The following is a 144,179-nucleotide window of genomic DNA, read 5'->3' on the forward strand; positions in this document are numbered from 1 at the left end:
GTCAATATTAATCACGAATAATTAAATTTGCTCTGGACATTAAGATGTCTTTGCACCAGCTGGGCATTGCGCAGATTTGCTCAGTTTTAGCCCGTGTTCCATAGCGTAAGGTTCTCTTATAAATATTGTATTTTTTTGTTGTATCAAAGTTTTGCCAATATGTTTGTGGGGTTCTATTCAGTAAATATATTTGTTTGTGTTAATTACACTTGATGGTGTTTTTATTATGGATATATTATAAACCCCGTTTAATATGTCTCAATCTTATTTTTATTAAGACTAAATCTATCCTTAATAAATACTTTTTCGCAACAAATTGACCTTTTCCCCGTCCACTTAATCGCTTTTCGCAAGAAATTGATCTTTTCCCCGCCCACTTAATCGCTTTTCGCAACAAATTGACCTTTTCCCCGTCCACTTAATCGCTTTTCGCAACAAATTGACCCCTTTTCCCCGTCCACTTAATCGCTTTTCGCAAGAAATTGACCTTTTCCCCGTCCACTTAATCGCTTTTCGCAACAAATTGACCTTTTCCCCGTCCACTTAATCGCTTTTCGCAACAAATTGACCCCTTTTCCCCGTCCACTTAATCGCTTTTCGCAAGAAATTGACCTTTTCCCCGTCCACTTAATCGCTTTTCGCAACAAATTGACCTTTTCCCCGTCCACTTAATCGCTTTTCGCAACAAATTGACCCCTTTTCCCCGTCCACTTAATCGCTTTTCGCAACAAATTGACCTTTTCCCCGTCCACTTAATCGCTTTTCGCAACAAATTGACCCCTTTTCCCTGTCCAATTAATCCCTTTTTGCAAGAAAATAACCTTTTTTCCTGTCCAATTATTTTTTACGACACAAATTAACTCCTTGTCCTCCATTAAATTAACTCTTTTTGCAAACATTAACCGTTTTCCCTGTACAATTAATCCCTTTTCGCAAGATTTTAACCTTTTTTCCCTGTCAAAACCTTTCCTATCGACAAATTAACCATTTTTCACTACTAATTAACTCTTTTCCGCGACAAATTAACCCTTTACCCCGTCAAATTCACCATTTTTACAGCAATATACAGTAAAATTCCAGCATATGTGAGAATGTTTTTAATGTAAAATAAGTGGGGTCGTAGAAGACTATGGACTGTCACAGTCCTTGGTAATGTTGGGACTTAGCCGGTCTTCAAGGAAATTTGAGATCGCTCGTAAAAACGTAAATATGTCAATGTGTAGGCATATTTAAGATTGTTTTGCCCTGATGATGACCTTAAAATAGGACGAAAGTGTAGCAGTAACAACTGAATTTGCTTTCTTCTTTAAGACCATACTTACCACCATATAATCAGAACGTTCGTTAACCCTACATAATCTAACCTAACTAGAAGGCGTCCATATTCTACCTAACGTAATCATTACTAACCTACACCGACCAAATCATTTCTCAAAATTAAAAAAAATCATTTTAAATTATTTACATCAAAAATACGGAAAATTATTTTAAGTTGGCAACAAAATTTTTGATTGCCATTGAAAGGGGAAAAGAAGGCGAGACACGCAACACGCTGATTTTTATATTTGCAACTTCATTAACCTAACCTAACTAATGGTAACCTTAAATAACCTAACCTAACCATTCCAAACGTTTCCCACCCCGATAATTCTTCAAAATTAAAAACGTTACTTTCAATCATTACTGGAATTGGGGACGAGCATTATTCAAACTTACCAAGCGCAGTTTTATTCTTGTTTCAACTCCGAAGATTTTAAACAAATTCAAATATGTGCCATAGAAATGCGAAATCGGGTGGCGATTAAAACAAATTCTGTAGGAGTGTTGTAACCTAATTAACCTAACGTTAACTTAACCCGACTTTGAATAACCTAACCCAACCTCAAAATTAAAAACATTACTTTCAATAATTCATAATAGAATTGCGGCAGAGAAGTTTTTAAAATGTGCCATTGAAAGGGGAAGAGATGGCGTGTCAGGCAAAACGCTGGATTTTATATTTGTATATTAAAATAAGTCAGGAAGGAGAGTTATCTGATCTTAAATGGATAATATTTTAGATTTGGGTGTATTTTTCCATCTGATATTGCAGAATTTTATTTCTAAACCATTTTTTTTATTTCCTTTCGTTAGCAACTCCTGTGTAATACAGCACAGTCGATCAATGAATCCCGTTTGAAAACATGGTCGAAGTATTAAGTCGATACATGTACATAACCTTAACACTAACCCTATCTCTACCCTACATAACATAGCATAACATTAATCTGTCTCTACTCTACCTCACCTAACCCAATTATTCCTCAAAATTAAAGACATTATTTTCCAATATTTATATTACAGAGAGCATTTGAATTTTGGCTACTATATATAGTACTGTTCGGTTTTGTTTCCAATAAACGACCATTATTCTAATTTCATCCCCGAAGTTTTTAAACAAATTCATTTCAAATATGTGCCATAGAAATGCGAAAAAAATTGGGTGGCGAGTAAAATAAATTCTGAAGAAGTGTTGTAACCTACTTAACCCTACCTTAACTTAACCCTGACCTTAAATAACATAACCTAACCTAACCTAATTATTCCTCATAATTAAAAACATTACTTTCAATAATTTATGCTGAAATTGCGAGCGAGCATTATTTTAACTTGCTAAGCGAAGTTTTTAAAATGTGCCATTGAAAGTGGAAGAGTTGGCGAGTCAGCCAAAACGCTGGATTTTATATTTATGAATTAAAATAAGTCAGGAAGGAGAGTTGTCTGGTCTTAAATCGATCATATTTTAGATTTGGGTGTATTTTTCTATCTGACATAGCTGAATTTTATTATCAAACCGTTTTATATCTGTATCTTTATCAGTCTCCGTAAAATAATATTTTTCCGTTTTGAAGATGACGTGTAAGCGTCGAAAAGAGCCCGGCGGAGGGGTCGCGGGCTCGGATCGGATGTCGCGAAACGTGGCGAGCCGGCCGACGAGGGCCGTTAAATTTTTCGGACTCGGTCCAAGGAGTGAAATGGTGGCAGAGTCTCATTAGAAAAGGTGGGTTTGCTAATTCCTCAATCCCGAGACTGGTGGGGGAGGTGGGTGCCGTAGGAAGAAGCACCGAGACCGCTTCATTGTATCCCAGACCATCGAGAGAGGAACATGAGGGCTTTACTTCTAATATATCTAGTCGGGTACGTCCATCGGGTCGTCCCTGCCAATCCGACCCAGTACCTCACCGAAGATGCCGTCGTACTCGAAGGTAGAATTTTTCAAATGTCACTTTTCAGAAATTTCTATATGAAAAAAAAACCCATCTCAAAGGGTTTGTTTTTCGTTATGTCCGATTGTCATCCGAGGGTGGGTAGGTGGGGCAGAAACGAGATGTTCCGGACGCGCAATTTATTCTTCAGCCTTGACGAAGGCCGGATCGAAAAAACGACCAAAAAAGCCACAAGTGGAAATCGCGGTTTTATTTCCAATGGGGAAAAAACCGGAATTTACGAAGGAGGCGGTTTCCTGCGGGTGGGAAAGGCGAAACTCCCGGAGGACAGACGTCAGGATCGGCCGCGGGTCCCGCGAGGGTTGAAAAGGGGTGTCGCCGCCGAAGAACCCCCTGGTAAATAACGATAAGCGTACGTCCTTGCGATGGACGGGTAGGCAGCCGGGCAAGGCCACAGGTCAACATACTTCGCACATACGGCCCACTCCTGTTTCATCCCCGAGGAGGACATCGCCGAGTTATTTTCCCCGACGGGTGATAAGACGAGACGGGTTGGAATAGGTTGTTAACCGGTTCGACGTCGGCTACCCCGCGAATCCGCCGTACTTTCTCGGAGTAGTGACCAACAAACAACTTCTTGAGCCCTGCCAGGGAGTACCGTTATCCCGTCGGACCCCCTATGGCCTATTCCCTCCCGTTTCCTTCTTGCTGAATGGATTCGTTTATGAGCTCAGCATACAATAATTTCACCCTTGTCGTCTTGTTTACTTCAAACGCCCACATCGACATGACAACACCGACGTCGTCTCCGTCTGAAAACACGTTTTCTCTTGAAACTAAACCTTTGAAATTAATTTAATTGAAATTTGAAGCTGAACAATAATAAAAAGGAAAATCAACTGATAAAACTCAATGGCTCGTCAATTAACAAAACACCTCTTAAAAATGAAAAAAAGCTCGCGATCGTCCATCGTGTTTCTATGGTTCCTGTTATTAATCAAATAACTCTAATAAACCTATCAAATAAACTCTCCCATACTTTATGGAAGTTAAAACCTTATTTAAGATTCAGCAAGTATTGCCACCCCTAAACAACTGAGTTTAGTTTAGTTTATTGGCGGGAATAGTAATAAAATAATCAATTTATACGGAAAATAAATAGAACTAAAACGTTAAAAATCGTAACTCTATTTTAAAGATTAGACTCAAGCTTAAAATAAAAGATTTTTAAATTATTTTTTATGAATTTTCCTGCAGCAATACTCAATCTTCTAAAACGAAATCTCACTTCATTCATCCCCAGTAAAGGAGACTTTGACTAATTTTTCAAACATTGACCTACTGTGACTGATTTACACTTTTAACACATCGGGGCTGATACTAGCATAAGGGAAGTTTATTTGACACAAAACAAAGTAGTGCTATCGTAGCCAAATACTCGCTAAAATTCCTGTATAAATAATCGAAAATAAGGTCTTCAATTTTGAGGAATACTTGGGTTAGGATAGGTTAAGAATGTTTAGGTTTGGTAAATTTAGGTACAGGTTAAGTTTAGATTAGGTTGTGAAGTAGGGTTAAACAGATCCAGTTAGGGTTAGCGGTAAGTTTAGGTTATGTACAGCTGGGTTACTGACTTCGATCAAGTTATTTTTTACCAAGACTAGTACAAAATTGACCCTAAGAAAAAACAAAAACAAAAAGATTTAAAAAATTAATTAAATGTTCAAAATCTTATTTTCTATTTTAATTTGCAAATAAAAAAAATCAGCGTTTTGCCAGACTCGTCTCCTAGGTGTTTTCCCCTTTCAATGGCACATTTTAACAACTTTGATTGAAGCCTAGTATCAGGTTATTTTATTCCACGTAAAACCTAGTAGTGGAGTTGTAGCCAAAATTTAAATGCTCGCTGCAGTATAACTGATCGAAAATAATGTCTTTAATTTTGAGGAACAAGTGGGTTGGATTAGGTTAGGCAGAGTATGGACGAGTTAAGGTTATGCTAGGTTATGTAGGGATAAGTTAAGTAGAGTTAGGGTAAAGTGCATGTATCGATTTTAACAAATAAAATGGTTTAGTAATATAATTAGAAATGTAAGATGGGAAATTGTACAATGTATGATAAGTCTAAAGTATGATCGATTTAAGACCGGACAACAATCCTTCAGGACTTACTTTAATTTGTAAATATAAAATCTGCGTTTTGCCTCTCTCGCCTTCTTTAAAAAATGCTCGCCGCAATTCCAGTATAAATGATAGCATTTTTGTTCATTTTGAGGAATGATTGAGTTGGGATAGGTTATTAATAGTTAGGTTATGTAGGATTAAGTTAGGTAGGGCTAGGGTTAGCGTTTAGGTTAGGTATGTACGGTTAAGGTTAGGTTATGATAAGGCAACATATTCATGTAATGTAATAACTAACAATACGGAAATAAAATGGTTTATTAATATAAGTCAACAAGTCAGATAAATATTACCCCCAAATTTAAGATATAATTTATTTAATACCAGACCTCCTCTGAAGTCAGCGTCTTGCCTACCTCGCCTCGTAAGTCTTTTCCTCTTTCAACGGCACATTTTAAACTTTTGCATTGGCAACTTTTTGCATGCTCGTCATGCGATTCCAGTATAAATGATGGAAAATATTTTCTTTCTTTTTGAGGAATAATTTGGTTGGGTTAGGTTAGGTTTAGTATGATTAAGTTAGGTAGAATTAGAGCAAGTTAAGGTTCTGTTAGGTTACGTTATATAGGGTTAAGTTAGGTATGGTTAGGGTTAGAGATAACGTTAAGTTAGGTTGCATAGGTTTAAATTAAATACGGTTGGGGCTAGCGTTAATGTTAGGTTTGTTTTTGTTATTGTACCATCCGACGGAAATATTCTATCCTCTTGAGTCTTGTGTGGGTTTGGATTTAACCTTCTTCCATCCGAGCTTCCGTTTTTCCTACTGATCAGTGAGAAAAAAGATTTTAAGAAGTCAGAAGAGCTTTTTTGACCTTATCACAATCTTCCTAGAATAAATGATTTCGTGTATGAACAATTAACTTACGCCATATATAAGCATGAATTTCAGACGAGTTTTATCATTTTGGATCTGGCTATTCAACAGCTAATAGTTGTCGCTAAATCATTTCTGTCAAATTAAGCCACCGATTTATTATAATAATCCTTGATTTTTAATTAAGTTTCCGAAAATAGCACATTTAATAGGTAAAGTGAATGGGTGTCAAACGGTAATTGGCCCTTCACATGAATTAATCTCAGCTCAAATCAAATTGGGAGGCTTTTTAAAATTTATGTTGTTTGTGTGAAAAGTAGAGGATAAAAAAGCCTGTTTTAGTGATAATTTTTATTAATTTTTTCATTTACCATTGATTTTTATGGAAATACTTTTGGAAAACGTACAGAAAGTCGGAACTTTCCTGCGTAAACTCTCGAGTAGTTTACATGCTGCGGCTCGTTTTGGCGGCCGTGCGCTCTCTCGCCATTTTCTTCGATTGTAATCTCCGATTAATAAAAATTTATTAATTTCTCTCCAACTCTTTAATGCGTTAACCTTGTGTAATTTTGAGAGCGGGCAAGGCCACAATGTAAATGTCAAGGCGACTGTTCACCCATATGACGACCAGATGTTTGATCGGAATTGGGATTGGATTCATTTATTTCGACCACGCCTCACAAAACGAGAGGAGAACCGGAGAGGAAAAACATTCTTCTGCGGTGTGTAAAAATTTTCTTACCATGAACACACCCGTGGAGAAAAAGAACGTCGCTCAGTTTCATTTGAGGAGCGCACCCCGGTCCTCTCGAGTACGTACTCGTCCCAAATTTCAAAGTCGTTTTGTTTTCACCGGGCACAATTTTTATACAGTCCCGTTATAAACTGTTATTTTGAATCCTGGCACGGCGTCATCATCACAAATAGGACGAAGTAAAGCCATTCGTTAATTAGCCACTCATTAGAACGCTCTTTACATATCGGTTTTGTTCGATTCGCTTCCTTCACTGCCAAACAAACCGTTAAACACAAGTTTTCTGTTCGATCATCGCCCTTTACGATCAAAGTTAAAAATACCTTGCTGGCTCTCAATTATCGCAAGGATTCCGCAAACCCTCGGGTTCAGCCGTCCAAAAGTGACATGCTTTATTATGCTCTATAATGTTTACAGTATTATGTAGGAATTCGAATAGCTTCAAATGCTGCCGTATTGTCCAACCGTCCGACATTATAATCACCGACATCATGTACACTGGTAATATAACTATCAGTGTTAATTAAGGTCTTAAGAATACCCGCGTAGACAAATTTTCGATTTTGTTTAATTTTTAACAAAGACGGTGATAATACTACTTAAATAAGGTGTTTAAATCTCTGTTGGTGAAGAGATTGAAGATTCCAAGATGGAGATTTTAGATTGGCGCCAAATTGTTCAATGTTACCAATATACGGGCAGATACACTGAAAGGACAACACTGCGTCGGCCCTAAACACACGTGATTTTCTAAACCGAAAATAATTAATTCATAAACTTTATTTTAAAATGTTTATCTGCTCGAAATATAAAACAATCGATATGATGTGTCGTTAGCAGTAAAGAGCCATGTTAGAGATTGAAGATTCCAAGATGGAGATTTTAGATTCAATATTGCCAATACACGAATAGAAACACTGCATGAACAACATGCGCAGGCCATAAACACAACAGATTTCCTAATTTGCTAAATGTGGTGCTGCTCTGGGACAACTTTTGACCAGCAAGGGTTAATTTAAAAACTTTATTTGAAAAATTAAATCTGCTAGATTAATATAACGATCGATACGATGTGTAGATAGTGGTGAAGAGCCAGAAAGTTAGAGATTGAATATTCCAAGATGGAGATTTTGGATTGGCGCCCAATTATTCAGTGTTGCCAATACACGCACATAAACAGTGCAAGGCAACGATGCGCCCGCCCTAAACTCACGGGCTATCCTGCTAACCTTAAACAAACTTGTTAAAGTTGGTGTCGCTCTGCGGCAACTTAGGCTTAGTAGGGTTGGTTTATAAGCTTTTATTTGGTAAAGAGACATGTTGGAAATTTTGATGATCTTCCCTAACGTAGACTCCATCGTGATTAGTACAACCAATTCTTATTCTTCTACTTTAATATTTTTTAAATTTGTGTTTTCATTTTCTTTGTTTACGTGATTTTTATGATTGGATAACTAGTCTTGTATTTATTTGACGGTAAATTTTCCTCACTTTCCACCGTTCTTTGATTCGAAACGTCTGTACACATCTGGAACCGTTGTAGGCGGCCGAGGTGGCAAAAAGACGTGAATGTGGAGCACGTCTACCGTTTATCTCATCGTTAAATCACCGATAAAATGTAAATCGAGCATTTGTATCCCGCTCACTCTTGAACTCGAATTCTTCGAATCTCATATGCTTTCTCCAAACGACATTCAACACGTGGAACAGGCCATGGTCGCGTCATTTTTGAAATTTTATTGCCCTAGTAAACCAATAAAGAGATTGCTCTTGAGAATTTTTTAAATTATTTTATACATTATACGTTCAATCGACAAGATGACTTGATCAACTATGCAATTACAAACTTTTAGTAGTGGTAAGTAACTAGGATAGCCCGTTTAAGGTCGTAACAATGATACCAACTTACACTCTCCCCCGATGAAAACGGCTTGTGCTTGGTTGAAAAAAAAGAAGTTTCGGTTTTAATAGCGAAAAGAGTGGCTGAAGTAAAGCACGTGGTTCGAGGCCTTTTGAGAAATGCGTTACCCTGCTTATAACCCTGTTGTCCGGCTGTGTGTTATAAATTAGGAGGGTTTTTTAACCTACCATCGACTTGAAATAAATGAAAATGCCGGCTCCTTCCTTATAACCTTGATGATGATGGAAATAAAGATCGAAACGTTGGCCCACTGAATCGACATTTTGAGGAGCAAAGTGTGCTTGCTCGACCTGCTTACAACCCTGATGTCCCGCTGTGTGTTATAAATTAAGAGGGTGTGAAACTGACAGAATATCGACTTGAAATAAATAAAAATACCAGCTCCTTCGCATCGTTCGGAGAACTTGAACTAATAAGCGTCTCGCCTCGACCTGTTTATACCCCTGCCAACTGAATCGAGTTGTGAGTGTTTTTGAGGAGCAGAGTTGTGCGATTTCTTCTTGAGGTCTTTGGGGTGGTGAACCGGTAGTTGGGTCCGATTATTCCGGTCCGCCTATCGTCGCTGTTTTTTCTTCAGAGGGGGGAAGAAACGCGTCGGGCCAAAAACGATCTGAGAGGCCCAAACTACTGTCGAATTTTATTTTTACCACAACAGAAGAACTTTTTAAGTTCTTAATTTTTTAATTAAATTTTCTCTTGATGAAGTGGTGTCAAGTGAGACAATTGGCGGGGTGAAGCAGAACAACGGTAACGTTTCTAACTGCTGAACAGGGCGATAATTGCAGAAGGATCTCGCCTGCTGATATGAGACAGAACAGGTTTTCTCACTTCTCGAAAACCCCCGCCTCCGATTTCTCGTATTGGGCCGAACCGGGGTTTGTCCGGACATCGGGAAGACGAGGGTTCAACAACATCGAGGGAGGGCGTGGAAACTCCTACTGAAATCCGCTCGACCTTTTGTCCGTTTTCTTTTTTCACCCGGGGGCCGAGACCAGTTCGGTTCGGATCAAGGTCCGCCCGCTAGTCATTTTCATTTCTCCTAATCATCTCAACTAGCAGACCTAAACGTGTTTCGACGATTCCTTTTCACGCGTCATCATTAATCATCACAGAGGGGGAAAATTTGCGTGTGAATCGAACACAAACTTACCAATAAAAAAAACACACATTGCATAAACAACAAACAACCACGTCTTCATGTAGATTTCTTATGTTCATATAATCATACGTCTAAAATAATACTTCATATATTATTTAAGTAGTAAATAATTATTGATTGAATGATTAATAAAAAACAAATATAAGAACTTCCATAAATCGACTTCCTTTTTTGTGTGTTTATTGAACATTTTGTTTTCTTCTTTTTACTCAAAGAAGTCCACATTTGAAACATTTTCGTGTTATTTTAATTTTTTTAAATTGTGCTACTTGAGTTAATTTAAAATATCCATGTTAATACATATAGGTTAGGGTTATGGGCGGGTCAGGTTGGTTGGGCTAGGTTAGGTTATGAATAGTAAGATTAGGTAGTGTTATGGCGGGTCAGGTTAGAAATGGTAAGGCTAGGTAAGTTTATAAAGCGCTTACACTGCCTTTTGTGTGTATGCCCTTCGATAACTTTCCATATGACTAAGCCACAAACAAAGGAATCAAGATAAAAGACTGATATTTGGTGGAATATCATCCTAGAAAAGGTAAAGACACACATCACAATTCTGCAAATACTGGGAAAAGATCAAAAAAAGCTCGTCGGATCGCACGGTATCCCTTGGTTACACGCTGAACCATGCATAACACATCGCCGGGTGTGTAAATGAATCTTTAGGTTATGGTTAGGAACATGCCAGATGGGGTTAGTTTAGGTTATGAAGAGTAAGGTTAGGTAAGTTGACAAAGCGTTTACACTGCCGTGTGTGAAAATACGGGCAGTCAAACCCCGTTGGACCAGGACCTTTTCTGTAAAATGTCACACTATCATATGATTGAGCCACTGCCCAATGGGTCAAGCTAAAAGACTCTTACTTGGTAGAATAACATCCTAAGAAAGGAAAAAACTAAGCCAAGAAAGTCTCGCCTAAATTTACTAGATATTATCGTCACAATTACGCAAGTACTGGGAAAAAATCAAAACAGCTCGTCAGGATCGCTCGGTTAATCTTGGTTGCACGCTAAACCATGAAAAGCCCAAGGCAAGCCAAGCAAAGCCCAAGCTCTTTTCTTTGAGAGTCCATCTTCTACACGCGTGATATCACATCGCAGACAGTGTAAATGGATCTTTATGTTAGAGTTCGAAACGTATCATGTTGGGTTAGGTTAGGCTATGGAGAGGAAAGTTAGGTAGGGTTAGAGGTGTATTAAGTTACAGTTCAAAGTTTTTTCGTCAGCACAACGTCATGTCATTTTTTTAAAAGGAAGTTCAATGCGTTATCACTCATAATTCAGATTTGTTATCTAATTTGTCTGCTCTTTCTCGCATTGTTTACCCAGCCTGTTACATTTCTTCTTGATGCCTGCGGGGGTTGAGACACTTGGTCGTTTCCGATCATACTGGTCCGCCTACCCTTGCTGTTTTGCTTTGCTTTGTCTGTTTTCTGCGTTATTTACCTTGACTGTGAAAAATATTCCATTGTCGAAAAGACTCGAGCGAGTTCTTGAGATCTTTAATCCCAGCGAGAAAAATCGACACACGGAGTGAATCTTCTCTCTAGTAAAACAGGATAAAATAAGTTAAGCTCGGTATAAAGAAGCTCGAAGATAATAGGCCATATTTCATCCTCAGCTGTTTGTTCACGGGAGCTCGCTAATTCCTTTGAAGACGGCGAAAAGTCGTAAATCTTCCAGCTTCTCACCGACTCGGCCGAAGTACGGGCATAAATGGAAAGAAACAGGTGTTTGCCATGTATTTTGTAAACATTGCTCTGTACTAAATTGCTTAAGAATTACTTTTAATTTACTTTGGATTCCCGTTGGTTTCCGACTGAAATAACAACATATGAATAAATAAATGGTTGAACGGATAATCAGTTGAAATTTGGCCAAACAGGTGGCTCATGGACGAGAGATTATGTCTGTGGGCAGGTTTTATCTTCGATGAAGTGGCTATCAAGAGCCATCATCCGGCTTGTTACGGCTGCAACGGGGTGAAAGGCTCCGCGAACCAACTCGTCTCACCTAATTATTGTCATAGTCAAGTCGTAAATACCCAGACACGAAACCCTAAAAATAGACGGTACCAGTTTTATGACCAAAACAAAAACCAGTTCCTCCTCTTTTTCTCGGTCTCGGCCTTACCGCCCAATTGTAACCCTGACCAAGAAAAACAATCTTCGGCTGCCCTTTATATTTATAGGATACAAGGCTCGCCTCGCGTGCGAGACAATGGGTTATTGTCATCTTTGAAAGAGGACCGTTTAATACGCCTTCAAATCTCCGTTGAACCACAACCGAATTAGTTTTGTGAAGCGTCTTCGACCTGTTGAACATTCGCCAGTATATAGATCCTTGATCATCTCTGAAAAATTCAAACGGCGATACGCGACCTCTAAAAATAATGATGTATGACACGTACGTTTTCATTGACCAAATAAAACAATCGATACTGAGTGCGGTGGTGATGAAGTTTGAAGATTCAGGATGAAGATTTTAGATCCAGTGTTGCCAATAAACTGGCAGAAACAACACTGCACACGCCCTTAATTCACCGGGTTTCTTAACCTAACAAACTTGTTAATCGTGGTGTTGCTCTGATTCAACTTTAGGCAGAAAGGGTTAATTTATAAAATTTATTTTAACATATTTATAGCTAGACTTATATAATAATCGATACAAGATGTATTGGTGGTGAAGAGCTATTTTAAAGATTAAAGATTCCAAGATGGACATTTTAGATCGAGTGCAAAACTCAGGGATTTCCTAACCTATCAAACTTGCTAAACGTGGTGTTGCTATGAGCCAACATTGGGCAAGAAAGGGTGAATTTATAAACTTAATTTTAAAATTTGTATTTGCTTGAAAAAATTAACAATCTTTACGAGATGTAGAGGCTGTAAAGAGTCGTTTTAGAGATTAAAGATTCCAAGATGTAAATTTTTTATATTGGCGCCAAACAACACACAAATCAGTGTTGCCAATACACGCGGAGAAACATGCAGCAACAACACTGCCCCCACACTAACTCACGGGATTTCCTGTTGACCTTTAAAAAATTGCTAAAGTTTGTGATCCTCCAAATTGCTAAAGGGTTAAGTATGTGTAATTTGTACGCAAAAGTAATTCAGTAGTAGATAAGGAAAAAAACAACTTTTTGTTGTATTCTGCCGCAAAGAAAATTATTTACCTGAAACACCTTACCCGGACAGATATTTTTAAAGCAGAGATGAAATGAAAAAAGAGGGTTTGCACTACCTCTGAACCACTGTTCAGCGAAACATCCGTAGTTCTGTGCAACCGACTCGGACAGTTGGCCATGGTTTTCCAAAAAAGCCGACAATTATGTCCCCAAACTATATATGAAAAAGGTATACAAAAAACTTTTACTGTAATTATATTTTAATTTATGTGTTCACCTAAGGCTTCCTTTTCTTTGTTATTTTTTATTAGTAATATCCGTGATAATTGGATCATTGATCTGAAACCTCCGTCCACCTGCTGTACACGTTCACCCCAGTATGGACGGGGTAGCCCGCCGAGTTGTCAGAAAGGCGTCAAATCACCGATGAAATGAAAATCACGAAACCAAAGTACAAGCCATTCGGTTTTTGAATTTTTGGACCCGTCGAAGATAGTTGCAACTGATACATCGTCGATCGGATTTATCGGCCAAAATAAAAGTTCATTCTTTTTGTTATCAGTTTGGTTGATTGTAATGTGGAAATTGTGGCGATGAACCTGGTAGAAACGGAATCGGACATTCCCACAGCTTACAGTACGAGTGGGTCGGCTGACGTGACGGGAATGGTAACGCAGCGTCGTTATCTTACGCGGAAGAAAGAGGGAAGAGACTCTGGGCCAGTGAGACTCATCACGCAGTCATCCGCGTACCGATTTGGGTCGTGCTCCAGCGAATTCGCGAATCTGGAGTCCAGTCCGACTCGAGTTGCGTCTCGGCTCCGTTCTCAAGGTCGGGGTTGAACGACCTCCCCGATGCTGATGACCCAGGGTAAACAAACACCTCCCCGACCACTTGGCATTTGCGAAAAATGTGGTCGGACACCACTCCCCCTCCACAACCACTCCCCGACCACATCTCTTATTAATATGTAAATCGTTTCAGGAACCGCTGTATCCCAACATCCTTTTATTGAGGCAGACTCCTTCCCCGGCCCTTTTGTTCGTATCGAAACTCTGTTTTTTTCTAAATCATCTGCTCGTGAGCATTCGTACGAACACGATCTTTTGTGAGTTAATATACATTTATATGCAGGTCCGACAGCACGACCTATCTCTCGGATCTGTCGTCCCCCGACTCCCAACCGTTTTTATCTTTTATTTTATGGCCTTTTTGTCCCAAGGTTCATTAGCAGCGAGTCGAATTCTGTAAACAACACCGACGGACTCAAAACAGACCCCGCTGGGCCACTTGTTGACGTTCGATATGAACTCAATTTAACTTCGTAAAAAGTTACAACCGGCTTTTTTCCGAACAGTTGACCAATCATCTCGCATTGCTCAACGCAACGCCAAACACGATTCACAATCCTATTCGTTTGCTATAGATGATTTACAATAAATAACAGTAAAATATTAATAATTTAAAAACGAGCTCTTCAATCTCGTATGTATAAACCGCCTATGCTTCAGATATCTAGTGGCAATCGATTGTCTACTAATTTGCTCGTCACTAACCTTAACTCTAGCATACCTAACCTAATCCGTCCTTAGCCATAAACTTATCCCTAACTTAACCTAACCAAACCCAACCCATGCTCAACCCCAGTAACGTGAAATCGATGATGCAAAAGGTCACAAAATATTGTTTTCCAGCCATAAACCCTATCAAAAAACTCAATCTTTGATAGATTGTTCATGTGAATTAAAATGCTTTAAATTTACGTAAACAATCAAAGATGAGGTTCCACCGCAAAAAGTAGGCACGTTAAAAGAAATATTCTAACTTTGATTAGACGTTTTTTGTAATAAAACCTCTCGCATTGCATCATGAAAAAGAAGTTGCATTGGTAATTCGGAAGGCAACCCAAACTTAACGCAACCAGTCACAAAACCTAACCCTGCCTAACTCGTACAAGTTTTTCTGACTTTATTTCTTCTCAAAATTCTGTATTTTTTATTAATTTAAATAACCTAACCTAAACCTACCTTTCCCTAAACCTAGCCTAACCCTACCTAGTTCAACCCATCCCTAACCCGAAAACTCCCTGCCTTACACGAAAAAGCGTTTTCTGACATCATTTCTTCTCAAAATTCTCTATTTTTTATTAATTTAAATAACCTAACTTAAACGTAACCCTAACTCTACCTAACCTATTCTAATCCTTTCAACTTCATTTCATTGGAGGCTGTGAATAAATTAAAAGAACTGGGATAAAGGAAGAATTGTTGATGATTCCCAGGTCCAGAAAACATTTCCTGGCTTCGCTTTTTCTCAAAAGTCTAGATTTTTAATTAATTTAAATAACCTAACCTAAACCTACCTAATTCAACCCATCCAAAACCTTAATCCTGTCCCACTAGCAAAAGCGTTTTCTGACATCAATTCTTCTCAAAACTCTGTACTTTTTATTAATTTAAATAACTTAACTTAAACCTACATTAACCTAAACCTAACCTAACCCTACCTAACCTATTCTACCCCTTTCAACCCCATTTCAAAAGTGACTGTGAATAAATCAAATGAATTCTTCTTCCCCACTCGCCTTATGCTCAAGAGTAGCCTACAACACATCTGTTTTTAGTAAATTGGACGATTTCATTAAAGGAAGAATTTTTGATGATTCACAGGTCCAAAAAGCATTTCTTGTTTTTAATTCTTCTCAAAACTCTGATTTTTTCTGTTCTGGAACATCCTGACTCTAAGCGTACCTAACCTAACGTAATGTAACTTTTAACCAGTCCCTAATCATAACCCTAACCTAATCTAACCTAACCAACTCCGACATTGCGGTAGCGCGAAATCGAGGAATACAAACAATATCCAAGCAAATTATTATTTCCGTTATTTTAGAGGCTTGCCAATATCGTTTGTTGTAAATATTTAAACTGAACCTTTGTAACTTTTTATTTGGCCGTTACAGATCATTTCACTTCATTAAAGATTCACAGGTCCAAAATTCGTTGTCTAACATTATTTCTTTCTCAAAACTCTCAATTGTTGTTGTTCATAAATTAAAGGCAGCGTCGAATTTGTATTTAGGAGGCAGATCGTACGTGTTAACCTTTTTCGGAAAGACCAGATGGTCGACAAAAGAAAGCATGCGTTGTATTTTAAAAAAGGCGTGATAAGCAATTTGATTGATATGTTTTGAATAAAAATAAACGTCAAGAGGTTCGTATGGGACATTTGTTATCATTTCTTGATCTTTAATCTCTAAATTATCCATCTTGACGGCTTTTTGGGACATTTGCACCACTTTATAAATCTGCCACGGTTTCATTGATAGGTCCACAAGTCCCGCAAATGGAGGATGAATGGCCAGCAAAAAGTGGGTCATGGTATTTTCGTATCACCCCGCTATTTAGTACGAATACGCTATTTCGTACCCGCTCCTTCAATTTCAAACAGTAAACGATTCGCAGTCGCTTTCATGCCGACATTAAATTTAATTCAACGTGATTATAATTTCCCGATTTGATAATTAAGATGGGATGTAATTAATAAAAACAATCACAACTAAAGGGAACAGTACCAGCCCTTGCTTTTCATTTCCAACAAATCTTGTTTTCGATTTTGATTCACAGACCAAGCGTTTTAAAATGTAATCAATAATTCATGAATATAATTAAACCAGCCCCAAAGCTATGCAGATGCCGAAATTTCAAGTCACAACTGACTTAAGTGACTTTAGTGCCCCTGGGAGGTAAATATCTAGTATCCTAGCCGATTTTACTTGAGGAAGGCACGTATGTTAATCAGACAACAGTTGACTTCCAAAACGACAAAATAGCCGAAATAAAACGTTTATTATATTTTATTATGTGTTAAGAGCTTTCGAGTGTGTTCAAACGAGATGGTGAGGACGATGATCTTGTAAGACGACGTCCCACACGCTGGACAAACAACGCCAGACTTCAGGTCTTGCAGGATATTTCAAATGAAAAGTTTGCAAAGTAAATTAACCACCCCATTTTGAACTAATGTTGGCTCAAAGAAACGCAAATTGTAGGAAAGTTTGTTACAGGTAAGGCGAAAAATCCCGCGTTTTAGAGCCGGAGCAGTGTTTGTACCGGTATTGGCAACACTGATTTTTGCCGCCATTCTAAAATCTCCATCTTGGAATGTCAACAATGGAAATCTCTAACATATCTCTTCAACACCATTGCATCTAGTGTCGGTTTGTACAGTTGTGTAGAGGATAATTTTTTCAAATCGTTCAAATGCTGATCTGAGCTTACATTGGGCAAGAAAAGGTTAATTTATAAACCGTATTTAAAAAAAAAATTATTCTCGAGAAGAGAAATGTTGGAGATTGAACCTACCAAGATGGAGATTTTAGATTGGCGTCAAACAAATCAGTGTTGCCAATATGCCTGCAACTTACGGGATTTTCTTTCTCGAATCTAACAAACATTTAAGAAACAAATTTCCTAAAGTTAGTGTTCTTCTCTGGTAACTATATGCCACAAAGGGCTAATTTATAAACTGCGTTTGAAAACATTTTTTGTCTACAGGATATTCTTTTTTTCAAATCAAATTTATAAATCCCTCTTTGACCGAATATCTTACATAAGGCAAAAAAATTATAAATTAACCTTTTCTTGCCAAAGTTGCCTCAGAGAACACAAACTTTAGCAAGTTTGTTATGTTAGTTTGCGTGAGTTTAGGGCCGTCGCAGTATGGTGTCACTTTTGGAATCTTCAGTGTCGAGCATGGCACTTCATCACCACTGTATCTAGTATCGATTGTTATTTTGGTCTATAAGATGAAATTTTTCAAATTCACTTTATAAAATTTAACCCTTTATTGCCTAAAGTAGTTTCAAAGACACTATCTATAAGTTAGGTTAGTAAAACCTGCGAGTTTCTGCCCGTGTATTGGCAAAACCTTTTTCTTTTTATTGGCGCCAATACTAAAGATCTATTCTCCCAAATGGCTATTCTCAACCAGGGGTTCAGTTTCTTTTATGATTGCTGGGTTTTTATGCAGAATTATTTTTGTATGTCTCATCCCTGTACGGGGCACAACCACGTGAATTCCCTCCAAGAATTTATTAATATTTCATTTTTATCTTTTTCGGCCATCTCAGATAGGTGAGTATATAAAGGGAAAATTCGACAATTAGAAAGGGAACATGAATTTTTCATCTAGGGAAGGACTTATACCTTCTATCGTACAAAACAATTCCGAGAAAATCTAGAGCGTTGACTTGGCGAAGATGGTGATTAATTTTTATGTCGGTTTTAATGTCCGGTGGGTTTTTTTTTCACTGAAATCATGATTTGAAAAGGAAAAGAAACTGCCCAGTGGATAAATTCTGAGTATAAACCCGGTGATCCCAACCCAACTCACGACTCGATCCAGATAAAAGCATTAATGCTTCGAATTGATTTATCGACTTCTCGATAAGGGTCGAGTTTTTCCTTAATTGATATATTCGCGTTATATGATTAGTGAGCAATTTGAAAAGGTTTCTTGGAAGAATACTATTCATCTTCTGATTGACTTATCTAAACAAACTTTCCAATTAGCCGGTTCCTTCTTGGGAACATGATTTTTCAGGACATGTAAAACTCTTTTTCTTTTCAACGATAGAAGGTCATATGTTTGACATATTAGCCTAGCCAGTATTAATTTTTTTTTTTGGGGGGGGCGACGGTGGGAATTGAACCCACGATCTCGTGGTTTGTGAGAGTGAGTACCCTGCTCTCCTATGAGCGGACTTTATTCAATTTATCCTAATAGAATATATAAACCATATTTTAGTTTTTTCGTCCGTTCGGTCGATTGCAAACGATTTTCTAGCCATCCATCCAGATGGGAGTTAATGAAAGATAACCTTCACTCTACCTCCTATCTATTATAACCTCGCCCTTCCTACCGAACGTCATCAGCTACCTTGGGCAGTATCAAGACAAGCTACAGCCTAGATGTACTCTTTATAAAGTAAGTTGCAAAATCCATCTCCAAAATAATTCCACACTATCCTCCAATTCCACGTACAACTTTCTTCCTGACCTCTTTCCAATAATCCTCCTCGAAGTCTAAAAAGACAGTGGTCCCATGACGGGTTTTCTTTATTTCTCCCCCTCGATTTCGACAGAGTACAATGTTAAGATTTTTTTTTATTTTCCGAGCCCAATCGGATTAGTTTCAGGTCCGAGGAGAAGAGAGGAAAAAATCTATACAATGCCAACGATTTGCCCTTTATTACGATAAAGTATTATTAACTGTTATTAACTCCTTCGTTCACGATTTGAGGTAAATTGACCGAGGCGTCGGCTCATCCGTGATAGCGCGACAAAAGCCATTGAAAAAATGTTCACTTTTTCCAGTTAGGCTCAAAACAAAATAAACAAGAAATCGCTTAAGGAAAAGAGACCCGGTGCCCGGGCGTGAGTTTATCGTTCTTCTCCTACTCTTCTTCAGATCCTTCGCTCCTGCTTTGTCGCTTTCGGGATCAACGGTTTGGCCCCCGCTTCCAACACAATGACAGGCCTTGAAAGGTTAGTGTGACATCCATTTCAAACTTTTCACTCGCTCTTTTGTCTGATTAAACTGCTAATTGACTCGAGCGATGAATCGTGATCAGACGGATGATGATGGAAAGATGCAATGATCGTGGAAAGACGGATTGATTCACTATTTGCCTCGGAACACTCGTCCTGTCCATCGCAAATCTTTTTCAACTCCTTCCTTATTTTCCTCCCTCAGTAGAGTCTTTTGGTATGTAGAGTCTTTAGGTAAAACGTTCCGAGATTGATTCACCCGTCCGGGCGTCGTTTTAAATCAACTATAACAGCCTCAAAATTATGCGAGATAGAAATCGTTAATTAAAATCGCATAATTTTCTACAGGAGGAAGCCCGAGGGCAGTAATCAAAACGAATTTTAACGAAGAAGAGGGGTAAATATTTGCATTTTAATCATCGGCTCACCTCCCTAACGGGACGAATACGAAAAATATAATTAATCCCATTCCAAAGGGGTGACAAATTAATTACTGCGTGAACACGAGAGATTTTACAAAAGGAAAATCAAATATTCCTGAGTACGACCTTTTGTAATTAGTTTTTAAATATCTTGTCTAAAACATACCAAGATTGTGTCGATCAAGAAACAGGGGGCAAGTATTCGTGGTTTGCGCCATGCTAGCGCGTCCTGGGTTCGAATCCCGACATAGCCCTTGGAATTTTAATTAAGATTGATACGACAAAAAGCATCATGAAGTGGTTTCGACCACTTATCCATATGACAGTAATTGCTTTAACCTTTACTTAAACAGGACCTTGTTATATGGAACAAAGTCGATCACTGGGCAAAGGACTCTTCCAGTTTTGTTCTGCCCCTACAAAACTACATTTACAACTTCATTGAACTTTTGCATTTATCCCCGGTTTTGATTCCTAATGCTCTCTAAGACTACCCTTTTCTCTTTGTGTCATGGACCTGTGGACGATGTAATTGTTTTGTGTTTCGTATTTGTTGCTTTACAGTCGTGCTGATTGAGGATATAAAAGGACTTACTTGTCTTATAATTGGGGAGGAAATACTTCCGCTCAACGTTGAAGAAAAGACTGGCCCCACTTGACGAAATTGAATTTAAAAGGACACTTTTAGATGTTACCGGTCGAGTTTGGGAAAAGAAAAATTGTAATTAAAATGGTCTAAGTGTCCTGTGAGATGTGCTCTAATCCTTTCGGTAGCAGACGGATGGGTGAATTAAAAGGAATAATCCCTACGGTGAAGAGGAGTGTCAGATGTTTTAACATGGATATGTTTTTGGGCTAGATACACAATTTTTTAAGTAGGGTTATGTAAGGTAATGTTAGGTTATTTAGAGCTTGCTTAGGTAAGGTTAAGAACGGATCAGGCTAGTAAGGTAAGGGTTACTTTTTAAATCACTATCATTTCCATAGTAAATATTGAATGTAGTAATGAATTGTGTTAAAAGTTAATGATTAAGATTGAATAGAGAGATTTGTAATCATAATAGGGAACAGATGTAAATTAAACTCCTTCGGTGCAGGGTTTACTGAGCAGAGGGAAAAAAGGATAGGGTTAGGTTAGGCTGAGTAAGTTAAGGAATAGATTAGGGAAATTTTGTAGGGTTACGTTAGATTTGGTTGGGTTTGATCAAATTAGGTAAGGTTGGGGACGGGTTAAGTTAGTAAGGTAAGGTTTGGAACGGTTAATTTCAGAGAGGCAAGGTAGTTAGATTAGTTAGGGTTAGATTAGTTTAGGTTAGGTTAGATAGAGTTAGAAACGGATAAGTTAATTACATAGGGTTAAGTTAGATTACGTTTGGTTCGGTTAGGTTAGGTAAGGTTTAGGTTACAAATCAATGATTCAATAATGGATATGTTTATATAGTAGATAGCCATTTCGGCGTGCTAATTTTCGCGTTACCAGGGAGTGCATATGGGTTCGACTTTATGATGGGTTTGTTCCTCACTGAAAATGGCACAATGCCGAAACGCGTTTGAATAATTCAAAAACCCGCAAGTGGAGACAGACCCAGCAAATGACCCTGTGCCGGGTCAACATAGATTAGGTTAGATTGAGTTATGTTAGGTTAGGTAAGGTTATGTTAGGAAGGTAGGGTTAGGAACGGGTTAGTTTAATCACGTAGAGTTATGGTAGATCAAATTGAGTTCGGTTAGGTTAGGTAGGCTTACGGTCGAGTTTGGTTAGATAGGGTTAGAAACGTACTAGGAGAGTATAGAATTAGGTATGGCTAGATATAGTTAGGAATGGATTAGTTTAATTATGTAGGGTTATGTTACAATATATTGGGTTCGGTAAGATTTGAGACAGGTTAGGTTAGGTAGGTTTAGGTTACATATCCTGGTTTCAATGTTCTTAGTTTGCGAAGTGTGAGTTTTCATTACAAAAAATGTATAACCAAAGATTTTTTTTACAATTGATACTTTTTTGGGTGGATACACAATTTTATTGCATGCTCATTATCACGTATCCGTTTTGATTAAGCTAAGTAGTGAAAGGTTAGGTTAGGTAAGGTTTAGGTTACAAATCCATAATTCAATATCTGAATGTGCGAAGTGCAAGTTTTAATTACAAAGAAGTGTAAGTAGAGATTTTTTTTAAAAATATGGAAATTTTTTTGGGCTAGAAAAATAAATTTCTTTGCGCGTCCATTTCTATGATATCATTTCGCGTTACCATGCGCATGGGTTAGGTTACATATCCGTGATTCAATGTTCTGAGTTTGAAAAATGCTAATTTTAATTACAAAAAACGTCTAACTAGAGATTGTTTAACATAGATGTGTTTTTATGCTGGATATAGATTTTTTTTGGTTAGGTTTAAAGGGGTTAGGTTAAGTAGGGTTATTTTACATATGCATAATCCAACGTAGAAGCGGGTGTTTTAATGAATCGTCTAACCAAGCCGCTTTTTCACTTGCTACTCACTGTTCGATTTGTTGACAGACTTTGTCTTCTTGATACATGTAAACTTATATATTCGTTCCATACGAGGTTAGCCGTGGAGTAGGATGTTTTGACAGGATTTTCAATTATAATTAACAAAAATTCCTATCAATATTATAAAACTACCCTGAGAATTTCTATTGAAATATTAAAGGTTTTAACAGGCAGGGGTTGCGGTTGGAGTGAGCCAGCAAAACCAGGGTGTTTTACGTTTAGGTTTCCCACGCCCTTCTGTAAGTAACATGTGTTCTTCTGTTTCCGGGGACTTTCTATTTATGTTTATTGCTTTACGATTAGTTTCTTCTTATAGGTGACAATACTTGTAAATACTCAACTTTAAACTGGGTAATTAATTTTACAGTTAATTTAAATTTTTTGGTTGATAAAAAGTAATTTTTCAGCTAAAACTAAGCACCAGGCTATAAAAACTATATACACTTCGATTTGTTACAACTAGCAATAAGACAAAACCCTTTCCCGTATAAAATCTATTTTATAGGCTGGTTTGTGTCTTTTAGATAGAAGCTTGACTGATTGACAGCTTTTTCTAGCCGGACCGCCAGTCCCTTTTATTCTACCTACAATAGATAACACGGCGATTCCGTGAGCTTTTATATCTTTTTTTTCCGGAAGGACATTGAATCAACTTATCTGTGTACTTATCTGTTGAACAATTCCAAAGCTTCGGTTTGCCCCAGTTGCCTGACTTCAGACAATCGTGCTATTTCACAATTTTGAACACTACCAAACGAAAAGAAAAATCATACGCGTTCGCTGTTCTCAAATCTCTGGTAAAAACCATTGTCGACTGCAGAATCGTCTCACAAAAGTCATTTTCACGGTTCCTCTCAAAACAGCTTGTTTCACAATAAATTCAGATTGGGAAATGTTTAAAGACGGCCTCAGGACAAGTGCACGTACAGTTTCAAGACACATATGGATGACCTCGTGAGCTCAGTCCATGACACACGCGTTTCGTTGCTTTGTTAAATATCAACGAAAGGCCTACACCCAAAAAACTGTTGATGGCCCTTTTGGTGGGCTATGGCTGGAGTCGTTTTCCTTTTTTGTCTAGAGATCTACTTCATTGAAATTGACCAAATGCATCAAACGTTTTGAAAATACGCCTATACGACAGCGCCAGACCTCATGTTTCAATGGATACTGGACTGCATCAGATTTTCAGATTGTCTGTCAGTTTCCCTTTCTTAAAATAAATTAGGACTTCATTCAAGGAAAAATAATTGAAAATGATTCAAAGGCCCGCGTTTCTTGACTTTATTTTTCCCCAAATCTATGTATTTTTTAGTTCTGAAATTTAAATAACCTGACATGAGCCTACGCGACTCTAAACCTATTCCTAAGCCTTCTCTGACCTTACCTAACCTTACCTAACCTAACCTAGCCCAACCCATACGCACTACCTGGTAACGCAGAATCAATAACGCAAAAAAGGAGACGCAAAAAGATTGTATATCGAGCCAAATAAGCAGATCCATGTTAAACACAAGCTGTATTGGTAAATAGGAAAAGTCCTAGACTTCTACACGACCAAGCTAGACTGGTATCCATCAGGTTTTTAGCCGTTTTTAGGAATTAGGACGACTTCATTAAAGGAAAATATTTTAAAATGATTTACAGGCTGAAAAAGCGTTTTGTGACTTTGTTTCTTTTCAAAACTATGTACATATTTTCATACCTAACCTAACCCTAACCATCGAAACATAGACTAACCCAACTAACGCGGCATCAATGACGCGAAAATTGTCACGCAGAAAAATTGTGTATCCAGCCCAAAAACACGTGCATATTAAAAACAAGCTGGATTCGTAAATCGGAAGGGTCCTAGGCCTACAAGACGACGTCAGACTTCATATTTCAAGTGGAAACTGGTCATCAGATTTTCATGTTTTTTTAGGACTTAAAGGAAAAATATTTTAAAACGATTCAAAGGTCCAAAATGCGTCTGACTTTAGTTCTTCTTGAAATCCCTAATTTTCACTTCTGGAATTAAAAACCTAACCTAACCCTACTAGTCTCTAAGCAATAAGCCAGCCTAACCTAATCCATCTGTAACTGTAACCCGACCTAATCCAACTCAAGCCCTATCCAGCCAACGCAAAAAAAAAAAAAAAAAATCGTATTGTAATTATTTCAGTTTGTCTTATTTTAGGATGTTTAGCCATTATCGTTGGATTTAAAGCATTGGTAAAATTCCACGCTGAGAAAAGATTTTTTTAAAAACTTCATTCTTTTCATCTTTTCGTCTATTCACCATCTTCAGCGTTGGGTCCGTACTGACCGGGAAACCCGATTGTAAGTGAAACAAAACATCGACTAAACAAGAATCACACAGACAATACTGAAGATGGTGAGAAGTCGAAACACGTCTCACATATCAAACCAACGAGGATATGCGGGTCAAAATGTCCGAAAACAACCAAACTTCAAAATATTGGCTAAGTTAATTTTAAAAATTTGAATCCTTCAAAATTATTTGGGTAAAGATTGTGTATATGACTTACGAGAATATTAAAATGGCGGTTTATTATATTGGAATGATCTGTTTCTATTAAAATAATTTCATGGGCGGCTGCTGTGTGATAAAAAGGCAAACAGGTGCTGGCATAAAAGCATAAAATAATTTTGTTTTCTATTTGTCCTCTCATTTATAAATCCGTTTAAAACCCAAATTCCACAAAGTTTCTGTTTTGATTTTATTCGGCTTCTTTATAAGCTCGATATTGAAGATTGAATTTGTCCAAGTTCGCCTGCGGATCCTTGGCCGTCTCCCACCATATCGCGAGAGTAGAATCGTCCTGCTCCCTTCTTCCTTCTTAGTTGGAGTACGTCAAGTGTCAAGGGTACAACCGTTGTCTAGGTCACGTAGGACGGTCATTGCCAAGGACTTTCTCACATCGACTCCCAATCATTAACCTCAACTCGGAACTATTCTCCATCCGCATTCGTACCAACGAGAATTTTCGAAACAAGAATTGTAAAAAAAAATATTTTGGAGGTACAGTTTCAGAAAACATTCTCGGACACTTCAACCGTGAGGAGTTCAAAGAACCAATTTTCCGAAGAGAAAAGAAAGGGCTCATAGATTTAAATGAAACTTTTTTTTTGTTGATTCTAGGTAGAAAAATACTGAACATGTGTCCGGGCGTTCTTGCCAATGGGCTCTAGGAGACGATAAAATTTATATTTTTTCTAATTTACATTCAAAATTTAATTCAAAACATTTTTGAAATATGCTTTATGCAGGTGCACAGGTCTTGTGCATGTATTTTTACTTATTTGTATATAAATCGATGGCGAGTTGTTTTTTAGGACAAGAAAATCGTACAAATAATCGTATTAAATGAGATTAGATATGTACAAAGGTGCAAAAACCAAAAGACGCATTCAGTAAAGTAGGTCCAATTAAAAAAATTCATAACGTTCCTGGATTTTATCCAAATTCAACCTTATTACAAAGTTGGAAAGCTGAATGTTTCTATTTTCAGTGTATGTCGACAATGTGTAGATTTTATGCCATCATCAGTGAGGAGAACGAGGATAGAACGAACAAAAATATCTCAAATGTTTTATTTTATATCTCAGGTTCTGATTTTTTCTTGGAAACCTGGTTTGTGCCATTACGTGTAGTTTATAGTTAGAGCTAAAAATATGAAACGTTTTCGTCCGATCCGTGGGGTCGTTTTAAAGTTATGACAATTTTTGAGGATTTTTAAAATCCCAAGCATTTTTTTTTCAGGGGAAAAACTGAATTTTTGATTTTCTCGGTTTTTCGGGGTGAGAAAAATGAATATCGAATTTGTTTCTTGCTAAAAAAATTATTTTAGCTTACTTTGCTAAGTTGCACTGCATGCGGGACACATCAGTCTTCGGTCTAAAAGTCCATGTCTCAATATTTTTAATTCAATTTTTTGCAGATACATTTTAGGTTAAAGTGCCCAGTGCAAGAGCTTCTGTGAAAATAAATATATTTTTGAACACTGTACATAGAAAATGAGCTCAAAAGGTAATTAAAAAATAGAAATTTTCCGGCTGTATCAGCCTGGAGCAATTTTTTCCTCTTACGTTCACTGACCAATTGAAAAATTCACTCATCATCAAAATTCCACTCACCTTGAATTTATCCAAATTTGATGTTAGTTCAACCATTAGAAAGCCGAATATATCTACTTTCAGCCTATATCCAAACAAGATTTGGATTTCTGTCATCATCCGTGAGAAAAACGAAGTTGAAATGAACATATAAAAGTTTAGTTTTATATCTCAGGTCATGACTTTGTCACGGAGGCCGGGTTTGTGCCATTACGTGTAGTTTTTGTAGTGCTAAAAATATGTACAGCTTCCCTCGGATCCGTGGGGTCATTTCAAAATTATGACAATTTTTATGAGTTTTCAACAAAAAAACCGGAGGTATCGGTGGGCCAAAAATCTCAGGAAAAAAATTCTAATTTTCCAAAAAATTTATATTCAATGGTTTTTCCGTGTATGAAAAACGGCTATCGACTTTGTTTCTTGCTAAAAAAAATATTTTCACCTACATTGCTAAGTCGCTCTGCATGCCGGACAGACACGGGCATCGTCGGAAAGTAAGTGCCCGTGCGTCAACCGCATATGGCCGATTTTGAGTCAATTAGAATGAGACTGTCTGGGAGCACACTATTCGTTACCATATTTTTTTATTGCTCGTTTAGCGGCAGTGGGTCTAGAGCTAGACGAGAGTATCTGTCCTTTAAAGCCTACAATGCTCAGGTGTCAGAGTACACGAGGTAGGATGATTAACTTTGACGGCATAGGCAGTTGCTGGGTTGGGTCTATATAGTATCGTCCGCTGAATACGGTATGTCGCCTTCTCCGGTACCTGAAGGCAAGGCGATTAAGCGGGATCATCTTGAACGAGAGGAACCTGGTAGGATGGTTTCCAATCTCTCGTACCGTTCCCAGTGACAAGGGTCATATGCTTCACAGTACGGGCATTGAAGGATCATGTATGGTGGCTTTTGGGGCTGACAGTATTTATTCACTACCCACTCCTCCTCCTCCTCCTCCTCCTCCTCACGGACACCCCAAAACTAAAAACTGCCTGCCTCAAGTGCCATCAATTCTACTCGTGTGGATGGCCAGGAACCTAGCCGCATAACGTAGGGTAAGCTGCTCTTTTCGAAATTCAGGTGGCAACACTCCTAGCTCTCACCAGTCACCAATCCCTTCAAATACTTTCATTAGGATCTTCCTATCCCCACGTGAAGTGACCAGTATATCCCAGCAGGCCAAGTGTTTTCCTGGAATTAACCTCGTCGGCTTCGATGTGTGACTGTCACAGTACGATACCCCACGATGGCCTATTGCATTTTTTTCTCGGCTCCGTGGGCCCATTGACAAGAATAGTCGGACTAACTAATATCTTTCCACCTTGTATAGAAGAGTTAGAACTTTACATTTCGATGACAGATGGCTACTCGTCCTCATCCTTTCGTCCAATTGATCCAATGATTAGCTCGATTCTCTCGTTTGTTCTAGCCGGAGAGGAAGCCGAGGAAGGGAGCAACAGGGAGCGGAGGCAGTGGGAAGGTTGGCCGGGCCTCATCCCGATAGGTCCATGCTACACGAGCAAAGGCCATTTCGGAAGGTGCACCAGCTTCAGGCAATGCTATCCCTATTTCAAACTACCCGAGCTCAACACCTGGGAGACGTGGGTCCTGGGCATGTACGACACATGCAGCTATTTCACCGCGACGGGAAAACAGGTATAATTTTCAATTTTATCTTATCTAGATTGTATTAATTTTTTCCCAAACTGATTCCCTTTATCACAATTAAATTTAGCCTGGAAAAAAGCGTATATTCAAATAAGATCCTAAGATGGAAGGAAATAATTTTATTTTTCTGTTTGGAGCAGACAAACATTGGGAGGAAGAAATGAAGGAAGATGTTTTCCTAGATATATAGAAGTAGCGCCTGAATAGAGAGACTGAGTTTTAAACGTTAAACGGTCAATTAGTAAAAAATGACCCATTGCACTAATTGTAATATCGAGAGTGGAAGGAAATGGTTCTTCAGTCAGTAATTGTTAATGAGAGCACCTGGTTAATTTGGTCGTTACCGACATTTTGGTCTGCCTATCCTCGCCGTGTTAGTCTGTAGACTTTTGGCATTTCGCCATCTTCAGTGAGTCTGTTTCAATCAAGAGAAGATTCCAAGATGGAGATTTTAGATTGTTATCAAACAAGTCATTTTGCCAATGTACGAGCAGGAATGACCCTGCACCAAACCTAACTCACGGGAATTCTTGCTAAACCTAAAGAAACTTGCTAAATTTGTTGTTATTCTGACCCAAAAATTGGACAAAAAAAGGTTAATTTGTATGAATTTTGACCAATTTGCTAGAAAAATATAACAATTGATACTTGATGCAATGATGATGAAGAATTGAGTTGGAGATTGAAGACCAAGTTGGAGATTTTAGATTGGCGACAAATAATTCAGTCTTGCCAGTACATGGGCAGATTCACACTGTAGGGTCAACACTGCCCCCGCCCTAAGCTTACGGGATTTCCCATTAACCTTAAACAAATTTTCTAAAATTGTCTTGCTCCAACGACAGTTTAGGACAGTAAGGGTTAATTTATAAACTGTATTTGATTTTTTTTTTAAATCTGTAAACACATATAACAATCGATACAAGATGCAGACCACAGCACCAACAGGTAAAGAACCATGTTCAAGATTCCAAGATGGAGATTTTAGGTTGGAGCCAAATTATTCAGTGTTGCCAACACATGGGCAGAAACAGAGCAGCGACCTAACGCGCTTGCCCTAAACTAACGGGACATGCCGTTAACCTTGAACAAATTTTCTAAAATTGTATTGCTCCAGCGACATCTTAGGACAGTAAGGATTAATTTATAAACTGTATTTGAATTTTTTTAAATCTGTGAACACCTATAACATTCGATACAAGATGCAGACCACTGCACCACCAGGTAGAGAACCGTGATCAAGATTCCAAGATGGAGATTTTAGGTTGGCGCCAAATTATTCAATGTTGCCAATATACTGACGGAAACACTACAGGGGCAACACTGCGTCCGCCTCAAACTCACGGGATTTTCTTTTTTGAATCTAACAAACATTTAAGAAACAAATTTCCTAAAGTTAGTGTTCTTCTGTGGTAACTATATGCCACAAAGGGCTAATTTATAAACTGTATTTGAAAACATTTTTTGTCTACAGGATATTCTTTTTTTCAAATCAAATTTATAAATCCCTCTTTGACTGAATATCTCAGATAAGGCAAAAAAAGTTTATCAATTAACCCTTTCTTGCCAAAGTTGCCTCAGAGAACACCAGTTTTAGCAAGTTTGTTGTTTTACGTCCCACTAAACTTAAACAAAATTAAAGTTTGTGTTGCTCTGAGCCAACTTGAGGCAGAAAGGGTTAAATCCCCTCTGCCACTTTAAGACCCAAGAGACCCAACACTAAAGTTCACGGCCTGACTTGAATCTCTTGGGTAACTATCGAGCATGGCCACGGTGCTGCTGGGATGTTTTTAAACATGCCAAACTGAATAGATTTAGAATTTTGATCGTTTCTCCGTAAATAATTGTGCCAGTCTCAATACCCGTACCAATGATATGGTTCCTTTTCTTTTCTTACGTGATTTTACAAAAAAAAAAGTTGTTCAAGCCTCCTCATGTTTAGCTCCATGACTGAAAGCCGGAATAGGTGCGCTAGTCAATATCTTCTCTATTTAGACGTAATCCATTTAGATTGATCATTTCACGAACTGTGTTCTAAAAGAGTATTAATTATTGATAATCCTATTCGTTGTGTATAATGGTAGTATAATAATAATAATAGTGTATAATATAAGAAAGCAGATAAAATGTTTAATACGGTAGTATGCGAAACTCCCTATAATATTTTATCAGATCCAGACCGAGTCTACAATGTTTCAGGAGGTCATCTCCACTTCTCCAAAATTGCCATTTGGCAGCCCATCCAAGAGCGTTGGAAGACTTTAAAAACACTACATGGCTCGCAAGGCCACAAAGTATTTTATTGCTAATTTACCGTTTTTGAGTCGTTAAACGGTTATAGTAAATTCGATTGGGAAGGCATAAAAGATTCCGTCCCGCAGGGTCTAGTTTTTATTGGATTTTCGTTCTACCACGCTTAATTTTAGTTTAGATAGGCGGGAATTATTTCTGATTAAATGCCCGATCCGATTCGCAAACGGCCTTGGGATACCGGATTAATGATAGTCTTTTTTCGGGTAGTTTTACCACTGAACAGGTTATTAACACCCATTTCAACCGCTCTGAATCTGATGACATAAAAGCTCGAAAACAAAATACCAGGCCGGAACATCATCTGAAGAGGTCCAAAGAGATGAGTGTAGTTCTGGAATGGAAATGTCAATACAGTCGTGATCCTAGGGGTCGTTACGTGGAAATCGACTTAGGATCTGATCCAGGCAAAACGTGCCCGGCATTACCCGGTAATGATGAATCGTGTACGGTTTCTAACGGGTTAATGTCCGGACGCACCTTCAGAATCGGACGGAATCGAACTTTTATCGCACCAAACCCCTGGATCAAAATCCACTTGTTAAGGTCAATGGCACCTTTGGAAAAAAATTCCAAAACAAGTTGAAAGAATTTAATATAAATTATAAAAAAAAGAGAGTGGGTGTCTGAGAGGTAACCAAATATTAACAAAGACTCATTTCTTTCCCATTTTTGTACAAAGACGGTTTAGAAGAAAAATTAGCATCACGAGAGGGACTCGAACCCACGAGCTTCGGCAGCCGACCGTCATTGCATAAAAATTTAAAATAATAATTAATAATAAACAGATAACTTATTTAAACAAATCATTTCCTCTAAGACATGGAAGCCGGCGAAAACAGCGTGATAGTCGTGATTCGTGATTTGCAGCTAGGTGGTAGCTAATAAATATTTATAATTTGAATATTTTGGCCTATTTTGTTCGGAGTCATTCGGGAACATTTAATGAACGAGTCATCATCATACTGCAAAAAGGTCCCCAATCCACATCCGTTCGAGCTCTCTCATCGCCGTGTGGCTTCTTTACGAGTAGCATGCAAATATTTGCATTGAGAGCGGTTCAAAAGATCGATGGAGGCGAAGTAGCCCGCTATGTAACGGACAGGTGCTAAGCCGGCCTTAACTTAAATCATATCTCAATTGTATCATCCATTCTGAATTCCGATGTGCTCTAAATCATCGATATGTTCATATTTTCCTCTCTTCCTTTACCTTTCCACTGTCTGCGATATCAAGTCCCAAAATACATACGCCAGCGGAATACTATTTAGTCGGGTCCTTCTTCTCAAGGCGCGTACGTACTAAGCAAACCTCGGCCAACGAAAGACAACCAACCGCTTCGTTGGCCGTGATTTGCTTAGGGTATGTTTACATTGGAGCTGACTTCGACCGACTTTTAACTCTGCCGAATAAGGCCGTTATCGTCCAAACAACCAAAAGTGATAGACTGGACTTCGGTAGAAGAGGATACACTAGGTCCGACATACTCGGCAGTACTCCGTCTAAGTCTACCGACTGCCGACATCAAACCAAATAATTTTGTTTTTATGGGCAGAATCCCGTTTCATCGTATCTTCATTGTGACCTGCGATTTCTATGTTATTCATTTAACCCGCACACTGCAAGTTTTTGTTTCATCGTCATGGACGTTGACTTGTTGGGTATAAAAAAAGTCACTCTGAAGTACTCCCCAAATATGGTTGCTTGTTATAACAGATGGGAGAACAATGTATAAAATTCGCCTGTTCTCTCAACCTCGCCTATCAAGAAAGTATTATTAACCCATGCTGCTGAACAGCATGTATCTCAAAAGTGATTTTCAGTCAACATTTCGACAACTCCAATTTCACCGCCAGAAGTCCGAACCTCGGCCAAGACTCACTTGATTAGCCTAGAGTACGTTTACACTGGAACCGGCTTTAGTCTGCCGACGACGGCCGATTCTGCCGAAGAAATTGGTTACACTGTCCCGAATTTTTAAGTTAAAGGAAGTTAAACCGATTTTTCGTCAGTTGTCCAGTACCCTTCGTACAATACAGGGTGTTCGGCTACTCGTGTTACAAACTTTGCCAAGTTTTTTCCCTTTCCTTTTTCAAATAAACAATGATAACTCCAAAACTAACAGGTTTTGGACAAATCCGTCGATACCATTGTAAGACGAAGGGGACGAATTGACGTCCCACTCAAATCTGGCAAACATAACTTTGAAATAATTACACCGTTGAACAGATAGATAAGAACGTCGAAGGGTGTCGCAGACCCAGACTGGAACCTGGAGAACATAAAGGTGCAATAGTTAGACAACCGATTAAATAAATAACTATCCTCTAGTAATTTAGTGCTAAAGGGTTGTCAACCGGTCAAAAATATGAAGCGATGTGGGACATCGTAAATTGGGGTCGCGTCAACCATGTGCGCGACACTCGTCTTCGCCGGTTCACCCGCGGCGTGGGAACTCTCCCGACTTTTGATTTTCCTTTCCACCCCTACTCCGGTAGAGAAACTGGTACAAAAGGGATGACTGGGAAATCAAAAGTCAGTCTAGACCAAGGGCTCAAACCAGTGAGTCAGGCTCAAGGGCTCACACGAATCAAAGATTCACCTCAAGCAGTGAACAGTCGACTCCAGGAGTCGATCCGGAAGAGAAGCAGTCACACTCCATCTGGGACTCAACAAGGGGACTTAGCCTGCCAAAGCCATCGAAGACCAGCCGTTGCGACTCATCGGATCAGGACGACGGTCGAGAAACCCGAAAGGCGCTGGATGTGGTGAGGACGCTGATCGTGGCGATCATCGTTTGGGGGTTAATTAACATCTGAACAAAACAAAAACCAGCATTTTATATATCATCTGCTTGTTCCTTTAGTGAGGGATATCAAATCCGAAGTTTGTTATAAACGTTTTAGTAGCGAGAACTTTGAAAAATAGTTTGTTTTTTCAAAGTTGAAAAACTCACTATGTTGATTCTAAACTACTATTTCGAAACCTAGAGACCAGCAAATTTCAGAAAATGTACTCTATTTCATATCCGTTTTAGTGGTGCAATTGGTTTTTTGACGTGTCTGAGGGTATGAGTGAGACCTCGTCCGGTTGACGAGTCTGAAGCCAGTGGCTTATATACGCACTGGCTCTGCTCAGATTCGCTGCGGAGTGGAGGGCGAGACCATTCTAGAACCGGTAGTGACATCTAACGGGTATCGCGGTAACCGTAGGTGTCCACCACAGTGTCTACGCGCCTTAAGTTACTAACGCAAAATCTACCACACATTGAAATGAAGAACCGATGTGCCGCTTAATTTTGCAAGTGGATATGATTTCATTATGTTACAGATGTTCGGTGTGTGCTGTACCAACCCGGTGGAGAAACCTACGACGACGTCGACGCCCCCGACGTTGCCGACGACAAAAACGCCTTCGCCGGCGATAGAAGGAGCGAGGCCGGGAAACCCGATCCCTCCCAATTGGCCTCCGCCCATCCCGACTCATCCTCCGGATCACACCATACCCCCTTTGCCGACCCACCCTCCTTCTCCAGGTTATCCCGGGATCGTGCAGCCTCAGCCTCCGACCAGGCCTCCGACCAAGCCTCCGATGACCAAACCCCCGACCAAACCCCCGACCAAGCCACCGACCAAGCCACCGACCTCCCCGAGACCTCCGCAGTGGCCGAGCTATCCCGGCTACCCGGGCTATCCTGGTTACCCGACCAACCCGCCCCCGACCAAACCGCCGACGAAGCCGCCTTCGCCCGTGGTCCCGGTCGAACACACCTGCGGGGCGAAGAACGGGTACCAAGACCAAGAAAGGATCGTCGGTGGACAGAACGCCGACTTGGGTGAATGGCCCTGGATCGTAAGTCAATTTAAATCAATACTAATATTATCGTTATGTAAAATTGTCCGTTATCCCAAACTCGGAAATGGATCACCCCGCCCTATCAGGGCAGACATCCTGTAGGAACAGGAAACACGCCTTGAAAATATACTCTGATAATGGGTGAATATCATACAACATTTAATGAGGTCACTTCGCCAGCTAAATAAATTTTGTCAGTCCGACACACTGTCTTATCATTATCTCTTGTGTAATATAGAAAATTTAGTCGATTATTTACCGACAATGTTGATTATATAAAACTTAATACTCTAATAAAAATAGTCGCTCTGTTACTGTCTCTAGATAGAGGCTATAATTCGGTGTATTATTTTAATTTTAGCAACTTCCTAATAGCAAACAGATTTTCTCTAAATCCTCGAACTGATTTCAATCTGAGCTGTCTAACAAATACAGCTTCTTAAGAGTGCCTCAAACGTTTAAAAAATACTCAAAGGTGTTAAAGGCAGTCCATTGATTTCGCGTTATCAGGGAATCCGAATGAATTGGGTAAGGTTAGGAGGGCTGGAAACGGGCTAGATTAGGTTAGGTGTGGTTAAAAATGATTAGGTTGGGTAACCTAACAAGTTAAGTTATGTAGTGTTAAGGTTTGGGGACGGATTAGGTTAGGTTAATGTAAAGTTTGGTAGGGTAAAAGACGAATTAGGTTAGGTTAGGTTAGGTAGAGCTAGAGACGGATTGTTATATTAGGTTTGCTTAACAATGGCAAGGTTACTTAGGGTATGGGTTTGGTTAGGTTGCATATCGTTGATTAATTGTATTGCCGAGCGAATATTAAGAAGGTTTTCATTGCTCTATTTTCATTTGTTACGTAGCTCTGTTTACAATCGTGATTTCACTGCATGGGGGAAAATTTAGAGGAATTGTTTGATTTATAAAATCCATGTGCGTTTCATTTTTTAATGCACGACACAGAGGATTGACAATTATAATTAGTAATTATATAGTTAATTTTTTAAATTAGTTAATAGTGTTGAAGGCGATTTAAATGAGTTGATGAACGTTAAAGTGAATGCAAATTTGAAAAATCTGTGTGGATGAAAGCGGGTTGATATGATTATCTGCCTAATTAACGCAGGCCTAATTTGTATGATGGCCATTTTATAGTGTTTATCTTTTTTTTCATTAAATCATCAAATAGACGATAATTTCGATTAGATTGAACTCATTATAAAGCAGCCTTAAATAATGCTAAATGAAATTAAAATATGAAGTTGAGGTCGTTAGTTCCGAGGTTGGACGTTCACCTCGATCCCCGGCTTTGCATAGGACAAACACCGTGACTCATTCCAGATGGAGAGAGGGACAGTGAGTAAGAACAAGAAGATGGAAGAAGGAGAACGGCTAATGAGCATGGAAATGTCGGGATTAAATCTACGCTTAATGTATGCCATAAAAATCGATCCAATCTTAATAGTTGGGATCGTGACGTAGAGTTGTTTTATTATAAGAGGGGAAACGTCCTTTTAAAAGAAATAGTAAACGTGATGAAATTTTTTAATAGTGTATTACAAAAAGATTTTCTAAAGTTAAAAATAGCAAAGGGAAGCTACTTCTCAAAATATAGGCGTTGGTTTTTCAATATTTCCGCCAGTAACACGTTCTTTTTCTGATATGAACGACTGTCTTTGCTAAGCAGTCTTCATGCTTGTTTAAAGTTTTCATTAGAAAATAATAGTCGGTACGTTTGTAGTATAAACAAGTTAATTATTAAAAACATTGAATCGTGGATATGGAACCTAATCCGTCCCCAAACCCTAAACCAAGGCGGACATTGACCTGCGTCACGCAGGAGAGCAGCGCAGCGCACAGGAAAAAAAACTTTGTCGTATGTTGGGAACAGGGGCAGTTGACGAAGACAGTGGTTCTTTGTTAATGCTGTGATATCAAACAACAGAAAACATGTTTTAATGCAGTTTTGAGTCAGATTCTGATGACGGTGTGGAAACTATATTACTTCATTGGAAGACGATGAAAGTAAAGGCGAGTACCTCAAAATAAGAAGTACTCATAAGAGAGCTTTCTCTACCAAGAGAACCATCCAACGAAAAATTTAGAAACAATTTTACATACAATTCGGAAAGAGGTTGAAGAAGTGCATGGTCAAACCTATAATCTTCCCCGAGGGTTGCAACGATCAAAAACGTCTTGAAACTAAAGAAAATATTTTTGATGTAAGTTTTTTATTTTTTATAATTTTTTTATTATAGACAATATTATTGGGAAAACAATCAATAAAGTTATGTTAATGAAAGAGAGGAGGTGGGAGCTTGTACGTTGCCTTCTTGTTTCGACCCTCGAGGAGGTGGCTTAATGAGATGGAAAAGGAAGTCACAGAAGCAGAGCTCATATTTTGTTCCCAGTTAAACCAATGTTTATCGGTACTTGAGATGGATAATGATGCTGATGCGGAGGTTTAATTATGTTCAGTAGACGTGCTTCCTCTTGAAAAACGGAAGGAAGAACGGAACTATATACTGAGATGCGGGTGGCATTTTTTTGTTAGCTGATACATTGACATAAAGTTCCAATTTTTCTCTCCCATCACTTCTCTCTTTTGACCTCAGTTCACGTTACTCGATGTTTTCGTGATAAACTATCAATGACGGATCATTTTGCAGTCTTCTTTCGTTGTAAAATCGGGGTAAAGCAATCCTGAGGAGGACCGTTTGCAACTTGGTTGTTCGATTCTTCAATCTTCTCGTCAAGTTGATGATCGGAATGTTAGCTATCAGATTCAGTCAACGCCAGCCCTGTGATGTTTGGTCAGCAAATTCTTAATCGATGTAGAAATTAATCTCACGATTTTCGTTGACCATGTACCCCAATAAAAACTCCATTTGTGATATAAACTTCCATGGTTTGATTTCTGCAGCAGCTGCACCACTTTTTGTCACGCACTTTGTCGTCGCAAAGCATCATAGATTAAATTATATAGGACCCGGTTACTTTACGACCTATGCACCACCACCAGTATTGGCCTGTTGTGCATCTCCATTTTTTATCTAGAGTTCCTGGTTAAGCTTATGGCTTTTTACCAGATCCCAAAGCTATTTCAAGGGCTTCCATGTGTAACCTTCAGGCTCTGGATTTTCCTTTCCCAGGATTAGGAATCTTAGCGTATAACCAACAGAGGACTTGTTCCGCTGTTTCTTCTTTTTCTTGCCAATATATAGCAAAGGCTTGTTACTGCCACTCCGTCTATTTACACATGACTCCGGAGTCGGAAACTGCAGTCCGTCCAACTATTATTCTAGTCCTAGCAAGTCCTAGTAGTTCTTCTGCGATGTTCCTTTGATAAATGTTTTTGAATGCCTCTGTTCTGGGCTACACTCCCATTGAACGGAGGACTTAGTTTTAATCCATTGTCTAAAGGATCCGCGGTTTTGCCACAAAAGGGTTCAGGGCCAATAGGCTTCCTCATCGAACTTGGCCAATTTGTCGGCCTCTTCGTTGCCTCTCTGCTCCTGTGCCCAAACAAGGGTAATTTTCCCTCAATGTCTAACAGGGCCCAATCACCTCTGTGGTTGTTCCTCAATTTCGTCCAAGGAGATTTAGCCTCCTCACCCAAAACAATAATAATAATAATAATAAATCAACATTTCATTAATAAGCATTGAATTACTAATGCCCTTTTGTTGTTTTAAATACAATTATGAATATATTTTTTCTTCAGTGTTAGCTACAAAAGCACTGGATACAGTTAAAGGATGGCAGATAGAACTGTAGCAAAAATTGTAAACTGTGCAGAACTCCTAGCGATCAACAAATGTCTAAACATAATAGCTTTGACAAGAAATCATCTGATCCTTTGTACTGATTCCCTTTCAGCAGTATATGCCTTAAAAGATATTTTCAGCCTGAACCCCCTCGTACATGAAATTCACTCTGCCATAAAGGACTTTTACCGCAAAAATTTACAAGTCACTGTCATGTGGATACCAGGACACTGCGGGATAACCGGAAATGTTGAGGCAGACAAAGCGGCAAGAAGTGCCCAGAGAGAAGGTCATAAAATAAGTGAGGTGCCGCAAGAAGACTTCGTTACACACGTGAAAGCCAAAACCAAAGAAAAATGGCAACTAGAATGGTTCAATACTAGGGAAAACAAACTTAGAGCCGTTAAAGCGGATATAAGACTATGGACCACCTCAGCTAGACTGTCTAGAAAAGAAGAATGTGTACTTGCGAGACTCAGGATAGGGCATACACGAATAACACACGGGTATTTAATGGCACGCGAACCTCCACCTATGTGCGTGACATGTGGAGTTTTAACCACAGTCAAGCACATACTGTTAGAATGTAAGATGTACAGAAGGGCACGCATGAGCAGTGAGTTGCCCGCCTCTCTACCCGAATTGCTAAATGACAGAGAAACAACAGTATCAAGATTATTTAAATTTTTAAGGGAAACAGAATTGTTTGGTAAAATCTGATTTGTGAAGTGAAATAAAGAGATGGGACCTGTGGCTGGTGGCGGGCGTGTGTGTGTGTGTGGGGACTTCTGGGCGACAATGCAAGCCCCAATGCAAGAGAATGCTTCCCATATGCCCCCTGTGTCCCCCCGTGCTGCCTGGCTCCTCGGTCGGGCGTCTGCTTCCCCCGCAGGCCGCACTCAGGACAGATTCAAGGCAAATATAACCCACAAAAAAAAAAAAAAAAAAAAATGTAAACGAAGTTTCATTTGCAATAAGGAAAACAATGCAGCCGATGTATTTACCACAACCAAAAAAATTATGTGACTATCAATAGCCTCAGACTTTGAATCACGCTGGGATTATCGGCATTGCGTGCGGACAATTTACGGCAGTTTTGATAAAGAAGCCAAATAAATCTGAATCCCAGACTTCAGCCATAAACCTGATTTTCGACGTCTTAATGGCAGCTGTTGACCCGAAGTACAGATTCACTTTCATCGACGTAGGCTCCATGGTAATAAAGTGATGGAGTGTTTTTTCAAGCAGTGGGTTGGGGGAAAAATGGCTACTGAAACACTTCTAATGAACTGCCGTCCTTACAACTTACGATGCCATACGTATTCGTAGAAGATGAGGCCCCAGCGATCAATTGATTATCAACTTCATGAGTCCCCCATGAGAGAGATGGGAAGCTATAAAAATAAAATGTTCAACTATAGACTTTCAAGAGCAAGATAAACTATTGAATGAGCATTTGGAATTCTTGCCCCCAGATTTCGTGTATAACAAAGGCCATTTGAAATTAAAAAAATCCAGCATGGTGAATATCGTAAAATCAGCTTGTGCTTTGCACAACTGTTTACGGAAAATGCAGATGTTAGTGGGGATAGGGGTGAAATGGCTCGAGTGAAAATTGACCTACAGGACAGCTACTTCCGAACTGAAATGATCAAAGCAGCTTTTTCAGTTAGACAAACTTTCACAGAATAGTTCAGTCGGAAGTGTGCCCTGGCAAGAAGAAAGTGTTTCGCGAGGACATTATTGAATGAGGTAGTGGCAAAAAAAATATATATTCTGAACATTGTATCACTTACTAATTTATATATTTTTTTCATATGTAAAAAAATAAATACATATTGAACTTACCGTTTCTCAATTGCAGTTGCCTAATTTCCAATTTAAATTTAGTTTTCATATAATTTGGATGGTAGATCTCTCGGTAACTCCGCACTATTTCGATCAGTTTTATTCAATTTTTCGACAAAACTGCGCCCTGCATGACACAGTTTTTGTGACATCAACACTGCTCCACGCAGCCCTGTGCCTCACTATGCTGCCCCAACTGCGTCTCCTTTGAGCCAGGGGCTTACCCCTTCATACCTTAACCTCTCCCTAACCTAACATATCCTTACTCCTTACGTCCTTACTCTACCTAACTTTACCATCCTTAACCACACTAATCTAACCTAATACCTCCCCAACCTTAGTTGACACCTTTGAGGTAGTCAGCAACAATCGAGTTAAGTTTCTTGAGTACACAACAGATGGTGATAAGACAGCGTGTCCGAATTGGGACAAAATTTATTTGATATGAAAAATGAATCATATTATAGTAATTCGAAGTATAGTCCTATGTTTCATGCATTAAAAACTGAAGGACACATGGATTTTTTTAAATTATTATTATTATTTAAAAAATTTTACCGATGCGTGAAATCACGATTATAAACAGCCAAATGAACAACAACTTAAAACAATAATGAAAATAGAACAACGAAAAAACATTAAAACTTATTCGAAAAAACATTTAATCATGGATACGTAACCTAAATTAACCCTAACCCTAATCCAACCTAACTTGTTCCTCGCCCTACATAACAATAATAATATCTTTATTAACGGCATTTACCAAAACAAGAAAATACAGATTATGTAATAGATAACAATAATTTGTTCTTAAAACTATTAAATGAATTAACAAATAAATGATGATTGGTCCATGATATAAGTAATTGGATTTACAAAATAATATAAAAAATAGATAACCTTTCTTAACCAATCTTGATCTCACCCGTCCCTAACCCTACCTAATTTAGCTGTTCCTAACCTAACCTAACCCAAATTAACCTGACTCATCCCTAACTCAACCTAACTTTACCATTCTTAACCAAGCGTAACCTAACCTCCATGTGCACTCCCTGGTAATGCAAAATTGATGACCTGCCTTTAAAACCTTTGAACATTTTCTTAAAACGTTTGAGGCAGACTTAAGATCTGTTTGTTAGGCAGAAAAGGTTGAAAGACATTCAAGGAAATAGAGAAACATAACCTTACCTAACCTAACTCAACCTACTGTACAAGAACATGACATGTAGTTTATGAAAAATTGGCTATTGCTATTAATAAAGCTATTGTCATTATTTGTAATATTGGCCTCTGTGAGCAAGTTCTTAAATAGCTGAATTCGTTTAACCTTAACTTTAACCTTAAAATTGGTCAAGATTTTTGACTCTTATGAATTGAAATATGTTACACCATATAAAGAAAATTTTGTATTTACCACAATTTCAGAAAAATTCAATACAGAATAATTAAAAAAAAATGCTCATTGTTTATTTGAAAACTTTAATTTATTGAAATAGAGAAAGACATATATATTTGTATATATGAATGCCAAAAATTTCAAATTTTTTCAGGCTGCTTTGTTCAACAGTGGAAGACAATTCTGTGGTGGATCTCTAATTGACAACAGCCATATACTGACAGCTGCTCATTGTGTCGCTCAGTAAAATCATACATGTATGATATCCTGTTGTTACATATTTAAAACTGGTTTACAATTTCAGCATGAGCGCCTGGGATGTTGCCCGATTGACAGTCCGACTGGGAGATCATAATATAAAGAGCAATTCTGAAACTAATCACATTGAAAAGAAGGTCAAGCGAGTTGTACGACACAGAGGATTCGATTCAAGAACATTGGTAAGTCAATAAACTACTGATTCTAGGAAAATCATTATGAATGACAAACAATGTTTCAGTACAATGACATCGCCATTTTGACACTGGAGTCGCCAATTCAATATAGCCACAAAGTAAGGTCCATCTGTCTCCCGTCCACTGGGCAAAATTATGCAGGAAAGATCGCAACCGTCATCGGCTGGGGGAGTCTCAGTGAAAGTATGTGAAGTGACATTACATGTTTTAATTTTTTAAAAAAATCTTTATACTGTTTATTTCTTTAATGGTGGGTAAACCAAAATTTACAACTTGCCTCCTACGATAGAAGTTTTCTCTTTTAACAGTTCTTTGTTACCCTGTGTCAGTAAGTTTATTTAACAGAAATGATCTACTTTTGGATATGAAATTAGATCATTATATGATAATTTTGGTCTGCCAAAGAAACTGCACCCACCCTAAACTCAAATGATTTTATGCTACCTTTAACAAAATTGCTAAAGTTGGTGTTGCTCTGAGGCGACTTTGGGTAAGGAAGGGTTAATTGATAAACTGGATTTGGAGATGTTTATCTGCTTGACAAACTATAACAATCGATACGAGTTGTAGTGGTTTTGAAGGGCCATATTGAAGATTCTATGATAGAGATTTTAGATTGGCGCCAAACTATTCTGTGTTCCAACATACGCGCAAAAACACTGCACATGTTCCTGTCCTAAACTCACTGGATTTCTTGCTAACTTTTAGCAAAATTAATAAAATTGATGTTGTTCTGAGGCAACACTAGGCAAGAAAGGGTTAATTGATAAACTGAATTTAGAAATGTTTATCAGCTTGACAAACTGTAACAATCGATACTGGATACAGTGGTGATGAAGTACCTTTGAACATGGAGATTTTAAATGTGATGTTGCCAATACACAGACATAAACACTGCAGGGCAATACTATAATGGCCCTAAACTCACAGGATTTCCCAACCTAACAAACTTTCTAAAGTTGGTGATGCAGTATACTGAAGATTGAAAATTTCAAGACAAGATTTTAGATTGGCGCCAAGCTCAATCAGCATGAGCATAAACACTGCAGGAAAATCACTGTGCCCATTCTTAAATCACAAGATATTTTTCTACCCTTTAATTAAATTGCTAAATTTGCTATGAGGCGACATCCAGCCAGAAATGGTTTACCTTTTTCCCTCTCAAAGATCCAACAGGCCCAACACTGAAGATTGTGAAATGCTGGAACATGTTTTACTGATCAACCCAGCAAGGATAGGCAGATCAAATGATCAATATTTTTATTTATGTCCCTGGTTTTCATCATGTCATTTCAAACAAAATTACAACAGTGAAACGTTTCTGATTTTTTAGGTGGACCGCAACCTTCTGTTCTCCAAGAAGTGAATATCCCAGTTTGGACGAACAGGGAATGCAGGGCAAAGTATGGTCCCGCGGCTCCAGGAGGAATTGTTGATCACTTCTTGTGCGCTGGGGAAGATCGCAGAGATTCATGTAGCGTAAGTAACCCGATTTTAAATTGTTACAAATAATTTTTACTTACTTTACAAATAATTTGTTTTTTCTTCAAAATAGGGTGACAGTGGTGGACCACTTATGATCAATGACGGAAAATGGACCCAAGTCGGCATAGTAAGCTGGGGAATTGGCTGTGGCAAAGGACAATATCCGGGCGTTTATACAAGGGTTACCCACTTTTTGCCCTGGATAGCAAAAAATATAAAATGACTGGACAAATTACATTTTGTAATTAAATAATACCATATTTTCCCAGCATAATTAATTTATAGAACAAAAAAAGAAAGAAAAGAAAAGGAAGTTTTCTCTTTAAACTTCAGTTGTTTTGTTGAAATTTTTAGTAAAATCTTTTTTTTTTAATATATCGTGATATATTGATTTAATTACATTTATTCTTGTTAGCTTGAATCAAGTTTTAATGTGCATATATACCTCGCAATATAAGGTTTATGCTATTTAAAACGTAATAATTGACATGTAATGGATGTTTATCAATTATTTATTTGTTCAAGTTTTGGTTCAAAGTAAAACATTTAACAATAGTATATTTTAGAAAATATTAGAAAAAAAGGTGTTTTAAATTATCAGCCCCTTATTTTTTTCTTCCTATAAAGTTTATTAGTTAAACTCAAAAATTAAATCTTTAAGGTGTTATTAATTGATGATTATTATTATTAATAATGTGCCATTTTGTGCCATAACTATGGTGAGGTTCTTGCTATGTTTTTTTTAAACTAGGAACAGCGGTTTAGCAAATTAACCGAGATAGTGTTTAAGTTCTTGATAATCCATATTTCACATTTGAATTGTCCATAAAAGAATCATTAAAAGAATAAATACAAAGAAAACAAAAACAGTTTTTTTAATTACATCAATTTAAGGCTTAAACAGACTTGAAACAAAATTATCTTAACTAAAGATTACCATTGTTAGTGATATCATATTAGTCTATAGATATTATGCATTTTTTGTAAAAATCAAAATTGTCAAGCTAACTGAATAAAATTTTTCTTTCAAAAACCATAGTTTTACAAACACTGTGTGTAATTTAGGGTTAGTGAAGGTTAAGTTTTGAAAGCATACGTCCACTGTGTGCAGATATGTTTTGCAATTTACTACATAATCATTTACTTTTAAAAAAAGTGTGATTCTTACACAGCTCAAATTTACCATGAATTATTTTTACATTTAGTTATTTATTTACACAAATTACGAATATTGAGAACGTCGAATGTAGCAAACATTCGAGCTTTCGGACAAAAAAAAATAAAAAATAAAAAAAAGGGTTCATGGTGAATGATCTGTTAAATACCAGTGTTTAGGTTTCCCAATTGTAATTTTAAAATGTCAATTACTCTGATGTCCTATGTAAATTATTTTTTGTGTAGAACCCTAGGCAAATATCTTTAGTCTTTAATATACGATGAACAAACCATTCATGACAAAATGTAATGTATGTAATAAGTGGACAATTTTGGAAAATGCGATTTTCTGTGTTATAGGTTTACTTTTATATAAAAACAAAAAATGTCAATTTAATTGAATTACAAATATTAAATATTTGTTATGGATAAGTAATGTGTAGTTTTTTATTTTTTAATTAACTGTGTACTCCTGCATAACAATTTCTAATAATTAACAAAAAAAATAAACTTTATTATTACACTTAAAGCTAATCAAGGATGACTATTTACAAAAATATACACATATTATATAAAATAAAATGTTAAAATCTTTGGTGCGAAGTTGTAAGGGGAAGAATCAAAGAGGGAATTGGTTAGAAGGCGTGGATGATGAGTGAAAGTGGTAGTTCTGCATGAGAGCTTGTTTAACGGGAGTGTACAAAGGATTTGAAATGATAGGGAAATGGGCTAAGTAATATTGCAGAAGAAAGGTTTATAAGCTGGATTTGAAAAAAAATTTCCTTCTAAACAAATATAACAATAGGTACTGTGGTGATGAAGATTGAAGAATTTAGATTCAGTATTGCACCCGGGCATAAACACATCTGCCCTAAACTCACAGGATTTTTGCTAACTTAACAAAATAGCTAAAGCTGGTGTTGTACATTGGGCAAAACAAGGTTAATAAGCTCTATTTAAAATTTTTAGCTTATTATTATTATTTTAATGGCCTTATGAGCTTGCATATAGGCCAGAAACAATGCTGGGATTTGGGGTGAATATGAGCAGAGAGTCTATCATGCTGACCAATCGGCTGTGATGAGACCAAATGGTAATAATAATCAAAATCAAAATGGTACACTCTTTATTGATAAAAAATAAAAATTTGAATTGAACGAAAAATAAACTCTTTGATGTATGTGTCCAGAATAGAACAATAAAAATTAAAATTTACTTACAAAAAAAATTCTTTTGAGAGGAATAAGAGGAAGGAAGATTCGTTTGAACACGCTCAGCCAATATCCAAACAACAACAACAACGTCTTTCCTGTCCTTCCTCAACCTTAGGGTCTCCCCTCTCGAACGTATTATCGTCACACGGCAACCGCAGTACCAAAATTTTATTTTTAAGACAAATATAACAATCAATATTGGATGCAGTTGTGATGAAGATTGAAGATTTCATAATAGAGGTTTTAGATTCAGTGTTGCCAATAGATGTGCAGAAACAATGCAGGAACACCTCTGTGCTTGCCCTAAACTCACAGGAATTCTTGCTATTTTTAACAAAATTGCCAAAGTTGATGTTGCTCTGAGGCACCATTGGGCAAGGAAGGGTTAATTTATAAACTAGATTTGGAGATTTTTACCTTTTAACAAATATAACCATTAATACTGAATGCAGTTATGATGAAGATTGAAGATTTCAAGATGGAGATTTTAGATTCAGTGTTGCCAATACAAAGGCAAAAAGACTGCACCTGTCCTAAACTCATGAGATTTCCTGCTAACCTTTAACAAAGTTGCTAAAGTTGACATTGCTATGAACTGAAATTGAGCAAAAAGGGGTTAATTTATACACTAGATTTGAAAAACTTTACCTTCTAGAAAAATTTAACAATCAAAGAACTCACATATTTACCAATGGCGTGAATATTTGCCTGCCACTTGTGGGTTAAGAGATTTTAGGTAAGTTTGGTATGGTATGGGTGATAAGGATACTAGGAAGCGGGGTTTGTGCTCCCCAGGCACTGCAGCCTTCTGGCTTATTGTACCTTCCTAGTTCCTTAGTTCAGTGCACTAGACTCAATCCTTCTGCTTAGAAGTATCAGGTCATTGACTGTCGCTGCTACAATTTCATTCCCTAAGTTTTTTTTGCATGCTAGGTTAAATCTCCATTAAGCTGTTGCTTCGCATTTGAAGATAATATGAGTGCCTGTTTCTTCCTTCTCATTGCATAATCTGCAGATAGGATCAGGCCCATGATGTGCAGATGTTTTCTCAGATGCCAGTGACTGGTTAGTAGTCCTATCACTGCTCTGAGTTTAGCCCTCTCCAGTTGCAGCAGTGATTTTGCCAGTCTTGGTGAGGGTTGTTTCATCATAAATTGACTATGTCTAACACCGCTAGAGTTTACCCACTTCTCCTTTTGTTTTGTTTGGATCCATTCTGCGATGGAGGATTCTATATTTGTTTTTGTTATTCCAAGTATAGGTTCGAGGCCTATGTATGGTCTTGAAGATCCTCCTCTGGCCAGTCTGTCTGCTTTCTCGTTACCCAAAATTCCTCTGTGCCCTGGCACCCAAGATATCATCAGGTTGTTGTGTTTCCCCAGGTTTTGGAGATTTTGGATGCATTCATTGACTTATTTTGATGTGATTCTTTTACATGCTAATGCTTTAATGGCTGTACTTCCATAATGAGTTTGATTGCTCAAATTTTGGGCTTGTACAGAAAATGCCCAATCCGGTTCCTTCATTTGTGTTGGAGCCATCTATATACCATATCATTCATTGTATCTGATGCTCTCCTGCATTCTTCCTCTCCTTTATAGTCCATTGAGACTTTAGAGGACTTTGTAAAGAATGTTTCTGGGATCATATAGTCAGTCCCCATTTCTAATAATAGGTGCCTGATTTTGTTAATTATAGTTGTATACCCGAATTGTTTAGTTCCTATCCAATTTAATTGTTTTTGGAGCGTTTTTCTTGAGCTTTTTCTAGCCTCTCCTTGTATAAATATTTCCAGTGGAGGTAGATTTAGCAGAGTTTCTAGTGCACTTGTATGGGTTGTTCTCATTGCCCCTGTGATACATAGGTTTGATAGTCTTTGTATGCTGCCTAATTTTTGAGTACCTGCCTTTTGTTGAGCTTTGGTCCACCAGTTTAATGATCCATAGGTTATTTTGGGTCTTATTACTGCTGTGTATAGCCAATAGGCCATTTCCAGTTTGAATCCCCAAGATTTGCCTAGGGTTCATCTAGTGGTCATTAGCGACATTTTACTTTTTGCTATAGTATGCTGCAGGTGAGGGTTCCAGGTTAACTTCTTATCGAAGATGATTCCTAGGTATTTAACCTCATTTTTTACCTGCAGCATTTCATTATAGAATATGTATTTCTATGTGTCTTTTCTTGGTGAAAGCAATTAAAGTAGTTTTGAGGAATTTGCTTTAAGTCCCCGTTTTGAACACCATTGTTCCACCATGTTAGAGCTCTTTGGGTGAGCACTGTTAATGTTGAGTCAAATTTTCCCCTAACTAGTATGACAATGTCATCTGCATAGCCTTGGGTATAGATTCCGCTTTCATTTAATTTGCATATGAGGTCTTCCACTACCACACTCCACAGCAGAGGCGAGAGTATTAGGCAAGTTTAATGCAACAGTAACTTAAACATTTGCATCATACTTGCTAATAAGGAAATATATCATCTCTTACAGACAAAAAGAAGCTTATTTAAAGAAAATTTTTAAAAATAACAATAATTACTCATTTCCTTGGATGTAACTAGTTTAATTTGTTTTTATTATTTAAATAATTTGATGTTGGTTACGCCTTTTATAGATCATTGTGCCACTACTGCTCTACTGGATTGATACTACTGTGCATTTGGTCCAAGCTGTAAAAATTTGTTCAGTACATTAAAAAATAAAAAATAAACAGTAGTAAATAGTATGCTTATTATTTCCAACTAAAATTGACCTTGATAACTTGCATTTATAATAAATATTGCTTGTTATTTAGGTACTTTTGTAGTTTTTTAGGAGTGGGGTTATACACATGGGGTGTTTTGTGATTTGTTTCTAGCATACTTCTTGAGTTTTGTATCTTAGTGTATGTAACGATGAAATTCTAACCTGTTTAGCTGATTGTATGAAATGTAATCCAAATGATTTCCATGTTTTCCCTTATTTCCCGCTACTACTAACAACACAGTATGTTAATCATACTCTAATTTATATTCCTTCGATTATTTCACTCACCTGAATGCTGGTGGCCACTTGCGCACTGGTGAAACATTTAAAGTAAATGTTATACTATTTTCAGCACGATTTCTACCACCAAGGGCAGTATGGTTATGCACGCTCGCCTCATATTCCTAAAAAAAAATTAAATTAAATTAAAAATGTATAAATCAGGCATTATATTGTGATTGAATGTAGAAAACACATTACCCTGCCAAACATCGTCCGGTATACAAAATTAGGCTCAACTGCTAGTTTCTGTCCAAGCCGAATATTTACCAAGTGAACACTGTCATCAATCTGCATACAAATTAATAAAACTTACATACAAAAGAACCGCCTCGGGTTGGCTACAATGCTAGTTACTATAAACTACTAAAAGTTAAATGCAGCCTACAAATCAAGTCCAATTCATTTATTATTATTATCATTATTCATTGTTATTATTAAAGAGAATAAACGTTAAATAATCTTAGAAAATAAATTGCATACAAAATGAAGTCAATTCAGGCTACACTTAACCTATAAGATTAAGGGGAGTCGTTTTACCACCTAGAGCATAATGATCAATATTGGTCTATTTTGCAATATTCATTACTGCCTAGGGTACATAATTAAGTTTAAAGCTTTTTATTACATCATAAAGCATTGTTAAGTGTTATCATGTGTATCCTTCATATTTTTCCTCTCCCAGGAACTTCCTCTCTCTCTCTCTCTCTCTCTCTCTCTCTCTCTCTCTTTGCACCAACTGAAGATATTGTTATTCTTCCTGGCAATATCTGTTTTCAAATGATCTGGATGAAGAAACAAATTGAATTGTTACCGCCAAGATGTCGATCTATTTTAAGGTCATCATCAAGGGAAAACAATCTTAAATATGTGTACATGTTGGCATAAATGGTTAGTAGATGGTTTCAAATATCTTTGAATATCGATTCAGTCCCTACATTGCCAAGGACTGTAACCTGTACTGTAGGTATAAACCCAAAAATCCTTGGCTGTCCTCCTGGATTGAGTCGGTGTTGAATGGAATTTGAAACCATCTATTAACAACTTTATTATGTCAATGTGTAGACATATTTAAGATTGTTTTGCCCTGATGATGACCTTAAAAGAATAAGAATGGTAAATACTTTTTTTTTTATTAAATAACTATTACTATTATTAAAGGGGATGCGACAGGGAAAATATGGCCTTAATAAATTAGTCCCATTCTGGAGAGAATATTCACAATGATATCGAGAAAAATAATGTTACTATTTATAGGCTGTAGCATCAGATTGTGCTATTTGGGATTATGTTATAATGCTGTAGTTTGTACAAATAGGTTGTAGAAGCATACAGAAAATATATGGCCTGGCCCATGGAATTCATATGTGCATATTTAATATAAGCTCGGCAGTAACAACTGAATTTGTTTCTTCATCCAGACCGTACCAAGATCCATTTTATTCGGTGGTTATTTAAACAGAAATGTCTGTTCTCCAAGTCTATATGCCTACGGAGTCTGCATATGTCAGCTATTAACCTTTAGTGGTGTTATAATAAACTGCATAGTTACCTGTTTGAGGTGGAAGTAAAGGTACCAACGTATATATTTTATAAGAATTAATACAAAACAATTTATTTTTAAGTTTAGTTTAAGCTATTATTACAGTATTTATAATTGTGTATATTTACATGGATTGGTTTCCCATGTTTCACTTCTCTTTCTTCTGGCTTTGCTGCTATTGCCTTCCAGAGACATGAACCAGAAGCATGTGGGGTAAAGTCAATTGAAGAGTGCCCTGATGCATTATTCATGACACCGATGACTTTATAATTGGCTTCCAAATACAATTGCTTCCAACAAACAAAAAACACAGGTATTATTTATTCCAATGGGGGAAAAATATAATAGGCAAATATGATAATTTACCTCATGATCATCATCTGGTATTGTAGAAATGTAAAACTCTTCTCCATAATTGACTGGTTCATTCTCAACTGTACCTTGATTCATTCTTTAACGAAAAAAGTTTATGAAATGGTTGTTGATGATAATCACAATGCAAAAGGTATTACTTTTTTAGAAAGTACACATTTTTATAGCACGGGAGATAGTGTGATGACCAAGATAATTGACACGACCTTCCACTGCATCTTAATACAGTCTCGTCAAAATCGGAGAGAGTGGCTGACAAGTAGACTCCATTGCTTTCGTGAGACGGTATTGGAACATGAGGAGCTTTTATTTGTATCCGTTGGAGGTACTTGACAAGACTATCTGCTTTTTCTAAATATATCTAAACAACACATGAAATGTAGAAGTGTGTTTTGACTATAAAAGTTACTTACATTACACTAATAAATTGTTTGTTGCTTTAAAAATTAAAATTGCAAACATTGAATCATGGGTAACCTAACCCTAACACTAACCCTATTTAAAGTTTAGGGTTAAAAGGAGTCAAAAGTTTCATTAAGGCTCCTGTGTGTATTCTTCAGTCCTTGGCTTTACCTCTTCCATGAGTAGGAATCTCAGCCTGCAGCCTTCACACCAACAGAGGACATGTTCCTATGTTTCTTCTTCGTCCTGGCTATATCTGCTGGTCTGAGTCTATAAACTTCACATGCTGGTAGGCCTTGAGAATCAGTAGCAGGTCCCAAGCCCGGATAAAGGAGGAGGGATCCCTGGCTACAACCTGAGATCTTAGGACGTCTAAGAAAGTAGAAGAAGAGCCAGGGGACCACGTCCAGATGCCACTGGACTCAGTCACCGATGGCTAATCACCTTGACGCCATAAACATCTCGATTACAAAACCCCAGAGGTAGCAACCCAGTAGTGCTAAGGATGATGATGAGTCTACATGCCTGTTGAGTCATGTGTTCTATTATTATTTGAGTCCTAACACATCCTGGACTTATTAATTTCACTGTTAGTTTCTGAAAAAGGTCTTTTGATAAACTTTTTGAATCCTTCCATTGAACTGCTGGAGATTTTTGGCAATTTACTTTTTGTAAATGATGGTTCTACTCACAGATTTGTTGTGTTCAAGAATCCAGATTTCAATCATTAAAGTCATCAGCAGGTTGAAGATGTTACAAACATGTCTCTTGATATGAATTGTTAGAGTGAATATGTTTATATACTATTAAATATTATATATTTGATCAAATTAATGACTAATTCAAAATTATTTTCTTACAGTATTTATTAGGATAATATGTGGTTGTGTCGTAATTCACATTTTTTGCACGTTCAACATTGAGTGGCATTAAAAATTAAAGACCTCTCATTGGAATGTCACATTGGCGAGGGATCGATGGGTTCATTTTTATAATTCATATCGAGAGACGTGTTCGTAACTCCTTCGACCTGATGATGAGCATTTAATGCTGGAAATCCGGATCCTTGAAAACAACAAATCTGTGAGTAGAACCATAATTTACAGAAATGAATCTACATACCCAACCGCCATCATTTGCTATTTTTTGCAGTTTGGTATGAAGGGTCCAGGGCTGATAAGTATCATAGTCAAACGTCTCTTCTTTGTCACTCTGCCCTGTATGCCCAGGTAGTCAAACAATATCAATATTGTTGTCCTTAATGTCCGGCTTGGTCTTGATGCAATCCAAAATTACTCTGGACTTTACTTCCAATTAAATTAGTTGCCTTTAATGCTGCCTGGCTTTCCAAGTATATGGCTATTCATTTCTTGGTAATACACAGCATTTTGATCTCCTTGGCACATAACCTTACCTAACCATTACTAATTTTTTTAGCAAGTTCAATCCAGCTAAAGGTATTACTAGGAGGTAATGACCTTATCTGAATGAGTGTTGCTATAATTTTGGATGCTGTACAAATCTGAATGTACAGAGTAGACTTCCTTGCCTCAATGATTTTCATTACTGTTTTATTTTATGGGTTCTAGTTTTTTAAGAAGCCAGAAGTAAAGTATTAAGGCAACAGTGGAAGACCACTGATAAAATGCAGGTTATGGTTGTTAAATTAAGCAGGGGAATTGGTTGTGAAAGGGCTCTTGATTAGAAAAACATCAAATAACCAGACCGTTACATAAAATAGTTATACGTTTTATCTTAGCCTTTAAATTTTAACTAATAAATTAATTAAAAGCATACTTCTTTTAACAAATAAGCAGCTCTAAGATGGGTCTGTTCCATTAGCAAGCCACCACCAGCGCGAGTCCGACAATAGCAGAAGATATCCCACTGAAATGAAAAATATTGTTCATTATTACTTTAGACATTTTAATTTGACCTAATTTGAGAGTGAGAAAAAAGGGACAAACACTTGTATGTATACGTTAAATGTTTTTGTGTTTTGAGTTATATTACTATGGCCGGGACTCCAGGAAAAGAAGGATCTAGGCCAGCTACAGGCTAAGTATTAATTAATAGAATAATATCAAACGTATGATTCTCTCAGAATGGATACACATAAAGCTCAAAAAGAAATGGACAAACTCAAGAGGTGCCAGAAATAATAGAGTAATGGTTAAAGAATCCTTGCCAAAACTGGCAAACACATTTCTACAGCAAAAAAAGTGGTACTACTCAAAGGAGTGATACACAACATGTTAACTAGAATAATGGTAGACTATTGATAGAACTCGAGAAGGGTAACGATCTGAAAGGCCAGCTAGAGACCAAGTACCTTTAATCAGGAAAACAAAATCAAACACTATATACAAAAAGAAATGGACAAACTTTAAATGTGTCAGACATAAACATAAACTCCAAATAATTGTAGACAAAAGGAGGATCAAGCCAATTGAACTGAACTATGCAACTAGGAAAAGTAAAATAAGCCGGAATCTCCCCCCCCCCTGCTTCCTAGTATCCTCATCTATACCTTATACTATTGTTAAATGGGTTTTCTGGACTGTAGTGTAAAAATAAAGATTTAGCTAAATAAAAAAAAACAAGTACGATACCTCGCGACATCGGTGCTGTTCTTCCCACTGATTAAGCAATGTCCGTGACGAATATTGATTTAATATGGCATGAGGCGACCGAACAAACATATAAATGCATTCTGGATCTAATATTTTTTTCATATTTCTTTTAACTTCTCCCATTATTAAAACTAAATCAAAACTAACTCATACACAAAATATTAAAACTGAAGATGGGTTTTGTAGTATCCAAGGAAACGAGAATTAACACAAGAAATCAGATTGTTACTAATTTTAAAACAAGTATCAACAAAAATGTTTTATTAAACAAAATTTTCGAAGAAATACAGAACAAAGACAACATGCCTGAACATGTTGCAATGTAGCAAAAAGCCGATGTTGAAATGCTATTTACTAAAAACTACAGCCAGTTTATTAAAGGCACAAACACAATTTAGTCAAATTACCAAATGATTCATTACTTCGGGTTTGAGAATTCTTATTATTAACGCGGGCAAATCATACACTTTAAAAATATATGCAAACACATAACCTCTCTGTAGTCTGCACTTAAACCGCAGCTTAACGGTTAAAATTTTTGTAAGATTTAACTTTGTGTGTACTTCATTATTCAATAATTGATTAGTAATAATGTGAAAGGTGAATTTTTTTTTTTTTTTTAAGTAGGGTGAATTAAAATTTTGTTTTTAGTCTTAATACGACAGAATATAAAAACATCTTACCCACCTCGAAATTCCTGGCCTTCTTATCCCATCCTTTGACTAAAACGCCATTGCAATACGTATGTAAAACTGCATCTGTTTTTCTTTCACGTTTAAAGGTTTTAGCAACGCGAGATAAACACTTGGCATAATGCGAAGGTGTCATTTCTGCGTTCATATGTGACGAATTGGTTGTCACAGTTCCTGTCGATGCTGTGGATGTTGAAAATGTGGAATATGGAGAATAATGGGGGAAGACTTCGGAGGCTGATCGAGCCTGGGAAACTACCGAAGGCGTTGTCGTCGTCGTGCGTGTTGAAGTCGTACTGTTCAAAGATGGTGTGGATACTATGCTTTTATGCGAATGTACACTCGCTACAGAGATGTGGCTTACTACAGAAGAGTTACTGAGCCTGTTAACCTTGTTGGCACCCGATTTGATTGGCACATTTGGTTGTGGTATTCCGGAGGTGTCACTCATCACAGAAATCTCACTTATCCCGGATAGTTCGCTCATACTGGATAATTCGCTCATACTGGATAATTCACTCATACCACTCAACCCCGATGCCACGCTCAGCTGGCTGTTTTCCTTTGTTGGCAGGTCCCCTCCTATGGGCAGCTGAGAATGTATGGACATTTCCGATTTATTCAACATGTCCTGTTTCATCGGACAAGCACATGCAGAAGAGGAGTACATGCATTTCATACAAGGAGTATACATCGGTATTGAACAAGCCATGATCTGTTTGGTATCCTTTTGTTTGTTATGTTTTTGTATGTTATGTTTTGTATTTTTTTTTTTTTTAAATTAGCCAAAACAAATTACAGAAATTTAGAATTTGCTATTTTTTTAAACATTTCTATGACTACAAAATTGATTGAATTTGTTAAACTATTATAAACATATGTTTCAATGTGATGTAAGTGAACTTTAATCACTATTTCGATACTTTTTGTATATTCTCCAGCATTTATTGCCTGTTTCTAGTCTATATGGCAGTTTCAATAAATATAAACAATTAGACAAGACTCATTTTAATTATACTACAGTCAATCTTCTTCCTTTGAAAGGTGCACTAATTAATGTGGAATTAAAATGTCAAAATTGTTTTTATAAAAACCATCTATAACTAAACAAGTCTAACAAATGACACAATAAAAAAATAAATAAATAAAAGTTGTGTGTAAGAGCACAACCCTAGGTAGTGAAAATCATCCAACACTCAATTTAATCATACTTCATAGGAGGAAGAAAAGAAGCCCTCCTAGACATTCCAACATCGTCTCTTATCGATAGAAAAATCTATTTTAGGGCGCTACAACCCTTCCCAGGTCTTGGCCTTCCCCATGGTATGGTAAGGTATTGTAATAAGGATACTATGAAGCGGGGTGGTTTGTGCTCCTTAGGCACTGCAGCTTTCTGGCTTATTGTACCTTCCTAGTTCTTTAGTTCAGTGCAATAGACTCAATCCTTCTCTTTAGAAGTATCAAGTCATTGACTGTCGCTGCTACAATTTTATTCCCTAAGTTTTTTTTGTATTTTAGGTTAAATCTCCATAGAGCTGTTGCTTCGCATTTGAAGATAATATGAGTGCCTGTTTCTTCCTTCTCATTGCATAATCTGCAGATGGGATCATCGTTGTATATGCCCATGCTGTGTTGATGTGGCCTCCCCTATAAGTTTGTCAGTTCCTGTCATTTGTGGCTGTCTTCCGATTGTGAGTCAGTCTTGCTAAATCGCTTGAGGTGTGTGCATCGTTCCGTGCCAACTTAACAAACCAAAGAGAGTTTAATCACTTTTCACCCTTTTAAGCATGAGAATTTTTCTCAGAGTAACCTTAACTGTCAAGTACTGACAATTATAAATAGGAACCCCCCCTTTGCCTTAACCCTACCCAAGAAGTGCAAGTCGGCCCTCTATGCTGACAACTTGGCATTGTTCATGGAGGCCAACAACTATAATCAAGAGGTAGAGCTCTGACATTGACAGAATTGCCCATTTCTGCAATAGTTGGAAAGTTAAATTCACTTCATCTAAAACAGGAGAAGGTTGAGGCCCTGAGGTGACTGAGCATGTTATAGCAACTGGAAATATTATCCCTTGGTCGCAGAGTATTAAATATCTTGGCTTAATAACCATGGACTGGGGTTCTGACTTTCACCAAACACATGGATGACAGAGCTGACTGTGGCACTAACTGACAAAACTGCAATGAGGCTGCTGTCCACACCACTTTCTCAGACCTCCACGATGAGCAGATGCAACAAACAGCTCCTATATATCAACAGCCATGCTCTTCTATGCTTGTCCTGCCTGGAGTTCCACTTGTCGAACAAACCTAAACAAGCTGCAGGTCTGCCAGAAGACTTTTCTGAGGTTAATAATATTTCACCCAAGATGGGCAGGCAATGAAACCCTCCATAAACTGAACAACATGAAGACTATTGCCTCATATTTAGGGTCTCTAGAGGTGCTAAAACAAAATTTTACATTAATTTCATGAAAAAAAATTATGACCTAGTTTACTTGAAAAATATTTGGTTTTTAGAAATTTCTAAGTTATTGATAAACATTGCTAACTTTTACTATATTTTTTATTGCAATCTACATAAAAAATGCTGTAAAATGATATATTCACAAAGATGATTTGAGCAAATAGAAAGGCAAAATAAAAATATTAAAAACAAATTACAATTAAAAAAAAAAAAATTTTTTGGTGAGACCTGGGCCTAATCACAAGAAGTGGTGTATACATGTCCAATAGCACTTACAAAAATAGAGAGACTGTATGCATCAGTGTAACGGGAGCAATGAGAACATGTCTGATAGCTGGTTTGGAGAAGATACTGGGACTACACTCCCTCCACCACATGATAACGAGGACAGCAAAAAAAACTATTATTAGTATTACCAAACAGAAACATCCAATAGGAATAAAACTTAAATGGAGAGATAGCAACAGTAACAAAAGACAATCCGATACTCATGGCCCCAAGAGATGACATGAAGAGAATGTTTGAGTTGAACCAAAATTTCCAAATAAACTTAGGTACCAAAAAGGAATTTGAAAGAGAGAACAACTCCTCCTTAAGAATGGCACCGTATACTGGTACACAGACAGATCTAGAACACATGAAGGTACAGGGGCAGGAGTATTTGGTCCTGGAACTGAATATTCAGAACCCATGGTAAAACACCAGTATCTTCCAAGATGGGCGGGAATTTCATTGTAGAGTCGCACAGAGTTGGTTGTTATTTGTGGAGGGTCACTCGCTATGTGGATGAAATTTTGGAACATCATGTGTTGACTATCCTCGATGAAATCAGTGACAATCCTATTCTAATACAAGATAATCCCATTCACATGTCGCTCGCAGAGCGCAAACGTACCTTCCACAGCATGACATCAGGGTCTTAGCCTGGCCAATCCGTTCTCCAGACTTGCGCCCCATCGTACATTTATGGGATAACCTCAGAGGGAGAGAACATCCCTCACTTCCTTATGCCCTCCGTGATCTTGAAAGGACTTTTTGTGAAGAATTTTTAAATTTTGAATTGAATCTCAATTTTTGGCTTCACGGAACGTAACCCTCCTTATGGCATAGGAAAACAGAAACAACATTCGCGGATTTAACATACCCGGCAATTTTCTGGAACCAAACACCAGTGAATGTCAAGGGATTCTTGTACTACACACGATGACAGTAAAGACCGCCCTCATTTTCGCAAAAGCGCGCCAATCTTTGCAAATGGTTTAATTCGATTGTTTGTCAATTTTGATTGAGATCAGTCAGATGGATCATTAATTACCAGTAATTAAGGTTTTTTAGTTGAGATGAAAAAAAGTTAATGGCACGAGAGGGATTCGAACCCACGACCTTCGGCTTGATACGCCGCTGCTCTCCCCCTGAGCTATCGTGACCTCGATCCACTCGGACATCAACTCCCCATCCCAACCCCACCTTATACCCTTTTCAGCTGGTAGAGCAGCGGCTAACTTTTTTTCATCTCAACTAAAAAACCTTAATTAATTGTAAAGTATTAATTGGTCAAGCGGACCACGAAATTAGGGAATTACTAGTAAGTTACAGTTAGTTAAATACTACACCCGATGACAGAAATGGTGGCCCACATTTTCGAAAAAAAGCGCCAACCTTTGAAAATGGTATAATTCGATTGTTTGTCAAATTTGATTGATTTTGTATGAAATCTTCAAATCCTGTTTCCGAATGTAAAAAAAGTCGATTTGGGTTTTATTTGTATTTAGATTTGCAATTGTGAAATTAGCTTTTTTTAAAAAGCATTTCTTTGAGTTAGTTGTTATTGGTGGGAAGGAAAATGTACGAAATTCGCGATGGTGTGAATATCAGCCTGTTCCAGGTCGAAATAGTAAAAAAATGATACAAAATGTGAGAAAATCCCCTCGAGGTCGTGGACAGGTGATGAAGTCGGCACTGGACTGGCAGAGTCGGCAGGGTGTCAAACAACATCATCAGGCCGAAAGAGTGGCTCGGTCGTTGTGTAGCCCCCGGATTCGTCAGCCGTCTGCCAACTGGACTGCCCGCCAGGGTCTTCGTCTCGAAGGGTTCTCGGACAAAAGCTGGGTCTCGCCAACGGGCCTTCGACGGAGTGAAACGCGAAGGGAAGCCGGACGAAACGTCGGGGTCGCGGCTCCTGTCATGTCGGCCCTGCCAGCCTTCTGAAGAAGGAAAAAGACAGTGTCGTACTTGAGGGAAACATAAGAACTCAAATCCGGATCTGAGACGAAAGAGAAAAAATCCGACTGAATTTGGTTTATTTTTATTTTCGTTTATCGTCCCGAACGATGAATCGCAGTGACGGCCTGGTCCAGAGACGAAATGTGAATCGTGACGTATCCGGTGTCCAGAAGGAGAGCCAGAATGCGGACGAGAAGGCGAAGGACCGGGAGGAAGACAGCGAAGACGGTGACTCGAAAGAGACGAGGCTCACCCTCATGGAGGAAGTCCTCCTCCTCGGGTTGAAAGATAAGGAGGTAAGTGGTGGACTATCTCGGCCAAAATGGCACTTCCTCACCGGACGATTTTTGACCAAAAAAAGATCAACAAAAATCTACCCGATAACGATTCATCCTATAAATTACCTGGGTCATCAGAAGGATTTAACCTTAATGACCCGTACCTTTCACCCGAAACTTACGTACTCTCTCTTCAGGAAATTCTTGCTCACTTTTTTCATGAAAAATCTACTAAATTCTCTATTCGCCCCTCGGAATTTTTTGCTTATAATGTAATACAATTAACTCGTTTCGAACGTTTCTTCTTTAGCTTGTCTACGTTCCTAGCTTCTCCCTCTCTCCTGTTTGCAGGTGGCACCTGTCATCCCACCAATTCGACCTGTTCTAAACTGCTCAAAAATGAACCGGGATATTGCTAATTTTGTACTATTTACTTCCCCTAGCATATTTATTATAATTCGCAGTAAAATTTACAAGAAATTATTATGTTTTTAACTGAAGAAATATTTAATTGAGGGATTTTGAAAAATAACAAAAGGTTTTCATTAATTTTGTTTATTGGACACGATAATTTTTTAAACAATTAATACCGTGTATAAAGTTCTCTGTTAGCCAAAACATCTGTTAGCCATACTTTTAATAAATGTGTGGTGATAAGTGACCGTTAGTCGATGATTATGTGGAAATCGTGAGATGTGGTCTGGTGTGATGTAAGTCGCAGAAAAACATTTTCTTTATCGTGCCAATGTTTTGATCTTTAGTGAGATCATCTTCAGGGCCTGGGATTTACAAACGTTTAAATTTAACACATACATGTAGGATGTGGAAAAAAGTGAATTGATACAATGCAAAAAAATATTTTTTATATTCAAAGTATTTCTACTTATCGCTCAAAGTGTTTTCTGCGTAATTGTGCCATTCTTGCGTGTCGTGTTGAGAGTGCCAGTGAGATATTGCTGTTTTATGTTTATACACATTGGATTTTGAAGGGGTGGGGATTTTAATTAATTTAATGAGGAATTTCACTCCATAGATGTTGCAAGGCTTCACTCAGTCGTTCCGAGTCAACTGGCTGTTGGTGGTGATCGAAATGCCTTCTCTGCAACGCATCCCACATGTGCTTAATGGGATTGAGGTCTGGAGACGATAGGGAAAGGGGCAGATGGGAAATTCCCAGGTTTTCTAAACATTGATGAACCTCTACATCTATGAGGTCTGTCATTGTCATCCATAAATCGAAAATCCCTGCCAGTGAGATCCCCGGTTGGAGAGATGTATTCTTCAATAATTTCCTGTACATAAAGGACTGCAGTGAGGTTGCCTTCAGCAATATGGAGTCCACTTCGTCCTCTAGAGCCAATCCCAGCCCAGACATTACACCACCTCCTCCAAACTGCACTGAAGGGAGCATGAACTGGGGCATTGTCTGCATCCCCTGTTCTCGGAGACTCTTCGGCACCTGCTATCCCTATACAGGCAGAAACGTAACTCATTAGTAAACATAACAGCATTCCAATTGTTCTCTTTTATGTGCTTGCTGAACCATATTCTTGAGTTGCTGGTGGCGAGCTGTTGCTGCAGGTCGTTTCAAAGGGGCTACGATGTGAAGCCAATTTTGTAATCGTTTGTGTTGTTAAAGGCCTTGTCAAAAATCTTGTACTTTGTTTAAGATCTGGCGAGCACTATGGAAAGGGTTCCATCCTGCAGCAATGACAATATTTCTGTCCTCCCTTTGCGTTGTAATGCACTCAGATCCGTTACCAGTCCTCCTGTTGGCACTTCCAGTCTCTCGGAATATGGCCAAAGCTTAGAAAAGTTAACTGCCTCTGCGATATCCACCTGCCGGTGACCTCGATGACTCATTCTCACAATTATATGGTTCATGATGTCTTTCCATGGTTAAAGAGAATACAACTGGATTAAAATTGAGAAAAGACATTTGTTTACAAAATGAGTAATCTTCATGTTTACTATTCTTATTAATAATACTTGATTTGACAATTAATATAAATAACAAAACATACCCCTTTAAAAAACATAAAGTGTTTATAGCAATGGAATATCCGTCTGCTTGGAGTCGAGATTACAGATACAATATTGATAAAAGATAATTAAATAGCCAATAAAATATAAAAATACTCTCTGTGTTTTATAGTATAATCACAAAGAAAAAGAAAACAAAATAATCTAGTGAACACAGGACAAGGTAGATTTATAAACCATTAATTAAGTAAAAATTTTTTCTTGTAAATCAAAAATTGAACTCTTGTATCAATTCCCAGCAAACTTGACGATTTTATTAACTGCAGGCTTGGCTCATTTAAAAGTTTGACTAGGCTTTCTTTCGAGAGGACAGCAATACCTAGCAACACACAACACTACTTCACACTACAGATATGAAGCATGTGTCTTGGACAGAATGGTACATTTAGCCAAAAAGTGTACGATGGTTTCCTTTTCCCTTGTATTTCACAGGGAGCACATTTCTGTACCCCTCTGGCAGCCTATCAAGGGGGTGGAGTTAAGGAACAGAAATTCACCTCGGAGTTTGAAGACCCATTGGAGATCCCTCAGTTTTAGTATTCTTCCATGTTTCTCATTCGTAAACCAGAACAAAACAAGATTTCGTTTAAACTTCTTGTTCAAAAGAAACCTTGCCAGTATTCGGCCCAAAAACCTCATGCTATCACTAGACCTTATATTGGAAAGAATACATTGGAATTCTGCCATCCATTCAGAAGTATTGTCCCAAGAGAATCGGAAAGAAGGATGGTATCCCTCAGACAAGGAACACCAGTGCCCATATCAAAAAATATTTTTGTTTATTGTCTCCTGGGCTGTAATTTTCGGGTAATGGTGACCAGGGAGTTTTAGGGTATTGTATAGTTATTTAAAATAGAGCTTTAACGTGTGGAGAAATAAGGGATCAACACGGCTTTCTATACATAGCATATAATTTGGAATTCAATAAGGCAAGGCTGATACTGCTTGATGAAGTACCTTAACGATTTTCCCAACTGATCATAAGGTTGAAAACCCCCAACTTGACATCCGTACGTGAGAACAGAACAGCAAACCGCATCGTCTCTAATCTTCCAATGTCCAATTCACGTGTTCCCGTGCGAATTGAAGCCTGGACATTTTCTGAGCCGTGGTAAGAGAAGAGGCCCATGAGCCGAGTGCCTGGCCCTAAGGCTATTTTCATTGAACCTTCTTCTTATTGTCTTGGAAGAAATCGAAACCTTTCGGACTTGTTTTCCCAAATTTCTTATCCCATTTCCTGTTATGCTGCAATTTCATAGGGCCTGATGACAGATGAATCTATCGTTTTCTCATCTGTGAACCTAGGTTGCCCCTCTCCTGACTGTGAGTGTAAACCCTGTTCCTTTGAAGCGCCGAAGAACCCATCTTATTGTATAGTGGTTTACACTCAATCCTCTGGTGACTTCTAGCTTATATCCTTCCTCTAATAATGTTATGTCCCTGACACTGCCATACTCACTCAAATGCCTGACTGAAGCCATTGAAAAAGGTTTAAGAATAGGTACAATATCAAGTGAAATTGTTGAAGGAGAAAGTTTAACTGAAAGCGAACTTAGGGCATAGTTCTACTTTTTGTGCAAATGGGATTAATCAATACAAAAGTAAATAAAGGAAGTAAAAAAGCATTATTTTTTGTTTATTTTGACTATGATAGCTCCTAATTGCCTCTAACTAATGCCGAAAGATAATGGTTTTAATTTTAAACTTAATAAATTGAGTGGTGCGTTAAATCTGTCCATCAGTGTATTGGGAAAATTATGCACCCCCTATTGAAAATAATGCACATCTGATTAGGGATGGTTAGGTTGATGAAAAAAAAAAAGAAAGTCGGTCAATGTTGGAAATGACTGAATTGTACTTCACCCAATGCACTGGTCATGTTCAAACTGGTGCCAAATTATTTCAATTTCAATTAATTCAATTCATTTATAAATTTCATTGTAATCGAAACCATAGGTGTCATTGTTGTAAATAGATGTTCATATATGTTAACCTTTTGTAAAATAGTTGTTTTCTTTTAATTAAATATGTTTTACAAACACAAAAAATCGGCAATTTTTTATAATAATAATAATGTTATAACTTATAATACAATTTTCAAATTTGCGGATGTGGCCCAAATCTGTTCCAACAAATAGAGTAAAATCAAAATCGTCACATTTTCAGTCAATATTAGCTTTTTGTATTCTAATAGTTATGTACAAATAAGGTGCTGTAAAAAAAAGACAACAGATGAATCATCGTCTGTGTCTTTATTTTACCCTGAGTCGATTGAATTTTTTCTTCTGAAAAAATTTTTGAAATGTAGGATGAAAAGGCTGACATCGATAAAAATAAATAAATAAATACCATTCAGAATGTAATATTGTACCTGTTATTATATAACTATACAACACTCCAAATTACTTAATAAATAATGCTAGTAATTTTATTTTCCAGGGTTATACGTCTTTCTGGAATGACTGCATATCCAGCGGTTTGAGAGGATGCATTATCATCGAACTCGGTTTGAGAGGAAGGATAGAATTGGAGAAAGCCGGAATGAGGAGAAAATCATTGCTTAGTAGAAAAGTCATTGTAAAAAATGATTCTCCCACTGGTGATGTTTTGCTTGACGAAGCGTTGAAACACATGAAGGACACTGATCCGCCGGAAACTGTTCAAAGTTGGATCGAATATCTTAGTGGTTGGTAAAACCCATCAAAATTGTATGTCGCTGGATTTCTTCCGCCTGTTCAGTATTAATCCGCTTATTTATTTATGCATGTGTTTATTAACAATTTATCATTGTTATTGATGCTTTTAGTTAATAAAACTGGGTGTGTCACTAAATGGTGGAGTTGTTGATTTTTTAAACTTTTATAGCGAAGATTTTTCTTGAATTTGTATTTATAAAAAGAAGTTTATGAGAATCAATAGACTTTTTTCTAATGTTTTATTGTAATTAATCTATGATGATGTTGATTTAATGTCTTATACAAAATTCAATTAAACAAGGAGCTTTGGATTGAAATAATATGAATCTCGTAAGTTGAACAAGAGAAGAAAAGTTTCTATTCAGGTTCGTATTATTCTTTTTTCTTAAAAAAATAAAAATTTTATTCAACAATTAAATAATTGTGTGATTTTATCATTGATATAGATTATCCTTTAAACAAAAAAGTATGAAATTTTGTTGTGAAAATTTTTATTTATGTGCCAGGGTTCTTTAAAGTTATAATCTTAAATAAAACCCCACCTCAACTAATTGTTTTTAATATATTTTTTTAATGAGGGTTTGCAACAGCCAGAGGTCATATCAACCCTTGGGTCGGTGTTTTTGAAAAAAGCCCAATTGTAAGCTGGATTTGAACCCAGGACCTGGGATCACCGTTCAGTGATCGGCACTGTGTCAAATCCTAAACTCTTGCGACAACCCCCCCCCCTATTAATGTATTACATACATTAATTTAATTGAACTAATAAACTTATCCTTATTAAACTTAAGCAAACAGGTTTAAAAGTTAATAGGAATCTGGAATCTCAAATTTCAGTAAATTACCAAATTTATTTTTTGAGTTGTTTACGATAGTCTACCTCTGTTGCTCAACACCTTGTGCTGCACATTTGAAATTATATTTTCTCTTTTATCTCCTCGGGAACAGAGAGAGTTTCTACAGCCACTCCTCTTAGACACTCCGTATCAAATACATGCATAACATTGAAACAATTTTCATACATGGTGCTTAGTAAATTTGGTAAATTATATTCAACTTAACACACAATACATCAGTTACAGATGCTTATCTGTTATTCACAATACACTCCATAAATCCTTTAAGAGCATGGCTAATACATAATTTGCATATTATTCACGGAAAAACATTGAATCCTAGATATGTAACCTTGCTAAAATGTAAGCTGTCCCAAACCTTAATTTATCCTAACCTTATCTAACCTATCCTGTCCCAAACCTTAATCTAATCTAACCAGAAAGCAAGCCCATAGTTAACTTAATTCATCCCCAACCTAAACCTCCCTTCCCTAACTTAATGTGACCCTAAGATCAACTTAATCCTAACCTATCCTGTCCCAAACCTTAATCTAATGTAACCAGAAAGCAAGCCCATAGCTAACTTAATTCATCCCCAACCTAAACCTCCCTTCCCTAACTTAATCTGACCCTAAGATCAACTTAATCCTAACCTCTATGTAACCTATCCTGTCCCAAACCTTAATCTAATGTAACCAGAAAGCAAGCCCATAGTTAACTTAATTCATCCCCAACCTAAACCTCCCTTCCCTAACTTAATCGGACCCTAAGATCAACTTAATCGTAACCTCTACCTAACAACCTATTCTGCCATTAATTTAATTTGTCCCTAACATTAATATAATCTTAACTCACATCCAAACTAAATTGTTCCATACCTTAATATAACCTTCCTTTCCTGTAGCCTTGTTGGTGATTGGGTGCTCGCCATCAATCTTATGAATTTTGATTACAAAATATTCAACCCAGGAACTCTGTCTAACTTGAGCTAATCCGTCTCTACCTTATCTGTCCCAAACCTTAATCTAACCTGACCCCAAACTCTTCACCTGTGTGGGTAGCCTTGCTGGTGATTGGTTGCTTGCTGTCGGTCTTATCAAGTGGTTCGATTGCAAAATATGCAAAATATCCAATGAAGGGGGCCAAAACCTAAATCCTTTCTAACTTGACCTAATCTGTCTGTCCCCTAACTTAATCTATCTCTAACCTTCTTAACCTATATTAACACTTAACCTGACCTGTCTCTAGTCCTAGATGTAGATGTAAATTCAAGGGAATTGGTTTCTTTGCTGTGCCTTTTGAAAGCTGTTGTGTTGCATCCTCTGTTTGTACTTACAGTTTACCAGTGAATGGCAAGGAATTTGATAATTAGGTCTTTTTTTTGCTACAGTTAGGCTATACCCACCAATGCATGTCCTTCTGTGGATAAGAATAGGACACTAAAGTCTGTTATAGGCGGCGGGTCTCTTATGCCACTCTGTTTTAGTATTTCTTAAGTGCTGATTCAGCATAAAAGTCCTGTTAAGAAATGGAGTCTTACTGCTTCCCTTGAATTCTGTAGTCTCTCTTTCTATTCCAAATCTCACCAAGAGGTTTTTTTTTTTTTGAGTGGTTTATGTCCAGTAAGTGAATTCCATTGTTTTCTCACTTTCCAACTTCCTTTTGGTGATTAGTACGAGGTACCACAAAAGAGATCTTCAATCCCATTTAATCCTGCATATCCAGGGATTGACCCTAACCAACTATGCTCACTAAAATGGTCACACAAAAAAATGTGCATTTACAGCCCAAAAACATCCATGTTTCATAATACTGGACACTTTTTTATTGCATCTGGAATGAGTCACAGTTTTTAGCATGAAATCTTGCATGTACGCTGATTGTAAAATAGTGCAGTATATGCTTAACTAAACAATTGAATAGGCTAAAAGTGTATTTGAACTTTATCGGCCCTTATTGGGCTTTTATGGACTTTCCCTTATATGGCAGTCTTTTATGTCGTGTTTTAGGCGAAACATGGAACCCGCTAAAGTTACGATATCAATTGAAAAACGTGAGAGAGCGACTGGCTAAAAATCTCGTCGAGAAAGGAGTGCTAACAACGGAAAAACAACATTTCCTACTGTTTGACATGACCACTCATCCTCTCACAGATAACGTAGCAAAGTCCCGCTTGATTAAAAAGGTAAACTGAAGTTTATTTTATTTGGAACATTTACATCATATAATATCGTTTGTGTTGCCTTTTAGGTCCAAGAAGGTCTTCTATCCAAATGGGTCAACGACCCTCAAAGAATGGACAAGAGGCTTCTTTCCCTCTTGGTCTTAGCCCACGCTTCAGACGTATTGGAAAATGCTTTCGCACCGCTCAACGACGACGAATATGAGATGGTTTTAAGAAGAATCAGGGAATTGGTTGACCTCGATCTTGAAGCAGAAGGAGCGAAAGGTTGTCCAACGGACGTCCATTGGGCTGTATTTGCAGCATTTACAAAGTAAGGATGCATATACATGCTTGCAAGGATATATATATTTTGTATATAATTTTGGTTGTTTTAACCGGACATTCATATTTTTATTTAAACTACATGTATTTATATTAATACATGCCTTTATATTAATATNTAAGGCAAACATGATTTCTTTTCTTTTTAAACATTTCAATTGTTATTTTAGCACTTTTTCTTTTCTAACTTCCTTCTAATATTTATGTATTTTAAACAAAACAATTATAATTTTTTATTTATTTTGTAAAAAATCTGTGTTTAACATGGATTTATTTAAGAAATTTAAAAAAGGGCATAAATAATGAAAATTAATGACATTTCACTTGGCGCCAATAAATCTAATTAAATCTTTTAACATTAATAAATCATTTTTTCTTTTTGCAATGGGAAGTTAATGTTAGACTAAAAGTTTTTTTGGGTTAAACTCTTTTGGGATCAATGAGGGAAAAAATTGACCCTTCCTGTTTGCAAGTGGTTTTTATATATTAGTTACTATATACTTAGCATTAGGGTTGTGGTCAGAAATGTTTTTGATCCTAATCCTAAGTGACTGTTAGAAAGGCTGGTCGATTGCATAGAAGATCCTATTAGTTTTTATATATTGTAAAACAAACCCCCTATTAAATGTTGTAGTAGAACAGGAAGTTATTGAGCAATTTTCAAATTATATTTTACATTTGAATGTATATAAAAAAATGTTTAAAATATTCTGTGAAATATATAACAAATACTGTGATCCAATATTGGGCACAATTTTTGAAGAGTGTTAACAGGCTTTCTTGTGGTCTGTGGTCGTTACCGACCATCCTGGTTGGCCTATCTTCGCTGGATCTGTCGATCGCCATCTTCAGTATTCAAAGATGGAAATTTTAGATTTATCTTCAAGTGTCAAGACAGTTTCAACCTTTTTTGCCTGACACCTATTTTAACGATTTTGTTTAAGATTAGTGGGAAATTCTGTGAATTTGAATCGGGCGCTGTGTGGCCTCCTGCAGTGTTTTTGTCCTGTTGGCAACACTGAATTGTTTTACATCAATCTAAAATCTCCATTTTCGATCTTCAGTCTTCAAACTCTTCACCACCATTGCATTTCATATTAGTTCTTATTTTTGTCTAGTAGATAAAATTTTCTTAAATAAAGTTTCTAAATTAAAATAACCCTTTCCGGCTGAAAGTTACCTCAGAATGACACCAACTGCAAAAAATTTCTTAAAGCTTAGTGGGAAATCCCTTGAGATTAGGCCCAGTGTTACCACCTGCAGTTTTCTGTGAATTGGCAATGTTGGCTCGCTGAAGATGGCGAAATGCCGAATGACAGACCAACACGACGAGTATAGGCAGACCAAAATGATCAGTGACAAACCAGATTCAATAAGTTTTGAAATTATTACTATTCCTTGCATTTTTTGAAATTGTTTATTTCTGTTTTCAAAATCAGGTTTTTCATTACAACGTCCATTTGAAATTTTCTGTTTCGATTTGAAATGCTGTAAATACTGTATATTGTGATACGTATATTAGTGTAAAAATGTAAATAAGTAACCACACTAAAAAAGACCATCCTTTTTTCCCTTCTATTGTAATACTTATTTTGTAATTGTTAATAAATAAATTTTGACTACAGTGAAACCCTTCTTAGTGGACACATCGCTTAATATTTATGTTTGCACAGTCCTGGGGGAAAAATAGATAGGATATATTTTAAAACTTCCAGACAGCAGCTGTCAGCCCCCATAGAATTAGGTGAATAAGTGAAGGGCCTAAAGATGCCTACTTCGGAAGTAGTATTGTGCCGAAATGTTTATTATGATACATTTATTAAATGGTGGCTTGACAAAATCATCAAACTTGGGTCCCACCCCTCAATAACAGACATAATCCCCTTGTCCATTATAGTAGGATTTCACTGTATTTCATATTTATATTGAAATTCTAAAGGCTGTAGTGCTTGTATGACATTTATAGGGTGTAAAAGTAATCTAGCTTTAACATTGCAAGCACTTTTTCTATTTTCTTTTTTATACATGGTTATGCTTGGGGAAATTTAGTTAATAATTCTGTCCCTTGTTAATATATATTGCTTAAAAATAAATCTTATGAAAGAAGTTATACTTTTTAATTTAAAAAGAAAAAAATCTAAGGTTAAGATAGAGGATTTAAAGACTAGCAAGAAAATAAGTGGAAATTAAATGCTTTGTAAGAGGATTTAAAGACTAGCAAGAAAATAAGTGGAAATTAAATGCTTTGTATACTTTTGCTTTGCTTTAAGCACTAAAAAAAAGTTATATTCTCACTTTTTATTAAGTTTTGGGTACAATCAATCTTTATTTGCTTTTAATTTCCTTGCTATATATATATATTTTTTTTAAATTTTTATGATAACTCACTTATCTTTTTACAGATAATTAAAATGGAAAATTGAGGGAAAAAATCTATTTGTTGAGCAGACCACGCAATGAAAGTAAAACAAATATTTTAATTGTTTTAATTTATCGGAAAAGCTAAAATCAAATAAAGACTTGAATTTTATCATACGGTCATGTATAATAAAAGTGTATTTAAAAAAATTCTAAATTTTGTTATCATCTTACAATGAGAAGAAAAAATAAACTGAATAATTTATAATAATGTTTTTAAATTATACTTTGCTTTCAGAAGTTAAATGTTAATTGCAGTCCGTTTGCATCAGCAGTTGGATGACTGTTTTTTCCTTTTTCTTTCTTTTATTGGCCGTTTATTATTTTATTAAATTTTACCTTTATTATACGTTAAGAAGTGCAATTTATTGTGTATTAGTAAATTGAATTTCTCTGACAAATTTGGAAAATGATGTGCATCACAATCAACATGTGTGATCTCATGGAAGGAAATTTCTGTTTGTACAGTACATTTTACACATATTATGTAATCTTTGTATATTAAATTGTATATTATGGTCAAATTTTAATAAACATTGAATGAATATATATATATAATTAACTTATAACAGTGTTTTCTTATTTTCGGCCTTATACTACCACATTAGTTAACTGATGTACTGTAAGTCCTCGAGGCTCCACTCGCCTCATCTCACAACATTCAACCAAATTGCCAAGGCTTGGTGGGTCGCCATATGCGTGTGCATCATCTTCAGGTGTAAGGGGCACAAAAACCCACCCAATTGATACGACACTATCCATGATGTATGAGAAATGTCCTATGATAAATAACTATCAGCATTTTTGTTATTTATTCCGGCTATTTGGCTAGGCCAACCTTCAAACCTCCAGGTGTTTCTAAGCGTTAAGGCAGACCGGCTTACGTCTATTAACCGAACAAAAGGATCAATGAAATATGTAGAATATTGGTAAAGAAGTATACATTTCTGGGGAAGTTAAATGCAAAGGAGAGATGCACATTTGGGTCAGGTTAAGTTAAAGAAAAGGTTAGGGATGATGTTAAAGAAAAGGTTTAAAACTACAAAAGAAAATTTTTGGGTAAGAGAAATAGCAACAACAACTGTCCTAATTTCATATAGAAGAACTGTTCGTCTAATGCTGACTTTCACAGTGAGTTGGAAATTCAATAATTTCCACATAAAGAAAAGGTAATTTCTATAAGAACTTTGGATTTAGTGACTTAAGGAGAGCGATTCAAGTTAATTATATTTTACATTAAACTATCTTTAGTAAGGTTAGGTTTTGGTTAAATTAGATAGGCTTAGGATTATGTTTAGAGATAGGTTGAGTTTAGGTTATATGTTTGTAATTCCAGACCTGAATAATTTGGAGTTTGGAAAAGAAATAAGACCTGTAAATAATTTTCAAAGAAATTTCCTTTAATGATATTGTCAAGTTTCATGAACTGATGACAGCCTGTTGGAGAATAAGATGGGTGCGCTTGCTAGCCCACACTTTTTAAGTTCACAATTCCCTTGAATTTCAAAACATGAAATTCAGCTTAAAACATGAGGTCAGATGTGTGGGAAGTATAGGATGCTTCCAATTCCATAGAATAGTTCCGCATTACCGGTAGTGCACATGGATTGAATTAGGGTTAGGTTAGATTAGGTAGGGATAGGATTATGTTTAGGAGTGAGTTGGGTTAGGTTATGTGTTTGTAATTCCAAAACTGGGTTAGGTTACACTGTATTGACTCACCGTAATGTAGGATGGACAGGTGAAAAGATCTTGTCCACTCTTCAAAGCAAAACTCATAAATTTACATCGATGGGCAAATTTAACACACAATTCAAATAGCTTAAAAATCCATTATCTTTCTACTAGTTACAAGTAACTAGTTGCTATCGTAGTCCAAATAAACAGTAAATAATGTTTTTTTTACTTACTTTGTTTACTTTTGTACTGATTTGATACCATTTGCACAAAACGTACAATTATGCCCTTCCATATTCAACCTTTCTGCTACGCCTAAAGATGATTTCAGTTCATCTTTCTCCTTCATTCATTTCACTTAATATTCTTATACTTAATCCTTTTTAAATGGCTCCGTAAATCAATCTACAATAGGAAAGGTTCTTCAGCGCTTCTGAGAAACAGGGCTTCACACTAGAATGCCAGGACTGGGTCGACCTAGGTCTACAAACGAGAGAAAGACTATAGATTCATCCATCATTAGGCTTTACAAAACTGCAGCATTATGGGTAATGAGAAGAAATATACATGTAGTGTAATTCGCCCCCCCTCTACCTCAGTGAGAGATTCTTGCTAATAGCCCCGAAGAGCACGTATTGTGGTTGACTAGCTCAAGAGGTTGGAATTGAGTGCTTGGTGTGTGCCCAGCTCGAAGTTCAGATTTGAACCCAATCTAACACATTTGGGACCAACTTAAGTGACGAGTACGACGGTGAAACCCAGGTCGTAACACCCTAAAAGAGTTAGAAACTGCTTTTCTTAATGATCAGGATTTTACCAGAAATCTTTTTCAAAGAATACAAAGGAGGTTAACTGGCATGATTCGTGTCAGAGGTAGAAATACTCAGTATTAAAGAGGACAACTTTTTTTTAAAAACATTTTTCTGTTTTTTATTTTTTGTTCTTTACTCAATTTTTTTTGTTAGGAAATAAATATTTTCTTTTTGAATGTCTTATTTTTGCATCCAATTTATTTTTGGTATGCAAAATATGAATAAACCTAAGTATGTATATCAAAATTTAAGGTTTATGTTGTCCATCAGTGTATTATAAACTGCTCAAACATGAATAGGGTTATTTGTGATTTGTTCATATTCTATTAATTTTATTTAAATTAACCGATATATTCTTGTTAGTTGGGTAAAACAAAATAGAAAAACCAAATAAATGTTAATCCTCATTTTTAATAATGGAAATACTTAAGGATAGTAAACATGAAGCTTTAAATGAAAGAAAATACTTTAAAATTGGCAATATCCCTATTCTTTTTTGAGCATTTTATTTGACGTCATAATTTCTAATATTGTAAGCAGAAGTTTATATTTGTTAAACGTTTAAATCATTAGAAATAGTAAGGTTCTGAAGAAATTGGATATATTCATCAAAAGGTTGACGATTAATCTAAGAGTTTTTCTTTCGTTCAAATTGGCCTTATACATGATCTGTTATATGTAGTTAGGGTTGGGTTAGGGTATGGACAAGTTAGGTTAATTTATAATAAATACGTTATTGTTCTTAAATTAGAATATTAAGGCTGACATCAACCACCTCAATATAGAATTAACCTATATTGAGCTTTCTTCAAGGTGTAAACTGAAGTGCATTCTTACGTTTGCACTTAAAATTAAGAGATAATCACTGAAATCTGTTGGCTTTTGTTGAACCTTATAAAATTTAAAATTTTTCTCAAATGTCAGATCTTAGCTCTTATCATTTTTAAATAACAAATATTGATAAAAATGCATTTTTTTAAACTTTCGTTCCTCTACTGTCAACAAATCGCCTGTCCTTAAAATTAACATTAAATTAAAAAATTAACATCTGAAAAAAAAAAATCACCATTCTATATATCATCTGCTTGTTCCTTTAGGGTGGGATATCAAATCGGAAGTTTGTGTCTGATAAGAGTCCCTCGACAGCATGAACATTAAATAAAAACTTTCATTTATGACCAATTTTATTTATTAATACAAAATATGTTATTAATTAGTTTAATCACAAGAAAACAAATAAATATTTACTTTTTAAGCACATTATTATTTCATGAACGAACTCCTGTGTTTCGTCACAATTGTTACACATAAATTATATACATTTATACAAATAAATTAATAATTGTTCATTTTCTTGTCTAACTTGTTTTAAAATCGATAATTTGTCTTTATACTGGATTTAATTTAAAATAATTACAAAATGACCACTTATACGGACACAAGACTGCAGTTTTATTGCCTTTTTGGTGCGACCAAATTTCCCTTTGATACTTTTTTTTTAAATTATCTGAACTCTGCACTCGTTTCTTGGACAATCCCTGAAGTTTCTTTGGAAATTTTCACCTGCTCATCACTTACTGGGATCTACCTGAAAAAAAAAATGAATCTAGCAAACAGCATCATGTACCAAAATGCATAGTAATTTTAAAAATGTATGCATAATGTACTATTAGTTCATGTAATAATTGATTATTAGATTCCTTTTACATATGCTGACAACTATTTTTAATTAAGCAGCACCAAATGAGATAAATGTCCAATGCCATATTAATAGATATACCAGAAAATAGCAATTAATTGGAGATGTTTTATTGTTATGTTTTAGGTAGGATAAACAATATTTTTGTGTTATTGACTTAGTGCTATTGAGGAGTGCACAGGGATTCAGTTAGGTAGGCCTTGGGTTAGGTTTTGCTTATATTAGGTAGGGATAGAGTAATGGTTAGGAATAGGTTGGTTTTAGGTTATGTAATTTTAGAACTAATAATTCAGAGTTTAGAGAAGAAATGTAATCCTGTGAATAATTTTCAATGATTTTCTCTTTAATGAAGTTGTTCAAATTCCTAAAAACTAATGAAGACTCGTTGGACACAAGTCTCGAGAGGTGGGTGCGAAAGAACTTGGTAACGCTGGTCTGATGTAAAAGTATGGATAGGACTTTTGATTCTGCAGAACAGGGGTTGGGTCAGGCCAAGGTTGGGGCTAGGTTAGGTTAAGTTAGGTAGGCTTTGGGTTTGGTTTTGGTTAGATTAGGAGTGCACATGGGTTGGGTTTGGCTTGGCAGAGGCAGGGTGAGATTAGATATGGTTAGACATGATTAGGTTAAGTAAGGGTTAAACTAAGGGTCAGAATGAGGGTAGAAATGTTAGGGTTAGGTTATTCTTTGGATTTTTTGCTTTCCCCATGATTTTCTCTGTTCTTTATTTCAGCCACCAAATAACTTGTAAATGTTATCACTGGTAAATTATGACTGATAAGGTAGGCAAGTTCTACCATAGAATAGAATTTTTGCCATATCCATTTTGTGTTTTGTGCTCTGTCAAGTGTCAAGGGTTCTCTTAAGGTTAAATTTATCGTTAACCTTTAGTCCAGAACTATATCCTAAGTTTACACTATTTAGTTGCAAAATTTTACTTTCAATATTTTAGAACAAAATCAATTTATAAAATATATTGTGGTCGAGGAATACCGTTTGGTCCTGTGAGAACTCGAGTAAGCTTTTCTCGTTGTCGGAGATAGTTTAATCCTGATTGCCTTGGCTGTGCTGGTTTCGACAACTTTGTATGGGATTTCTCGCAGCTGGCTTTCAGTCATCCCTGCAGTATCGACAAGACTGAACTGCAAATGCTTTTTCAGTTCCTCAGGCATGTGGGTTTTGGTTTCAGAAGGCGACCTTGACCTTTAATTAATAATTTCATTATCATTTATCAATAAAATATAGACTTGTAACATACCTGTGTTTCCTATGACGTCTACTTTTATGATGATTGAATTCATGGTCTTTCTCTACATAACCTCTTTCTGAATGAGATCTTGTCGATGTGATAACTTTGGCTTTTTGTACAAGACATCCTTCTGCTTGTTTTCTTTGAACTTCTTTCCATTGTTCCTTAGAGTCGACCAGAACATACCTAAAATGACGAATATTGAGTGGGTATTGAAAAGTTTATCGACAAGGTGAATGGTACTTTTGACTAGATGAACTTCGGCGTTTACGGTGGTCTCGTTCACTCCCGGACGAATGCTTACTCCTTGTTCGTCTTCGTCTCGATTTCCCAGAACATTTCGAAATCTCGCTCTCATTGTCTGAACCCCTCCTTTTGCTATTATGGCGTGTGTTACTTCAAAATAACACAAATTAATAAAATTTCACGAAGAAATTGAAAATGTAACATCCTGGACAAAGACGATTCACCTTTTGCAAGATTTGGAATCATTCGAAGATCGACTTTCAACTGAGACAGATCTTCTTGAAGAAGAAATCCGTAAATTAGATGAATAAAGACCTCTTGCTGGTGGTAAACTTTGGGTGCTCCTAGGGGAATCACTTCTCTTCCATCTTTCAGCAGAAAAGTAAAAAACATTATATGTATAATTGTTAACTAAGAACAAGAAAAAACTCACTGTTCTATTTGTGAAAACAAGTTTGTTTCGGTAGGTGAAGGAGACTCTTGTTCAATAACTTTTTCTTCTGATTTTGCTGTGAAAAAGAAACATAAAATATGACTTTGTACTAATGAATATTTTTTTAAACGTGTGATTTTAGTTTTGTATTAAATCATGTCTTTTAATCCAAATAGAAAAATAATTTTAAAACAAAAACCTGGCACATTTTCGATTATTCTTCGTTGAAACCTCCTACTTGGAACTCTGACGAATGGTTGGTTGGCACGGCTTCTCCCGTACTCCGTTGAGTCTTTCAGCCCACTATTATAAAAAAAAATTGTCAGACTTAGCAATTTTATTTATTTAAAAAAAAAAAAATCCATTTTGAGATTTTATTATGGCTTTTAGCATTATATATTTTTTCTAAGAGCTGGTTTGCACTTTTGTATGCCATGTTATAAATGCATTATCTCAACTTCATCCAATCCAATCCAAGGTGATGTGTCATGAGCCAAAGTTTGTAACCCAAAAGTTCAGAGTCAGGGAGTAAGGCAAAAAGTCAGAGAGCGAGTCAGAGAGAAAGGCAAAGATTCAGAGAGTAAGGCAAAAAGTCAGAGAATGAGGCAGAGAGTGAGTCTGAGAGTAAGACAGGAAGTATGAGTCAGAGTCAGAAAGTAAATCAAAGTGCAAAACAGATCCTGATCTGAGTCAAAGAATCAGAGAGTACAACTGAAATTCAGAAAATAAGTCAGTGTCAGAAAGAAAGACAGAGAGTCAAGAGTAAGACAATGATTTACAGAGTTAGAGTGAGACGGAGAAGTGTAAGGTATCAATGTGAAGGAGAATGAGTTGGTGACATGAGATGAGTCAGTAGGTTCTGAGTTCATTTATGCAATTCTGCATTTGGAGTGCTCAGTTCAGTTCAGCAGAGAGATCAATCACTTGAGCCCACAGTCTATGTTGGGATGGAATTCCATCAAGTTCATCAGTAGAACAAGGTTGTCCAGTGATCCACTGCCACCACAATCTACGACCCAGCGCAACAACATTCCTTCTCAGTGCCACATGCGGCCTATTTAGCCCTTACAATCAGTTATCAACTGCCATATATAAGAGTGGTAATAGTTGAATAGCCCCCCTCCTACTTACAAAATAGGTAAAGTTTGTGGGTAAGAATGTAAAATGTTTAAATATTAAACACCTCGGGTTAGCAGTTGATTGTGTCTGCCTGAAGAAGTTGTGATGCTCGATTGAGCATTTGTATAAATGCCTGCAGGCTCCTTTTGACGGTGTTTCAAAGCCAAAAGTGTTTTCTTCATTCTGTAAAATTATGTGTTATAGGAGTGTAACTTTACAAAAGAAAAAAAAGAAAACAAAAATAATTTACTTTTTTGTCATTGATCCTTATCATGAAATATTTCCCTTTGTGAAATATTTTTGTAATTCTTGGCCTATAAAATAGAAGCATTTGAGCAATTCAATTTATTATATGCAAGTTAATTGAAAATTACTAAATGTTGAAAACATGCTTACCAAAAATAGCTAGCTACTTTGTTCTTGTTTCTTAATACTATTACACCAGTGGGTGTAAGACCTAAAAAGTATTCTGTATTGTCTTCGCCCTGAAAATTCATTTCAATAGACATGAAACAGAATAAAGATCGATTTCTACGAGTATACCAATTACCAGAACAGGATGCAAATCTACACCATACATCTCAAGCCATTTTACTTTCTCTAGGTAATTTAGTTCTGCAAGTGCAGGCTGCTGACCTCTGCAACAAAATTAGTAAAAAATATTTTCCATAACAATCAATAAAGATAAAGGCTTCAAAAAGGAAATGACCACCGCAGATTTATTAAATTGATTCATTGTTTCCAAAATGTATTCCATTCTCTCCAGAGTTCATCAAGGTTCACTATTTTGGTTTTTTAAAACCTTTTTAAGAAACAGATTAATTTTTCTTTTTTTGCTTTGGGGAATGAACAAGGTTGGCCAGAGGAGGATTGCAGGACCATCTATACGCCCAGAACCTATAAATGGGATAACAAGGAGTGGACGAACTTCAGAGGTGGCCAGACATAGTAAACCCATGATTAAAGAACCCCCACCAAAACTGGCATACATTAAGTTAGACAGGGTAAAAAAGGATCAAGGAGTAATGGTTGATAAGCTTAAATACTGGTCACTTGCATCTGAGAAAACACCCATTTATAAGTTATGCATGCAATGAGGAGAAAGAAACTTTCACCCATATTATCTACGAATGCTCAGCAACTGTTCAATGGACACAATAAACAAGGGTACCAAGAAGACCCGAGAATAGTGCAGCAATGAAAGACAACGAATAGGGACAGGTTATGGTTAGGGATGTGTTGGGTTGGGGTATGGTTAGGTCAGGTTAATGTTATGGGTAGGGATGGGCTAGGTTAGGTTTATAGATAGTTAGGGACGGGTTGGGTTAGGTTTAGGAAGGTTGAGCTAGGCTAGGTTAGATTTATGATATAGGATATGTTGTAGCCTAGGATTATGGTTAAGTCAGGTTATATTGGGTTGTCCGGAAAATAATGCAGGATTTTGGTATTAAACAAAAAAAAAGAAACTAGTTACTTTAAAGCAATGTTCTTTAATCAAAATAATTTCCCATACTCTCAATACATTTCTCGCAACGTGTTGGTAACTTATTAATTCCGTCTGAGTAGAATTCAGAATTTTTAGAATTGATAAAGTCAATAAATGCATTTTCCAGTTCCGTTTGATTTTTGAATATTATGTGTTGTAAGTAGTGGTCCAGGTGTCTAAAAAAATGGTAGTCAGTAGGCGAGAGGTCCGGAGAGTAGGGTGGGTGAGGCAAAGTTTCATAGCCAAGCTCCAATAATTTTTGTGACGTTACACGTGACACATGTGGTCGAGCGTTGTCATGCAACAAAATGGGCCCTTTCCGATTGACCAAAGAGGGCTTCATTACTGCCAATTTCTGATGCATGGTATTAATTTGGTTACAGTATGATTCAGCATTGATGGTTTCGCCAGGATTTAAGAAGCTGTAGTGTATTAAACCAAATGAAGCCCACCATACCGTAACCATTACCTTTTTTTGATGAGTTGGGGGCTTTGGAGCTTCTCCTTTGTCGAGCCACTGTCCAGAACGTCTAGTGTTATCGTAGAGAATCCACTTTTCGTCACATGTAACAATTCTGGCCAGAAATGGGTCATTTTTGTTTCGACAAAGAAGTGATGCACAAACATCAAAGCGCTGATTTTTTGGCGATCGTTTAATGAGTGTGGAACCCAATTTTCGAGTTTTTTCACTTTTCCAATCGCCTTGAGGTGGTCAGCGACGGTCGTTTTACTGACTTTGAGTTGCTCTGCAAGTTCTCGAACAGTTGTTTTGGGGTTTTCTTCCACCACTGATCGCAGAACATCATCATTAAGAGAGGAAGGCCTTCCACGACCTTCTTCATCTTCAAGGCTGAAATCTCCCTCCCGAAATTTTTTAAACCACCTTTGCACAGTGCACTCATTAACACAACCCTCGCCCCAGACTTGGTTAATGTTTCTAGCCGTTTGGGCTCCGCTTCGGCCGAGTTTAAACTCGTAAAAGAAAATCGTACGAAATTCTCGCTTTGACATTATAAGGATGACTGAATTATTTCCAAGTAGCGGAATGCTACAGAGGTAAACAAACAATATCATTTGGAAGAGGATTAATAAGTGTTGACATTCATACAAATGAGTAATCCTGTAAACGTAAACAGAATATTTTATATAGATTTTTTTTAATGAAAACTTAAAATCCTGCATTATTTTCCGGACAACCCGATAGTTAAAATTAAGCATTTCTGTCCTTTATTTTATAGTTATAGATTATGATAAATTCCATCTTTCTTAATTACTACATAGCAGTCAAGTAACAAATTTAATTTGGTATTAATGAAATATAACTTTGATGCTCGTTACGGAGAAGTACACATGGGTTAGGTTAGGTTAAGCTAGGGTTATGTCCTGGCCAATAATAGTTAGGCCAGGTTAGGATTGGGCTAGTTGATTATGTTAGATTAGGATTGGTTAAGTAAGGTTCAAGACAGGAAATGTTACTTAGATTAGGTTAATATGTGAGTGCAAATTGTTTTAGTTTGGATTTTGGTTTCTGTAAAATCACAAATCTAATATTTGTTCTAAACTGTAGTTTTATTAAACATTTAACTTTTTAAAAAATTATTAACTTACACAAGTTCTTTGTGAAGTTCGGCGATTTTGTTTTCCATCTCGACAGTTTGATTTGAGACAAAACGAAATTCCGATACATAGCCTGCTGTATGCCTTCTAGGATCAAAATCGCCTAATTCAGCTGGAAAGTATGATGATAAAATAATTATTTTCACTTTTTAATTACTTATTTTACTCAAGTGAAAGTGACTTGAATTAATATATAAATTTGATTGTCTTATTTGTTGGAAATTCTTGCCTATAAAAGTGCAAAAAAGTGTATATCGTACATTGGACAAGATAGGCTCCTAATTCAACTGCCAACTCAAATGACACGGGAAGTCTTCCTTGAAGGATATCCTGCTTCAATTGAAGAAAGAATTGGTACCTGAGTGAAAAATAGTACAATATAGATTCAGGACAAAAGCAGATTTAATTATTTTAAACAAAGAGATAAAACATCACACCTGGTAACTTCTTCTGTCAGTTTACAAGGGTCTACTGCATAAAATTTAACCCCAAAATAAAGAGTAAACCTTGTTTTGCCTAAAAACACAAATAAAAACATAATTAGTATTTTTATTAATGAAAAAAAAAAATACAAAAATAATTTCCTGCCTTTGAGTTGTTTAAAAACTGTCTTCTTAGAATCCAACCAGTGCTAAAAGAAAAAGTTTTATGTTTAATTATTTTATACGTTACAATCAAACAACTTTGAAAGAGATTTTCCTCCTGTGGACTACGGGGTAAGGGTAATTTGTTGGTTACTGGTCATCCTGGTCAGCTGGGTTCTGTCATACTTTGTGCTGTTCACTGAGGGCAGTTGATGATCCCATCTTGGGCCCATCTTCCTCAGAGTGGAACATCTTATGTGTATAGTATTTGTTAAATCATCAGATGCGAGGTCAAAAGCCTAATTACTTGCCTAGGTGGAAATTGTTCACTCAGCTTCGATAGACCAATATGCATCTCAGGCTTGGGACTAGACCTCTTCAGTACGCTTAGGTGATTGTGTGAAGTCTATTCTTTTTTATAAGGTATTTGTAGACATTATTTTCAACGGTGCCTTTGGTGTATTAAGTCTGGGTGAATTTGGTGGGTTTTTAACTTTTTTTTTTTAGTTCCCAGTAGACTTCATTCAACAACACCCTCACTGATTAAGCTAAATGCCGATGTGTATCTGACAGGACCTGACTGAAGATAGGCATACCGGATTGATAACCACCTAAGGTTTGAGAATAGAACCAAAATTATTACATACCGTCTGATTATTGGGATCAATGTATCTCAGTCCAAAATGTGCGGTTTCTATTATATTCAGATGTTTGAAAACTCCATTCATAATTTCTGACCCTTTGGTACTTTCCTACAAGAAAAACAAAAGGAAAGGCTGAAAAGGAGAAATCACAGTTTAGGTAAAGTCCTTACAGTCATTTCTTCGATGATCTCTTGGTGGTCCAAAAGTATGATCTTGCACGGGTGAGTTCTTCTCGTTTTCCAACATTCCATTTCACACCTGCAAAAATAATTTATCATTCTACCTTACATCTCAAGGTGGTGAAAAATTTTAAACATTGGAACAAAAAGAGAATTTTCTGCTTGATTATAGAAGGTGTAGTGTTTGTCTGTGGTTGACCAAAGTTTCCAACAGGCGTCACCTCTGTTTCAGCAATGGTTCTGTACCCTATTCACCATTCCTAACCCTCAACCAAAGGCTCAAGTGGACTAGTCATATAGGCAGCATAGCATTCAGAGATTATGCATAAAAAACTGAGGGATAAACACCAATATGGTGTATTAGTTATTGACCAACAGTCACATATGGAGCACTATTGGCAAAAATATATAAGTAAACGTAAAACAGTATTGCACCTGCTTTTATCTATTAGGCACATGCTCCTGGACTTGGAGACTATTAGTTTGTTTGATATGGATGAAAGGTCATAGTGGATAAGTACAATGGCAGAGATGATCTACTGGCAAAGAAGGCTGCATGCTTATAATAAACGCTGTTAATGACATCCTAGCTCATTTTTGAGTTTGGAAGAACCGCATGGCAAAAAGAACACAACATCATCAGAGAATTGGGATATTTTTATGCTCGGTTCAACCAATTTGCAGAGTGACATGGTTTAAATGAAAAATAATATCGGGCTAAGCTTCAGTTAAGTTTATGAAAATCTCTCCAGGCCTAAATTCACACACATTTACATACAACATACATTACAAATTCACACTCAATTCATATGTTTAGAAAAGGTTAGTGTTGTGATTAGGGACGAATTAGGTCAGGTTAAGGTTATGTTAGAGATGGGTTAGGTAGGTTGGATTATGCTTAAGGAGGGCTAGGGTAAGTTAGGTTAGATTTATGGTTAGTGATAGGTTAGATTAGTGTTATGGTAGGAAGAGATATGCTGGGTTAGTGTTATGGGTTGGTTAGGTAAAGGTTATGACCGTGGTTAAGGACGAGTTTGGTCAGGTTAAGGTTATGGTTAGAGACGGGTTAAGTTAGGTTGGTCATGTTTAGAGACGGGTTAGGTTAGGTCTGAGACGGGTAGGTTAACGCAACTTTTATATTTCTTATATTAAAAATAATTGACTTTCTGATAGACTTCTAAGTATAAATTAAAAATCTTTATTATATTGGCGTTAGGGAGGGCGCACTGTTGTTCCTGCAGTGTTTTTGCTCTTGAATAATTTGGCGCCAAAATAAAATCTCCATTGTGGAATCTTTAATTTTCAGCATGGCTCTTTACCACCAATGCATCTCGTATCGATTAGCATATTTTAACCCTTCCTGGCACATTGTTGGCTCAGAGTAACACCAACGTTAACAATTTTGTTAGGTTAGGAAATCCCGTGCGTTCAAGGAGGGCGAAGTGTTGTCTCTGCATAGTTTCTCCTCTTTATTGGTAACACTGCATTTTTGGGCGCCAATGTAAAATCTCCATCTTGGAATCTTCAGCCTCCAACATGGTTCTTCATCACCACTGCATCATATATCGATTGTTATATTCGTCTAACAGAAGAAAAATGTGCAAATCTGGTTCATAAATTAACTCTGTCTTGCTCAAAGTTGCCTCAAAACAAACGCCAACTAAGGCACTTTTGTTAGGTTAGGAAATCCCGTGAAAGTAAAATCTCCATCTTGGAATCTTCAGCATGGCTCTTCACCATCACTGCATCTCGTATCGAATCTCATATTTTAATCCTTTCTGGCTGGCGTAAGGATTAATGTTTTCGATGCAATGCTGCTACAATCCCTTGCGCCCCAATCCCGCGCCATCCGATGCGTCCGTAGCTTGCTCTCGTCATGACTTGCTCTCATGAGTCCGAGAGGAACTAATGTCTTTGCTTCAGTGCTTCCGTTTTCTTGCTTCTGTACGAAAAATACGAACTGTCAGCATTCCCTACTTCAAGATTTATTTTCAGTTTAATTTTCTTTCAAATCACGGAAGTGAAATCCGCCAGCTGTCAATAGAAAAGGTTCGGACCGAATCGTAGTAATCTAAGCCATCACATTATCCAGGGCCTTGGTTATGTTGAGGGTTTAGGTGCTGTATTGCTGGGGACTGAAAAGAATATTGGTTAGGACTACACACCCTTTCACCATAGGTATTGGGGTTTTACTAAATTTTAGTTTATTTAATTATTTTCATTATTCGTTTCGCAACCACACTAGCATGCGCTTTATTTAACGGCGCCTATACTGGCCAAATCTTGATGCAGAGTAACACCAAGTTTAATAATTGAGTTAAAGGTTAGCGACGGGTTAGGTTAGTATTAGGTAGTTATTAGAATTAGGTTACAGTCAATGACCTAACACTTCTTAAGTCGATTGAACTAAGGAGCTAGGTAAAATGCAATAAACCAGAAGACTTCTGACTCATACAACCACTACGTCCTCGTCTTCGTATTAATCATCATCGTCATCATCATAAATAAAGTGTGAGTTTTGGAATTCCTAAATCACATCTAACTTCAAGGCTCCTACAAAATTGAAAATATGTATTTGGATGATGTACAGGAGGTTTCTGCCTGCTTAATAACAAGACGGGACATTTTGTCACGGTCGGTAACTTCCTCTTTTGGCAACAGGCTCTGAATGGAAATGAACTGACAAGGGCCAACAGGCCCGTGAAACTGTTTTCACATTAATTATGTGTTTGCCGATCACAGGGCTCGAAAAATTCGAACTTCATGCTGAGCATGTACAACAAATTGTAAACGAAACTTTTACATTAATTTAATTGTGTTATATTAAAAATATTTCACGTTGGAAAACTGAATTGCAAATCAAAAACATTAATTAAGCTACTTTTATTATTATTATTATTATTATTATTTATATGAAAAGTTGTTAATATTTCATTTTAAAGTCACTCTACACGGCTGATTCACTCGTTTACCAGAAAAAAGTGTAAATTTTTTTAAAATAAATTGTAAAGTGTAAAATACTCAATATATTCGACCCATTAACGAAGCAGTCGGCAGCACCCATGGTCTGAAGGGAATGAAGCGAATCAATTCAAATTGACGAAAGAGCAATAAAACTCAATTGTTGAATCTCAGTAATGAAAGATGTTGGAGCTATACCACATAATATACATCATGGTGGTGACAGAAATGGAATGAAATGCAGTTCCTTTGGGAATCTCGGAAAAGCATTGCGACTTGGATATGTAACCTAATAAGTTCATAGCCATACCTAAAAAACAGTTCATAACCCTAACTCTACCAAACTTAACGTAACGTTATCACTTCCTGACTAACTCTAACCTTAGCTATACCTAACCTAACCATTCCATAACCCTACCTAACATAGCAATTCCTGGCTCTACATAACGTAACCAATCCATAACCCAAACCTAACCATTACATAACATATCCTAACCAGTTCATAATCCCAACCTATCCATTCTTAACCAGTAATTAGCCCTAGTCTAATATCATCAAATCATTTCACAACCATACTTAAAATACCACTTCATAACCCTAACCCTAACCAGTCTATAATTCTAATATATCCATTCTTTACCAGTAATTAGCCCTAGACTATCCTCACCAAACCGTTTCAAAACCATACCTACAACAGCACGTCATAACCCTGACCCTAACCTAACCAGTCCTTAACTCTACCTAAAATATCAGTTTATAACTAACCCTAGGTTAATCATTTCCGATCTAGCATAACCTAACCAGTTCATACCCCTACTTAATATATCAGTTTATAATAAACCCTAATTTAACCATTCCTAACTAAACATAACCTTACCTTACATACCTACCTCGCTCTCCATAACGTAACCAGTCTACAAACTTACTTAACATACAAGTTCATAACTAACCATTATTAACTTAACATATTCTAATCAGTTCATAACCTTCCATAAAATAAGCGTAAATATAGCCTAACTATTTCTAACCTAAAATGACTTAGCCAGCACGTAACCCTAACTCTAATATAACTAGCCAATCCATAACTCTAGTCTATCCTAACCTAACCTAACGAACCAAACCTAAAATATCAGTTCATAACCATAACTCTACCTAACCAAATCTTACCACCCTATAGCCCTAACCTAACCATTTCTCACGTAACATAACCTAACCATTATGAACATAACAGTTTATAATCGTAATCAATCTTAGCTAGTATATAACCCTAATCAAACTAACCAGTCGTAACCCTAGTCGTACTTAATCATTCTTATCCAGTACATAACCTAGCCCGTGTGTACTCCCCGTAACACGTAAAAATAATTTTACAATTTTTTTTATTTCATTAAGATACAATTAAACTGTTATACAGTAATTTAGAATACAGTATGTACATAAATTGTAATATTGTTATACAGTAATTTGGAAAGATGTAATTTATCATAATCTATAATTATAAAAAAAGGCAGAATTGCTAAATCTTAACTATAAGCCTTTTCTTCCTTTTCTTATGGACGTACATGCTTGTACTGGGTATTTGCATATTTGAACTAAATACCCCTGAAACTCTTGCGTACCAGATCCGGAGATACATCACCTATGAAAATATGATGTTGATGTAACTTTGAACCTAGATAACAGTACTAATTCACGTGGAAAGTTAACAATAAACCACAGCCGGTCTGTTCCATGTGTAATAGGAAAGTACTTGAAAACGGAAAACACTTCATCGCAGTTTTGTACTCGGTGAATTAAGAGCAAAATATGTTGGATATCCTGGACGACCCTCCCCACACTTCTTCGAGACTTCGTCACCTCTCAAACGTTAATATTAAGTGTCATCCGGTCCTCCAAGTACAACACTAATTAACGAAAAACAAATCATATATGACACACTAGTAAAGACAACTTACCCTGTTCATATAAACTGCTTGTAAATTTCTTTCCCCTTCGATGTCAAGTCATGCTGTAATTTGTAGGACGAGGCCCAGGCGAGTTTTCGCTCAATGGAGACCTAGAACAAATAAACGATACGTTAAATTATCCACAATTCGATTAAATACAAATTAATAAGTTTGTATAATTTGAGCTCGTATATCTGTATATCTTTGTATCCTTGACATGTGAGCTGCTGAGAGGACTTTGTCGCTTGTGGCTTCTGATGGATGTTTGCTAATGGGGTGTTGTTTAGAAGGAGGAAGCGTTGACGAAGAGAATTGACTAGAAACTAGAACCAGAACCACTGATTCGATCAAATATTTGATGATGATCTGATAAAAGAACCACGAAGTTGGAATCATCCGAGTAGTTATAAAACAGTCGGGGGTACTAACAATAGAAACAAAAGAGAGTTTAATACCCTCCCGTGAGGCAGTTCATATTATCATTCTTCAGGGGAACCACTTTCAACTTTAATATCAACTGTAGACCGTCTATCCTGAAAAAATGAGCCAAACCATTTGAGTACTTGACTTCAACTAGAAAATATTGTAAGAAGATTGGTCTATGTCCAATAGTTCTTGATCAATTTTGTTATGGACGTACATGCCTGTACTGGGTATTTGCATATTTGAACTAAATACCCCTGAAACTCTTGCGTACCATAACCGGAGATACATCGCCTGATGATAATATGATGTTGATGTAAACGTGCACTTTGAACCTAGAAAACAGTACTAATTCACGTGGAAAGTTAACGATAAAAAATAATAGGTTATTTCCATTCAGTTCAACAACTTCCAAGGGGAATCAGGTCAAATTATATACGTTATTTGCCTTCTTTCCGTTCTAAAACCTGGATATCTTGAGAGAGATCGGAAAGTAAACCGCTCTGACCATAGCGCAGTTCAACAGGCGTTCCTCATACCTAAAACCGTGTTCTTGTAAACGTTCAGAGCCGCAGAATATAATTAGCGTATATGATGATGAGTTCCCAAATTACATGAAACCGTTCGAGTGAAACAAAATAATGCGCCCAAGGGTTTCTTAGAACGGTAAAAAATGTCTGTCATTTTTATATCACGAATTTTCCTCCAAGTTCATTCTAGTACACACGTATAATTTTCTAAATAGCTAGTGCGTGATTTGATTAATTAAAAGACGGTCTGTTCAGATTTGAGGTTGGAAATATTTTTTAGCACGTAATGTAAGACGTATGCTGTCTAGGAGATTAAAGTTGAAGCTCGTATCTCTTGCGCCCCATGATTCCGTATTTGTCAGGAGAGCAATCAAATTCAATCAAACATCTCTTTTCGTTGGTGAACGGTAAAATCTTTAAGAAGCAAATAGTGTAAAAAGTTGTTAAGGAACAAAAATCAACAATACTTGTAAGCAAAAGTTGTCAATACAACAAAGAACACATCAACCGTTTCTGCCCCTATGTTACCTCAGAGCAACATCAACCAAACATGAACAATCCTGTTCAACGTTAGAGGGAAATCCTCTGAGTGTGTATTGGGAACATTGAAATATTTGGCAGTAATCTAAAAATCTCCATCTCTTCAACTGGCGCTTCATCACTATTGCATCTCGTTTTTTTTTGTTTTTTTTTTTCGAGGGTTCGCAACAGCAGAGGTCATATAAACTCTCAGGGTGCCGGTGTTTTTGAAAAAAAACCCATTTGTAAGTATGTCGGGTTCGAATGCAGAGCCGCTGGATTCGAACCCGGGACCTTTACCTTACAGTGATGAGCGCCGTGTCAAAGACTAAACCTTGCGGCCACTGACGCCCCTATTGCATCTCGTATTGATTATGTAGAAGGTAAAATTTAACCCTTTCTTGCCCAAGTTGCGTAAGAACAACATCAACTTAAACAATTTTATTAGGTTAGGAAATCACGTGAGTTTAGGTTGGGCGCAATGTTGTTCGTGATTTGTTTTTATCCATGTATTGGCAACACTGAATTATTTGGCGTCAATCTAAAATTTTCAACAATGCTCTTAGATCTCCAACTAAATCTCGTAACGTTTTTTATAATTTGTCAAGCAGATAAAAATGTCCAAATCCATTTTCTAAATTATCCTTTTCTTGCCCAAGTTGCCTCAGAACCACAGCAACTTAAACAATATTTTTATTCTTGATAATTGAAAATTGAAATTCTTGATATGTTTTACCCGCGTATTGACAGCACTGAATTATTTGGCGCCAATCTAAAATTTTCATCTTGAAATCTTCAATTTCCAACATCTCTCTTCACCAACACTGCACCTCATATCGGTTGTTCTATTTGTCTAAGAGAAGGAAAATTTTCAAATCTAGTTCATAAATTAACTCTGTTTTGCCCAAAGTTACCTCAGAACAAACACCAAATAAAGCACTTTTCTTAGGTTATGAAATCCCGTTACTTTAGGGCGGGCTTAATGTTGTTTTTGCCCATGTTTGGCTACACTGAATTATTTTGCGCCAATCTAAAATTTCCATTTTGAAATCTTCAATCTCCAACATGGCGCTTCTCCACCACTCTATCTCATATCGATTGTTCTATTATTAAGAGATGTGTTGGGTTAGGGTTATGTTTTGTTTAGGTTAAGGTTATGACCGTGGTTAAGGACGGCGTAGGTCAGGTTAAGGTTATGGTTAGAGACGGGTTTGGTTAACGAAACTTTTATATTTCTTATATTTACAGAATTTGACTTCTGATAAATTTTAATTATAAATTAAAAATATTAATTATATTGGGATTATGGAGGGCGCACTGTTGTTCCTGATGTGTTTCTGCTGGCGTATTGGCAACACTGAATAATTTGGCGCCAATCTAAAATCTTCATCTTGCCATCTTCAATCTTCAGCGTGGCTTTTCAGCATCACTGCATCTCTTATCGATTGGCATATTTTAACCATTTCTGGCCCAATGTTGGCTCAGAGCAACACCAACTTTAACAATTTTGTTAGGTTAGGAAATCCCCTAACTTTAGCCGGGCGCAGTGTTGTTTTTACCCATTTGGGGTTATGTTTGGCAACATTAAATTATTTGGCGCCATTATAAAATCTTCTTCTTGGAAACTTCAATCTCCAGGACGGTTCTTCACCATCAAGTAAGTCTCCTTTTATAATTGCTGAGTTTTGTGCGTTCCTTATTTGAACACCAGTTCAGCCTTCTCACGAATTGTCATACGTCGGTTATTTGAAAATCTACTTTGGATGTTAAGTAAGATGTGGTAAACGTTCGGCCGGGTTATTTGCCCAAACCTGAAAAAGCCAAAATGGAAAATAAATCAGTTTGGTGAAATTTGCCGTTTAGGCTTTTTAATCTTTTGCCCTGAAGGAGTTTTAAAGAACCGGAGCTCTGAAATTGCACGGTCGAGCTAAAATCACTTTCACCGCATAATTGCTTTTGCTATTAGTATAATTTCTCATCCACTGATCCATCGTCTAGCGTCTGCTCCTCCGCCTCAGGATGCAATTTCAAACTGCAAGTCTACTTTTACCTTATTAACCATTGGGAATAATTCTGTGTCCGACCGAGGATTCCCACAACGTTTTTACACAATATAATTATAATAACGAGCCCGGGTTAAACGCTCTCAGATGGCCATGGGAATACCAAAAGTTCTCAGAGCGCGTTCGCCCTTCCAAACAATGAGTTTATGTTTACTAATAAAAACATTTTTTACAAGTAGACGACCAAAAGAGAGGCAATAGGAGAAAACCTTGAAAAATACAATGTCATATCTTGGACCCCGTAAAGTTGGACATATGCGCATTTTCCATCCAACATCCTGTTTTTAGAAAGACCTCGAAACTTCTCATTTGGTCAACGGTAATGTCCGATCTGATGAAGCCATGATTGTCTCAAATTGCCGTTTTTTCTATCCTGATTTGATTTTGAGTACAATGACTGGGTGAAACAAACAGAACGAACTTACAATACATTTAAATATCATCATATGAGATTAATGTTTCTAAATCTTTATTTCTACCGAATCTGAAGGTCGCTGACCGCAGTACTCAGATTGTTCATTACTCTTTACGTTCATTATATTTAGTGGTCTATTGGCCAAATTACTTATTTTCATTAATTAATCTTTTTATGTAACTTTTTCATTTCGACCAAATCCTTACATAAAAAGATTAATTAATCGAAAAAATTCTTTACATTGCTGCAGTAATCCCAAAGAATTGTATTACTAATTTAACCGTTCGGTAGTTTCTTATTTGACAAGTACACGAATTCCCGTTATTCGAGGTTTTCTCGCTTATCCTTAAAAGGCAGCCTGAAAGTCAGTGCATTCATAAAACTTGAAATAACAAGTTAGGCTTGATCTAAAATAGAGACTTCCAGTTTTGTTTTTTAAAACACAGTTTGCAGAGTGTGCTCCTGTTCTCTGTTGTAAAACATTTCCGGCAAGGTGTTCACAATGCCTGTTCCACATAACGCATTACAATCACAACTGAAGCGAGAAAAAACTACGTGTGACGGATTGCAACACTATTTATGGTTTAGATGTTAATCTAACACGTCTTTATCTAGTATTTATCCGGAGACTGGCTCTCTTGGGAATTTTTCTAATTTGGCGCCAAAAATCAGTGTTGACACGATGGCCGTGACACTAGTGTACATAATTTATGAACGAGGAAAAGTTCCAATACTTAAAAATTGTTTGATATGCCGGAACACTAGCTTAGGCTTTTAACCAAATCCAATTAATTTAATTAATCAAAATAAATTAATTATTAAATGAAATAAACTCTCTCTCTTTCTCTTTTCTTTCTTTATTTTTCTATGTATCCTCAGTCAGTCTCTTCGGTCTGCCTTTCTTCCTCTCTCTCTCTCTCTCTCTCTCTCTCTCTCTCTCTCTCTCTCTCTCTCTCTCTCTCTCTCTCTCTCTCTCCCTCCCTCTCTTTCCATTTTTTCTCTCTGTCTGCAAGTCTTCTTTTTTGTCCTGTCTGTTTTTTCTAATTTTATCTTTCTTTTTGAATCTGTACATTCTCTCTCAGTCTCTCTCTCTCTCTCTCTCTCTCTATCTATCTTTCTCTCTCTCTCTCTCTCTCTCTCTCTCTCTCTCTCTCTCTCTCTTCTTTGTTGGACGGTTCCGTTTTGAAACGATTGCCGATGGAGACCGTATGTGTTCGAATTTACGAGCTTGCAGGGTTAAGGGACATAACCGCTAGTTGGCCTAGTTAGCCTCGACACGACGGCGGACATCGGCCCAGCAAGATAATACCATTTGAGAAGGTGGTTTACATCCGCCAAAATTAGCCATTATTCTAAATTGTTCGATGGGTCCTTCACGGCGATTTATCAGGCTTGGAATCGCATTTGAATCGGTACAACAAAAAGGAAGAACTTCAAAGGAACTTAAAGCTAAGCAGTCGTCACTTTACAATTTTTTCACTATGTTTAACAATATACTAAATAAACGATTTTAACACAGCTAAACGAGAGAGAAAAAATAGTACATTTTTTATTCATTGTGTCTTCAATGTACACCGTTTCAAGTGGCAATAGCGGTTAGATCCCGTTTAAAGTGGACAATCCACACATTGAATTTCAATCTGCATGAGTTGTGAGAAACAATTTTTGGGGAGTTTTGACCTAAAACGTCTTTTTGTCCTTTTTGTCATTTCAGTTCAAGACATTTTAGTTTGATTCTTGCACGTGTGGCAACACTTGAATAATTTGGCGCCAATGTAAAATCTCCATCTTGGAATCTGCCATCTCCAACAAGGCTCTTCACCATCATTGCATCTCATATTGATTGTTATATTTTCCTAGCAAATAAAACTTTTCCAAATCCATTTTACGAATTATCCATTTTAACCTTAAGTTGCCCCAAAGCAACGCTAACATTTTGTTAAAGGTTAGTAGGAAATGCCATGAATGGCGGCCATAGTGTTGTCCCCGCAGTTTTCTGCACATGTATTGGCAACAATGAATAATTTGCCGCCAGTCTGAAATCTCCATCTTGAAATATTCAATTTTCAATGTGGCTCATCACCACCAATCCATCTCGTATCGATTGTTATATTTGTCTCAATCCTGTTTCCAAATCCAGTTTATAAATGAACCCTTTCTCGCCCAAGTAGCCTCAAAACAACACCAACTTAAGTAATTTTGATAGGTCAGGAAATCCCGTGAGCTTAGAGCAGTGTGCCCCTTCAGCGTTTCTGCACATGAATTCGCAACACTGATTTATTTGGCGCTAATGTAAAATCTCCATCTTGGAATTGCAATCTCCAGCATGGCTCTCTATTTGGTTGGTTCCTTTTATAACTGAGTTTTTATGCAGGCAAATCATAAATGTTTAACCCTTTTATGCTTAAAGTTGCCTCAAAACTACGTGAAGTTAAGCAATTTTGTTAAGGTTAGCAGGAAATCCCGTGAATTTAGAGCTGGCGCAATGTGCCCCTTTAGTATTTCTGCCCATGAATTGGCAACACTGAATACTTTGGCGCCCATCTAAAATCTCCATCTTGGAATCTTTAATCAAAACATGGCTCTCCAACTGGTTTGTTCCTTTCATAACTGTTGGGTTCTTATGCAGAAAAATCATAATGATTTAACCCTTTCATGCTTAAAGTTGCCTCAAAACGACGTGAAGTTGAGCAATTTTGTTAAGGTTAGCAGGAAATCCCGTGAGTTTTAAGCTGGCGTAGTGTGCCTCTTCAGTATTTCTGCCCACGAATTGGCAACACTGAATAATTTGACGCCAATCTAAAATCTCCATCTTGAAATCTTCAACCAAAACAGAGATTTCTTTTAATTTGGGATGACTACAAGGTGTAGTTAATACGTTGTCTGTATATAACATCGGTAAAACATTCGATTTTGTATATGTAACTTAACTTTAACCTTTCCTAACCTAACCTATGTCAACTCCCGCGCACTCCACACTAATTTAAATATGATAAGAAGCTTGGGACAGAAATTATGGCCAGAACTAGATATAAACGATTTTATTTTCTTTGATTCCTCTTTTACCAATTGACAAAAAAACCAATAAAACAACTTTTTCGCGTGTTTATAGATTAAACAATAATTACATTTTAAAAAAAGCTGTGTTTGTAAAGTAGAAGATTTAAAGGAGAAAATTGGACAACTTTTTTTTTTTTTTTAAATCGATGGTCGTTTGTCTTGTATTCTCGAAATTCGCGACAACAGGCTGACAACCGAAAAGCAGGTCACCGTCTTTCCAGGGCGTTGGTACTTGATTTACACGACCCATTCAATCAGCTGAAGTAAGTACGTGAGCTTTTCTCAAATTGGACATTCACGAATCGCGCTAATATAAAAAAATAAATATATATAAGAAATACGATAAGGGTGAAGTAAATTAGCAAGAGAAATATTGGAATTAATGGACAAGAAAATGAAATTTGAGGAATGTATATATTTTTATAAACTCCTTGTTCAATTTTATTCTGTACTGAAGGTTTTATTATAATTAAATATAACGATAATAAATACACTAAGGTTACTTCGATTAATTAATTACTTCGACTATTCGATGGAACAACAAGGTTTAGAGTAGATTTTATTTTCTCTTCGTCCCAACTTATCCAATAAAATTCTGTAGAATTTCTTAATCTTCTTCTCGCTTGATTCTTTGGCCAAAATTGAAAGACAAGGCGAGCCTTTTTTTTTCTTCTTAATTGCAAGTCATGAAAGTGGTTATACAAGAGGCAGAACATTCGTCCTGTTTTATCGAAATCTGTTTTCATTCAAGGACTGAACTTGTAACCGGAAAGTTGTCGGATAGAAACCAATTATAAATTCCATTGTTAAATAAAAGGTAGTAGCCAACATTGAACTTGGCTACTGTTTCTAACTGGAAATTTACTAATGTTTTTATGAAACGTTTGGCCATAAATATCATATAAAATATTCATTTTTGGTGTATCAATGAAGGTAGATAAAGGTTTTTATGCTGGCGCTCTTGTATTTTGTGTTTGTTATTATTCGTAATGATAACACGGCTGAAACGATGCCGTAATAGAAACATGTGTGCTATTATCACTGCACGCTCTTTTTTATATACCGAATTAATGATAATGAAATAAACAACAAATAAACTGGCTTCAAGAAATTCAAAGAAAAGTGGATAAAACGGGAGACTTGAACGCCGCAAGTTGGGACAGAGAGGAATGCTTGAACCGCGAAAAGGCACGCCCGACGAACTCTGACATCTGAAATGTCACAAGTGTCCTGCGCAGAGGATAATCAACGAGGAGAGTTTAAAATATGAAGACTTACATGAAGTTCAGGTCGGTGGAAGGTTCGCCGAGACGAGTCAGACAACTACTGGAGGATTGGTGACCGTGTGTACCGATGGATGCCGAACTCCACCCCCCCTCTTGTTCTGGCTCTCACTTTTCTTTCTGTATAACCGGCTGGACTTATTACCTTTTGTTACCTGAGGACGAGTTGTTATGAATATAAATGATTGATGATCTTCTCAGATCGGTTTTTTTTTCAGATCGCCTCCGGAAATAATTTTGTTTAATAATCATTCCGGATTATTGGGACAACCTTTTCCTGCGTTCTCAATGGGAAAAAGTAACACCCGGAACGGAACGCGGGATATAAGACTATCCTGTACTGATGACTGTGAGTCAAAAAGTCAAAGAGTGAGGAGTCATAAAGGAGGACAGAGAGTCTGCGTTGTTAGAGTTGTTAATAAGAGTAGTTAACAAACTTATTGGTGTTGGTGGGGGAGGCTAGTATGTTCTGAGATCTAAACAGCACCAGCTAACAATTGAGCTTATTTGTTAATTAATAACCAGAGCATTAAGATATAATAATTTTATTAATGTATATTAATTATAGTGAAGTAAAGCCTGCTTTAGTCTTAAATTAAGGGGAACATTTTGATATGTACATATCTCTAAGGGAGTTCTTCAAGGTGAATCCCTTTCACCGCTACTTTTTCCTTTTTTAAAGAATGTTATGTGGATCAGGCTGGACAGTGTCATGAACATCATGTGCTTGCTATTCTCTGGTGATATTGTCTTTTTCAGATTTCTGCAGTGAGACTCAATATGTACTCAATGTTTTATCTGTAACGTGTGATTTAAATAATTGAAAATCTACTTGTAGAGTCAGTCATTTTCAACTTTCTTGGGGTTCTCTTTGAATGTCAGGGAAAATTTATGATTGCCGAAAACAATGCTCTTAGTGAAGGAACTCGTGTGCTAGGAAAAATTAAGGAAATTGTAATACAAGGAAAGTACAATTCCATACAATCAAGAAAAAAAAACTTTTTGATTCAATATTAACTTCTGTGCTATACGCTTCCGGTGAGCATTCCACTACATGAGGGACCTTGCCATACCCAAGTCGGGTTGGCCTAACAAGAGAGTGTATATACAAGTTAATAGGAGTGTGAATGATTTTGTACGGCAAATTGAAAATCTAAGTGTCATAACTTTTATTTTATTATAATTTAATATCATAAAACATCATCATTTTGTGTGCATGTATATTTCTCAGCTAGTGCTACAATTTAATTAACTTAACCTTAAATTACTATATTGTAACAAATATATTTTTAAAATATTAAATGGACTGAAGTAGACAGTAAGTAGAAACATATTTTTGTAGCCAATCTAAATAGTTTAAAAGTAAAGACGATATTAGCCACCAATAATAAAACTAGCATTACATGCACAGTAATACTTAAATGGCAAAATGACATTTAGGATCAGCTGATAGTGACCGATTTTTCACACTAGGAATGGAAACGTGCGACATTACACAATTTTCGCAGGTATCTTAACACAGACAATGTTTTTATTTGCGCTATCTTTTAATTCCCACTGCACCTTTACAGAAAGCTGAAAGAAAACATTAATAGTGAAGATTTATAGTGATTGATGAAAATTGAATTACACGTTTACCCTTGGGTATTTGTTAAGGACTGGTAACGATGCACTATAAGTATACTGTTTGTTCTCTTCAAGAGGGCATTCAAGACCGCTTGTCAAACAGGCATTATCACCATCCGGTAAGTTAAACTTTACTTTAATTAGGCCGAGAATTCCATGAACAACAGTGGTAATGTTTGTTTCTGGTTTCTCTAAAAATAAAAAATACATGTACAATTAAATTGTAAACAAGCATGAAATTTGATAATCAATGTAATAGAATCTTACATAAATTTCTTCATAACGCAATGTTTTAAAGCTTAATTCAATAAACCTCTACTACTAAACAAGATGTTTAAATAAAAATATTAAAAAAATCAAAATTGATAAAGTTAGGACTGAACTGCTGTTAGGTTAAAGGCAAGCACAGCGGTCAGTAAGGCCTATTGAGCCTCTAAAATCCTTTGTTTGGACTGCATCTAAGTCACACTTTTATTTGGGGCAGGATGGCGATAGTAAGGAGTTTGATTTAGTTTTGTCATATTTCCATCTATCATTTTGTGCCTCTGTGCCTCGAGGACTAGCTAGCTAGTTAGCTGACTAAGACACTTTGATTATACTATGTACTTTGGCTCTAAATCTCTGTTTCATTCTTTGACTGAGACTTTTGAGTAGTTGGAGGAGTATGAAAATATTCAACTGCATTACATATAAATAAATCATAAAATCGATGCCACCTCGAATGCAAGCGGTGATTAATGCAAGAGGAAGAAATACTCTGTACTGAATTGAATATTTTCTTTATTCTTTCCATACCAACAATTTTGGTCAAATTGTTTTACTCAGTTTAATTTTTTATTTAGCTATATCTTATATTTTTCTTTAAAAATATCCAGTAAACAACAAAAAATAAAAATGATAATGATTGGAAGTTTAAAAAAATCCTCTCAGTGTAGATAGCCTTGGTCCTGACAAAATTTATAATCTGTGTTTTATATTGTAAAAAAAAGAATATTTTTATTCAACACACTAAGACTTAGTGCATATAAAATATATACATGTCATATAAAAGCATAAAAATAAATGTACGCATGTGCTTAAATCATTGTAATGTAAACCAGATTCCACTATGATCAATTTTAATTTCAAAGATCTTCCTATTTAACCTCCTCAAAAAAAAGGCTATATGCTCATGTCGTACATGATCCAAAATAGTATTTTATCAATGAAAGTATATAAACTCACTTGTTGTAAATTTCATCTTCATGACGACCTCACCTCCTCTTTTCAATGGGCAGGCTTTCATTGTGTCCAAATTGCAATCTGATATTTCCACAGCATCCAAGCTTCCTTCCTCTGAGCCTGAACAAATTAGATTTTTAAAAAAATCTATTTGAAATGCAGCAAAAATTTGTGGATAAAATGTTAAATTGTATCATATATCCGAACCAACCATGTTTACTATTAAAGTTTATGTGTGTTGTAAGTTTCTAATGCAACAATAATATTCTGTCTTTTTTATTAATCTGTGAAATTTTTATTAATTTCGCATATTTATAAATTTACCTTGTCAAGTAGTTAGCAATTTTCTTTACAGTACATACATTTTATATCCACTACACAGAGTGAAAAATGATCCAGCGATAAATAATAATTAATATAGAGAACATTTATTGGATGCCCAGTCACAGATGAACATAACAACTTGAAAAGGTGCAAAGAAATACTCACGGACAGCCAAGCAGCAATGAAGGCTTTACCCTATTTTTCCCAATTTTGTCTCAGAGCAACACTAAGCTAATCCCATGAGTTTAAGGCAGGTGCAGTGTTTTTTCTTCAATGGTTCATCCTGTGTATTGGCAACACTGATATTTTTGGTGCCAATCTAAACTTCTATCTTCAATGTGGCTCTTCACCCCATCACTCCATCTTGTATTGAATTATTAAATTTGCCAAAACTAAATTTTTCATATCCAGTTAAATGGATTAATTCTAAGAATTTAACACTTTCTTGCCTTCAGAACAATGCCAACTCTGGCATTGTTGTATAAGGTTAGCAGGAAAGCAAGATTTTAAAGCGGGTGCAGTGCTGTTTCTGCAAGTGTATTGGCAACACTGATTTATTTGGCGCCAATCTAAACTTCTATCTCCACTGTAATGGCAGATTTCCTTTGGAAGAAGAAAAAAAACCCTTCTATCTTCAATGTAGCTCTTCACCCCCATCATTGCATCTTGTATCGAATTATTAAATTTGCCAAATATTAATTTTTTCATATTCAGTTATAATATAACTCCATAACTCCATTATATTATAATAAATATATAATTTAACTCCATTATATTTAGTGGTCTATAGACCAAATTACTTCTTTCAATTAATGCATTTTTTGACGTAAGGTTTTGGTAGAAATGAAACGTTATAATTTAACCCTTTCTTGCTCAAAGTTGCTTCAAAATAATGGCAACACTTGCAATTTTGTTTAAGGTTAGTAGGAAAATAGAAATCTAGGGCGGGTACAGTGTTGTTCCTGCCAGTGTATTGGCAACACTGGTTTATTTGGCGCCAATCTAAATCTGTATCACTAAACTCACAGGCTTTCCCACTAAAATTTGAACAAATTTGCTAAATGTCGCCTTGCTCTAAGACAACAATAGGCCATAAAGGTACTTATCAACTGAAAACTGATTTGGAAATGCCAAACATATCGCAAACCCCTGGGGAAACGCAACCAGATTAAACTGGGATGCGAGGGATTGAAAGCAACAGGCTGACGAACTAGGAGCAGTAACAGTGCGGACAAAAAATATAGAGAGAAAGAAACACTCAAGGTATTCAAAGGTGAACGAACTTTCTCTCAGCAGGTAAAATTTGAGGAAAATTTTTAACTATGTAGAGAGCGAAGCCAAATGCAGTGTTAGCTCAGGAAGTACAGCCACTTAAGAAAGGCATCACTAACACCAAGGTAAATAAGCAAAGAGGAACCCCGGAAAGCGCTCGACTATTTTAAAGGTAGTACTCCAGGAAAAAATGCTTCATTTCCAGAAATGCATTTGATGGCCTTTCTTTGGAAATGTTAAGCTAGGTTTTTAAGATATGAAATTCTTCGTGTAGAATTCAGCTGAGTGGAAGGATAACTTGTATTCTTCTGGGTGAGGTTCGTTTTTTGTTTCACCTTTGTTATTTTATTCTCCCAAGAAGTGAACATAGCCGTAAATAATATTAGATTATTTGTTGAATTATAAGGGGGCCTTGGTGCGGTGTGACCGTATTTTTGGTGGTCCTAATGGTGTTGGAGGTGGAGCCTTTGGTTAAGTCCGTGGACTGATGTCGATGAGTATATTGATGCAGTGAGATTCGGTAGCAAGCGGAGTAACTCGGGCAGCAGGCAGCCACGTCAGCTGTGAGTGCGAGAGATGATGCTGCGAGTACTATTGTTGCTGTACCTAATGCTTGCGGCTTGCTCCAGTAATTAGAGTTGAGAACTCGTCGACGAGTCTAAAATAAGCACGTTGAGCCCTTGCTTATATATGTGATTGTATTCCAAGACAGAAGTACGCAACAAAACACCATCGCATAAACTAACGTAAGAACTACTAAAACTGGGACGTGTAAGGACTAGAATGATAGTTTGACTCCAGCGGCATATACACTCGTACCAGCCTGTGAAAATAATCAAATCTCCTAGTCTATCCCTTATAACACAAGTTGACTGGAAGAAGATCAATGCAATCCACTAAAAACCTAGGAGAAATAGACCAAGTCTGTTACCTGGGACTTTAAAACGACAAAAGACTTACTTGGAACCCTTAATTTTCTGGACTTAAAAAAACAAACAACAGAAACTTCTCGTTTATGCAGGCACTACAACCAATCTTGATGAAATTGAACTGTGGGTTTCAACCTTCCAAAAAATCCACTTCCAGTTCAAAATCCTTCGAATAAGAAGGAGAAATTTTTTATTTTGGAAATGATTTGGATTATTATTTGGAAATGATGTAAATTTATAGCAGCTAAAATGAACTGTGAGATCTAGATGGCACTGGTTAGAACAAAAAAAACAACTAAGAAGATTAGAATTTGTTAGTTAATGACCAGCAATTAAACTGTAAGAATTGTATTAATAATTAATTTTTTGCATATATATGTGTAATAAACAATCTTATAGCAATTCGAAAAAAATGCATGACCGTTGGATTATTATTAGGACATGGTAAAAATTTGTGGCATCTAGAATGCATCGTGAGATCTAGATGCCATATCGATTTGGATGACACTGGTTAAAAAATGACTTTTGGATTAGTCTTAGGATGTGGTATAAATTTCTGGCATTTGTAATGTGCCGTGAAAAAAAGGAAAGAAAGGAAGGTTAGAATATGTTAGTGACCAGTGAATTAACCTATAATAATTGAATTAATGTTTATCAATTAACAGTAATAATTAATATTAATAAATACAAGTGTAATAAACAATTTTATGGCAATTTGTCCCCAAAAAATGCTTGACCGTTGGATTATTATTAGGACATGGTAAAAATTTGTGGCATCTAGAATGCATCGTGAGATTTAGATGCCATGTCGATTTGGATGACACTGGTAAAAAAATGACCTTTGGATTATTCTTAGAACGTGGTATAAATGCTTGGCATTTGTAATGTGCCGTGAAAAAAAAGGAAAGAAAGGAAGGTTATAATATGTTAATGACCAGTGAATTAACCTGTAATAAGTGAATTAATGTATATTAATTATCTGTAATAATTAATATTAATATATATAAGTGTAATAAACAATTTTATGGCAATTTACCCCAAAAAATGCTTGACCGTTGGATTATTATTAGAATATGATAAAAATTTGTGGCGTCTAGAATGCATCGTGAGATCTAGATGCCATGTCGATTTGGATGACACTGGTAAAAAAAAATGACTCTTGGATTAGTCTTAGGATATGGTATAAATTTCTGGAATTTGTAATGTGTCGTGAAAAAAAAAGGAAAGAAAGGAGGGTTAGAATATGTTAGTGACCAGAGAATTAGCCTATAATAATTGAATTAATGTATATCAATTAGTTGTAATAATTATATGACAGTTGGATTATTATTAGGATATGGTAAAAATTTGTGGCTTCTAGAATCCATCGTGAGATCTAGATGCCATCTTGATTTGGATGACACTGGTAAAAATAGAAAGAAGAAAGATTATCCTTAGGATGTGGTATAAAGAAAGGACGGTTAGTAGAATTTGTGAGTGACCAATGAATTAGCCTATAATAGTTGAATTAATGTATATTAATTAACTGTAATAATTAATATTGTATATACAAGTTTAATGATCAATTTTATAGGAATTTACATAAAAATTGCTTGACCCTTTGATTGTTATTACAGCAAAAAAACTGAGAATACCAAAATATTCCCAGGTCACGGTACATTCCAGCGTGATCTGTACAGCATATTTATTTATTTATTGCTATTTATTATTTATTAAATATCTAGCAATTTATTTGTTTGTAAAAGGCGAGTTTTACTTCGCGTTTGACTCCGAGGAATGAAATAAGCTGGCAAATATTTATCATATTTATCAGGGATGAGGGAACCAGCAATGAGAGAAAGCTTCAGTCAGCTTAATACAAAAATAACACTGAAAGGAACATCTGATTGGAGGAAACTTATTCCACAAGTTTTCTTGCCGACGTGATAAAAATCTACAAACTCGGCAAGTAGACAGAAAAACAGGACGAAATCGCCGATTCTTCAGTTTTATTTCCCTGAGCCTGAAAAACGCTGAACTGCGGGCTTAAGACGGGGAAAAAAATTATTGAATTTCTAGGTTCTCTCAAATAGAAAAACATTCTCGAGAAATCACTTTTCTGATTATAAAAATAATAATAATAATTCAAAAATTGAATTTTTACCGCAATCCTCGACTTCTCCGAGGGCCAGATTGGCAAATGCGAGCAGAGCGAGGGCGGTGAAACGAATAACGTTCATTATCGAAGGTTGATATCAAACTGGCCTCGTCCCCTCCGTTTTCAACCTTTGGTAGTTTTTCTCTTTTCCTGTCCTCTCTCGTTTTACAATCGGTTATGGGCTTACAAACTACAATTACAATTGTCATGATCACTCACTGACATCCGGCCAATGTTGGTCGGTTTGTTCTTTTTCAAAAGAAAATTTTTCCGCATACAAATCTTTTATCTTCAACATTATCTTGTGATTATGATTATAGTCTGGATGATGACCATCGTAACATAGACTGCTACACAGATGGTTCACTTATCAAAGGTAAAGGGAGTGGTGCAGGAATCTATTTACATACCAAAATTAGGAATCAGCATCTCCTCCCCTCTTGGCAAAACCTCCGTTTTTCAGGCGGAAATCTGGGCCATTAATGTGTGTTGTAGAACACTTATGGAAAATAAAATTATGGGAAAAGATATTAAAATATTTTCTGACAGTCGAGCTAGTCTTAGGGCATTACAAAAAGATTTATCAACCTCACGACTGGTGGAGGAAACTATAGATCTTATCAATAGGATCTCTTTCAGGTTTGAGAACAAGGTGACCCTTATTTGGATACCAGCACATAAAGGACACCATGGCAATGAAAAGGCGGATGGCCTAGCCAAAGAAGGTTCTAATACTGCATTTGTCGGGCCACAACCGGTATTANATCTTATTGATCTGGTGTATAAAAAAGGCCTGTATTCGGAATTTAAAGGAATCTGGGCCACATCTTTATCCTTGGCAATAATTTAACACTCTGTAGATCTAATAGTCAGGATGTGCACTATACTGTACCATTTAAGAGCTGTTGTATTCCCCGTTCTGTGCTTATAGCACACATGAGTCCTAGTTCATCAAGTAACTTGATTAGTAGGCCCAGTTTCAGTGGTTGAATCTCTTCTACGGTTATGTTGTATGCCCCAAAACACTTCCTCCTGCGGACAAATATGGTACCACAGTTTATTAGTACGTGTGTTGGTATTTCCTCTGTTTCTTTGCAGAATCTGCACCTGCCGTGTTGGGTTATCTTCTTCAGATATCCATTTAGTTTGCAGTGTCTTGTTAATCTTAACTGTTAACATTCACAGTTTTTCCTGTTTCCTTTAATGCATTCTGTTACCTCTTTCCTTCCAAAGTTTGTTAGGAGGTTCTTGGATTGTTTGTGTCCAATAAGTGAGTTCATTCTCATTTTCTTTGTGTCCTTTTGTCTAAGGTACTCAATTAGAGTTCAACAACTGTTACAGCCAATGCCGTGGAAAGAAAGAAACAATAATAATGAAAAAAAATGGTAATGAAAAGTTCATAAAATAAATAAATTTATGAAAAAATTCTAAATTAAAATAAATGGTGGGAGAGATTTATAAGGGACCTTCTTTCAGATCACGGCTGCACGAGCATAGGGAGCTCGGGCCCAATTCCCCTGACCTCGCCGCAGAATATCAGATGATTTCGGGTGGAAGAGAACGATGTAGAAGCACACAGGGTTTTCGGAGTCGCGTGATTTTACATCTTTTAATTAATAAAGGAGAGAAAAATACAAGATTAAAGAGAGGCGTAAGGACACTTTCTATCATAGGAGTAGAGCAGGACTGGGACTGTAAGGAGCGTGGGAGTTGGATTAGGGATTACACTAATCCAAAACAAAGAATATTTCTAAAATAAGATGGCTGGCGCCAACAATAATCTATCAAAATTATAGATCTGTGAGTTCTGTGACAGCAAGTTCTTACTCATTTCGGGTTTTTAGTGTTTTCTTGACTGTTGCGTGGTCTAAGTTGTGTTGTTGTACCATCTCAGTGAAACATGCCCAGATTCTTCTTGTCTCGCTTTGGTTAAGAATTTCTAATTTTTCCTTCAACAAAAATTCTACGAATGACTCACCTCATTTGGTGTTATTGCTTCCCCAGGCTTGATGGTGTGTGTTGGCCTTGTGCAGCAAGCAGCTGTTGAGAGTGTGAAGATGGGTACCCTTGTAGCTAGTGCTTTTGCTTGGGTCTTGCTCCATTAGTGAGAGTTGAGATCTCGTCGACAAGTCTGCATTAAACACGTTGAGCCCCTGCTTATATACAGAGGTGCTGCAATCTCATTGGCAGCAACATGGAAGGTGAAACCGTTTTTAAAGAAGTGGCGACTTCCAGTGGAGGTTAAGTTAAGGATAAGTTAAGAATCGCAGTATACCAAAGTGCCAAAAACTATCATCAGACAATGGGTTAAAATCCTTGATTCAATTTGATTTTATTCCAGGACAAAGTTACACAATTCAACAAAGAACTATAGCAAAACTAACGGAAGTACTATTAAACCAAGGTCTTGCTGGGACTAGAATGATAGTTGGACTCTGAGGCATACAGACTCATACCAGTCTGTGTAGATATTGCCAGGAAGAATTGGAAACAGCGTAACATGTTCTTTGTTGGTGTGAAGGCTTATGCTGGCTGAGAGGATAAGCCAAATCCTGGAGGACATACGTCTGGTGACTGTATGTTAACAAGTTTCCACTCAGTGACACCACTGCTTCAACAGTGGTTTTGCCTTCCATCCAACAGCAAATGTATGACGAGACCTATACTAACAGCACTCATCACAGTCTCAACTGATGACATGTTTCTTCTGCACGAGACCCTTCACTCACCACCGCCTTCTGCTCATCCAGACCAGTTTTCTGGCTCCAAACAACAGCTCCTCTCAACACTGGCCCCACCAAAAATCCCAGTCACATAGTTTTGGGATCTACTAGAAAGCTCAACAAAGGGCTCCAGATAATAACGGAGATTGCACAATAGACTAATATTGGTCGAGGTAAGATCGTAAAAAGACCGACTTCTTTTAACCTTAACCCTACGATTTTGAAAGTAAGGACTCAGTACAACCATCAATGGACGTTCTTCAGTATGTTGAGGGTGTAGTGGCCACTTGTAGTTACCGCTAGATGCCACTACGACTTATGGAATGTTCTCGCCCTCCACTCTGCAGCCAATCAGAGTAGAGCTCTCCCCTAAATAAGCAGGGGCACTGCCCATCTGGATCAGACTTGTCAACCAGACAAGATCTCACCAAACACTGATGTAATCGACAACGGCAACAACGACCGGAGACTAGTCAGCCCGACGAGCTATCACTAATGGCACACCGTCCACGACAGCAAGAGTACTCGCAGCATTAGCCTGACGCTCACCTTCGAAACAGCCGACTTGGCTATAAACGCCAAACGCTGCTCTCGGCTAATTGCTGCACTCCAGTACCTTCGGCCTCTGTGGAGTCAATCGACTCACGGCCCCCCGGACCTCAGCCAACGGTTTACTCTGTCACCACAACCAACGACGCTACTCGCACACTAGAGTCTCGAGAACTTCGATGGGCGCAAGGTCTCGGCCTTATACCTTCGGCACGGCTTCTCACAAAACAACACCGGCCCTTTTCAGAACCATTAATTTAATTCAGAAATGATTAACTTTAGCAAAAAATGGTCTTACACAAACTCCAAGTTAATTTTGGTTTGGAATCAATTGGTGATAACAGATTTTACATAACTTCCTCATCTAGCCGGGAAATGACACTGATTTTGTAATTTTAAATGAGAATCCCATATTTTTGTTGTACAATTCGATTCTAGAGCTTATGAATGGAAAATTTTGATAGGATCGGCCATTTTTGAGTTATGCCCGACGTAAGACGCGAGAGGAGGGTATGCTTTTTGTAACAAGAAGGCCCATCCCCTTTATTTCGACAAATATTAGCATTAGCAAAATAGGATAGGAATCCTTGATACGCAGAGCTCTGCTGGTTTCAGGAATTCTTCATTCGTGGATTTTTCTATTACTTCTGGTCGGATTCCACAACAATCCATTGTTCCAATTCTTGGACAGTCAGTACTAGTTTTGGCATACACTCGATTCTAAAATGCCCCCTCCCCCAAAGAAAATTTTAGTGACTGGGAGCGTTGGTGGTGACGCCTGACAAGGGCCGGTGTTGTTTTGAAGTGTAGAGACGATCGATTTGGCCGGGACCATGTGTGCCGTTCGAAGTGGTACATGACCGAGAATCTGGTGCATCAGGTAGCCGAGTGCAGGAGTCGGCCAGTAGCCGTCGGCTGTGTTTAGAAGGCGAGTTTGAGGCTAATTCTGCTGTCGCTGTCGGCGCTCCATTAGTGATTGTTGAGAATTCGTCGGGCAGACAAGTTTGAAGTCAATGGGACATATACGAAATGGCTATACTCTAATTGGCTGGAGAGTGGAGGGCGAAACCATCCCAGAACTGGTAGTGATACCTAGCGGGAACCGTGATAACTGCAGGTGACCACCACAAAAATAATCCAAAGGGGTCAAATGTGGCGACCTCGGAGGCCATGAAATAGGACCTTGTGTGCCAATTCATCTCCCTGTATGGTTCAGTAGTTGCCAACGACGCGACTGTTTGAGCGGGGCAAACATCTACATCTACAAGAATGCTTCCCATTATTTAGAAGAAATAAGGATCTTCTGTTCTTATTTGTCTTTGACATCGAATGTATTTACTAGAGTGAATGCTTGATGGGAAAGAAATGGGGGATGTTCCTCCTCATCAATAACTTAATTAGTGATATTAACACCAAAAAATAATATTTTTAATCAAAATTATTTATTTTTTTCAACTTAGATAACAATATTTATACAAAAGTAGTCTAATTTTAAAATGTTTTTAAACGGATCTCATGGGTATCTTGAAGCAGACAATGTCATTTCCATCATCATCTACCAGTTCTCATTTTTTAACATGTTTTTAAACGATTCTCGTGGGTATCTTGAAGCAGACAATATCGTTTCCATCATCATCTACCAATTCCCATTGGACAGTCACAGAGACCTAGATTTACAGAAAACAATCAGTGAATACACAACAGTGTAAGAATAATTAATAAAAATATTTTTAAAAAAACATATGTCCAATAGTTACTGATCAGCACTTAATCAAAAACTGTTTTAGATTTCATTCAAACACATTACAGCTTTAGGCAATATTCAGTAAAAAACCTTGTACACAACCACAAAGTTTAGACAAAATGTTTTGTGGGCTGTGACAGTGAAAAATGCCAGTGAAGTTTTTGCAGGCTGCAATCTCTCCTTTTTAAAAAATTATTATTAACTTTTTGAAATGAGATTAAGATTATTATTAGGATATGCTATAAATTTGTAGCATCTAGTATATTGTGAGATCTAGATGGCATGTCAATATAAATTGCACTGATTGCACTGGTAAAAAAAGTTGGAATGGTGCTCTTAAAGAGGAATAATTTCATCAACTTCCTTAGAAACACTATTAAAATAATTTATGTCGTTAGCATATACAAGGAGAAGCTAAAAGCTCAGACTAAAAAGAATTGAAAAATTATGATAAATTCTACACTACAAATATATTGAAAAACAAAATGAAGTTAATACCTTTGGATATTTAGAGAGAATAGGCAGTGTGGCATTGTAAACATATTCTTTATGTAGTGTAAGAGGACATGACAAGCCACTGTCCACACATCCATCGCTTTTCGGCAGCACAAACGGGATAGGAATATTTCCCAAAATTCCGTGTACTACGGACTTCACATGTTTTGTTGAGATGACTGTAAAAGAAATAGACAAATATCTCGATCAAATTCGCACTGGTGGAAACAGTTTGATCTCTACTCTTCAAAATTATATTTATTTTGATAGATTATTAATTAAAAATCTCATGTCAACTTAAAGAACAATTTTATTCTGAATCATGATATAAATTTGCTTACGTGATTGGAATTTTAGATGTAGATCGACACTTTGACCTTTTCTCAAAGGACACCAGGACATCGTCGTTTGATTACAATGTGATATTTCAACAGATTGTAGGATGCCTGTTTTTGAACCTGAAAAAAATACAATTTAATGAAAAAATGTCCAATCCCAGTTATGGTCAATGCACATTTTCATCCAGGAAGAAGTTCAGTTGCATAAAGGCTTATCCAACAAACCCGTGATGCCAACAGGCACGATTACACTCACACAAAAATTTCCCAGTTCAGACAGAAACTTCAGTGCGAAAGGTTTCAAAAGGCTGCCCTGACAGCCAAAGCATTTGCTCAGATGTTAGATCACAGTGTGGGACTGCTCGAGTACCGTGGTAGAAGTAGGAAGGACAAGTCAAAGGACATAAGCTGACTACCCAGGATGCCTCAGAAGCACCATATAAAAAATGAGCTATTGCCAAATGGATCAAAAAATGATCTGGTGTTACTACCAGGAGTCAGGCAGACTTACGAATTAGTTACGAAATCACCTAAACTTAAAGATTCCATCAAGGCTTAAATTGATCCAGAAGCACAGAATTCCTTAACTACATGACAGATATAGAGGCTAGGGATCTTCAGTTCACTAATTAATAACCTCAGTTTTTTTACCAGTTTTCTCATGACACACTCTAGCTGCCACATTACCCTTAAATAAAGTTCTTTATACCACTTTAATAGATAATGTTAATTAATACCATTATTATAGTTTAATTTACCGGTCACTAAATAACAAATTCTAACCAGCCAAGTAATTTTTTAACCAGTGCCATTTGTATTGACATGCCATTTCTTGACCCTTCATGACACATTCTAGCTGCCACACGAGCCTCAAATAAAGTACTTTATTTCACTTTAATAGTTAATGTTTATTAATACAATTATTATAGTTTAATTCACCGGTCACTTACTATCAAATTACAACAGTTGGTTTTTTACCAGGCCATCTAGATCTCATGACACATTCTAGACGTCACACAATCCCAAGCATTTCAGATTCGTTTTAAACATCATTTAAAACCAAAAGACATGAATTTTTGTTACAATCAAAAAATAGACATTTTCAGTCTTGATTAACCTAGGTGACGTTTTGCTTTCAATGTCCAGTGTTCAATTTAAAAAATTCATAACATCTCTGGATGTTATCCAAATTCAACTTTATTATGACCAATGGAAAGCTGGATTGTACCTCTTTCAGTCTAAGGAATATTTGATGGCTGTATAAGTAAGAAAATACGGTTGAATTAAACAAAAACACCCCAAACTTTTTTTAAAAATCTCTTTATCTAATTTATTTACAAAAATAATGTTTGTGTAGTTTACAACTTTTATAACGTTCTAATCCCATATAATATTTCTGGTAGATTGGTGGACTTGTTTCAAATTTATCACTATTTTGGTGTTTTCAAAAGGAAATTCAACATGACAAAAAAATTTCAGAAAAAGTATTATTGTTTGTTTTCCCCCAGAATTTGTATTCAGGGTTTCTTCTGGTGTAAAAAATGAATATAGACTGTTTTTTGTTTAAAAAAATAAATAAATAAATAAAATATTTCAACCTTCTTTGCTAAGTTGTGCATGAGTAGATTATTGATATACATTTTTTCTTTTTTTTTATCATGGCCTTAAAATTTGTTTATTGGCCATAGGTTATTTTTAAATACATACATATAGATGCACATACACATACATATACCCAGCGACTTAGCGAAGTAGACTGAAACATTTTTTAACAAGAAACAAATTCAATTTTCCTTTTCTGCACCCTGAAAAACCCCTGAATATAAATTTTGGTGCCAATAAAAAATTTTTTTCCCCTTTGAAATGTTTCGCCTTGAAGTACATACATGGACGTGTTGCCTCAGCAACTAAGGAAAGTAGGTTTTTTTTTAAACAACAAACAAAATCAATATTTGTTTTTCGCACCAAAAAATCCTAAATAGCAATTTTGGGTTAAATAAAAAATAAGATTTTTTCTGAAATTATTCACCTTACAATTTGCCTCTGATGTTTTTTATAAATATCACAAAAATTGTCAAAATTTTGAAACAACTCCACCGATCCAAGGGATAGCTATGTTTTTTGAAAGCTTTTGCACTCCATAAACTATTCGTAAGGGCACAAACCTGCCCTCCATAAATAAATTAAAACTTGAGATATAAAATAAAATATTGGAGACGTTCCTTTTCACATCATCTTTATTTTTTGCACAAATATAATAAAATATTAACCTTGTTAATACAGGCTTAAAGTAAAACATTCAGCTTTCCAATGGTTGTATAGGGTGTCCCTTTTCTTTTGGGCCCAACTCTGAATTCGGAGAACCGAAAACGAGGTCCCAAAGGTTTTTATGATCAGACCTGACTACATTAATTTAATCTATCGATCAGGCACCTTTTTTTATATAAATTAATTTCCTATATTCAATACAAACCAAAATAAATACAAGACCAATATATTAGGAAAATTTAAATCTTTTATTACAATTTATTTCAAATTAAACTTACAATTTCTTTTAATAATTATTATTTTTAATTTAAAGAATCTTTTTATTTTATAATAAAACCTATTTCAAGATCTACAAACATCAATATTAAAATCAAATTTAATTCTCGTTTTATAAAGAAAATTAAAGGAAATTATTATTATTGTTATTATTAATTTTTGACCACTAATTCGAAAATACAATTAAAATTTTAACACAACTTTTAAAATCAAATGTTATTTCTTTTATTTTTCTTTATAAAAATATATTTTTTATTACAACCCTTTTTAAATTAAAGTACAATTATTATTTTTTGTTTTGACAAAAAATATAAAATATTACATAAAAAACAAAACAAAAAAAACAGCTCTTTAACCGACGGAGGACAAAAAGGGAATAGTCCTAGGGAGTAGGGACTGAAAAAAATAGCCCTTTCCTAGCCCCTACTGTTAGACGTGTATGGAGGGGCATGGCGATACATTTAAATCTAAACGTGACAGTTGTAATAAATTCACTAATTTCGTGGTCCGCTTGACCAATTAATACTTTACAATTAATTAAGGTTTTTAGTTGAGATGAAAAAGTTAATGGCACGAGAGGGATTCGAACCCACGACCTTCGGCTTGATACGCCGCTGCTCTACCACCTGTGAGCTATCGTGACCTCGATCCACTCGGACATCAACTCCCCATCTCAACCCCACCTTATGAGTTTTCCCTCCTTTTTGCCATTTTTCAATATCGAGGTCACGATAGCTCAGGTGGTAGAGCAGCGGCGTATCAAGCCGAAGGTCGTGGGTTCGAATCCCTCTCGTGCCATTAACTTTTTCATCTCAACTAAAAACCTTAATTAATTGTAAAGTTGTAATAAAGTTTGAATTCGGACAATCCAAACTTAAATCCAGAAGTGTTATGAATATTTTAACTGGATCACCGTAGATAATAAAAATTACCCCCCCCTCAAAAATTTCTATTTTTTCTTTGCGATGAAAATAGTATTGATTACTTTTCTAGGGTGCTAAAAAGATCCCGAATTGTTTTTTTTTTTTCAAAAATAATTTTTTTTCGACATACTTTACTGATCGTCTTTCGGGTTTTGCGAATTTTTATGTTTCACCTCATTTTAATGGGGACGTCGGTGACCGCAGCGTGGCCCTCATCACTGTAAGGTAAAGGTCCCGGGTTCGAATCCAGCGACCTTTCATTCGAACCCGACATTATTTACAAATGGACCGACACCCTGAGGTTTATGTTCATATATATACATCAACGACAATAAATTTTATTTTCAACGGTATTTGCGATAAATATTTTTATACAATTTTTTATTGTAATTTTCAAGTTGTATTTACAATTTCAGCTTTACAAAGTTGCATAGATACAATAACAAGAATAAATTTTATTATTTGTAATTGGTGAAGTAGTGATAGAAATTTTAGGCCAGCTGCCAACTCAGAAGCAAATTAATTAGGTGGATGACTAATAATTTGAAATCTGTGTCTCCATCACGAAAAGTGGCATATCTTGGTTCTTTGTCGAGCTTTAAGGCATATCGGTGTGAGTGTCTCTCAGGAAAAGTGGCATAGTTGATATAACAACCGGCCAATATTTTCAATAAACTATTCCTACGTCTCAAGGGATAAATAATCGCAAATTGGAACATTGACACATTCACGATTTAGAGTTTATTTGCATAATATACAAATATTTTAAATATTTATAAAAATTATTTTAACATCACGTGGACAAACTGATTCTAAATTTGTTGATAACCAACAACAACGAAACTGCCGTCAATAATGATAGTGGAGTCTGTAAGTTCCCGGAAGTGGAGATTCAAATAACGTCTCACTTGGAAAGAATTGTCTGCGGGGCATCCATCAAGCTTAAGAGAGCTGAAGAGAGTCATTCTTTGTCGTTGATGCTGAGGAACAACGACAATAAATTTTATTTTCAACGGTATTTGCGATAAATATTTTTATACAATTTTTTATTGTAATTTTCAAATTGTATTTACAATTTCAGCTTTACAAAGTTGCATAGATACAATAACAAGAATAAATTTTATTATTTGTAATTGGTGAAGTAGTGATAGAAATTTTAGGCCAGCTGCCAACTCAGAAGCAAATTAATTAGGTGGATGACTAATAATTTGAAATCTGTGTCTCCATCCAAATAATGTTTGTAAAACCTCCATCAAAAAATTGAAGAACTGAGCACCATTTAAATTATTTCCGTAGAAATAAGGCCCAATTAATTTATTTCCGAGAAGTCCACACCAAATGTTGATACTGTGAACCACCTCATGATAACAAGAATACGAATTTTTCGGATTATCCTCTGCCCACGTTCGAAACTTCCAACTGCTTTTTATGCCTTTAGAGGTGAATTTGGATTCATCATTCCATAGGATGTATGGAAGAAAGTTTTCTTCAGCCTCCCAAATCGACATTTGTGCGAGGAACGTTAGACGCCTGTATACTTAGAGTCCCGAAGTCCCTGGACAAGATGAGAGCGATACGGCTTAAAATTGTAAGCCAGGAGTACATCTCTAATATTACTTATTTGAAAAACCCAAAACCCTTCCAACATTTCGAAGAGAGGCTTTCGATTTTCGCGAACATACAGTAAAATAATTCAGCTACAAATTACACTGCCGGTTTCTTTTAGCCATAACTTTGCCATTTTTTGACCGATTTAAAATCCGATTGCACCATTGTTTTCAGCGAAGAGAACCCTTTAAAATGATGTGTCAGGATGTATTTGAAATTTTGAAGTGGGACTGGGCCTCAGGGACCTTGTATCTTTCAACAAAAAAAGGTAAAAATTTGCAACTAGACTAAAAAATATCATCATTGGTTCAAAAGAAATCGGGCCATCTACAAAGGACGCTGTATATAATATACATATATTAAATATTTGCAAAAATTACTTTCACATCACATGGACAATCTTATTCTAAATTTGTTGACTCAGACAAAAACGAAACTGCTGTCAATAATGATAATGGAGTCCGTCAGTTTTCAAATTTCACCTCTTTGGCAAAAACTTTAGGACAAAGTCAAGTGACACGGCGCTCATCGCTGTAAGGTAAAGTTCCCGGGTTCGAATCCAGCGGCCCTGCATTCGAACCCGACATATTTACAATTTTTTTTCAAAAACACCGTCACCCTGAGGGTTGATATGACCTCTGCTGTTGCGAACCCTCGTTTAAAAAAAACTATTTAAATAATTAATTTTGTATTTTAAATAACTAATTAGCCCCGATTACATGAGGAAAACACATTAATTTGGGTCAAAAATAATCTTAGTAAAACTTAGTACATGGATAATTATGCTTGTTTGTTAGGTTTGTTTGTCTGTTACTATTACAAAGAAATTAATACCCTACAGTCATTCATTGACCGCCATTATCGTTAGAGAAAACAAATTAACTTAAATTACTGAGAGCCAATGTATGCAAGAAAGGTGTCACAACTCAAAAAGGGGTAGTTCAGCTGGAGTTTTAAAGTTTTGTGTTTTCGTTTAAGTCTTAGACAAACAAAAGAGAATATTGTTGAATCATGACAGTTTTTATTGGTAATAACCGTAATTGCGTGTACTTAACATATAAGTAGAAATTACATCTTTCAACCGGAAAATTTTCTTTTTTTTTTAGTTGTGTCACTTTATTGTGGGTGTGCGATACGTGTGAAAAGACAGAGGAATTTGCACAAAATTGAAGGAAAAAAATCGATAAAAATCGAACGGATCATTCTCCAATGCAGTGAAAACCCGATAGAAATGATATTGAAAAAATATAAAAAATTGAAATAACAACTGATAAACGCCTTACGAGTTGATAAATCTTGTTTTTCTTCCTTGCAAGGGATAGTGAATCATTTTTCCTATGAAAAGCTGAAAACCGTCCGACTAAAGACGAATATAAACATCATTTCAGATAAGGGTTGCGATAAAGAAAAAATATTAGAAGGAAATATTAAATCATCCAAGAAAAACCAAAACAGGACATGACTGATTGATTGATTATACCTCTCTCTACTTCCAAGGCTAGAACGGCCAATTCAAAATTTCTAGTATATTTTTGACAAAGGAAACCTTGGGCAAAAATGATACGTTTTTAATTTGAAAAAATCTCGATCAAAGCTGAGGTCTTCAAGCTATCAGATCGTTTATCTAAGGTTCTAAGCACAATAAAAACTGGATTTATTTAAAGCTAGTTTATTTTACCGATTAATCGTGAGTATTCGAACGTCCGTAGTAAATAATTTTCCTCCAGACATGTTAAAACACGATTAAAATTTTTAGTTGAATACAAAAAGTGAAAATGTATAAAAACTACATATCGTAAGACGGTTTTACATAAAATCTAAGCTAAGAAGCTTGGTATGAAAAATAGTTAAAATTGAAGCTTAAACTAGGAGATATCAACCAAAAAAACACCCTTTCTCGGTGGCGAGAGTCGGTCCAATATAACTTTATTTTTGTCTTACCGCAATCCCTGTAGATTTTAGCGTGGATCAACGCGAAAGATACAGCTATTAACAAAAAGATACTAGTTTTCATCGTTCCGGCTCGGCTGTTTCACTTGCGACTGCAATGAACTGCTGCATCTGACTCATCGAAGATTTGAGAACCCTGGCTCCCCCACCAGAATTTATAATCCTAATTCAACGCGTATTACAGAAATATAAGAAAATTTCAAAACAAGTCCGTATGAATCACTGTATAAGGAATCTGCTTAGTTGGGACTCGCGTTCTTCTTTGATATCGGCATGGCGGTATTTCATTTCACTGGCGATTTAACTTAAATTAAACCATTTTTAACACCATTTATCACTATGGTGTTGTTAAATGAAATTACCTTAAACCTTACTGCTTTAAAACCAACAAATTTAACAGACGCGGTGTATGATAACACAATACCGAGACAAGAGTTCATGTTTAATTTTTTTTAATGAAAGACGTTCGACGCGTCTAATGCTGAAGCTCTCTCAACAATCCTCTTCGGAAGAAACTTTACGCAACAAAGGATTTATTTATAAAATGTATACGAAGATTTTTATTTTCTAGCAAATATAACGTTCAATTACTAGATGGTTCAATGGCGATGGAGATTTTTGATTCAGTGTTAGCAATAAACGGGCATACGAACACTGCGCCCGCCCTAAACTTATGGGATTTCTTAACTTAACTAAATTGCTAAAGTTGGTGCTTCTCTCAGGCAACATTTGGCAAGATAGAATTAAAATTGTATAAACTGTATTTGAAAAATTTTATCTTCTAGCAAATACCTCAATCAATACTAAATGTAGCGGTGATGAAGATTGAAGACTCCAAGATGGAGATTCGAGATACAGTGTTACCAATACGCAAGTAGAAACACTGCAGGAAACCACAATGCGCCGGCCCTAACTCGCGGGAATTCCTAACCTAACAAAATAGCTAAAGTTGCTGTTTCTCTGAGGCAACATTTGACAAGATAAGAGTGTGTTATAAACTGTATTTGAAAATTTTTATAATCTAGACAAATATAACAAACGATATTAGATGCAGTAGTTATGAAGATTGAAGATTCCAAGATGGAAATTCTAGATTCAGTGTTGCCAATACACAGGTAGAAACACTGCAGGAGACAATAATACACCCCCCATAAACTTATGGGATTTCTTAACCTAACTTGCTGTTTCTGTGAACAATATTTATAAAATGAATTTGAAAATTTTATATTCTAGACAAATATAACAAACGATATTAGATGCAGTAGTTATGAAGATTGAAGGTTCCAAGATGGAAATTCTAGATTCAGTGTTGCCAATACACAGGTAGAAACACTGCAGGAAATAACAATACGCCCACCATAAACTTATGGGATTTCCTAACCCAACTTGTTGTTTCTGTGAGCAATATTTATAAAATGAATTTGAAAATTTTTTATTCTAGACAAATATAACAAACGATATTAGATGCAGTAGTTTGAAGATTGAAGATTCCAAGATGGAAATTCTAGACTCAGTGTTGCCAATACACAGGTAGAAACACTGCAGGAAATAACAATATGCCCACCATAAACTTATGGGATTTCTTAACCTAACTTCCTGTTTCTGTGAACAATATTTATAAAATGAATATGAAAATTTTATATTCTAGACAAATATAACAAACGATATTAGATGAAGTAGTTTGAAGATTGAAGATTCCAAGATGGAAATTCTAGATTCAGTGTTGCCAATACACAGGTAGAAACACTGCAGGAAATAATACGCCCACCATAAACTTATGGGATTTCTTAACCTAACTTGCTGTTTCTGTGAGCAATATTTATAAAATGAATTTGAAAATTTTATATCTAGACAAATATAACAAACGATATTAGATGCAGTAGTTATGAAGATTGAAGATTCCAAGATGGAAATTCTAGATTCAGTGTTGCCAATACACAGGTAGAAACACTGCAGGAAATAACAATACACCCACCATAAACTTATGGGATTTCTTAACCTAACTTGCTGTTTCTGTGAGCAACATTTATAAACTGAATTTGAAAATTTTTATCTTCTAGACAAATATAAAAATGAATACTAGATAAGTGACGATGAGGATAGAAGATTCCAAGATAGAGATTCTAGATTCAATGTTGCCAAAACACAGATAGACCAATTGCAGGAAACAACACTACACACCCTAAAATCCTACTGATCCAGTTGTCCTCAAGGGGCATCCTTTGTCCGTCAGCATGTACATAGATGTCCCTCAACACTAAACCTCACAGGATCATCCTACTTTACTCGCAATCAGCCATATTCGGATGACAAACACACTTTTGGCAGCACTTAATGTGTCCCACTCAATTTAAACGTCCTCTATTAATAGAGTGAGCAAGAATGCCACCCAATACATAAATATTTGGAAGGACAGATAGAATTTTATTATTGCACTTACAAAAAGTTTGGTGATAGATGTATTCTATGTTAACTGTTACTCGATTAGAGCAGTTACTTGATCATCCTGGTCGGCCTTTCTTTGCGGTGTTGGTTTATTAAACATGTTTCGGCATTTCGCATCTTCAGTGTAGGATCTGATCTCTTGGGTTTTAAAGAGACTTTTCTTGTGCAAAGTTGCATCAGAGCAACCTTAGCGATTTTGTTTGTGTTAACAAGAAATCCCATGAGTTTAAAGCGTTCCTGCAGTGTTTATGCTCATGTGGTGGCAATTCCAAATCTACAATCTTCATCTTGGAATCTTCAATCTTCATCATCACTCCATCTAGTTTCAATTGATACTTTTCTAGAAGAAAAAATCTTACGAATCCAGTTTACAAATTTAACCTTTCTTGCGAGAACAACTAAGTTAGGTTAGGAAGAGTGCAGTGCTGTTCCTACAGTGTTTCTTCCTGTGTATTGGCAACACTTTTTTTTTGGCGCCAATCTCCATCTTGCAAATTTCATCATCAATTCATCTCGTATCCATTGTTATATTTGTCTTTCTTATAATAATTTCCAAATCCAGTTTATAAATTAACCATTTTTTGCCCAAGTTGCCCCAGAATAGCAATTTTTTTGTTTGTGAAGAAATCGCATGAGGTTTGGCCACTGATTTGAAACTGCTATTCAATTAAAATTTGCTGAAATATTTTCTATCCTTCTATATTGACATATTAATTCACTTATAGAATTGATGAATAGTGGAGTAAGTGCAGTGTTCAATCCTTTTAAAAAGATAGTTCNTATTCACTTATTCCGATTGAGCAAATCAAAAATGTTGTCTGTGAATTCAGGGCAAAGCAAGTATGAAAAATAATACTTCTTTTTGTTTAAAAACATATGTTCTTTATTGATTTTGTATTTATTTATTTTATTTTTAAAGAATTATCGATTTGTTGTAAGTTTGAGCCAACTCTGATACTTGTAATACTATAAATTCAATTAGTTATAAATGCGTTCGTACAATTATAGTAAATTAATTGCAATGTGTCGGCAGAGAGAGCTTGTACGAATTGTTCATAAAAATGATGAAAGAATAAATGTTATTTATTTATAAACACAAATATACAATTAACAAAAATATAAAATTAAAATAAAATCTCCATCATAATAACAAGCTTTCAACCTCATTCAAAATAATTTAAACAAATTTTGAAGGTGTTTTTTAATTATAAATTCTCTCTCAGTCTGAAACACACATTTTACATTTGCAGTGCCATAAGCCAATTTTTAAAATCACTAATACATTAATTATGACACATTCTGTTTTTTTTTCTCTCTTTCTACACTCACTTTCATTCAACACAAAAATTAAATAATTTTGTCATAACATTTAATAATTATGTTGTTTGTTGTATTTAAACAAGAACAAAACAAACGTGATGTTATTTTTTATGATATATTCTCAAACGGCTGAACAAGTTCCTCGTCATCAGAATTTTGTGGTTGGGAGTTTTGTGCTCTTAGTATAAACTGATGAACCTGAGCTTGCTGTAGTATTAAAGGTAGTTCATAGTGATGGAAGAAGTAAACCATGGAATGCTGCAACAAAAATTTGAATGAGCAAGTAAAAAAGTTTTAAAAAAAATTGATTAAGGATTCAAATCTCAAAATTGTTAAAAATTTTTTGAAAAATTTTCAATATAATATAGTTGCTTAGTACATCTAGCAAATCTTAGTAGCTTGCATAATATTTTACAATACATTTCTCAGTTTAATTTTACAATTAATTGAAAAATATACTTTATTCTGGGACTAAAAAAGTGTGAAATAAGTCGAGTAGCATTCAAAGAGACGGGACTTAAAAGTGGAGTCGGTTGAGCTTGAGGGGCTCCAGAAATGTCAGATCGGAGGCTTATTTGGGATGAAGTTCAAGTCAAGCTCGTTTTCATCAGCGAGTTCAATTCCTTCTGCAATCCTACAAATGCACCTTCCAAGCCAGAATGTGAGAAGGAAAGGTAAATTTCGAAATCATCTGCATAAAGGTCATGGATTTTATGGATTTAGGGAAATCACTATGAGTAAAAAGAAAGAGAAGCGCAGTTGCTTGAGCCTTGAGGGGCTCCAGAAGTGTCAGAATGGGGGCCTTGTTTGAGACGGAAACTACTTGAGAATAGTCGAAAAATATTGGAACCAACGCACTGTGGGAGAAAGATTAGGTCTTAAGTTTAGCAAATAAATAGCCTGGGACTTTTTTAAGTTCAAGTCAAGCCTGTTTTCATCGGCCCAGGAGTTTAAGTCCTCCTGAAATCATAAATTGCAAGTCAGGAGCTTGTAGTGGGTTACCCGTAGTAACAACCATACAATAAAATTGTAAAATTATTTAATAGTTGAGAGTAGTTTTTGTTTCAATAGAAATAACACTAAAAAAATTAAAAAATTGCTTATTTCTCTGTTCATGGAAAAAAAATGTTTAACCTAACTGTAACCTTACCTATCCTAAACCATGCCTACCTGGTAATCAAAAAAGAATAATAATAGATCACAGATAACATACCTCAATAAACAGCCATGATGTAATCAAAGCTAATTTGCTATATTGTCCATTAAAACGATAGTGGTATGCATAAAAAGAAAAATGATATAAATAAAAAAACCTGGAAAAAAAAAGTCGGTTAAATTAATAAAATTTGCAAGTATAAAGAGTTCAAAAAAGAAGCTTACCTTAACCAGTATTTCTTAGAAATATGGGTATGACAACAAACAGCATCGTATTGGTCAGCCACCCATACAATGAGAATGATGTAGAAAGCGGTGGTGGCATCGTTGAAAAATTCCGACATAACGGCCTCCATGCCTAAAAAATATTTAAAACTATAATAATGTTGGGAATCCTTGGAATGAAAAAATGAACATATCAATTTTAAATTTAAAAATTGTCTAGCCAAATCCGTACCGCTTACCTATGAGTGCAAGGATCACCATGAGCAGAGGAGGTGTAGCAGGAAATATAATATTGACATTGAATTCTAACATTTGAAGGATATCAACTGGAACAAACAAACATCTTGCAGTCAAATCACTCTTTAAAATAATCTTAAAGAAAAAAAATTATACCGATTAGGACAAATATTTGATGATGAGAATATCTCAGCAAAACTGAAATTGACACTGTCTGTAAGAAAAGAAAAAAGAAAGATTAATTTCCATCAATTCCCCTTTTAGCTGAATTAAAATGGTAAGAATACTTACAAAGAGTAACATAATGAAGAATGCAGCTATATATGCAGTCCTGGCCATCCACATACTGACAAAACGATAATGTTCTCCAGTAACGACATTTCTAAACATAAATACAAATTATAAATTTTAAAAAAATAAATAAATTAGAAGATAACTAAAATTCACCTCAAAAACCCTTTATTATCTTCATCCTCGGCGAGAGATTTTATACTCGACATTAAAAGATCATCATATCCAATCAGATCTTTGAGGATAAAACGTGAAAATCTGTCTCCAAAACATTTATCTTTAGTAGGATCAAGAAAGACAACCATAACAGGAATATTCAACTTGGCTCGTGTTAATGGTGAAAGTCTTAACAAGCCGTATTCCAGTGAATATTCGACTATGTACTCATCATCAGTGGGTTCTGAAAAAATAAATTAATAAATAAAATCAATACAAAATCATATACGCTTCGAACAAATTTACATTACTTAAATTAGTCAATATGTGGGATTTTTCTCTTGTCCCTTGATATATCTGGCTCTAAAGAGGTCTTATTCAGGAAAAACAGTTTAATTACATAAGTTCGTTTAAAAGGTAGTACCCCTGGCTTTCAGTTGGAATTATTGTTCAGCGTAGTCTTGTTGTTGCACTGGGTCTTAGATAAAGGTGGCAGTGGATTTAAGCAAACTCATTCTTCTGATCACAAAGATAAACACTGAATCTAAAATCTGGAATCTTCAATGTTCAACTGCCGTCTTCATCACCACTTCATCTTATATCATATGTTATCTTTGTCTAGATGATAAAAATTTTCAAATCCAATTTATAAAATTTAACTCTTTCTTTTCTAAACCATCTTTAACAAGTTATGTTAGGAAATCCCATGAGTTTATGGTGGGTGCAGTGTTGTTCATGCAGTATTGCTGCTCATGTATTGGGAACACTAAATCTATAATTTCTTATCTTGAAACCTTCTATCTTCATCATTACTACATCTAATGTTGATTGTTTTATTCTACATAACACTCTAGTTTAAAGGGTGGAGCTCCTGGCTTACAATCAGAATTATTGCTCAGCATGGAGTCCTTACACGACGAAGGAATGTTGTTGCATTGGGTCATAGAAGATGTAGGTGGCAGTGGACTGATGGAGGCTCGCTCATTCTTCTAATGAAACTACTTGACATGGTTTCTTTTTGTGTACTGAGAACACTGAATCAAAAAATAATCTCCATCATGGAATCTTTGATCTTCAAACTGCATTCTTCATCACCACTGCATCTAATATCATATGTTATCTTTGTCTAGATGACAAAATTTTTCCAAGCCAATTTAATCAATTTCTCAATTTAAACTTTCTTGCCTTAAGTTGCCTCAGAGAACACAATTTTTAGCAAGTTAGGTTAGGAAATCCCATGAGTTTAGGGTGGGCGCAGTGTTGTTCATGCAGTATTGCTGCTCATGTATTAGTAACACTGCACCTACAATCTCTCTCCATCTTGGAATCTTCAACCTCAACTGCGTTCTTCATCATTACTGCATCTAATATCATGTGTTATCTTTGTCTAGATAAAAATTTTCAAATCCAATTTATAAAATTTAACCCTTTCTTGCATAAAGTTGCCTCAGAGAACACCATCTTTACAAGTTAGGTTAGGAAATCCCATGAGCTTGGGAGGGGCAGTGTTGTTCATGCAGTGTTGCTGCTCATTTGTAGGTAACACTGAACCTACAATCTCCATCTTGGAATCTTTAATCTTAATCACTACTGCATCTAATATTGTTTTATTTGTAAACAAAGCTCTAGTTTTAAGGGTTGGATTTATTGCTCAGCATAGTCTTTTATGAGGGAGGAATGTTGTATTGGGTCAAAAATCTAGGTGGCAGGAGATAAGAGGCCCATTCTTCAGATGATACTTTCACCCCTACAAGGTGACTGATCTTATTTTGAATCTCAGACTCTGACGGTACCATTTTATAGCCTGGGGCTAAGCGCAGAAGCGGTTGTCATAGCAAGATCTGAGAATGTGTGGACATAGCCCTGTCGGCCTTGGTTGAAGTGGCTGTTTACAAACTGCAGACAAGGGTGTAGGGGGCACAGCAGGATAGGCTTTGGGTGTGGTTTAGATTAAAAAGTGGCCAACAACGAAAGAAATTATGCTGTGGGCTAGGAATGGTTTGGGCAAATTACAACAAACTAACATTAACCAAAGTAAAATAAATTTTTAAAAAATATAACAAACCTGTATTCTTCATATTGGCAAAAGTTCGAACATAATTTTCCATTATCTGTACATCATCGGTAAACGTTGAATTGTACGACTGCATCTTTTTTAAGAATTAAAACAAAAAGGATTCAAATTTTTTCAGTTTTTAATGTATATCAAGTATTACTTAAAGAAACAATTTAAAACACCTTTGTATTCCTTTCGGTGATTATTTTAATCGAATCCATCGAATACTGCGCAGACTTCAGTGGCCCTGTAAAGTTCCTGATTATTACACTTGATTTTCAACAAATATTACAAAAACTTTAATATGTTAATGACTGATTGATGGTATTCATTTTTTTTCTTTGAAAAAGGAGCAGGTTATTATTATAAAATTATATAACTAAATGTGTTGTTCTTGTATTAGTTAATTATTTTAGGCAAGGTCTTAGAAATTTGTGCTCCCAGGGAGACTCCATGTAGGGCTCCCCATAATTTCATTCATGTGGTATTGGGAAAGGTTAAAACATCAGAGATAAGGCCAATTATGAGTCCGATCGTCCATTCATAAATGTTAACCTTGTCAATTATTAATAATAGTTCCAAAGCCTTGATGAAGGAGATTACATTACATGAAACAAATTCAATGGAATTGTTCTATTCTTTCGAATTAGCCTTATCTGTGATTTTTTCTTAATACAAAATTTTACTATTATTTGTTTCTCAATTATATTTTATCTAACACTCACCAAATATTCCCGACTTGTGATATCCCTGGGTTTTCATCAAAGGGTACTGATTTACTGTTAAATTTAAAAACTATTAGCATTAAAGTATCATATAAAGTGGTAATCTGAAGTTAAAAAGGGTTAATTGAAATAGGTTGATTTGCAATTAAAAACAAGATAATTTGCAATTTGAAAAGGAATGATTTGAAGTTAAAAAAAGAGTTAATTTGACGCTAAAAAGAGTTCATTTGGAATAGGTTAAATTGCAATTAAAAAAGGTTAATTGGTAATAAAAAATGACATCTGAAATTTTAAAAAAGGAGCATTTGAAATTAAAAAGAGTTAATTTGAAGTTAAAAAGGTTAAATAATTATTAGGTTAAATAATAATAAGAAAATAAAAAGGGTTAAATTGAAATTTAAAAAAAAGGTTAATATGAAGTTCGAAAAGGTTAAAAGGTTAATTTTTTGAATTTTAAAAATAATTAGAAATTAAAAAGAATGAAATTGCAATTAAAAAAAGGTTAATAGGCAATAAAAAAATGACAATCCGGAATTTAAAAAAAAAATGAAATTAAAAAGTGTTAATTTGAAGTTAAATAGGGTTAATTTGAATTTTAAAAATTAATTAATAATTAAAAAGGGTTAATTTGACATTTGAAAAGGTTAATTTGAATTTTAAAAAGTAATTAGAAATTAAAAAGGGTTAAACTGAAATTTAAACCAAGGTGAATTTGAATTTTAAAAATTCAATTAATTAGAAATTAAAAAGGGTTCAATTACACTTAAAAAAGGTTGTGTTTTCACCCTATTTCAAATAAAAAGCGTTAATTTTAAGTCAAAAAAGGGTTAATTTGAAAAGGTTAATTGAATGTTAAAAAGTAATTAGAAATTAAAGAGTTAAATTGCAATTAATATGTGAATTCAAAATTAAAAAGCGTTAATTTTAAGTCAAAATTTCAAAAATTAAAAAGTTGTTTTATTTATTTATTTATTTTTTTTTTATGAGAGTATTTCATCAACTACGAGGTTATATGAATACTGGGGGGGGGGGCGTTTAAAAAAAAAAAAGCACATTTGTAAGTATGTTGGGTTTGAATGCAGGGACACTGGATTCGAATCTGAGACCTTTACTTTAGTGATGTGCACCCGTGTCAACGCCTAAAACCATTGTGGCCACCGATGCCACAACTTTAAAGAGGGTTAAAGTGCAATTTAAAAAAGAGGTTTATTTGAAATACAAAAAGGATAATTTGCAATTAAAATAGGATAATTTGAAATTAAAAAAGGGAGAATTTGTAGTTAAAAACAGGTTAAGTTGACTTAAAAAGGGTTAATTGGAAATATATTTAAAAAAATTAATTTGAAATAAAAAGAAATAATTTGAAATTAAGAAAGGGTTAATATAAAGTTAAAAAGGGTTAATAAGAAGGAAACAATTTAATTAAAAAAGGTTCATTTGAATTTTAAAAAGTAATTTGAAATTAAAAAGGGTCACATTGTGATTAATAAAAGTTAATTTGAAATTTTAAAAAAACATTAATTTCAAGTTAAAAGGCTTAATATTAAATAAAAAAGGATAATTAAATAAAAAAGGGTAATTTAAAATTAAATTAAAAAGGCTTAATTTGAAATTTAAAAAAAGGATAATATGCAATAAAAAAAAGGAAAGACGTTGAGCGGAGAGCTATCCAATGATAACACCTAAATCAAAAACCATCACTCAATCAATGGCCCTTTGTGAGAGCAGGTCTCGGGGCCACTGTCTTTTTAGACCTCAAGGAGGATTGTTGGGAAGAGGGCCATTTACCATCCATAGTATGGAATCAATGGACGGTTGTTGGCGGATCTTAAGATTTGTCATTGTAGGGTCAGGATTCTGCAGAGATTGGAAGGCATGATTGAACCCCATAGTTCCAAGGGTTCCCATTACAAATGTCCATATTGGTTTCAGTATTGAGTTGTATATGTGTATTGTATATTGTGTGTATGGGGATTCCAGGCATGTTATTTGTCTCGATACAGTCCTATATAATTATTCAATAAGATTAATGAACATGTGACAATATTATATTACTTAATTTAAATTGAAATCGCTTAATAAAAATTAAATAATTTGTCATTCATACCAGCAGTTGAATTGATAGCGACAGGGGAAACATCATTTGGTCCAGTGGTCGATATCGCAGGTTTAATATCTTTTCCTTCTTTTGTGTAATACTCTCCTGCTGACGATTGCAAGTCAACCACTCTAAAATGTTATAATCCGAAATCGTTAATTAGTCTTACATCGATAATAATTATTAAAGATGCACTAATCAGATGTAAATCGCTTACCCATCTTTCGCTGTCACCCTAAATAAATAATCCATTTTAAGCAATTCATTTACAGTCATTTCTTCTAGTTTGTCAGCAATGTCTACGACGTTTTCAGAACGGGGTGGGATTTTATACCTTCCTGTCGCAATTTCAACCCTCAGGATTCCTTCACGGGGCCAGATGGATCTAACATGTTCCAGGCAGGTGGCGGGTGTTCTCGAAAATATCACATGAATATAAGCCAGGATGAAAAATGCACAAAGGGCCTGTAAAAAAATATATATTTAAAACAGAAGTTTAAAAATGCGAAAAACTACACATATAAAATTAATTTACTTTTAAAAGGATAGTGAACTCGATACATCGTCGTGCACATTTGGGAAAGTTTCGCGCATAAGAAAGTGCTAATTTAACAAATATTGCATAGTATAAACGATCTCGGACATTCAATAGCGGATTTGGCACTCCATTATTTCTTCCTTGATTTATGTTTGGGTTACCAATTACGTCCATAACCTCTTTAGCCTGATCTTTTATTCATCTACCACAAACATACCACGATGCTCCATTCTCTGGAAAAAAAGAAAGAAAAAATATTGAGAATTAGCATTGAATACATTGTTTAAATTTATTATTTGGGTAGTGGTCAGAGCGTCTAACTCGTATTCATGGTTTTGGCTTCCCTTGATAATCCCTTATGGTTCGAACCCTTCATCCGCGACACCCAAGTTGGGACATTAAGACCACCTATATAACAGGAATTAGTTTTTCACTTTCTACACTCAAAAAAACAGACACTCGTATTTTGTTATTTATTTCAAACAATATGTACTTTTCATTTTTCATTTGATTAAAACATACTTATCGACTTCATAATGTAAACCAAATTAAGTGAAAGCAAAAATTCATGAATTCTGGCCTCATCGAGGGCCTTGAATCTCCTGAGCATCAAGTATGGATTTCATCTACTGAAACAGAATTCCATTCTTTAACAAGAGCGGTTTGAAGCTCTTACACAGAACACTAATTGGAGATGGCTAACGATGTCTAACCCGTATCTTTATCATGTCCCATAAGTGTTCTATGGGATTCATGTCAGGAGAATGTGCTGGCCAATTCATTGTGGTTATCCATATATCCTCCAGGTAATGGGTGACAACTCGAGCTACATGCAGTCGAGCATTACACAATTAACACAATAAATGGAGCGAATGGGACCACAGATTCCAGAAGCACTACTCAATGTACCTTAGTGCTGTCATAATTCTGTATGCTAATAAGGTTTAGCAGGTGTCTCCTGTGTGTGATTGGAAAGCTGATCAAGTGTCTCCTGGTTTAATTGATTAGAAAGAGAAAGAAACAATATAAATTATGTATGATAACAGTTCAGTACAGGTATGTACACTGATCCCATCCCATACCTCAACTGACTGTCTTTGAAAAGGCTGACTGATGCATGGCACAAGAAGCGTTCTCCAGCCTAAGAAAACTCTCCAGTAGTAAAGAACCTCATGCGGAACATCTAAAGACTAGACTATTGTCAAGAAGCCTTCTGATGACTGCTTTAGAGCTCACCCTTACACGACGGCCATTTGGAGTTGACTACCTATCAAGGAAGCCATTAAATGAAGGTTCTATAGTGCAGTAAGAGCAAGCCGTCATACATCTCGGTCTACCTTCCCTTTGATCGGTGAACCTAAACCACTGTAGACCATAGTGGATGGTAGAGCGCAGCACACCCAGGACATGGGCTATATAATGGATGCTATATCCAACGTTTGCTAAAGCACCTGACCGAGTGAGATCACTCGTCTCGATTTAAAACCACACTCTTAAGAAGAAAAAAAAATTTTTTATTCAAATTATTAATGTTGTGTTTACGTTTTAAGTCAACTAAAATCTTTATACCTTGTTATAATGTAAAATAAATACAGATGACAGGTTTTGTTTGTCTTTACTTTTTTCATTGTTGAGTGTATTTTATTTATTGACCTACAATATTAACACAAAACAAAAATTGTTGACAAATTAAGTTTTCTACATTCTCGGCTTATTGGTAGTTGAAAAAAGCTGAAAAATATTAAGTTGTCTGGAAAATAATGCAGGTTTTCATGTTTTCTTTCAATTACCCCTCTATATAATAAACTGTTCATGATGGATTATTATGTACAAATATGAACACTTTTAATCCACTTCCAAAAAAAAAAAAATGTTTGTTAACCTTAGTACCATTTTGTCACTTGGTATGTTTTTATTTTATAACTGTAAACCTGCCTTATTTTCCAAACATCCCAATACATTCTCAGCATTCTCTTACAAATTAGATTAAATACTACTAAAAATAAATTAAAAGTATATAAGTCAATTACAGTCAACATACTGCTTAAAAGATTTTTTCTTTACCTCAATAAATATTAATATTGAGAGTTAAGGAAGTCATGATATTTAAACTAAATCTTCGCCACCTCCAATTCAACTGAGAAGTTTCAAAATGCAGAAAATCAAAATTATCAACACTCATAATACAATCAATGAAATCATCAATAATACAATGAGTTTTTCCTTTTATTTTATCTATAAAATCACAATGATTATTTCATTAACTATGAATAACTGTGTGATAACAAGGAGAAAATTAAGGATATAAAACACAATAAGGAGAAAATTCAAGTTTCAATTTTAGCTTGTTTTAAGTAGGAGGAAAAGGCTATCGGTTGATCCACGAGTTCATTTTATAATTATGAACATTGTGACACCCAATCCTAAGAAGCGTTCGTCCATAGCATAGAGGATCGTCAGCAAGGGCCTGAGGTCAACGTCCTCTCAGGTCTTGCCATCCAAGGTTTTCAGGGTAAAGGCTGGTCTGTACCGATGAGACTGATCAGTAATTGATGGTTCTGAGTTCGCCAATGCAGTCCTGCATCCAACATCAGATCAGTCAAGCCAAAAGTCTGAGTTCGTCGGGCCTCCAACTCAACGAGACCATAGGACATTCCTCACTTGAAGACTATGGAGGATTGCCACTCTTTGGAGCAATTACTTAATTAAAACCGTTTCCCCCATATAAAAAAATACAATCAATATTACTTTTTTATCTGGGTCTGTTATTTTATTTTTAAGACAAATGACAACTCAGGATGTCACGAATGATAGAAGACTCTAACGAGTAGTAAACAGTAATGCTTTTCACCCTCCACCCACTAGGCGCTTTTTGGTTCGTTTTAAGTTCACATAGTCGATTGGAGATGAGCAAAAAAAAATTCTTTCTGTCAGAAAAATGGTTTATGTTATACAAGTCATGAAAGAAAATTAATGTCTGCTCGGATCCAATTACATAGTTAATGTGCCTAATATTTTTTCTCTAATTTGATCATCACCAAACATTTTTCGTCTGCCTACCCTTTCTGTCAGACAGCACTTTGCCATTGTACCATTTTCAGGGCGTCTATCCACAGTACAAAATCATCTATTTAATATTTTTTTCTATATGTAGACACTTCTAGTAAGCCAACATTTCTAACAAGCGAATAAAATCCCACTTCCGAGTGGTGTACACTTATGGGAAGTTCAACTTTACTGTAATACAAGAAAACAGACTTAAACATATTAAACAAAACATGTCAGAAGCATTTTACCTGCAGTCAAAGATGCCTTTTTCTTAAAATAACACATTTTTACTATAATTTGATCATCACCGAACATTTTCGCTTATCTACCCTCATGGATTTAGTCTGTTAGGTCCATTTCATCATCTTCAGTGTCTGTCCACATGAAGAAATCTCAGATATATTTTTTTGTATGCGAGGATAGCTCTAATAAGGGTGTGACTCTAACAAGCGGACAATAAGAGGGAACAGAAAAAATGAAGGAAAAATATGGAACAAATGTTAGAAGCGATTTTCCCACTGTCAAAGGTGCCTTTCTCTTAAAATAACACTGTTACTTAAAATTACAGTCAATATTGATGTTTAATGTTCATTAGAATTACATAGATAATATGCCTAACATTTTTTCTGTAATTTGATCGTCGCAGAACATTTTTCGCCTGTCAACCCTTGTGGGGTTGGTCTGTCAGTTGCATTTCATCATCTTCGGTATGTCTATCAACATGAAGAAATTTTTGTTGTAGATGGCCTGTTCTAATAAGTGTAACTCCAACGATATGAGGGAACACTGAGAAACCCAAAGAAAAATATGGAACAGATGTAAGAAGCGATTTACAAGCTGTCAAAGGACCCTTCATACCTTTGCCTGTCGCAGCCAGTATATCCTTGCGGGTCTGTCAGACGTATTTCACCATCTTCAATGTGTCTATATTTTTTTTTATGTAGACTGTTCTAATAAGTGTAGATTCTAACAAGCAGAAAATATGAGGGAACACTGAGAAAGTGAATTAAAACATATGGAACAAATGTCATAAGTAGTTTATAACAGACAAAGTAGCCTCATCTCATAATTTGTTGTAACATAACCCAACATCTATTTAATTAAAGTCAATATTGTTTCAGACGAGGTCAATTTGCAAAAATGGGTCAAAATTCTTCTAAATCTCTGGTCTATTAGTTATAAAAAAAATACATTACTTTCTTAGCTGGGTATATTGTTTTAATTTTGAAGTTGCTTTAGCTCAGTCGGCGACGTATTTTTCAAAACTAATATTTTTGAAGTGTTCAACTGGACGCGGCCACAAAATATTCTCGTCGTAACAGATCGAAAATTGAGCGTGACACAACAAAAATCGATGGTATCGGCTTTAATTAGGCGAAAATGTTACGAGTGGAAAACAAAAATGGATGGGTTTTTGATAATGAAATTTGCACAAAAAAAAATTGAATGTCGAAATCGAAACTGACCTCACCTTCAATGACAGCAGAAGCTGAGAAGCCGAGAAGAGGCGGAAACGTGGAGGAAACAAGACATTTTAAAACATAATTTCTAGTGTGGAAAAATCAGTTTTTAACCCACGCAACTCATTTTTCGCAATAATAATATTTTTTCTTTTCCCACTTTTTTTGTTGTTGTCCTTCTTTCAGTTTTTGAGCCGAAATTCGATTCTTCGCCCGATTCGCCTTCTCCGGTCGGGATCTCGCACCTCGTCAGCCTATTTTTCTTGAGAAAATGCCGGATTTTCCACGAGAGAAAAGCGAATCAGTCTAAAATTCTCGTCTCACAGTCACCGAAAGGAACTCCGCAGTTAACAGTCCCGTCTCCTCCGTCCTGACTCTCGACTCGGATACGAATTAATCACTGAAAACAAGCAAATTTCTCTCCCTATCTCTCTTTTTTTTTTCCTACCAAAAATGTCACAGTTCGGATCCGGCTTTTTTGCAATTTTCCTTTCTGCGAAATAAACAGATCGAATCGATTTTTTAAAACGGGGCCCAGTTTTGGTTCTTCTTGGAACGGTCACGGTGGAGAAAATGGAAAAAAGCTAAACGTCACCGACGGATGACAGTCGTTTTCGTTTTCACACTTTAGAATAGAATAGAATTAATTTTTATTTGTACATGTTCAATACTACTACTACTATATGTCTTTATTCTTTAATATACAATATATAATATAGTTTTAACTTCACTAAAGTAATAATGATGAAGTGAAAAAAGCAATTTTAAGTTTATAAAGTTCTAAACCTGGAGATTTCTATGGCTTGGATGTACCTACATATACACTGACAGGCAAAAAATTCCACCCAATTGATTTTTTTTATTTTCTCGATAAAAGAAAATTCTGCCATTAATTTGTCTCATTGATTTTATCAATAAATATTTGTTTATGCTATGTTTTAAATTGGGAATATTAATTAGAGGTAAGTACACTTAATCCTTAATCAAAAACAAGGATAAAGTTTTCAATGTTTACTTTTTACGGAATTTAAAATGTTTATTCAGTCTCACTTGAATTATTGAAGCAATAAACTGTTTAGTTTTCATCTTTGTTTTCTTAATATCAATTTTTAATAGTGCCACTTAGTGCTGAGGATGTTGTGCGTGGTGGGGCACTTATCGATGATAGACGTTCCATCAGGATGCGGCTATTGCCATCGGAGTACCCTACGAAACTCTGCGAGACGTACTCAAGAAACTGGGTCCTGGCATAGAAGGCCCGGTTCTGGACGCCCTAGGGTAATAGAACCATAAGATGACCGTTTTTTGACTTTGAGAATTTTGCGAAACCGGCACCTTACTGTCGTTCAAGCGATTTATCACAGCTCCACGATGTTCGAGGTGTCCAAATTTCTGAACGCACTGCTCGAAGATGAGTATAAGTATGGACTGGTGGCTTTTCGCCCCTTAAGAGGAACAGAATTGACCAGAACACAGAGTAGCACGGCTTGCATTTTCTCGAGAACATACCCATTGGTCTTTGGTCGATTGGTCTGCTGTACTTTTTACAGATGAGTGCAGATTTGTTCTATGATCTCCAAATGGACGTGAAAGAGTGTGGAGAAAGCGAAATTAAAATGAAAAGTACGAAGCCTGTAATTTTTCCCCTTTTCAACGTAGTCAGTGATGGTGTGGGCGGGAATTTCAAGTTGGTCGTCGTCCGAGGATAGTCTTTGACGGCCACTCGCTATGCGGATGAAATTTTGGAACCTCATGCGTGCCCTATTCTTGATGAAATCAGCGACAATCCTAATCTAATGCACGATAATGATCGTCCACATGTCACTCGCACAGTGCAAACGTACCTACCTTCAACAGCATAACATCAGGGTCTTAGCCTGACCAGCCCGTTCTCCAGACTTGAACCCCATCGAACATTTATGGGATAACCTCAAAAGAGGCATTTCCAGATTGGTAGAAACCATGCCGAGGCTTCTTCGAGATGTTAAGGCAAGAGGAGGAAATACGTGATATTGAAATGTTAATTAAAAATCTAAAACAACATTAAAACAAATTTTATCTGTCCGTTTTTTCTTTCATTTTTCATTTTCCTTAGCAATTTGCATTTTTTTTTATTGTTTTAGACAAAAGACTCAATTATTAAACGTTAAAAAACGTGAAACTTTTATTAATATATAAAAATATATACAAAACAAATTATAATACAAGTGGGTGGAATTTTTTGCCTGTCAGTGTATATGACTCCATTCTTGTAATCCTGATGCAACTTATTAACCTGTGTATTAAATGTAATAAATTTCCTGATTGCCTGAAAATTGTTATTTTTAGCCAAATTCATAAAGGGGCGACCCAAAATAAGATTGAAAATTTCTGACCAGCTTTGTAAACTTTTCACTTGATTCATTCAATAAAGGTAATTGTTCCATTGCAACTTTCATAGACTTAAGTAAGGCTTTCGACTGTGTATCTCATACATTACTATTAGTAAAATTATCATCATATCATCATGATGCAATAAGTATGATAAGGTCTTATCTGGAAAATAGAAGACAAGTAGTAAAGTATAATGGAAGGTTTTCATCGGAATCTGGAGTTACAGTCGGAGTGCCTCAGGGTTCCATCCTAGGCCCCTTATTGTACATAATTTACATGAATGACCTTTATAATTACTTTCCCACAATTCTGTTTACAGAGTATGCTGATGATTGCAGTTCCCAGTTAAATGGACCAAGTGAGATAAAGCTGATCGAACAAAACATTGAACTGAAATCTAATTTGGAAAATTGGTTCGTTGAGAATGGTATATTGCTAAACAAAGAGAAGACAAGGTTATGATTCTGAAAACTTCTAATTCAAGAAATAGTCTAGACAATCAACCGGTAGAACACTTGGGTGAGTTACAGATTCAAATCTCTCTTGGGATGCACATTGTCAATTTGTTGTATCTAAACTTAACAATTATTTTTACTGAAAAGTCTCAAATGTATTATATCTCAAAAAGTTTTAATTAATGTTTTTTGTTCAATCATATATTGTTTATAACTTATTGGTCTGGGGTCACTCTAGTCATGCCAAACTAATCTTCAAAAAACAATGTAAAGCTATGAGAATTTTAGAGGATTTAAAGTATAGGGAATGTTGCAAAGAAACATTTACTAAAGTACACATTATGAATTTTCTCAGCTTACTCTTACAATGTGTAATGTATTGTTACAAACAAAGGGAGACTTTAAAAAAATTTAGATTTTGTACATAATCACTATACAAGAAACTGTAATAAAATAGTTCCTGAGCGGCTGAACTTAAAAGATGTGAAAACTCTTGTAAATATTGGGCTATAAAATTTTTTTAATAATCTACCAGATGATGTCCAACTGTTACCTGAACAAAATTTAACCTTAAAATAACAAAATTCCTCATTGTTAATGCCTTTTATCACTTTGAGGTTTTTTTTAATTTATTAATAGTGGGATTAAAATGAATTATTTTGTACTATTCTTGACGAATATAATGACAAAAAGTATTTTGTTTACTCAACACAATAAAAATTTTGTATCTTATCGCGGTTTTCAATATTTACATATGAAAACATGAGGAAAGTTTTGGCATTCGAGGAAGTCCGATTTCTTTATTCGCGGAAAAAACAGGAGATAAGAAAATAATTATTTAAAAAATGGATTGGATGCTCAAATTGATTTTCAGAAAAATTTGGCCTGCTTTCAACATACTGCTCCTTCTTTCTTCTTAGTTTGTTTTATTCTCTTGTGGACGTTGTGTCGCAAAATGCTTTCTCTTCCAAAACGGAACAAACCCCCTTGTTGAAAGAATAAAAATTTTGGACATACATTTTTTATGCAGGTAAAAGCTTTTCTTCAAAACAGTTCGGGGCAATTTTAACCTTGAGGGATCGACTTATTAAAAAAATCAATGGATTTCGACCCATCTTTAAATCGAAGTTTTAAGTTTAAAAGGGATGTCAAGGCCGCTTCAAATCCTTATGCGGAAATACTTAAAGAAATTAATTATTCGGCGAAAGAGCGAACAATTAATTGTTATTTATTTCCTTGCACATCAGAAATTACATACAATGAAAACAATTAGCATGTTCAAACTCTGTCATGTCTTCTATTACGTTTATTTTGAGTAAACTGTTTTTTAAATTCTAAATTGTATCTCAATTTCCGGCGGCCCCTATCCATCCCTCCTTTAGCATAGGGAAATAGACTCAACATTTGCGGATTTAACTTTCACGGCAGTTTTCTGCAACCAAATACCCGCGAATGTTAAGGGATTACTGTATATACAATTCACTAATTTCGTGGTCCGCTTGACCAATTAATATATTACAATTAATTAAGTTTTTTAGTTGAGATAAAAAAAGTCAATGGCACGAGCGGGATTCGAACCCACGATCTTCGGCTAGATACGCCGCTGCTCTACCACTTGAGCTATCGTGACCTCGTCCACTCGGACACCAACTTCATATCAAAAGGTGGGGTTGAGATAGGAAGTTGGTGTCCGAGTGGATCGAGGTCACGATAACTTAAGTGGTAGAGCAGCGGCGTTTCTAGCCGAAGATCGTGGGTTCGAATCCCGCTCATGCCATTGACTTTTTTATCTCAACTAAAAACCTTAATTAATTGTATATACAAAGTTTACAAGTCGGCAATCTATATTACAAAACACATTCCTCATGGTTTAAAACCGTCTGAGGGAGTCTAGCGCAAAAATTTAAATAAGTAATATCTTTCTTCTGAGTATTTACAAGTAATTATAATTAGTATTTAGAAAAATAATATATATTTTATTCAAAAATTTCAGTACTGTAATAATAGAACATAATTGAATAATAATAGCAGAAATATAAATGCAAATATATACATCACTTATGATCAATCTTGGGGCCATGTCTTTTTACCATTTTTGTTAATGCCAGGACACAATTAAATCCTGTCAACAGCACTGTTCGCAGATGATATAGCGCTTCTATCTTCCTCCTGGAGAACAAGCGCCATTACAAACAGACTGAACAGCGAAATAAAAAATAATAATAATTCTGTCTAAGGTGGAAACTACTGATTAACGTTCTAAAATGTGAAGCGATCCTATTCACAAAGAGGCGCCCCACAATAAGAGCAACAATCACCATTAATGGAACTCTCATCGCATGGTCGGAAAAGGTAACCTGCTTAAGCTTTATTCTGGACAGAAATCTTCACTTTGGACCTCATATAATGAATAGGATCGCAAAAGTCAAACTGGCCATCAGAAGTCTGTTCCAACTATAGGCTAATCAGGGTTGTCAATGCACAATAAGCGCTCTTATTTATAAGGCGGTTGTCCAACCCGTCCAACGCTTGTCCTCTATTGAGTTTTACAGGCAAAACGAATCTGCTAAAAATACACAGAATGCAGAACAAATTCTTAATACTTAGTCACTTCTCGCAGACGGACCAGGTTAAACCAACTCTACAACGAATCTGACATTGGATTTATGATGCGGTGAAAACGCAAACCATCAATCTCCATTGTAAACTCGCCTCAAATAAGTACCTCATCTACAAATTGATTGGAAATTACGACACACTGATTCCATGGAAGCACAACGATTAAAAACAATCCTGCACTATATATTTGTTTATACACGTGACCACACGCGTTACACTTATTTATCTATTTATTTATTTTTAGAGTATAGATACATGTACATGTGCATATGTATGCAATTACTTATTTATTTGTGTATGTATGTGCATATTTACTTATTATGTAATTATTTATTTATTTTATTATATAAAATTTATATCTATGTTTATATAAGTTATTTAAACTTTGATACAGACTAGACTTCTTCCATCGAAGAAACTCATTTTTGAAGGAGGTTAGGATTGAATTCAGGGTTGCTGAGATCCGATCCCGCCCCTTCCATTGATGAGTGCCGTGTCAATTTCTTTCAATTTCGGCCACCGGTCCCCTGAGGCGTAAGAAAAAGTCCAGAGGCGACAGTAGGTATCGAACCCACGACCGCGGGATCTACTAGCCGAGAGTATGACGCCTTTTTCCGTGTAAATGTGTCACGCTTGTGGGTCGTGTTGCGATGGTTAGTAAGATATGTTTATATCGCAACACGACACACAACCGTGACACATCTACATAGAAACACACATTTAGTACAAATACTTTGAATAAACCTAAAATTTCTACATTGCGTACATCATTGTTTCAAATTATAACATTCTCAGTAGGTGTTTTACAAGTGCCATCTTAATCTCATACATGTATGTATATAACAATATATTCTAACCTTCAAGGCTGAAATGAAAATTTGTCCCATTATTGCAAATGTGTATACATGTTTAAACGTATGCATAAAAGTGTATGATAGAATACATAATTAATCTTTAATAAGGTTTTGGTTGAGATAAAAAATAGAGATAATATATAATTTTATGCCTGTATCACTTAATCCCAAAATACAAAGCTTTTTCTTTTTCCCAGTACCGTCTTGATCGACATGCCGTCTAGATCTCACGATATTCTAACATTCTAGTCATCACATTTTTTCATGAGAAAAAAAATTGAGAACAAATGTATATAACCGGAATCGGAGGGAAAAGTAGTTATTATTAAAATGTTAAAAATTTGTAAATAATGCAAGTAATGTACGTACCTATGATGATATCCTGCGCTAAAATCTCAACGAATCCCGGCTAAAAAGGTATTGAAGACGACAACAAACGCGTGCTATAAACAAACTGATCAATTGTAACACAGATTATGCTAATATCACCGGTTCATAAAATCCGCGGACTAATTTCAAAACAACGGGCCTCGATCTTGTTTCCCCTCCTTTCTTTTACAAAAATGCAATATAACCGTGAAAGTCAACAGCGGATTTCATTGAATGGACCTTGACATCGTTCATGGACGATGTACTTCTTTGAGATGGTGTTTCGACATTACCCGTTACGCCCGGGGAGAGAGTTAAAAAAAGATCCGCCATGGAATGGCAGTAGGCAACAGATCTATTCTCTCAGAGCTTTCTACATAGCTTTGGACCGGGTTGGTTGAACCGTCCGGTTCAACGGTGTCTGAAGGGTCACAAACATTTGCCATAAAATTTTAGCAACAATTGATTCAAATATGTCCTTTTGAGGTCTGCAGGGTGAAAAATCTGTAGCTTGGTTCGTGTCCGGTGTTTTGGACTGTCTCGCTGGCTTCGTTTGACGGGTCTCGGTTGTTCTTCATTTGGTTTCCTATTGTTCCTGATTTTTATGGGAAATTTAGATTAAATTGACGTATACGTTCTTGCAAGCGATATGGAAATCCCTACTGTGGATTCCGCCTCGAGTATGAATTATTATGGTGATAGGGGTGTCTGGCTGCCACCAGTGCCGCGGTTCCGGCTGGATAGTTATCTCCTGCCTGGTTTTGACGATGAGCTCGCCTGTCTGCTATAGACATAGTCATGTACACATCCTAGCCAGATTCACCAGGTTCACAATCTCCAACCGACTCAGCATCAGCTACATCATGGCCGTCGAACGGTAAGTGACCCATCGACAAATCCGACAAAGTGCCGGGTCTCGATTATAATTTTGTCACTTAAACGACAAAACATGACATAGTCCTAAAATTATTATTTAACTTAGCCCTAAAGCTTAACCAAAAACATTGCTATTTAACCATTAATTAAATAGTTATGCTTATTTCTTCGAACCATACGATTTTTATTTTTGCCTCCAGATTATAATGATGCTATAGATAAGTCAAATAGATATCCAAGGTTAAGATTAGATTACCCCTGTTTTTCCTATTAAAACGTGGAGGGGTTTAGGATTCATAACGCGAGGTCAGGCGATAGCTCACAGGAATATACTAATATTTTAATTTCCCATGGGAGTGCCAATTTTACCGAATCGATGAAGAGTGTAAAAAGGGTATAGAAAAAGACCGAAAACCGGTTTATCCAGTTATACAAGAAGAACTGAAGTCGGCCAAGGAAACGTACCAATTAAAATAATAAAAGTTTAAAATTTAACAAAATTCTGTAAATGTCGGCAGTTGCAAAATAAACAACCCACAAAGCAGGAGAAAAAATGCCAGAAAAACAAAAATATCAACTGACAATCCAGGAACTGCATCTACGTTAAATCGGTCTTCTTTATTTTAAAATAATTTCTCTGTTATATTTTAAACACAGATTTCATTGAGTTATCTTAAATTTGATCCTAAGCAGTTAAGATTTATTATTTATCCATCTGTTATTAACATCAATTATGGCTTTAATCGATTCACCCCACGGAATTTTAATTACATGGCCCTGGGCCAAACTGAGAAAAGAAAACATGGTAAAGAGTAAGAAATAGAAGAAATGTAAAGAGAAATAGTTCATTATCAGGGATGATGATCCTCCATGTTGAAGTAAGGCGGATGATGATAATGACAAGGGAATGCCAGGAAGAAGCTATTGCCAAAGCATCACCACAAAACACTACAACCTTCTGGCTTATTGTGCTTTTCCTAGTTCCTTAGGTCAGTTCAAGTCGATCCTTCTTTTAAGAAGTAGAAGGTTATTTTACTATCACTGCAATTCTCTTGCCTGGTCTTTTTAGTACTAGGACTCAACTGAGCAGTTATTCGAATATGATATGATTGGCAGTCTCTACCTCCTAATGCATAACCTACAATGGGTGTTTTCTCAGATATTAGTGACCTGTTTATATCCCTATCACTACCGTGAGTTTTACCCGGTTTAACTTTAGCACACTTTTGGTGAGGGTTCTTTAATCAAGTGTTTACTGGGTCAGACATTTTTCCTTTTGTTTGTTTGTGGACCCATTCTGAAATGTAGGAGTCTACGTTCTTGTTATTCCCATTATAGATTTCTAACGCGCCCCTAACTATAACCTTAGCCTGACCTAACTTAACCCTTTCCTGACCATAACCTTAACCTGACCTAACCCGTCCCTAACCTTAGCGTTAACCGTACATAATTCGTCTCTAACCATAACCCTAACCTCAACCTCACCTAACTCCTCTGAAACCATAACCCTAACCTAACCATTTCCCAAACATAACGCTAACTTAACCTAACACGTCTGATCCTATTGACCTTGACTCGACCTAACCCGATTGACTGTCATTGCTACATTTTTCCTGGGTCTTCTTGGTATTCTTGGTTATGTCTCCATTAAGCGGTTGCTTCGCATTCGAAGATAATATGGATGTCAGCTTCTTTCTTCTCAGGACATATCTTACAAATGGGTGTTTTCCGAGATGCTAGTGACCGGTATAGAACCCTATCATTCTTACCTCCTTAACCCCTGTTCTCCTTTACACTGACAACTGTTGCAACGTGTGCCAGTTTTAATGAGGTTCCTTTAATCATGGGTTTACTATGTGGCCACATCTGGAGTACGTTCACTTTTTGTTATCCCAATTGTAAGTTCTAGGCTTATCGAGGTCTTGCAGATCCTCTTCTGGCCTTCATGTGTGCTTTTTCATTACCCAGAACTTTTTTGTGTCCTGGCACCCAATCGTCGGGTTGTTATGTTTCCCCAAGTTTTGGAAATTTTCGACTGACCCGAGAATTTTGGATCTGGCAATTTTATGTGTTAATGCGATATCATTTAAATTGGTTAGGGTCCAAGCAGAGACCTCACGTTAACATTTGTTATTTTTGTTTAATATTCTCGTAATTTTCTCTTCAGGCCTGCCTTACTGGTATACATTGTGGCAAGATTTCTATATTTTTTTACTTGTAACTTCATAGAAGGAACTTCCTTTATTTATTTCAAGTAAATTATTCTCAGGGGACACCAGTCCCAGAATAAAGTTATTTTTCTTCCTCTTCTTAAAATTTGAACGATGAGGTCTGCGAACATGCTCGACCATGGCAATTTTAGCACCGCCGAAGACGACTCGACAGCCAAAAACCATAAGAAATCGGCAGACCTCAAGCCAAAAGACTGCAACGATTGCTGAATACCAAGTCCTCTTCCTAGTACCGTCATCATGTAACAAAAAAGGAATAAAAAGGGGTAAATCTAAGATTTCAATTTGAACGATGAGAACTGCGAACATGCTCCACTTAGACAATTTTCGCGCAGACCGCTCGACAGCCAAAAACCATAAGGAATGGGCAGACCGCAAGTCAAAAGACAACAGTATTTGCCGAATATCGTGTCTTATTCCTAGTCTGGTGACCACCGATTGACAAGTTATCCACTAGGTGTAACCTGTTTCAAAAGTGGTCTCGCCTTCCACGCTGCAGCCAAATGAACTTGCAGCAGCTTTGTATATAAGCAGTGGCTCAGACTCGTCGACGAGTTCTCAACTCGCACTAATGAAGCCCTTCTCACGCTACCGAATCTCGCTGCATCAACATCCTGCTCATCGAAATAAGCCCAATTTCAGGGCTGCCAAAAGCACCCCTGTCACAAAGCAGTGACTCGGGTCATTGGCAAGTTACTGGCCCACAGAAGAGTAACTTTGACTTCTTTAAACTCTAAATTAATTAATCTTTCTTTTTAATACTTGTGCAAAAGAATCGTAATTTATGACAATGTAAAAGTTAGGAACACCCGGGGCTTGTTTATCGTCTGACCGGCGGCAAAAGTAAAAAAAAAAAAAAAAAGATAAAAAAAGACCAAGTGTTCAGCAATTTTCAGAGATAATTCGAGGCAGGTATAAAACTGTCTCTCAGAAAAAAATATGAGACCAGTCTCACCAGATATCAACAAGTGGTCGCCGTCGATCAAAGTTCTCGATCGACAATCGATCAAAGACTGTGGCTTTTTTAAGACGTCCACGCCATTCTTCGATCGTTTAAATTTATATTTTTTTATTATCTGGCAGGGAATTTCGAAGTTTTCGTCTGAATGTCGGAACTTCGGCGGTATTTGCGGGAAAAGACTTTTTTTTATGTTCGATTCGTGTCGATGAATCGTCTCGATGCCAGGCCCGAGCCAGGTAGAAATCCGCTCCAAAATAAAAATAAGTTCGCCTTTTAATTACAGTGTTCTTACGTTAGCCGGATTTTTCTACGTTCAATTCTCAAAGGCGTTTCTTTTATAAAATACGAATAGGACTTGAATTTTTTTATTAGAGTCACGCTGGGCTTTTGCGAATTTTCTCGATGTTTTCTTGAAGGAAGGGCTCGCCTCGTAAAGTTATATTTTGAATCCGTAATCTCTTTCCTGTTCTTTCACGCCTTAACAGATAAACCCGTGCCCCCGTCTTTCGATAAAAACCAGATCGTCGTCGATCCTACCAGTTAATTCCGTTCTCTAGTCGCCAGCAGTCTGTGCCTTTAAAAATTAAAAAAAACACAAATTTTGCTTATTTTTTTGTATGTATCACATTTGAGCGGATAAGTGCAGAATGTCGGCCGAAGAAGGAAAAGTCCTCTCGGGGACTGCTGTTTCTAAGTGAGTATGGAAAAAGTTCATTGAAAAATCCCCATTTCCCTCTTAACACCAATTCATTAAAATCTCTCGTTTTACATATCACCTATATTTAGCTGGTTGTTTCAAAACCTTTGAATAATTTTTTCATCTGAACTTAGCTTGTATATGTACACAAATTTGTTATATTTACAAAGCTCTCCATCATTTTAATTCTCAATTATAATTTACCTTATCCCACTCTGTGAGAGGTTTTTCAAAGTTCTTTCAAACAGTTTGAAAAAAGAAACCTGTCAAAGAAAGAGGAATGAGAAAAACATGATTATAATTTTATTATTAATACATTGTAGTCTTCGCAGTATTGGATAAATAAATAAAAAATAATAATAATAACCTAAAGCTATTAGAACTGATGAAAACACTTCATGAACCCTTTACAAAAAGTGTAATCTGAAGTTTGTGAGGACAAAAAAACCACCCAGTGATTTTCCCTCACACACTTTCTATTATACCTTCAAATGAACCCATTTCAATTTAACCCTTTTTTAATTTCAAATGTACCTTTTTTAACTTCAAATGAACCCTATATTATTTTTAATTAACTTTTTTAACTTCAGTAAAATTCTTTTTAATTTTTTAATTAACTTTTTAATTTAAAATGAACGTTTTCTTGCTTCAATGGAACTCTTTTTAATTTTTAATTAACCATTTTTGATTTCAAATGTACCTTTTTTAACTTCAAATGAACCCTTTTCAATTTTCAATTAACTTTTTAATTTAAAATGAACTTTTTTTTTTAGTTCAATGAAATTCTTTTTAATTTTTAATTAACTTTTTAATTTAAAATGAACGTTTTTTTGCTTCAATGGAACCCCCTTTAATCTTTAATTAACCATTTTTGTTTTCAAATGTACCTTTTTTTAACTTTATATGAACACTTCAATTTTTAATTGACCATTTTTAATTTAAAATGAAACTTTTATCACTTCAAATGAATCCTTTTTAATCTTATTTAACCGTTTTTAATTTAAAATGAACCTTTTTAACTTCAAATGAACCCTTTTTAATTTAAAATGAACCTTTTTTAAAATTTAAAATGTCTTTTAAATTTAAAGTGAACCCTTTTTCATTTCAAATGAACCTTTTTCCAACAAATTAACCCTTTTTAATTTTAAATGCCTTTTTTAAACTTCAAATTAACCTTTTTTAAATTAAAATGTACCTTTTTTACTTCAAATGAACACTGTGTAATTTAAAATGAACCCCTTTTTACTTAAAATTAACCCTTTTTAATTTCACATTGATCCTTCCTTTAAAACAGTAAATAAATTTAAAAAATTTAATTACAATGAAAATTAAAAGTGATAAATAATTATATGTAAAAACAAAAATGATTTTTCTATAATTAAGTCAAGATTAAAAAAAAAAGATATCTTATATTAAAAAAACTATATGAACATTACAATTAATTAAGGTTTTAAGTTGAGATAAAAAAAGTCAGTGTCACGAGCGGGATTCGAACCCACGATCTTCGGCTAGATACGCCGCTGCTCTACCACTTTAGGTATCGTGACTTCGATCCACTCAGACACTAACTTCCCATCTCAACCCCATCTTTTGAATTTTTCACTCCTTTTTGCCATTTTTCA

General features: G+C 36.0%; 9 protein-coding genes across 20 annotated transcripts in view; 4 read left to right on the forward strand and 5 right to left on the reverse strand.

Moving 5' to 3' along the window:
- Positions 1-3,129: 3,129 nt before the first annotated feature.
- Positions 3,130-43,817, forward strand: LOC106671113 (trypsin-like). 4 transcript variants are annotated; one of them, XM_014401944.2, is made up of 8 exons: positions 3,130-3,245; positions 28,196-28,422; positions 34,075-34,596; positions 41,756-41,844; positions 41,906-42,041; positions 42,101-42,239; positions 43,390-43,535; positions 43,612-43,817. In XM_014401944.2, exons 1-8 carry the CDS (start codon positions 3,146-3,148, stop codon positions 43,762-43,764), a joined length of 1,512 nt encoding a protein of 503 aa, XP_014257430.1. In that variant the 5' UTR covers positions 3,130-3,145; the 3' UTR covers positions 43,765-43,817. The 4 variants fall into 4 exon arrangements, with proteins under 4 accessions (XP_014257430.1, XP_014257431.1, XP_014257432.1 ...); XM_014401945.2 differs by lacking the exon at positions 3,130-3,245 and adding an exon at positions 13,904-14,034; XM_014401946.2 differs by lacking the exon at positions 3,130-3,245 and adding an exon at positions 19,074-19,152.
- Positions 36,770-39,077, forward strand: LOC112127340. Its single transcript, XM_024228135.1, has 2 exons — positions 36,770-36,812; positions 38,315-39,077. Exon 2 carries the CDS (start codon positions 38,349-38,351, stop codon positions 39,075-39,077), a length of 729 nt encoding a protein of 242 aa, XP_024083903.1. The 5' UTR covers positions 36,770-36,812; positions 38,315-38,348.
- A 4,643-nt stretch (positions 43,818-48,460) lies between the features above and the next one.
- Positions 48,461-55,395, reverse strand: LOC106671111. Of its 3 annotated transcripts, XR_001341169.2 has the most exons (9): positions 54,570-55,395; positions 53,047-53,136; positions 50,988-51,208; positions 50,842-50,926; positions 50,604-50,765; positions 49,134-49,223; positions 48,942-49,057; positions 48,816-48,879; positions 48,462-48,577 (listed from the first exon to the last, which is right to left on the reverse strand). XR_001341169.2 is itself a non-coding variant. In XM_014401940.2 (8 exons), the coding sequence occupies exons 1-8, from the start codon at positions 55,284-55,286 to the stop codon at positions 48,535-48,537; spliced, it is 1,524 nt and encodes a 507-aa protein (XP_014257426.1). In that variant the 5' UTR covers positions 55,287-55,395; the 3' UTR covers positions 48,461-48,534. The 3 variants fall into 3 exon arrangements, 2 of the variants coding, with proteins under 2 accessions (XP_014257426.1, XP_014257427.1); XM_014401940.2 differs by lacking the exon at positions 48,816-48,879 and having other exon boundaries at positions 48,461-48,577; XM_014401941.2 differs by lacking the exons at positions 48,816-48,879; positions 54,570-55,395 and adding an exon at positions 53,862-54,058 and having other exon boundaries at positions 48,461-48,577.
- Positions 55,396-59,003: 3,608 nt separating this feature from the next.
- On the forward strand, positions 59,004-70,516 carry LOC106671093 (Golgi phosphoprotein 3 homolog sauron). 2 transcript variants are annotated; one of them, XM_024228130.1, is made up of 5 exons: positions 59,004-59,562; positions 64,027-64,273; positions 67,129-67,304; positions 67,370-67,614; positions 70,028-70,516. In XM_024228130.1, the coding sequence occupies exons 1-5, from the start codon at positions 59,374-59,376 to the stop codon at positions 70,029-70,031; spliced, it is 861 nt and encodes a 286-aa protein (XP_024083898.1). In that variant the 5' UTR covers positions 59,004-59,373; the 3' UTR covers positions 70,032-70,516. The 2 variants fall into 2 exon arrangements, with proteins under 2 accessions (XP_024083898.1, XP_014257399.1); XM_014401913.2 differs by lacking the exon at positions 70,028-70,516 and having other exon boundaries at positions 67,370-67,618.
- A 3,191-nt stretch (positions 70,517-73,707) lies between these two features.
- Positions 73,708-95,509, reverse strand: LOC106671092 (band 4.1-like protein 4A). 2 transcript variants are annotated; one of them, XM_014401910.2, is made up of 19 exons: positions 94,981-95,509; positions 86,702-86,802; positions 81,777-81,864; positions 81,610-81,714; positions 80,967-81,009; positions 80,816-80,894; positions 80,639-80,736; positions 80,370-80,490; positions 77,826-77,913; positions 77,672-77,760; positions 77,526-77,589; positions 77,340-77,458; positions 76,356-76,459; positions 76,157-76,232; positions 75,948-76,091; positions 75,721-75,873; positions 75,487-75,663; positions 75,222-75,431; positions 73,708-74,116 (listed from the first exon to the last, which is right to left on the reverse strand). In XM_014401910.2, the coding sequence occupies exons 3-19, from the start codon at positions 81,855-81,857 to the stop codon at positions 74,107-74,109; spliced, it is 1,761 nt and encodes a 586-aa protein (XP_014257396.1). In that variant the 5' UTR covers positions 81,858-81,864; positions 86,702-86,802; positions 94,981-95,509; the 3' UTR covers positions 73,708-74,106. The 2 variants fall into 2 exon arrangements, with proteins under 2 accessions (XP_014257396.1, XP_014257397.1); XM_014401911.2 differs by having other exon boundaries at positions 73,708-74,120; positions 94,981-95,508.
- Positions 95,510-96,130: 621 nt separating this feature from the next.
- LOC106671104 (protein NPC2 homolog) lies at positions 96,131-102,602 on the reverse strand. The gene is made up of 4 exons (XM_014401931.2): positions 102,501-102,602; positions 97,836-97,952; positions 96,624-96,802; positions 96,131-96,560 (listed from the first exon to the last, which is right to left on the reverse strand). The coding sequence occupies exons 1-4, from the start codon at positions 102,574-102,576 to the stop codon at positions 96,477-96,479; spliced, it is 456 nt and encodes a 151-aa protein (XP_014257417.1). The 5' UTR covers positions 102,577-102,602; the 3' UTR covers positions 96,131-96,476.
- A 4,620-nt stretch (positions 102,603-107,222) lies between these two features.
- LOC106671106 (protein NPC2 homolog) lies at positions 107,223-115,494 on the reverse strand. Its single transcript, XM_014401932.2, has 4 exons — positions 115,360-115,494; positions 108,347-108,463; positions 108,009-108,184; positions 107,223-107,433 (listed from the first exon to the last, which is right to left on the reverse strand). The coding sequence occupies exons 1-4, from the start codon at positions 115,430-115,432 to the stop codon at positions 107,350-107,352; spliced, it is 450 nt and encodes a 149-aa protein (XP_014257418.1). The 5' UTR covers positions 115,433-115,494; the 3' UTR covers positions 107,223-107,349.
- A 3,384-nt stretch (positions 115,495-118,878) lies between these two features.
- LOC106671098 (membralin) lies at positions 118,879-131,647 on the reverse strand. Of its 5 annotated transcripts, none has more exons than XM_014401919.1 (14): positions 131,129-131,647; positions 126,612-126,847; positions 126,294-126,541; positions 126,086-126,207; positions 123,979-124,032; positions 123,436-123,500; positions 123,263-123,347; positions 121,198-121,441; positions 121,042-121,132; positions 120,907-120,964; positions 120,753-120,839; positions 120,514-120,646; positions 120,347-120,446; positions 118,879-119,391 (listed from the first exon to the last, which is right to left on the reverse strand). In XM_014401919.1, the coding sequence occupies exons 2-14, from the start codon at positions 126,786-126,788 to the stop codon at positions 119,242-119,244; spliced, it is 1,614 nt and encodes a 537-aa protein (XP_014257405.1). In that variant the 5' UTR covers positions 126,789-126,847; positions 131,129-131,647; the 3' UTR covers positions 118,879-119,241. The 5 variants fall into 5 exon arrangements, with proteins under 5 accessions (XP_014257405.1, XP_014257404.1, XP_014257408.1 ...); XM_014401918.2 differs by having other exon boundaries at positions 131,134-131,633; XM_014401922.2 differs by lacking the exon at positions 131,129-131,647 and adding an exon at positions 130,859-131,002.
- A 10,564-nt stretch (positions 131,648-142,211) lies between these two features.
- LOC106671085 (C-1-tetrahydrofolate synthase, cytoplasmic) overlaps positions 142,212-144,179 on the forward strand; it is a 12,961-nt gene continuing 10,993 nt past the window's right edge. The window contains exon 1 of the mRNA XM_014401891.2: positions 142,212-142,554. Within this exon, the coding sequence (XP_014257377.1) occupies positions 142,508-142,554 (47 nt within the window). The 5' untranslated portion in view covers positions 142,212-142,507. The remainder of the gene's footprint in view (positions 142,555-144,179) is intronic.

The sequence above is a fragment of the Cimex lectularius genome, unplaced genomic scaffold (assembly GCF_000648675.2).
Source record: "Cimex lectularius strain Harlan isolate CLEC.00 unplaced genomic scaffold, Clec_2.1 scaffold201, whole genome shotgun sequence".
Classification (NCBI taxonomy): domain Eukaryota; kingdom Metazoa; phylum Arthropoda; class Insecta; order Hemiptera; family Cimicidae; genus Cimex; species Cimex lectularius.

Bases quoted from the DNA above. Each gene is read 5' to 3' on its own strand.
- LOC106671111 (XM_014401940.2), bottom strand. From the start codon at position 55,286: ATGGCTTGTTCAATACCGATGTATACTCCTTGTATGAAATGCATGTAC. The intron at 51,209-53,046 runs GTATGCTTTTAA...TGTGTTGTTTAG, and splicing joins CTGCTTATTTGTTAAAAGAA to ATATATTTAGAAAAAGCAGA. The intron at 50,927-50,987 runs GTAATACCTTTT...TTTTCGTTAAAG, and splicing joins AATGTGTACTTTCTAAAAAA to AATGAATCAAGGTACAGTTG.
- LOC106671113 (XM_014401944.2), top strand. From the start codon at position 3,146: ATGAGGGCTTTACTTCTAATATATCTAGTCGGGTACGTCCATCGGGTC. The intron at 3,246-28,195 runs GTAGAATTTTTC...CGTTTGTTCTAG, and splicing joins AGATGCCGTCGTACTCGAAG to CCGGAGAGGAAGCCGAGGAA. The intron at 42,042-42,100 runs GTAAGTCAATAA...ACAATGTTTCAG, and splicing joins GATTCGATTCAAGAACATTG to TACAATGACATCGCCATTTT.
- LOC106671098 (XM_014401919.1), bottom strand. From the start codon at position 126,788: ATGGACGTAATTGGTAACCCAAACATAAATCAAGGAAGAAATAATGGA. The intron at 126,208-126,293 runs GTAAGCGATTTA...ATAACATTTTAG, and splicing joins AGGGTGACAGCGAAAGATGG to AGTGGTTGACTTGCAATCGT. The intron at 120,647-120,752 runs GTAAGCGGTACG...AATATTTTTTAG, and splicing joins GGTGATCCTTGCACTCATAG to GCATGGAGGCCGTTATGTCG.
- LOC106671092 (XM_014401910.2), bottom strand. From the start codon at position 81,857: ATGGAATGTTGGAAAACGAGAAGAACTCACCCGTGCAAGATCATACTT. The intron at 81,010-81,609 runs GTATGTAATAAT...TTTTTCTTTTAG, and splicing joins TTGATCCCAATAATCAGACG to CACTGGTTGGATTCTAAGAA. The intron at 76,460-77,339 runs GTGTTTAATATT...TTTTTATAATAG, and splicing joins CAATCAACTGCTAACCCGAG to TGGGCTGAAAGACTCAACGG.
- LOC106671093 (XM_024228130.1), top strand. From the start codon at position 59,374: ATGAATCGCAGTGACGGCCTGGTCCAGAGACGAAATGTGAATCGTGAC. The intron at 59,563-64,026 runs GTAAGTGGTGGA...TTTATTTTCCAG, and splicing joins TCGGGTTGAAAGATAAGGAG to GGTTATACGTCTTTCTGGAA. The intron at 64,274-67,128 runs GTTGGTAAAACC...GTCGTGTTTTAG, and splicing joins TTGGATCGAATATCTTAGTG to GCGAAACATGGAACCCGCTA.
- LOC106671106 (XM_014401932.2), bottom strand. From the start codon at position 115,432: ATGAAAACTAGTATCTTTTTGTTAATAGCTGTATCTTTCGCGTTGATC. The intron at 108,464-115,359 runs GTAAGACAAAAA...TATTTTTTTCAG, and splicing joins TAAAATCTACAGGGATTGCG to GTTCAAAAACAGGCATCCTA. The intron at 108,185-108,346 runs GTAAGCAAATTT...TTTCTTTTACAG, and splicing joins ACATCTAAAATTCCAATCAC to TCATCTCAACAAAACATGTG.
- LOC112127340 (XM_024228135.1), top strand. From the start codon at position 38,349: ATGGCAGATAGAACTGTAGCAAAAATTGTAAACTGTGCAGAACTCCTA.
- LOC106671104 (XM_014401931.2), bottom strand. From the start codon at position 102,576: ATGAACGTTATTCGTTTCACCGCCCTCGCTCTGCTCGCATTTGCCAAT. The intron at 97,953-102,500 runs GTAAAAATTCAA...TAATTTGTTCAG, and splicing joins CGGAGAAGTCGAGGATTGCG to GCTCAGAGGAAGGAAGCTTG. The intron at 96,803-97,835 runs GTGAGTTTATAT...TTTTATTTTTAG, and splicing joins GAAGATGAAATTTACAACAA to AGAAACCAGAAACAAACATT.